General features: G+C 42.5%; 1 protein-coding gene across 9 annotated transcripts; it reads left to right on the forward strand.

Moving 5' to 3' along the window:
• Positions 1-398: 398 nt before the first annotated feature.
• Positions 399-104,473, forward strand: LOC6553142 (homeotic protein antennapedia). Of its 9 annotated transcripts, XM_026976647.1 has the most exons (8): positions 399-1,477; positions 17,163-17,344; positions 30,098-30,185; positions 90,364-90,605; positions 90,715-91,491; positions 91,752-91,790; positions 91,924-92,137; positions 102,199-104,199. In XM_026976647.1, the coding sequence occupies exons 5-8, from the start codon at positions 90,871-90,873 to the stop codon at positions 102,447-102,449; spliced, it is 1,125 nt and encodes a 374-aa protein (XP_026832448.1). In that variant the 5' UTR covers positions 399-1,477; positions 17,163-17,344; positions 30,098-30,185; positions 90,364-90,605; positions 90,715-90,870; the 3' UTR covers positions 102,450-104,199. The 9 variants fall into 9 exon arrangements, with proteins under 9 accessions (XP_026832448.1, XP_015009436.1, XP_026832433.1 ...); XM_015153950.2 differs by lacking the exon at positions 17,163-17,344 and having other exon boundaries at positions 400-1,477; positions 102,199-104,473; XM_026976632.1 differs by lacking the exon at positions 17,163-17,344 and having other exon boundaries at positions 400-1,477; positions 91,924-92,149.
• The last annotated feature ends 20,976 nt before the right edge of the window (positions 104,474-125,449 follow it).

Consider the following 125,449-nt stretch of genomic DNA (forward strand, 5'->3'; position numbering starts at 1 on the left):
GACTGACTTCAGTTTACAGCTCAGCGAGCGCAACGAGCTCATACCGGCAACTCAAGCCGGGACCTCTGGCGAATGAATGCGAGAATGTGAGAATGTGGTCAGGTCCCATTCGCAGCTCCCACTCGCTCTGCTCTCTCAGTCACTCAAATGGCAACGAGAGCAGAACGGTTCTTTTGCAAAATACTTTATGGCCGGAGCAGAAGCGGACCTCTGTCGCGGTCGCAGTCGCTGTCGCTGGCGCTGCCACTGCTGACGCCGCAGTTGCGGCCGACGCTGACGCAATGGCACATAAATAAAATGCTCTCTTTCGCTCACGAGTTTCTTATAAGACTTTATTTATATACTGCGCTGCCGCCGCCGACTGCGCGCCGCCGACGTCGCTGGATTAATAAGGAGTTCTCGCTGGGATTTTCACATGTATATGCTTTGAATTGAATGCTTTATGGGTTTAGTTTGATAGGAGTCGTAAAGAAATCAACATCACACAACAAAGCACTCGAGGACCCGTCCGTGTACCGTTGACTTAGCCCACGTGCGACTGTATGTGTGTGTGCGAGAGGGATCCCAGCAGCATAACGGTATTCGGTGCCCCGTATTCAGTCGCTATAGCGGCCATATCTTGGGGCTGGGCTCTCGGAGCTGAACTGAACTGAACTGAACTAAACTGAACTATTCGCATTCGTATTCGCTCGCTCTCCGCCGTCGCGACCGCTCTCTTATCCCAATTGTCAGCCCGCTAAGATCATAAAGGCCGTAAAAATAATCATAACAATAATCGTAAAAAATTAGAACCGCAATCAGTCGCACACTGTCCATCGCACGGCGCAGATCGTCAAACACCCATTATTATTATAATAACCGTAATCGTAACCGTAATCGTAATTGTAATCGCAGGCGCCATCGCATAAACACCAAACGAAAACACAGCCAGAGAAATTGGAATTGACCTTCGCGCGCGTTTCTTTTTATGATGTTCGAGTGTCTGGCAGGTGTCTGGATTCAAATTCAAATTCACCCACATATTGTGCAATACTACTAATGGATCTGGGCTGACTGTGCTGCTAATGAAGAGCTAGAGTTCAAATTTATCAAGCCAAATCCTACTACCTAAGTGTTTATCTATTCTTAAAAACGCATCGTGCACCGAAAACTCTAATCTGTACAACAACGTTTTCTAGTCCCCGTAAATCGAGCAATATCTACACACCAGCAGCAAACAAAAGCTGCAGCTTTCAACTCAAGCAACAGCAAATTCAATAAAAATAAAACGTAGACAGCCAAAACAACAAGAAAAACAAAACACAAAAAATAAAGAACGAAATATATAAAACGGAAAAGAATAAGGAGAATAAGCAGAACAAGTTTCGATTCCACTGCGGGCAAAGTTTTTATTTTGGCGCACGTGCAAGCTACCGTTAGCTGAGAATTCAAAAGCCAGCAGGATTGAAGGATAAGCGCACGTTATTGGATTTAAGAGGTAAGTGCCAGGGCTCGACTTTTCAATTTCCTCACCTTCTTCACTGAAATTAAAATGACTTGGAAGCCTATTCATTTTTAGGACCATTTAATGCCGATTGGGATTATAATGACTTTGTTGAAGAAAATTATAATTAACAAACACGTTTTAAATACTACATACATTTTTACGGATACATTTCTGATTGAAAATAATTTTAAAGATTGATTTTGGATAAGCATTCTCTAAAAGCACAATCTACATAAGTCACTAAAATAACGCAACAAATTTATTACAATTATTTCTTACTACAAAAATTATATTTTTTATATTTTTTGCTTGAATTTATATATTTATATCAAATATAAATGTATATATTTGCATATATATATATTAGGATATTAGGATACTCTTCGGTTTGGGTGTCCATTTGATTTTCACATACATTAAACATTTTTAATGAAATTCAAACACAGCTTAATGAAATTCCAATATGGGTTAGTCCGGTTAGAAAAACATGCCGCCGGAAAGTATCTTATTTACCAAATACCTGTCTATTAAAGGTACAACCCGTAAGAAATGTATGTTTCTGCGAAAGGAGTACCACATCTGTTTTTCGTTGTGCAGTGGGCAAGGTATAAGTTTTTTGCCCGAACTCAGACTCAACACTTCATAACTCAAAGGGCGTTTTTCGGAAGCTACAGCCAGGTCATCACTCATTTGGCCTGCAAACTGCAAACTGTTGACAGGCTTATTAGCCATTTGCATAAATTTGCAATGTGGGAGAGGGGTGGTGGTGGTATGATGCTTACAGGAATCCCGGGAGTTGAAGCTGGAAAACTGAAAACGGAGCCCAGAACTTAACTGGCCACGAGTAATGGGCTCTTTGAACTTGGAATTCGTTTTTGAATTATTGCACATATCCTGGGAAACATAGTTTCACTTCCGAATGGTGGGAAAGGGCAGCCATTTCTCTCTCAGACACACACGCAAACACACACGAAAACACACAGACACACAGTTGCACCAACAGGACACTCTCGGGTTCTCCGCATAGAAAATTTATGCGGCCATTGTTGCAGTGCATTGTCCTTGTTGTTGCTGATTTTGTTGTTGTCCTAGTTGTCTGGCCTTTGCATATTTGTCGCCCTCTCTGTCTGCCGCTCGCTACCTATCTCTCATTCTCCATTCCAGCACTCTCATTGCACTTGCGCCCACCAAAGTGCAGAATTCAGTCGTTTAGTAGTTTAATAAACATTTAAAAATCTGTCTCATAATTGGGCAAGTATCTCTGCCGATCTGCGAATGGGCTTTAATGAACTTATCCTGGCTTTCCCTCGCCGCCTGCTTATTGTTAACACATTTCTCTTTGTATTTTTGCCAGCTTCGATTTTTGCGCAATCAAATAGTTGGCATCAAATGAAATTATTTTCTCATAATTTATCGATTTAATCAGCTGGAAATGTTACACAGCTGACAAAATCATAAACTCCCTTCGGTTCGCCCGGCAAAAACTTTTATGATTTATGGCGCAGTGTCAGACAGAAAAATAAACTGATGCAATGGTAGAAGAATCGGGGCAAAACATTCAAATTTGTATGGAAAATTCCCAATTCCATCAGAGGTTGTATTTGCACCTATTCAAACATACACATTTTCCTTGGCCAGTTTTGTATAATACCGCAATTCTTTAGTTGCCTACATATTTGTATCCAAATACATGAGCAGTAACTTCCTTTTAAACGGATTCTTAATCAAGTTCACACTCATGGCAAAGCAGCAAAAAGATTTATACACCAGCACACGAATGGCGACAACTCTTTTGTAAAAACATTAATCACGAACTCTGAGATTCAGCCGAAAGCACAAAACTAAGCAACAAAAGTAAACGAAATTGTTGTTAATAAAACAGTCGCAACAAAAAGCTTCAACGAAAACAGCCAGACGACCACAAAGAAAACTTGTTTGACTTGCCTTTGAAATTAAAATTATATCTAAGCTCCCATTGATAGATGGCGACATGAAACGGCTAATTAATCATATGCAAGTCCAGCAAATTTAAATAAAACAAAAACCGCTCAAATAAAAACCCAAATTTCACACAATAAAGTCTCTAGAAAAACAAAAGACCAGAAACGGCAAAAAGCCTCTCTTTTTTTAAATCACCAAAAATGTTTTCGACTTGGGTCTGGTCGGGTCTACAGCATTTTCAGACCCTCGAGAACTGAACTTTGATAAGCCGCCGGAAATGATGAACCATGGGTAATTTGTTTATCGTTTTACTAATGGGACCACAAACTTGGCTTTAATTGGTTTCTCCGAAGGAATTGAAGCTTACGTTATTGCTTAAATTTGTTGTTTAACAATTCCACTTAAAGATAGATTATAAGAGATTCTTGGGGCACATTTGTATAATCTATAGCCTAACATCTTTTCAAAACAATAACATGAAAATAATAATATCATAAACGAATAAATGTAACCGTTTTTGATTCATCAAAATTATTTTACATATATTTATATTTTCGGCATTTAAATAGTTGCTATTTTTGAAAAACAAAAATATTAGAAGCAGCTGCTTAAGCTCGAAAAAAATCGGCGGTCAAGCCAAACTAAAACTCAATCCGATTTTGCTGGGTGGCAATTTGCAGTGACTGCAATTCGTTTTGGCCACGGAAAAAAGGGAAAGAATGGGAGAAAGTCTTACTATTTTATTTTTTAACCCAAAGGCAGACAGCGCCTAAAACTGTTTTATATATACTTGTTTCTGTAGGTTCGTGGTAGGAAAACAGGGTCGAAAATCGGGGTGAGGAGCAGGGAACCGGGGAGGGCCCGGGGTCGGGGGCCAGAAACCCAGCGGGAAGCGCTCGCAGTGACATTGCGCCGAAGCGGGTGACAATGATTTATGGCCAAGAGATACGCGACAAGGAACGCAAAAACTCAAAACTCGAAAACTAAAAAACACCAATCGCACACCAAAAAAGCAAAACGCTCTCGGAAAGCGGCAGGAAGCGGAATGAAAACTCACGAAACTATGGGAAATTCCAGAAAAGCAAACTACCTAAACTCGCAACACCTTCCAGAAATTCGCAAAAGAATCCCATTTTTTAATGCCCAAAGTGTCCTTGAAAACGCAACAACAATTAGGAACCACATACCCGAAACCGAAAGTGAAAACCTGCTGATTTTTATGATACTTTTCCTTTATGTCACTTGTCACGAGGTCGTAAAATCGAGGATTTTCCACCAGAAATCATACGGCCATTAGGAAGTCGAAGTCACCTGGCTCTGGCTCCGGGTTATGCAATCGTCATTTTGTACGGTCATAAAAATTAATATGCGTCCTTCGCAGTGGCAATTTGGTGCGCATATCTCGGCAAACGCATCTCCATAGTCCATTTATCTGACTTTGAACTCGAGACGCTAAGCCGCTGGAGTCGCAGTACATGACTTTTGGCTTTATCCACGTCTCGCTGTCTGCAACCATTGTATCTGCGCCTTGAAGGTTACCTGTTTTTACAGTTTAGACCGGGTCGACTCGGCACGGCCTTCTTCTTTTTAGATGCCCAACTTCGTTCTGCTCGGCACTCTCTCAAATTATTATTTATGAGCTCGCATTGTTGTCGTCGATCTGGAATCGAACCGTCCAGCGAATCCTATATAGGCTTACTTCGCCTCACAGCCCCGAATGCAGTTCAAGATTTTTACTTTCAACTTGAAAACGAAATTCATAATAAATCAAATCATTTTGTGTGCTGGAGATGCAGTTCCATGTTGCCTTCTTGTTTGTGAGGATATAAATCAAAGCCGATTCTGCTTAGATTTCGGTGCATTGCGCCAAGGGATCAAGAGGTGCGGGATGGATGGCGGGAACAGGTTTCTGCAAGTGGGAACTCATTCCTAATCATACATTTATGTAAGTATTATCCTTATTTAAATTTTTGCTAATTTTGTTGGAAGTTGGTCAGCGCTTTGACATAATCTTATCAGTTTAAAATGTGTGATTAGTAAGTTTCATAGGCAGTGAAATAGCTACCATAACTGAAGAACAAAATATTAAAATGATACGTCTACCTACACTTGGTGACCTCCGCTATTTATCAGGTCACCCACAAGATCCCATTTTTATGTTTTATTTTCCCTCCACTTCAATTATGCCCACCGTGAGAATTGTTCCACCACGTGTGCACTTCCACCATAAATCACATTCGCTTCCAATATTTTCACAAACACATCACAATGGAGAAAATTGTGTGATTTATCTGTGTGAAGAAGTCAATAAGTCATAAAAAATCGAAATAAATCTTGGTTTTTTGAGCAGATTCCCTAGGCTGAGAACTCGGCGAGAGGCAGTGAATATAATAGAAAAGTCGGGCGGAACGTCCTGTGACCTAAGGAAGTGGGAGGTAAACAGGCATACATATGTGGAAAATATTTGCATATTTCAGCTGCGGGTGGCGGTGCCGCCGCTTGTCGAGATGTCCAAACAAATATGACAAATTTGAGTTTGGAAAATTGCGTATTTTCCGGCATTTTTTAGCCAACAATTAGCAACGCTCCAGATTTTTCGGATTTCTCTCAAGCTGTTCTTTCGAGACCGCTATATTTCAATCTGCCTGTAGATCTGCATCTTGAATTTCAAACGCTTTTTGCCGCACATGCACGACTCATTGTTCAAAGCAGCACGAGCTGTCGGATGGAATACAGAAAAATGAGTCAAGAAAAGTCCAAGAAAAAACGGAGAACTGCGATATGTTGTCCAAAACCTGGGCGGCAAATTCGAGTCAAACAAAGCTGGAACTCACATCTACCCATACGCATATCTCTATCTACGAGTATGTATCTAAACTAACTAGCCATGGGCAAAAGTCTGCCTCAGTTTCGCTTACAAAAACTTTTAAAGCCCCGAGCAAAAAAAGCCAGATAAAATACATGAAATAATTCGTTTTGTTGTTTGCTGCAAGCCGCAAAGCAAAGTCGACAAACAACACGAAAACGACACAAAAAACAGAAATATATATAGGAAACGAATGTAGCGAAAGAGCCGAGGAAAAAACAATGTCACACATGTCAAAGTTGTCGCAAATGACACAAATGCGGTCCGGATTGCTCACTGACCCAAGCCGCAACCCCGATCTCGGTCTTGCCACTTAGACCCCTGAAAAAATCCAAGTCCAAATCCGAGTTCCACCTCAACTCCAACTCCAACTCCACGTCGCCGGGTCGTCTTTTGGCGGAATCGTGTCAGCCTCGAAAACACGAATCAACTCACTGAAAGTCGCTTCGCAAAATTTCGTGGAAATTTCACAATTAAAAGGGCACATCAAAAAAAAAAAACAAACACAAAAAAAAAAAAACAAAACCAAATAAAACAATCTTAGGAAAGACTTAACTGGAATATCAAGCCAAACATACAGATACACAATCGTGTTAGCTCAAAATCCGTTCGCAATATTTGGGCTTTTGTTTTGAAAAAGGTTTCAATCATTGCGAAGATGAAAATAAAGAATCCAAGCCTCAAAAATGATGTATCTTGAGCATTTGTCCTTCTATTAATGAGCCACAAAATTACAATTAGGGGGTTTATTTTTAACTTTTTATACGTTTGAAAGCATAGCACTTCGTTACTATCCTACTTATTCTCACAAATTTATGGGTTATATAGAAACAAGATAAACATAAGGAAATAATGAATGTTGGAAATATACATATTTATGAAAACAACAGACATCAAGTGCAAGTTCGATACTAACATAGTTATTTAATTTTTTTTTTTCTTTTTTTTCATATTTATTAAGTGAAGAATCTGTACATCATAATATTGTATCTTAGCATCACAGGGTGGGGAAATATTCTTAAGAATTACCAAACACTATATCAAAATAAGTGAAGTAGTAGTTATTTAGTACGTTTATAAATAGCACAACGTATTTGGCTGATAGTTCTTAGTAGTGTGGCGGACAAATTTCCGTATCTGCAGATGCATTCCGGGCCCACGGAATGATAGACGCCATGCATCCCCTTTCTGGATCTGAGTAATCGGCATCAAAAGGTGGCGGCAGAAACAGCAGCCATAATCCCAATTCCATTCCGAATCCCATTCCCAAAATCCGACAGTATGCATGGCCGTCTTTTAAGGGGTGCGAGCGAGATGAAGGCGGCGTGCGACAGAGATGGGGGCATCCGCACAGCTGGTGCGTAAGAAAGGGACAGGGATGGCGGAGATGGTTGCAAACAACAAAAATGATGCATTAACCTTTCGAAACTATTTCGTATAGCCGAAATCTAAACCTTCGGTCGGTGGTGACTTAGGGGAAAGGGGATAGAAATGGAAAGGGAAACGGAAAGAGAGGGCGAATCCGCTGCCCATACAGATGCATGTGCCGAAGAAAGGAGAAGAGAAAAGCAACAGCAACAAAAATTAAGACCCATTAATCATTTTGACTTATTTCTTTCCTTTTTTCTCGTCTAAAATTAATCTTGATGCCAAAGCGTTGCCTGGCAACGAGAGACCCTCACACAGATACTCTACACCGTCGCGTGTGAGTGTGTGTGCGGGAGAGGGAGAAGGCAAGTGCTTGGTGTGACAAAGACAGCGAGCATTGTTGGAGGATTAAAGGGGCAGGGCACTCCAAAAAAATTGATCAAAGCCAGATGCCCAAAAATTTGGGCATTCCAGGCATTTTCATTTCTTACTTAAACCATATCTTACACTAAAAAAAATGATAAGATGCATTTAAACAAATTTCTTATAGCAAGAACAGTTTTTAATTTATTTTCCGAAAAAAAAAATACTACTTGCCATAGGTAATACTTTTGAATTCAATTATGAAGTATAATTTTTTGTATTCATGATATTTATTTATACATTGAATATAGTAAGCTTAGAACATGTTTTGAGTATTCTGTGCTAATCCGATGAGTGATTGTATTTTTCACCTCTCCCTTCTCAACCAAAATTTGCGAAAGGAAAAATAATTTAAAACAGATTAAACCGTTACGGCTGCCATTTGCACCCTACGCAGGAGAACGTCGAAGAAGGAGGACAGAGGGGTGATTTGGAAGCCCCCAAACGTGGCCAAATATATTTGAGTTCTGACCAAATGTCTTGCGAAGCCGAAATGTCCTTTGTCCTTATCATCCGTGCATATGCTGCAATTTGCCAAAGTCCCAAGTGGTCGAAGTCCGTTGCCGTTCGGGTGGTTGAGTGGTTTAGTGGTTGGGTGGGTGGGTGGTTTCGAGGGGTTCTTCTGGGGCTCTGCGCCCTGTGAGTGGCATACTTAAGGGCGCGTCGTGGTCGTCGACATTCAGACATTCAGACAGACAGACAGACAGACCGAAAGGGAGTCCTGAGACATGGAGTGAAAACAACAGGACGGGCCATAAAACCGTTTAAATCAAACGGCAGAACAAATTGGTTTCCTTCGAGTCGAAAGCTTTATGAGCTCCTCTAGCCAAGGGTCGATACTTGGTGGATGGGATACTTGGTCTGAGCTTTAAGGAAAAGGGATGAGAAATGTTGAACGAAATTGAAGTTGATTGGCCACGGGATGGCTGGCGGAAAAATCAGGAATCGCGCTGAGATTGAGAGATTGCGAAGTATTTATTGCTTACTGGAAGTTTCCGATGATATAATAAATTTAAAGCTTTCACGCATTGCCTAAACATAACATCACAAATTGAATAAAAGTCGAGATTTTAAGATAGATTCTTAAGTCATATTGACTTGCTGATGCAGGCTGTGAATTACCTTGCAAAAGATAAACAAAGAGGCCTAAAATTATGTCTGTCATATATTCTTCAATTCAAAATACCCTTTCGACGACTTAATTACGGTCTCTGGGTCTCATTTTTACCCTGAGGCTCGCTTGTTTTCAGAAGTGAGCCAGTGCTTGATTAGCATGTAAATTGTCAAAGGAAGTGATAAACGGCGTGCCACAGACACACAACGACTGGATGGCTGGCTTGTCTATAAAGTAGGGTTTCCATGAAAATCTAATAAAAATTAACCTGCACACACACACACACACACACAACCCAAACACCACCCATTTGTGACGTGACACAGAAGATGACAAATTGTTTGGACAAGCTGACTGACAGCAGCGACAGCAACGGCAACGGCAACAACTTCATGTGGCAAGTGCACTGCAATTAGTCAAAGTCCCACGAACAACAACACACAGACGCGAGGCTACAATAACAAACACCACCCCACGGCCAAGACATTTTGGCTGGAGGAAGACAACAGGGAAAAATAGCGATAAAAAAGCTATAAAAATTATGAAGAATCGCATTAGACGGCTGGCGCAAAAAGCAATAAAAGTGTGATAAAAAAGAGTCTAATGCCAACACGTAGCCCCACGTGCGATGCGCGTCAACTTGTGGCAATTATGAAGTCCGGCGCAAAGTTGCAACGCCGACGGCATTGGCACCCAAACATCATCCCGAGAAAAACCAGGCCCAAACCATTTGCGGTCAGGTGTCCGCGTGGCCTGTCTTTGAATCTATAAACGCGATTAGAAAGCCGCCAACTGTCAGAGCTCAACAGCCTAGAAAAGCAAGTGCTACACTCAAACAAAATGGGAAATACTCCCATTGCTTAACTTTTTCTACTTTGAAGGAAGGGAATTAAATCTGTTGGGAGGTAATTGAAAATGCAGTCAGGAGCTAAGGCACTGTTTAAATTATTATCAGCTATGAACTCAGAAAGATCCTTCCTTCTTGAATGCCTCTTTCTTTTTTTGTGGCTGATGAATCTAACAATTTTTGCAAGTGCTTGGCCAAGAACCAGACAGGGCGCTTACCTTATCGAAGCCGCTTAATCGTCTGCCAGTGCATCCGCAATAAAAAACCACTCGCACTTGCGCATTTCAACTAGCCAATTATGCAATTGGCGGCCGGGCTGCAATCGCAATTGGCCAAAAGTGTCGCGTCTACGCTTCGATGGCAAATTCTGATTTTGCCGCATGCGTGGGTCACCAGCAGACCAAGTTGGCCAAGTTGAGTCTGGGTCTGGCCATTTGGTTAGCTGGCCACTGTCCAGAGATTATCAATGTTAATAAGGCAATAACAAATGGGTCTGGTGGGGCTCTTGGTTCTGGGAAGAAGTTTTGTGGGAAGCGTCTACTATCGGCCATCATTTAAATCATCTATGAAATGCCCCGATTTTGCATGGATATTAAAAGGATGCCAAGAAGTCGCCTGCCTTCATTCATTTTGTTTTTATTTAAATTGGGGAAGTATTTAGTTGCTATTAAGAAAGATGATTTTTTTGTAACTTTCTAAGATTCATATTATATCCTGCTAAGAGACAGAAGTATTTCATGGTAAATACAATTTATGCGACTAGTTCAGTTACATTTTTTTGGAAAATGGAAAATGGTGTTAGCTGTGCAGACATTGAATTCTGGTCTAAATACTTGGATATACAATTTGGTTTACTGTAAAACGAAATATAAAACATATATAATTATAAACATATAACATACAACATCAAAATTGTATTATATAAACGCTAGAGTCGTGTTTCTAGACTATCAATTACCCGTTACTCAGCTAGTGGGATTGCAAAACAGGAAATTTCACAATTTTATTTTGGCAAATTGATAGAAAGATAGAAGAAAAATGAAAATAAATCAATACAATTTCCATGGCACTTCTGGAGGTTTGTGGGTGTTGAAAAGGGCGTGCCCAAAATGTTGTTGGTATTCCGATTGAAATTGAAAAAACACATATATATCAAAACAGTTTTCAAAAGTTTGGGCGCCACAGTTTCGGGCGTTTGACAGGGCTTAACAAAAACTTTTTTGGCAAAGCAATAGAAATTTGCAAGATTAATAAAAAAATTTTAAAAAATCCGATACATTTTTCAAAAGTGTGGGCGTGACAGTTCTGGGCGGCTCTGGGCGTTACAGTGGGCGTGGAAACATCAGAATCTACCATCTAGAATCAGCATTGCTAATCTCAATGTTCTAGCTTTTGTAGCGATTCTGATCAAAAATATATGTATTTTATAGGGTTAGAAGCGCTTCCTTCTAATTATTCAACGAATCTAGCTCAACGAGAAACGGGAATAATTATCTCAAAAAGATGGAGGAGGAGAAGTGTAAAATACTCCCAGAACCTACGAAGTGCTCCCCAATTCATCAAATTGCAAAAGCGATGGGCAGGCGACAGAATGAGGCAGATAAGATAGAACTGCGAGTGACAACAAGGAGGTCCGGACAAAGGTGTTTTCAGGTGGGGACGGCGATGCATTTCATTCAAATGAGATATGTTCTGTTCCTTCTCTCTTTCCATTCGGCGGTGTCGTCTCTTTCTGCGGTTGCTGGTATCTGCATCTGAGATGATTATTCGTGTGTTTTCGCTGGCTGGCAGCCATAAATCTTATAATCATAATAATTTGTTTCAATGTTAATGCCTTCAAAATATCTGAAAACTCAATAAATAACAAAACTACATGTTCGTGTGTGCTGTTAATGTCATACCATGAGATACTTCATATATCATTCCGCTGCAAAAAGCCAAAATAACCAAAAACAAAAAAAAAAAACAAAACGAAAAACGTAAGGCGAAAACCTGCCGCACAGTCGCAAAATCGCAACCAGAACGGCCAGGTAGAGGTGACTGTCGTCTTTACTACACCAAATATACTTCACTTTTTCGAGGATTTGGTTCCGTGCCCTCGGCGTTCATACCTTTTGTGACGCAATGGGCCTGCAATGCAGACGGGCGTGGGGGATTTACTTGACTGCAGAACAAATTAATCCAAAATCAGCCAGCGACAAGCCGCGGAAATGGGAAAAGGACGTGAAAAAGCAACGAAAAAAGTGAAGCAAATCTTGGCAAAGTGTCTTCGGCTTCGGCTTCGGTTTGTGGCCTTTTATTTATTTTTCTTGTGAGGTGCGGCTTCAGCCGGATCTGGGGACTCCACCAATAACAACGCCGACGACAAGTATCTACACACTCTTGCAGGTGTCTGATATCCGATGCTTCCAATGTTGAATAACTCAATTAATTTCTGTCGCCTGATTTATCACCTTTCGACTTTGTTGCACAACAACTTTTAATTTCAATTTTATTTATTTGCATTTTTATGAATTTCACTACGCCACACAAAAAGGAGGATCTCGAATCTGTAGGTGGTGATCCCCAATCACAATCGCTATCCCCAAACCCCAATCCCCAATCCCATGGACTCAAATTGAGACATTGCATCGAACCCGTTTCCTCGGCACTTGAGCACTAAAATATCTCGGCTCCTCCACCCTTCTGCGTCCCACTTCAGATGTCTGGAAACGTGTTATTAGCTTAGTTCTTGTAATTTGCATACATGTGTGAGCCAAAGGACGCGACGAGCCCTCAATGGCTGAGCGGCTATTAAAACATTCCGCTTAACACTTCCTGCGACACGAGACAAGCAGCAAGATTATGCCAATGGCACCATGGGACAAAAGTGCACATTAACTTGAAAATGAGTGAGTTGCCATTACAATGGTGTAATGCATTTCTCCGAGCTCGAAAAATATCAGTGTTTTGGGACTTTTAATATGTGATTTATGAAGACTCCACTGGGAAAGACTCGGCTCTTTATAGCTACGGAAATACAACACAAAATATCAAAATTAAAAATAGCATATCAGCAGCAAAAAATGACCATACTGGGCTAGTTTCTAATAAACATGATAAAATGCATTAAGTGAATTTGTTATGATATTTGAGTTGTATGCATTTCATAGTGCGCAATACAATACACTTAAAATAGTTTCCTGTTAAGCTGAGAAGGTATACATATATCATCAACATTCCATAAAATATGGAAACATGAATGGTGATAAATTATAAATAATTAAAAAGTAGTGCTCAAAGGGTTAAAACTCAACCATGCGAATGTGTGCCAACATATTATTTCTCCAATTAAAATGGTTTCCAATACATTTATTCCTCAGTATGTTCACTACTGTAGCTTATTATTTTCCTTAAAACATCATGGACCAAAAACTATAGTGGTCCTATCCACTGTCTCCCAGCTTTGGCGACAACGAGTTTTACTATTTTCGTTGGCCAAGTGCAGGCCGTGAAACGGCTGCGGCCAAGTGAAACAAGTTTCTCAATTAACCAGGCGCACACTCGCCTGCAATCTGATTGCCAGCGATCGCCACTTGATGCAGTGCGTCCCCATCTGCATCTCTGAATCTCGGCAACTACAGCTGCCTCTGCCTCTGCCGCGTACATCCGTCCAATCCGTCAAGGCGTCGACGGGCGTACGCCCAGTTTTCTGATTTTCCTCCGCTCCAACGCTCCTGTTTTCCTATTTTCGATTGGCCGCAGCCCGTTGCACCGACATCGGATGTCTTGTAGGAAAAGCGGCAGATAGTATTTATGGCGCGGCCATGTTATGAATACACCCAAGAGACATTTCTCTTCTTCGCACCCGGCTTAGATGCAATTCGGGAAATGGGAAAACACACGAAGATGCTGACTGAGATGGGTGCATCGCACTGAAAGCCGAAACGAAAGGAAATCTAAAAATAAGAGGAAGGTGGAGTTTTTGGGTTGGAAAACGCAAACGCATGCAGCGTACGGGAAATTCTTGATCAACCATAAATCTTGGCCCCAGAGCCATCCATCTATCTCGCTTGGCGCGTTCCGCGTGCAGCGCCAAAAAGTTGTTTTCTACGCTGAATCGGTTTGATCCCCGCGTTTTCCGTTTCTTAGCCTCTTTGTTGTTTTTCTACTAAATTGAATTTTTCGAAAATAAAACATTCTTCTTCGTCGTCTGGCTTCTCTTTGGCCGCTGGGTCGCTTGATTTCTTTTAGTTGGTGAAAATGTGAAAAGAAAACACGTATGTTTTCGTCACTGATGCCTAATAAGTTTGGATTAAGAACTGTCTTGGGCATTAGCATGTATTTATTGTGATTCCAAACGGTTTTGTTATACAAGATTGGTATATGCTTGCTATTCAATTTTTGACTATGAGGGAATGTGATTAATATGCTTTTTACAGTTTTGAAGAAAATAATATGTATTCCATTCACAACGTCTTCTGCGAAAAACCTTGGCTTAAAGGTCGAATATTAAGAGCTCAAGTTCGTTTCATGTTTTGGCTCATAATTAATAAATCATGTCAGCGTCAGGCGCCGAGTAGAAGGGGGAGTGGGTGAGGGGTGTGGTGCCGGGCCAGGAATTAAATGTGTCAAATGCAAACACGCAGAGAAGTCGGAGCCAAGGAAAACCAAGGAGCAGAGTCGGATCCGCAGTCGGGAGGCCCGATTTCCTGGCAGCAGGAAATGTCAGGAGCGAGGTAAACCCAACACGAAAACAAAACGCAGTCTGGGGGCATTTTCATCGCTTGGGTTTCATTTTCAGTGGCAGCTAGAATTTCCATTAGCCAGCTGGTTGAGGGGCAGGAGTTGCTGGGGGAGTGGCAAACTGAAGGCTCGCACGCACCACCCATCGGGAAAATCACCGGGAAAATCGCTGCCAAAGTCGGCTTATGCGTTCTTTTTAATAAATTAAATTAAAGTCGCATGAGAATCGTCTTATTTACCTGCTGAAGTCTGGGTAACTAATGCCAAAAATGTTCCAAATATGCAAATACATAGGGAAAAGAGTGGGAGCACAAGGTGCGAGCGGGACAGTTGCTGGGGAAGTGTGTTTTGGCAGAGGGAAATGATAAACGGCGTGGTAATATAAAAAATTGCAAAAACAGCGGGCAGTCAAATAAAACAAAAACCAAGAACAAACAACAAAAGTTCCTCAGAGAATGACATATATATACGGCCAACGGAACGGGTCCGAACAAAGAATATATATATATTTATGTATATATATCGGTCTGGCAAAAAGGCGGAAACTTTTTTTTAACTTTTTTGGTCAACGTCGCGGCAGAAAATGGAAAAATGGGCGCCGCAGAATAAAAACAAGCTAAATATAATAGAAGGGGGAAAATAAGACCGACAAGCGAAGCAACATTTTCCACTTGGTAACAAATTTTCGGTCTAGATATTTTGGCTTTTTCCCTATCTCTGGCCATATCCCCACACCCCCCTTCCAGCGCCAGCTGCCCATCCTCGTTTGTCCGATTGTGTTACGCAATGTTTTCCCGAAAAGCCTTTTGGAAAAAATGAGCGACACACACCCAGTGACCCTAATTTTCAGTCCTTAGAGAACCAAATACCAGCGAATACCACGGCCACGGCCAAATCTATCCGAAAAAGCAGCGAACCCACCCTGAACTTTGGGTCCACCCTGACGCCCCCACTCTTTGTTTTAATTTCATTTATGGCTTCCGTTTTGCCTACTTTTCGGTGACTTTTCGCCCGAGTCCTGCGACTCAACTTTTGTGATTTTCGTCATTATTCAAATGGCGTCAGCCCAAAGTTGGGAACTTCATTTAAATTTATTTTCGGTGGAGCATTCATTTTAGTTTACAAAGCGATGAGTTCCTGGGCTATAATTAATAAGCTTTCCGAGATGAGATCTTTGTAAAGGATATAAATTAGGTGAAATCAAGTCATGTGAAGCCAGCGATTCTTGGCAAATATATAATTATTTCGAAAGATATAAAACCTACATTTTTAAGTATTTTTCTGAGTGTGCTATTATCTGCAGGGTGCTATCAAGCACCGAATGCGAGTTCCATGCATGAATGCAGTGCATAAATGAGTAAATAGCATGTGCTGGCTGGACGAAGTTAGAAGTTCCGCGAACAGTCCTTCTATTTGGAACCCTAACTCTCCTTGGCGGGCTTGGGTTCGAATGTTCTGTGATAAGATTCGCTGCATTGGGGCCCGATAAGTCAGGGAATGGTCATAGTAACGAGTCAGAAAATGAGGACGAGGACGAGGACGACGACGACGAGGACTCAGTCAACATGCGCTTCCTTCCGGCTGTTTTCCCAGCTCTTTTTTGCTTCCCTCGTGGGCAAACAGAAGGCTCGTGCAACTGCCACGCGTTTCGCATAGTTTGGCCAACTATGCCGAGGGTTGGAGGACACCCAGCTATATCGAAGATGTCTGCGCAGCAGTCCTGCGATATCTCATTTTTATAATTAAAACACTTGGGCCCAGGACATGTGCACTGCCCTCGGGTTGACTTCAGCAGCATTCCGTTTGGCATTCCTTGGAAGCGCCCTACCGAAGCCAAAGCGCGCTCTCTTTCTGCCCCATCTGCCCGTCTCTTTCGCCGAGGGTGATATTTATCAGCTGGCAGGCGAGTGTGTGGTCCTGCTGGCCCGTATCCTGGCCAACAATCTACGTCCATCTGATTGGGGTAGTTGAACCGAACTGCAAATGTTGCGGCGAAAGAAACGGAATACATTCAGACTCAGTTTTGAATTCGAATTGTCTTTCAGAAAATGGGCAATAGATATTGATTAATTTCAGTTTTTAGTAACAAAAACTAATATATACGTTTCAAATAATAGAAAAGTGGTATAAAACTGCTTAATTTAATACGATAAGTATGGGAAAAATATATTTAAATATTTTAATTTAATAATTGTTAAAAAATGTTCACTAAAAAATACACACACGATTATTATTAATGTACGAAATTCGTATTTTAATTACCCATAGATTGTATTTGATTAATTGATCAAGCAGAGTCATAAATTAGGTAGTTCATTATTTTTGCATAAATCACTAGTTTGGTTAAAAATTATAATTAATAAATCACTGCATTTATCTGCTCTCGTTTCAGGTGAGTTCTGTTCACAAGTATCTGCAACTAATGATTTGTCAAGCAATTATCAAAAAATATATATTTAAATGTATATAAAAAACGAAGGCAGGCTGAAAAGAAAAAGTTTTTGGCGACCGAACAAAAAACTGCACGTCAGCAAACTTTGCCACCAAAAATGAATTTATGAACGCAGTTAACGGGTAAGTTTAAGCCGCCTTTGGGCCAGTAAAACCAACTGGGCAGCAGCCAAAAGCCAACGGCAAACCAACTTATTCTTAGGCCAAAGCAAACGTCAGCCGACCTACCGAGTTTATTAATTTAAAAAGGAAATTCTCGTTTAGTCACCTTTTGATTTAAGTTCGTACAATGCCAAAGTGCAGCTGAACCTGGAGGGCTTAAAAGGGGTGAAAGGAAGGGCTCTTTCGCTTGGTTAGTAGGTTGTCCTGCCTGAAAAGGATCTATGTGTACATGCGTACACTGAAACGGGGAAGTCCTAAAGCTAACGGATGAAGTTCAATGATTAAATTATTAAATTATTCTTAAATGCATTGAAATGTCAAGAATTTTGTAGAAGCAAGCTGCTGCAAAAGTACTTTGAAATTTAATGTTTGCAACAGCGATATATCTCTAGTATCTATTTGGTACTGGTTTTCAAGTTTGGTACATTTATGTCAATAATTTGTTGTGGTATTTAAATACTATGTTTGCAATCAATGTTCTTAGCCTTTTTATATCTCTATAGTATCTATATCTCTAGTATCTATTTGGTACTGGTTTTCAAGTTTGGTACATTTATGTCAATAATTTGTTGTGGTATTTAAATACTATGTATGCAATCAATGTTCTTAGCCTTTTTAAAAATAATTAAATTACTTTTAGGCCACTGTGTCTCTCCATTCGGGTGCATATATTTTCCAAAATACACCCAAGTACACCCCCCATTTGCTTCCCAATTCCTCCCGAAACGCTCCTCTGTTTCGGTTGCGTTGAAATGTTCTCGATTTTGTTGCTGGTGACGATGTCCAGAGAACAGGGAAGTGAAAAACTCTGCCACAACGTTTTGTTTTGGTTTGGTTGGGTTTGCGTTGGGTTGCTGGTGTTTTGGTTTCGTGTTTTTTCCGTGCAGCGAGTTCATTCAAACTCATTCAGTCACTCGTGCAGTTTGCTGGCTGCCAGACCAGGCTGGGCCATTTAAATATGCAAAAAGTTCGCACTGAATGCAGCAGAAATGAGTCGGCCACCCCCGCCCAGCTCCCATTTCCTCGACAATCATGCGCAAAATGCGGAGAGCTCTCGGTTTTCACCCCCCAGACAGGGGGGCGCTGGGTGGTGGTAGTTGGGAAAAGTTGTGGCACCCCCGCAGATTGCATGCAAATTGGTTAAAGTGTGAATTTATGTGAGAAATATTGTTTGCTCTTGTTTGCGCACATTCGCACTAACACTCGAAGGACACGGCAAAATGATTTAGCTGGCTATGCAAATTGAAGTCAACTGGCTGACTGACATTTGATTCAAGCAGTTTATTACTTGTGGTTGAGTTGTGCGACGCTCTTCGCCTTTTCAAAAAGTAATTATAATTTTAAAAAATAATTAAAGGCTTTGGCGGCAGTCGTATATCTCTCACATTTAATATGCTTTCATATTTATGCGCTTAAAAATTCCGCATCAAATGCATATTTTCGCTTGTGTGTGCAGTGCCATAAACACTCAATTAACGATTTTTAAAATTAATTTTTCATACATTTCTGCATTCTGCAGCCTGCATCCTGGGCTCTGCATTTCCTCATTTGCCGCAGGCTGTTTTTTTCTTGCCACGGCCAAATTAACAGAAAATAAAACGAGAATGGAAATTTTGTGCAGTTCACTTCCCGCCACTTTGCATTTCCCGCTGCCCCTGCGCTTCTGTGTGCTGTGTGGAAAATGCGTTTAATTTATGGCCTGGTCCTGGTCCGAGGACTCGAACCTGGAGACTGCTCTCTGCGAAATGCGTGTGTCCGAAAAATTGGCGATCCCCAACTCCAAGTCCCCCGGTCCATATATTTTTTGCAACTGGCGCCAATGCAAATGCACTGGCTGCACTCACAAGATGGGGGAATTCTCGGCGAGCGCACTGACCTTTTTTGACATTTCAGTGAATAAGATAAATTCATTTTCATGGCGAGCAATATTTCAACTTTGGGGATAGCTTTCACAAGAACTGATGTAATGTAATCCTAAAAATACTTAACCAATACGAAAAACAATCAAAAATATATAACGTACAAAGAGAGTAACTCTTAGCTACTAACAATTTCATTAGGACAAGAAATCAAAATATTTGCGTTATCCACACACATTTTGGTATTTAATAACAGTTTCCTGTTAAAAGACATTTTTGGAAGGTCTTCTTAAGTATACCTTGCTTAGAAGTATAATACAATTGTATTTATATTTTTTTTATTTATTTATATTATTACACATATCCCTTAACACAGCCTCGTTCAACTTTACCAGGTTCAGCACTTTACCAGACACGTTTTGCAGGGGAGTCTTCCACGAATTAAAAATGCAACACAAATTGCATTTGGCACCTGGGCAACCCCTCTACTTGCCGCCTTCCACAAACACAAAAGAAACGGAAGTGGCAGACGAGGGAGCCAGTGAAAAGTTGTTGATAAACAAAGCTATTCCATGTGGGTTAAAGACATGGGAAACACAGGAATCGAGGGGTTTGCTTGCCCGCACAATTGAATTAGTCAGTGGAGCAAAATGCCCAGTACGGTGAGTGCAACAAAACGAGGCACAGTCCACGGACACGCTACGTCGCATCAAAGACTCGGTTTGCTTCAAGGTGTTGGCGTGTGGCCGAAAAAAAACACAAAATTGCATTTTTAATTAAGTGCGGCTCACAGGTGCTAAATAGCCATGTCCCTTTTTGGACATGCAACTCCCATTCGCAGATTGTTGCCTGAGCATTTATCGAGGTGTTGCAAATAAACAAACTACTGCGACTTGGGGGTGTAATGGATTCAATCTGAAGGTTTTCATGTATTTTGTTCTTATACACGATAGAACCACGGCTTGGAATAGCTCATATAATATACTTATTATTCAAAAATGTGACTTGCTTCAATACTCGGCGAGTATTTTCTGTATGTTTCAACAGCGCTTGTTCTCGCTTAAGTTCTATAAACTGGCACTGCACTTCCCACAAAGTGCGTAACACTTTTGCTGATTTTTGTATTGTCTGTCGCATATTCAGCAATTTTCCACTTCACATTGCCGACGTGAATAAAAAGATGCAACGCAAAACGCGCGGGGAAAATAAAAGCACTGCAATCTCGGAGCCTGGGGCATCCAATTCTCAGCTGCAAGGGGTAAACTACGCTCTTTGCCCCCACTCGTCTAGCCCCTTTTGGGGTTGAGTGCCTCAGACACACACACAGATACAGACACACACACAGGCACACCACACTCACATCCACCTCGTCATCCGCAGCCGCAGCGTCAACATTTCGAGCCTTCCCACAGCAGCTGCTGCTGCAAAACACCCACTAAGCAGAGTCGTGTACCTGGACTTTTTATGGGGGCAAAAGTATCTTTACTTTTTTCAGTATTTTCAAAAATTCTTAAACAAGAATTTCAGTATTCAGAATTTTTTCAGTATTTTCAAAAATTCTTAAACAAGTTATTTTTACAAAATATGCTTATAAACAGGGCTGGTAAATGATATCCTAGTCTCTAAAGATATACGGTTATACTTGTAAATTTGTTTAGCTTAGGTCAGCGGGTTTTGTTATTGACCGGAATCCCCTTCTCTTCCACGCCTCTGCCTTTTTCGAAAACTTTTCCCTGAAAATGCCACATCTCCACCGCCCGAACTGTGGGCATAATAAATAATTGCAACGGCGGCAAACAGTTCGCGTTGCACTTTCTGCAACCAAAGCGAAAAAGGCAGCAACAATTGCGCGGGACAGCACCCGCTTCCACTTCCCTCCCACATTTTCGTCTGCCGGGTCCTGCCCACTTTGCCCACTTTGCCCCCGCATTTCCCACCTCAGCGAGCCCCGCACTCCACTCTGCACCCCCACAAATGGCCGCTGGCCAGAGCAACTGTGCAACAGAATGAAGAGATTTTTATCGGCGATTCTCACTGATTTCATGGCAAATAAATCGCTCATTTTCGCTTAATTGGAAAATTATGGCTTTTTCGGCTTGTACGGAGCTCTGGTTGGTCAATGGGCAGGGGGGCGGGGGGCGGGGGTAATCGTGGATGGCGAACCGCGTGTGTTTGATTTGCATACATGTGAGTGGAAATGTTGCATGCTCCGCACATGCTTAAATTAAATGCTGAAAATTATACACTATTTGTGGTCTCTGAAGAGAGAAAAATTCTCAAATTTTTTATTTTATTGCAGTTGTATATGTCTTCTGGTTTCGAATATAGTATTGCGTTTTTCCAAGTGCGTTATCAGAGTTTCTCCTGCTAATAACTATTTTCTTGTTTGATTTTAACCGTTTCTTCATTGGGAAAGGAAAGGACTTCCTTTAGATGCAATAATTGAGTTGTTAATTTTTAAAAATTCGATTTATATTTTTAATTTAATTGTCTTCTAGCTACTAGAAAACCCCTTTTTCAATATGCTCAACTGCCATATTTAACATTTTCACCCAATTCCATTCAAGTATGGGAAAAGTTCCAATTTAACACGGTGCCGTCTCAGCGATGATTTATGGGCTGCAAAAAGAAGGGCGCAGGGAAAAAAGCCAAAACACAGCGGCCACGCCAACGCCAGCTTGCCTCAGATTCACCCCCTCTCCACCACCTCTCCCGCCACCCCCACCCATTAGGTCCCCTCGCCGTCCATGGAAACGTAGCACATGTGTCGCTGGCTCGAATTTTCCACCACCGCCATTGTCTGCTCGGTATCGCTTGGGTCGCACTAAGCGACGGCAGCATCAAAATCAGGCGGCGGTATCATGGCCGCCTCCGTTATCGTTATATAACCAACCCCGCAGACGACTTATACACACACATGCACACATGCACATTCACACATTCACATAGGCAAGCTGGCAGGAGCAAAAGGGAAGAGGCGAATGGCTGCTGTTGATGCTCCTGCATCGCCACATGTTGTCATGCGACGGGCCAAAGGATTTGTCGACCTCTGTGGTCCCAAATTTCAATATCGCCAACGGACACGCACACAACTCCACTTGAGACCCTTTTTGTGGCACGGATAAGGGAGCCTTGGGTGGGGAAAGGAGGCAAGGGATCTTCTGGAAGATGAAACTCGTGGCGGGCAGGCTAAACGATTTATAAGTGCGGATTTCGCCAATCATTTGCTTCAGTGGTTTCTTAGAAAAATTAAAAACAATGAATACAAAGTGATCAAATCAAACCGTTGTTCATCGGTTTCATAGAGAGAAGTCTTAAAATTATTAAAATTATCTTCATTATTTTCTCGGACTCTTAAGGGTACAAGCTGATACTTGCACGGAATTGAAGAAAACATTTACTTTTACAATCCATTCTTTTTAATATAATAAATTAGAAGCTCAAGAAATATGAGGTTTGTATTTCATAATTTTTACCATAATCGATAGCCGGAAAGTATGCAACGATTTGTACACCTCATACTCGGATGATTATAGAGCTTACATATTACATTATATTTCCATATTCTGGCCTAAGAATGATTTAAAACTGCCATTGCAGTTCAGTTGTTTCATTCAGCAAATGATTTATTCAATTCAGGCATAATCGAATTTTATGCGCTCTGGCCAAAGAAGTTAGTTCCGCGTTAAACTCACTATTTCACCCCCAATTCGCACCGCTGAACAAAGGGACTTAGCTCGCGCCCACATCCAAGCTAAAATCCCGCCCAGCCCTGTCATAATATAATAAAAATGAAGTTAACCTTTAAACAAGTTGCACCTCCCAGCCAACGACCGGGATTTCCAGGCTCATATATATACATATAAGTATCTGTGTGAGGGAGAGTCCTTTCTTGGCTTGCATGTCTGTGTAAAGTCCGCAGTGGCCGAGTGTCTTTGTGAGAGTGTGTGCGTGCATGTGCGACTATGATTAATTACTTTTGCATACATTTACATACAAATTTGTTGCCACATTGTCTGCCTCGGCCATCGCGCTCCCCACCCCTCTGCCCTTTGAACTACCCTTTTTTCAAATGGGGTGGTTTTCGGGGGTTGGGGCGACTTTCCTGCCTGCGGCAGGGTTAATTTCATATGATATTTTTCATTTTCTGCGCAACGAGAACGGAAGGAAGTTGATTTGACAAAACTCTTTTTTCCTCTTTTGGCTGCACTCGTATTTTGCATACTCTCTGCTCTGATTTTATGTCTGTTGAAGCTCGATAATTGCATTTAAATAGCTTATTATTTTTGGTATTTCTGCGCGTTTAAATGAAATTTAAAGTGAAATCAAATTTAAACCTGGGTAATGTGAAGTACTAAACTGAAAACCAAATAATACAATTTTGAATATACAATACACGTATTTATGTTTCAACGAGAAGAATCCAACATTATATACGAATCCTAATATACGACAATAAATTAAAAAAAACTCCCAGTTACAGGGCACAAAAAGGGAGATATTTAAAGGGCGCAACAAAAGGAAACCAACTAATTTCGGTAATTAAAAACTCATATAAAATGGATACCCGAAATCTCCGCCTCCTGCCTTCGCTGCCTTCGAAAATTAACACGATTTTTCCACTTAGCTACCCCCGAAACACACATGCATATACACATACATATATATCAAAAGCAGCAGGAGCTAAGCCAAAAAAAGGGTTCAAAGCCCAAAGGAAGGACGACGCAACGATGACGCCGATGAATCCTGCGGCTTTTTCGACTTCCTTTTGCCAAGGACTGCAATCAGGCTCAGCAGCTGCCTCGCCAGTTAACCTGTCGCCCTGTCCTTTGTCTCCGGCCGCCCCCTTAACCCCCGCTCGGCACCCTTTGACTCCCCTTGGCCGTTGTGTTTTATATAATAAATGAGCTAGGTGGGTTAAAGGCGTAGTTCTGTCTAGTAAATTAGCAAAATACATGCAGGGAGAGAGGCGCACGCTCACAGATGTGAATACGTATCTACTGCTGCGGCGGCAACAATAGAGCTAATAAAGCGGATAGCTTAAAATATGATAAATCCTTAAATTTATGCATCAAAATGTTTACATTTTTGAACAATGCATTTGCGCTAAAAATACTGCCTTCAAAGTATAAAACTGACCTGAAAAAAATATTGTTAGAATTGCACAACCGCGAACTTACTATTTAATAAAGCTGTTGAATATAAAGATGGATTTTTAACATATAACGCTGGATTTTTAAAGTTCTGGTGCTATTGTCATAGCGCGTGCTGTGTGCGTGTGTGACGCCACACCTCCTTTTTCGGGTTGAAAATTCCCAGAGGAGTGAGGAGACTAATGGGTTGCCGTGTGCTCTGATTGAGTTCGGCACAAATTGCTACTCAACCGAAACCATCAGCCGTACGAACATAGAAACGTTTCCCTCCCACACACATACATATAGAGGTACACAATCCGCCCCTGTGCGTGTGTGTATCTGTGTGGGGTTATCCCCAGTTGTCGCCTTGTTAAGTTTAAATAATGCTTTTTGCCATTTCCTCTATGCCAAGGTCATTCAAAATTCAAACCAAGTTTGCATATTTTCCAGCTTCACCCACACACACCCATTCAGATGTACACTTACACACACACACCTAGGTATTTGGGGTCGCCCTTTCGGAATTGAGTTTGAAATATTTCCAACATTGTCTGCAAATTTCTGCCGCATCATAAGTTGAACTTAAATGAACTGGCTTCATTGAGAAGCATTTTCAGCTTGTAGCCGCAACTCCCACCCTCCACTCCTTCACCCACACAATCTCAATCACACCTACACTACAACACCCACACAGAGAGACACCACACACACTCACACACACAGACAGAGGAACAGTTGTCGCACATGCAATTTATGGCAAATTCCAAGTCTCAATTGGTTCCCAAAATGGAAATTGAAGTGAGATTGAGAGAAAGAGAAACCGAAACAGAAAGAGAGGCGGAAAATGTATGCAGGGTTCAACCTACGAGTTAAACCTAAATCGAGTCGAGAAAACTTATATAATGCGGGCGGAAGTTTGAACCAAGAACTTTAAAAACTGTTTCAGGAAATATAGTATTGATTTGATGTTAAAAATGAATAAGTTATAGCACTTTTATACAGGGACAAAGAATAAATATTATTTGAGTACCTATAGATATACAATTATAACAATGACATCCTGCGAAATGACTTGTTTTGATACCTGCTTTTAAATGGAATACGAACTTGAAGGAGGTCGATTTGCCAACTAAAATTCGGTTTCTTTCCATTGCCCTTCCGCTTTCAATCACTTGGGCAATTAATAAATCAAGATGGCTGAACTGCGATTAAGCTAGTTCTACCACATAACGGCACTCTCTAAACTGAGTCACCAACCAGAAAAAACCCACCGAAATTGCCGCTTTTGTCTTGTGAATTTAGATTGGATCAGAAAGCGCTGACCATGAAGATGGAGTCATGTAAAGAGTTAATCACTTACCGCTGTCAGGTTGGACGGCCCTCCTTCTCCGCCGACACTTAGTCAATATTTCGCTGGCCGAGCTTTTCATCTGGACCGCTGCGGACTGGGAACTCGGGAAAGATTCTTATCGCCTCGACCGCAATGGACAGGGCAAATTCATGGCGTGGAGCGAACAACACGAATCATAGTCACATCATGCGCGCGCTAGACAGCCAAACAAGATATAGAAACACGAAAATATAGAAAAAATGCCAGATACATCGCACTTGCGGTTCAGGTTCAGGGTCCGCAGGGGGGACTTTATCGTTGGCGCTACTACAACAAAAGGCGACCTTACCGACACATCGTTCATTTTAATTTGCACAATAACTCACATCCAACCAAAGCTAACTCGGTCTTTTTTCGCAAAATGAAAAAGTAATTACCCGCGCTGAAGAGGCAAATAGCAAAGAAAAAACCCAAAAACCAAAAACCAAAGGTTAATTTAAATTTCAAGTCACACAAGAGACCAGAAGTTGCTGCGGCAACTTTGCGATTGTCCCCCAATCTCCCCTCCGCCATTCCAGATGGTGTCACGAAAATGACTTACAGGTTACTTTAGCTCAGTTCTCCATCTTTCGCCTGCAATTCATCAAAATGCAAATCTCGTTGCCACAAGACCGACAGCAAAAAATATAGGATAAACGCCTGGGATTCACTGCTTGTTTATATACAAATATGTATATAACTATATATGTATGTATATGGAAAAACATAAGTACGTATGGGAGTCCAGGAGATAGTTCCACTTGAAGATCGAGATAATCTCCCCTCGAGTTGATGATTATTGTTTATTAAGTGTCGGCTCTGTCTTAAAATTAAAGGAGCTTCACTTTTTATTGCCTCACGTTTTGGCTTCTCTTGGCTTACTTATATTTTTAATTTTTCTTGCCGTCATTGATTCTGAACCTAGTGGCAGTGTGTGGTCTTCTGTATATGGTTCTGTGTGTCTTTCAGAACCCTTTTTGTACATCTTTAATATTTGTTATAAACTAGAAACATGGTATCTTGCATGCCAATGGTGGTTGTGACATGCTCAGCGTTTTTCTTTCAATTTTTATAGTGCTTCCTTGCATTTTTTATTTATTTCGATTTAATTGCTTAACATGGTTCGTTTCGGGGAGACATTTACAGTAGCTATAATAGAACTGTAAAACATTTATTTATTAATGATGCCTAAAAATAAAAAGAAAATATTATTTCAGCGGATCAAAACTTTATTTAAGAGAAATTTAATCTTTATAATTTCAATTCTATACAAGCAGGGCATCCTCATTTTAAAGCCAGGACTTGTTTCGAATAGCTCGTGACTGCACGAATAGCTCCACTGTGCGCGGTAAAAATCGCGTGGTCTGAATTGTCCTTAGAAAAATCCTTAGCAAATTGCGCCAATAGGTGGCGTTTTGAATTTCCCACGGCTTGCACAGCTTTCGGTTTTACTTTCACAACTAGTATCCTTTAGCCAGGACTAGGTCCCTTGCGCATTCCCCCTATTATCCTTTAGTCGGGACATGAACCCGTAGTGAATGTCCTTCATCCTGAGCTTTTACCCTAGTTCAGCCACCGACCGCTGGTTGGCGCTATCACTTTTCGTACCCTTATGAAATGTGAAATGATTTTACATCTGAATCCAAATGAAAGTCTTTAATTATGTAAGACTATCAACTTCTGCGGAAATTTCTCTGATTGGAAGACTTCGTTTTCTTTGCGTGTAGTCAGTGCAAGCTCTATTCCCCGGAATTTATTTTAAGCTACAAGTGCAAAATTTGGTTTTGGGCACCGGCGACTGTGCATTCAAATGCCGCTCATTAAATGTGTCCGCGTTGTCTGCATAAATCAAACGAACGCACTCCATTTGGGGATGGGTGGCCCACCCACGATCAGATTCAGCGATCCATCGATCGATCGGGGGGTTCGACCAATTAATTAAGTATTTCGATCACAAACGGCGACTTAAGCGACCAAAAACTATTTCGTTGTTTAATTTTACGATGTTCTCTTTTCGGGGGAAGGCTTTTTACGGTTTTTTACGACTCTCAGCCATAAATCGCATCGAGTGCCGCTGCCGGGGGCTAAATGACAAAAATATTTATGGATGTTTTCTGATGTTGGGCGTGAGCTGGTTGTCTGATCTGTCATTCACGTGTCAGTCCGCCGATCCCCCCGCACTCCCCGTCCCTGTGTGGGTTGGCCCTGCTTTGTCTGACTTTCAACAATTACGCAGCGAGCGCAAAATATTTTCGCGATCAAAACAAACGGCGCAAATAGCGCAAATAATGCATATGAATTTGGGAACAGTTACGCCTAGGTGGTAGTTGGTAGGTGGTCCTCCACGCCCCTCCAATGCCATAAAATGTTTTCGAATTCCAAGGGTTTACTGGCTTCTCCATCGCTTTTTTCGAGAGTGCTACGTGCGGCAGAGCGTGTCCGCAGAAATAATTTCAGGCAACTTGCGGAAACATTCCGTAGAGTCTTGAGTGCGAAATATTTTGGGAGGGAGCCCCTTCAAATTCAGCTGCGATCACTTTCTTCTTCGGCTATTATTTTGATTGGAAGGGGAGCAGTATCATTGGCATGATAGTGAAATTGGGCAATATACTGAAAAGCGGCATTTCGGAAAAATATTATTATGCTAAAGAAGGCTTGGTAATAATGCAAAATTGCAACCCATTTAAAAATAGCACGAGTATTCCTTGCAAAATTAGCTAATAAAATTAGCTCTAGTTTTGCATATATATCGAGACCCCAAAGGGATCAAAATCGTCATCGATTCCTAAGTCTCGCCCTGGAAACGGAACACTGAAAGCCAAAGCTCTGGTAATTCTTTTCATACTTCGTGCAATTAACAATCAGCGGGATCAAAGCCAAATCGAAGCCTGCCCATTGTTGGCACCGCAACCTTCTAAACCTGGTGCATACATGTGTCACTCCTTCTGTCGCTTTCATAAGGTCTCCCCAAATAAATATAAAAAGGAAAACACTTCGCGCTTTGAGGTCTTTGAATTTTGTACACACCGATCAAATATGTATTTAAATATAATACCCGTACACCCGTACGATAATAATTAATACGAATCCAAAGTAAATGAATATTTGTATGTCGACGAAATAAAGTAATGGTTGCACCAAACCTGAGTTCATCCTATTTATTTGTGAAAAATTGATATTTTCTAATATTTATTTTAGTTATTTCGCTTGTCAGGCTATTTTACAATATGCAAATACACAGCATTTATTCGCAGTGTAATCAACTGCATTGAAATCGCATTATTAACGCCTGCAAGGAGTGAGCTGCAGTGCAGAGTCTGTGCCATTCCATTCAATTCACTTACCAAATTGGCAGCAGCCAAGCCAAGAAGTCGGGTGTGAAAATAATCTGTTTAACGAGGGAGTTTTACAAAAGACCCGAAGATGCCACAAAAAGAGGCAGCAACGGCCACAAAAGAGGCAACAACAAACGAGCAACAATAATGACATTTGGCGCAAATGAATGAGAAGCGGGCCCAAACATCCGTTCCTCCCCCTTTCCCCCTTTCTCAGTCGCTTACCGCAAAAGGATATGACAGCAGCTTCGAAGTCGAGCCTGAACCTGAGAATGGGTCCCAAACTTAAACGTTAACTGAAACTGAACCTGACAGTCTGCCACTTGGTCTTTGGCTCTTTTGGCTCCTTTGGCTCTTTTGGCTCTTTTGGCCATGGCCAGCTTCCTTGTTTCTCTTGGTACTTGGGCACTTTGGCTGTTAGTGATCTTTTTGCTGCCGATCGTTCCTTTTTTCCCTGCCTTCTGTATGCGGAGCGACTCGGTGACATTAAAAGGTGGGAAAATGTCAAAAGTTGGCAACGTAAGAATCTTTTGTCTTTCCGCTGATGCCCGAAATAATTGCTGTGTGATATTTTCCTCAAGTATAGCATTTTAAGTATCAAAATATATCAATATTTTAAAAGATACACAGTGTAATAAACTAAATAAAGCTTAAACTGATAAAGCTTAAGCTATAAAATACAAATTGGATATTTACATTTAACGACACTTGCTTTGAATCATTTTACACTTCCCAACTCTTGAAATAATTGCCAAGTAGATCTTTAAATAAAATGTTTCAATTCCTTTGAATATAATATTCCAAAATTGTTTGTAACTCCAAAGTCTGTTTTCTGAAACCGAAATAAATCTTTTATTCGAAAGCTAAACATAGGATTCACGAAATTTCTCAGCCACAATATTTTACATGTGTGCTTCCGCTACCCGCCTACATGTGGCGCCACTGAGCGGAGGCGTTAATTTTGCTGCTAAACAATTCAAGCCACAACTAAAACAACATTTTTCTGTCTATTGCAGTGCAATTTTGGATTAACCCAGCTGTAAATGGACAACAAAGGTGGATTACCCACATGGATAACGACAATTTAGCCGCGCATCGCAAAAGGTAGGCCCCAAATTGAATCAATTTCGCTACACAAATGTTTAACCCGCGACATCCGCGGCGCTCGCTATTAATCCTAAGTGCTTCCCGTGATTTTATGCAAATCGAACATATCGCCGGGGAACATATCGCAGGACAGAAGAGGCCGCGATTCGGTGTACAAATGACAGTTGGCTGTGACACAAAACAGCGACTTAAGGAAGATGTTGAGCGCTCTGCAAGTTGCATGCCAACATCGGCAGCAACGACAATTTCCACCGGACAAAAGACGTTTTCATTTATTCATTGATAATGCTTTAAGAACTGCAGCAACAACCACATAAAAGACCAACAACGACAAAGCGCAGCGAGAAGAAGAAGAAGAAGAAGAGCGAAACATGCGACAAAACAACATAATTTAAATTTTGCGCATGCATCAGGTTTTCTCTCCATCCCCGAAATCAAAAAGAACGAAGAAAACAGCCGGGCAACATGTTGCCGCAACACGCCAAGAAACCCAGCAACACACCACCCCTCCTAAAAAGACGATTTATTTATTCCTTTTCATGGCTCGTAATCCGGTAGCTGTTGCTTTCCTGGGACTTTGTTGTTGCTGCCTTCGATTTGCTTTGAATGAAAATGAAATTATCGCATTATTAACTATGAGGCTGGCTGCTCCGCTGGAGGGAAAGCAGCGCTAGACCTCGCAGACTGGGCCTAACAAGATGGTCTAAAAAGAGGCTACCACTGCCACTCCCACCCCAACTCCCCCTTTGTGGGTCCGCCCGGCCGCATACTTAACAATAAAATGAATTGTTAATTCCCTTGCACCCTGGCACTTTCCGCCGATTTCTTCCCATTTTGCTGTTTGGGGGCTCAGCCCAAAGCGAGTCTTGGCCGCTTCAAGTGCAGAATGCTCTTCTGCCTGCCTTCGCCGATGTAATGCTCAAGTGCCTTTCTTTTATCTGCGCCACAATCGCTAGTTGGCCGAGCTTGTAGATGGGTACGATGGGCGTGGTGGGGCTTATGTGGCTAGAATTGGCACTTGAACAAAAAGGGGTATTTTAGTAACGTTTAGAATTATGATACGGCTAAGAAAAGCAATTGAACAACGACCATTATTTATGCCTAATCTTCATAGGTTGTTTTTTAGTTATTTGTTAATATATAATTTATTTGTCTTACATAATGATTGTTCTTAACTGTTTGATACTAGAGATACCGAGACAGTTAAATTGTAATACAGAGCTGATTGATTATTGGAAGCATATACGGTAACACTACGAAATACTTACATGAACAATTCAACAATTCATCAATTATCAATTGGTCAGAGCTGAAAACAGATCAGGTAAACAAAATGTTTCATAATATTCATTTTATAGCTGCATTCTTTGCAATTCAATCCACTGTTTGGCCCAACTTCACTGGCTGGAAGTTCTTTAGGCGTGCTTTAAAGCAAAACACCGAACTTGTTCTCCTTTTTCGTATGTCCAACGAGCAGAGACCAAAGCAAACCACAGAACGAACCGAACAATTGTTTGCGCGCCAATTGTCTCCGTCCAGAGGTCCCACTGTCCCATCCCACTGGGTAGGAGCATGGGCTTGGGTTCGGGTTTGGGTTTGGTCCCACAATGGAACAGACGCCGAGACTTTGGGGCCTCGGCAAATGTCTTCTTCCACAGAATTTGAAACGGAAACATCGAACACTTTGTTTTGGTTCTTGTTTCACATTTTACTTGTTTTGCTTGGCAGTCTTTTTTGTTTGCTGATTTTACCAGTTTACTATATTTTTTGCTGCCTTTTTGTGAAACTCAGTTTGGCGTTTGTAAGCGCGCGCATGCGTAAGTCTCTCAGGTTGGGTCAGTCACGCAATGGGCCGCGACTCTGGGATCTGGGATTTGGATTGGGAACAGAACCGAGCCGAACCGAACGCAGCACGTAACTGCAGCGACTTTAGTCAAAATTAACAAGCCTCAAAACACAATTTCCAGCGCATGCAAATTCGTTGTCAAAATAAAATAAAATAAGACTAGTGAAATCGAAACAGAAACTGATAACACACAGTAAGAAATAAAAGCTCTTAAATGCTACTCAAATGAAATTTACCGACCGCCAATGTCTAAATTAATCTCTAACTTAATTGCTGGTACTGTACATTGCACAGAAATTCACAGTGTGACCTTACATAGGAATATTTGGCTGCCAGTGTGAACTTGCTGTTGAAATTTTGGGCAATCTATAAGCAAATTTTATTATTAGTTGAGCTTGCGAGTTGTGCTTGATCGAACTTAAAGACTATATTTAATGAGTACTGTCTGCGCAAGTGGTAGTTATTTTTTTATTTTTTTGGAAGACGAAACCATTTTATTGGATTGTTTTCCGTGCAAAAGGTGGGCTTGGTAAAACGAAGTTTGGAGGGGCAACTCCAGTTAAGCGATAAATGAGTTACTGACGTCCGAGCATGTGCATGTCCAGTATCAGGCTCCATTCGAGGCTCCTTCTTGGCCACTCGAGTGTCTTGCTCCAGGCCAAAAAGCAGGTGCTACATCCACGGAGAAACCTTCGACACCCTCCCCCTCCCCCGCTGCCTAGCCCCCTCAGCCCGCAGAACCCCCCTGCAGCAACATTTCAACAGCCTTCAAAAGGCATTTCCAGACATTCTCATATGCAAATTTATGCACTAAGCGGACCACTTTTTTCAAGGGGAGGGGCGAGGGGGATGAGGTGGGCGGAGGTGGAGGCGGTGGGGGCGTCACCTCGAGCACACCACGTAGTCGTAGAAGAAGAAGAGGCTGTGGAGCTGGCGAGCAAAAATTGATATATGCCTGGGTTATGGTAAAAATCAACTAATTGATCTGCGGCTAACATGATTTTTATCTTTTGAGAACTTAATTATTTTCTGTTTCTGTTTCGCCAGCCGTGCGAGTGGGGACTTCCAATTTGAAATCGATATGGGACTGATGCTATATACATATGCACGTCTGAACGTATGTATAACCGATATCTTAACCAACTGACAGGGGACAGAAACAGCATAAGAAACTGAGATACTGGAGCGGAAGCGCAGGAATGCGAAGGTCTTCTTTATAGAGCTCGATTTGAGTGCTTTCATGGATCGGCTTTGAAAGGTTTTCAAATTATTTAGGAATTAGTCTGAGTCCCGTAGGTTTTTCAGGGCTTCACACAGGTTTGATCAGTAAATCGATGTTCAAAACTAATAGCTTTAACACTGACACTTCGTAGAGTCAATAGATACATTTACATAGATACATTTGTTTGGCTTAGATTTTGCCTTAAATGATCTTCCCGAAGCTAACAAATAAAATCTTTTAAAAGGAGAGGAACTAAATCATCAGGGATGTATAAGTTTATCATTGGAAGAAGTTAGGTGATAATAAAATAAAATAAAAATATTAATATATTGACATAATAATAATTATCACAAAAGATCTTATAAATATTCAAACTTGCTTGCGCCCAATTTTTTCTTGCAGTGTTGCGAATTCAATTCGATTGTTGGCCCAAGCGATTGCCTTGAAGGGGGTCAAACGTGCGAATGGGCCAAATAGACGAAAATAACCAAAGCCAAATCTAATTCTTGTCGGTTGCCTTAAATGATCGAAAGCTTTATGTTGCGTGCCACAAATACGGCAGCGGAGAATTTATGTTAATATCAAAACACTCGATCAATATGCGAGTCAGCCGAGGGCAGTTATCGGTATCGTTCAATTTGGCAATGGAATTAAATTCCGATAAGAAGGAATGAACTAGTGAGGCAAAAAAAAAAAACAAAGTAAAAATTTGGTTTTTCGACCAATGGCTCTCATTTAAATAATGTGTATTATTTGTATTCCATCTGAATCGGACCCGAGATTACAACCTTCCTGGTGATCATGGGCAGGTCCTGGGTGATTGCTTACAGCTGTGCGCTGCTCTTAAGAGATAAGCAGGATAATTTAAGAGAGACTCTCTTAGCGCAGCTGTTGACCAATTCCAGTTTTTCAACACGGGGGTGGGCGCTCTCTTCTCTCTTCTGCCGACTCACATTTAGTTCGGCTTTCGCCATTTGGCTTCCGCCACTCGAATGCTTCACTTTGAACTCCGCACCGCAATGGTTGAAATCGAGGATATTTGGAAATTGCCGTCGGCAAATCATGGCCGACTCATCTCTCTATTGTTGTATTTGTGGTGTGTTTGTGTGCCTCTGTGCGAGTGTGTTTGTGTGCGTGCCTCCCTTTTGGTTTTGTTGCAAATTGATTCGCGCGGCCATTACTCAGTTTATTTCTGCAAAAACAATTAAATGTCGATTCAAGATTTGGAGCTCCCCAAGTTCTTAATTTATTTTCAGCTTGGAAATCATTTCGGATTTTATATTCGGTGTTGCTTAACAAATGCTAAATTAAACTTACCGTCGGCAATGCATAAAATAGTATTTGCAAAGCGAGACCGATAATTTCTTGGTTATTTAATGGCCAAAGCTTGTTTCATTGATTAATTTTTAAAATTGCGTACGACCTTAGACATTTAAATTAAGTAAGTTTTATGTTTTGAGTATGTTTTATAAGACCTTCGTTTAATCATTGCGTTGTATTTATATTTAATTTAAATAAAAAAGGAATATATTTTCCATCGGCCTTATGAGGATACAACTCAATGTCAACAGCACTGTTTTAAGCAATAAGGCAAACATAAAATTTTAAATAAAAAATAAAATTATAAATGCATTGTACATCCATACCGAACGAACTAGCGAAATCAAGAGTTATAACGAAATTTTTACTCACACACACGATTAAAATAGGGTTTAAACATTACATAGCATTGGCGAATACTTTACGTTCTTATTTTATGTTTCGTATGATATAAAATGTGGGCCCACGTATTACCTCAACAAGTGCAGTATTTATGGATATTTAAATGCTTTCCCATGGCGCACATTAATGCGAATGAGATTCATTAAGCAGCCTTTCATTTGGCTTTCAATCGATTCTCACATCAATTTAATGCACAGCCATTCGCTCGTTCCCCCAATTCCCAAATATTGTTCTTGCGCTTCTTCAACTCAACTTTGGTTTGCGTAGCTGTTTTCTCGGTTCTTCTTTTTTATTTTGGATGGAATTGGCACTTAAGTTACTCAAGTGGAAAAAAGTTTTTGTTTTTCGTTTACTCGATATATGTAACTATAGAAAAATAAGGGAACACCAAGACGAGAAGCAAACACAGATGGGGAAACTCCCTCGAACTGTCTCTTTCTTGGCGCTGTCTCCGTCTCTTTCTCCGGCCTGTCAGCTGGATTTCTTCATGGGGGTTATGTATACAAATACGTATGTACATACATATATGTGTGTATCCTGGGACTATTTTTGCCTACAAAACTTTTGCCCTTGCTGTTCAGTTTTTCTGTATTTTCGCTTGCTTCTGAGTTGTACGAGTATGTGCAATTCAATTGAAGGCTGACAGCGGCAGAAATTTTCATTATGAAATTGGATCGTTGTCAATTTGGCTGGAAAAAAGTGGTTGCGCAGAAGAAGTGGAAAGGGGTTGAAAGAAGAGAAAACTCGAAGGCCTCGGGTTATTATGGTTATTACTTGTTAGTCCGGAAATTTGCCGCGCGGACAGTTAGCACCTGTTAGGCCTACAACTTTTTTATGGCCGTGTTCCCTTCCTCCTCTTTTTCATTACCTGTTTATCGCTGCATCTCTACAAATCGCTGTTCACCTTGAAGACGGTTCGAAAACAAAGTGAAAATGCTATGGCTAAAAAGAGCGGCTAAGTAGCAAAATTCCACTGTGCATCGCCTCCGTCCTCGGCTCCAGTTCATAAATTAGAGTTGACTCCCTCTTCTTATTTGTATGCTTTTGTGGGGCTTTCTGGGGATTTCCGTGGGTCTTCAGTTAGCCAGTGATGTGATAATTGCGGCTTGGCTCAGCTTGGCCCAGCTTGGCTTACTTTGTTCGCCATTTAATTGTTAGTAATTTGTGCTTTCGCGTTCTCCGCCTTCCACCCCCTGTTTTCCACTTAGTTTTCCCTTTTCGTTTGCCACTCATTTATTCATTTATGCAGGCCGCGCTTTTTTCTCGTTCGGTTTCTCTGGCGAAATTGTTCAACAAATTCCCGCTGGCACGCATTGCTGGCTACGGATGCCCTTTAATCCATTGTTTTTATCACTGCCGCGCTTCTTCTCTGCCGGTTGGGGCTTTTCTATCCTTCGCTGGGTGGCAATTGCAATGAATGTTGTTACTCTGGCTTCACTTGCACCTTTACGCTTCGTAGTTTGTGTCTAGGCTTTGACGTGCACTTCCTTTTCATGTTAACAGAAGCGTGAAAAGCTGAAGCAATAAGTGAATCAGGGGGAGTGGACCAGTTCCACCAGGAATTTTTAAAAATTAGCAGAAAAAGTTTGGTATAATGGGAAAATCTAGTTTTAATATGAATTAGTTAATACCCACCTAATCGAAATGTGTTATTTAAATCGTATTTTAGTATACTACTAAATATTGGACATTAAAGTGTTGTATTGGAAGTTATATAGTTAAGATCGAAACTTCTCTGCGTATGCTTTATAGCGTATTATTGAGCTCGATTTGAGTTTTTAGATCATAAGATGAGAAGGCACAGTGCTCAAAACAAAAGTCGCCTTCCTCGGTGCGAAATTCCCGTCGCTGGTTCCAAGAATAAAAAAGCTTAACCCCAGCAAAAAAAAAAAAACAGAAGTCGAAGGAACTGAACAAAAATTGTTACCCAGAACATTTAAAGAACCTCGGAGACCGCAAAAGAAGAACTTTGACATTTTCCTTTTTGTGATCAACGTCTGCGTTCTCTTTCACTCATCCCTAGTAAGCCGCCCCCTCTGGAAACCCCCTTCCCCGCAACCCCGCAGCCCCTGTCATTGTGTTGAACGCTTTCATGTTTTTGAGCGCAAAAACTTTTTGGGATTATTTTTGTGCGACTTTTCGGGCATGTGAAGTTGACTTTTTGACTCTTTCGGTAGAATAACATGGACTTTTGTTTCATCTCCGCTTCTACGTTTTCTTCACGACTTTTATTCGTGTGTGCCTGCGACTTTATTCATAGTTTTGTGGAGCTTTTGGCTGTCACCTTTTATTTCTCCTTTTTTTGGCCTGGCTTTGCATGTGTCACAAACCCGAAACTGCGACTGCGGAAATAGAAAATTGTTTTCTCGGCGGGTAACAAGTTTGACCTTCGCACTCAGATGAGATGCCACGCCCACTATTAAGGAAAGACTTGAGTCACACATGTATGCCACAACATCGTATTAGTTTTTTGACGATACCACATAAATCAAAGTCGCAAAACTACAGAAACAAAAAAGTGTCAGCCTTTTGCAAATTACTTGCAAGTTGCCCCAAAATAATTTTTCCGCTCCGACCTCTGGGTATCGCTTGCACATAAGATTGCCCACTAGCTCATTTTCCATCTCACTCAATCGCATCGCCGTCTCGCTCGCACGGCGCAGCGGCTTAGCACAGTGAAGCAACATGTGTGGGTGTGTTTCAGTGGCGCAAAATGAAAGATACGTGTACAGTGGGCCTTCGCTACAACATTTTTTAGTGGGTCCTAAAGGAAGGGATCCGTTAAAAATGGGTGGGTATAAGTTTCTTCTTACATGCGAAGACAACTTAAATGCAAAAATTCCTATGCGGAATATTGATGTATTGCTTGTATTTCTATAGCTCGTTGTATTTCCCACTTGCACTTAATAAACATGAATGCGGGAATCGTAATTGGCATCAGCAAAGTTTTCAGAATAATAATGCCAAAAAAGCCCCAAACTTTCGTATTAATATCGAAGGCAGCAATCCAAACGCTCAGCAGCCGGAAAATTACGCTAATCAGTCGCTCCACTGGCGATTAGCGAATACAAAACGAGGGCCAACAATAAATAAATAAATCAAATTCACAACAAACAAAAGCAGGAGTTCCAAAACGAGGCAGGGGCACTGAGAAGAGGGCGAACTTTGCCAAGTGATTTGGATAAGTTCGATATTGTGTAGGCAAGTCTAAAAGCTGGCGGGGAAAATCTTTGGGGAGAGAGAGTGGTCAACAAATATTTTGACATTTTTCCAGCAGCAGCCATAAATCACTCAGCGAGTGAGCGAGCGGGAAAGCTGACATGATTTCTGTGCCCTAGACTCATAATTAGAAGGAAATTAGTTCGAGGAAACCCAGTGGTGCGGCGCTGGAAAATTGGCTCGGTTACTTAAGCTCAAAGTTTGTCACGGCTGTGAAGGATTCCCTATGAAAAGGTACAAATCCCTGCATCTTCTAGGTTACGCTAGTGCAAAGGCTTAGGCAGCTGGCAGAGTAAAATCAACGAAAAATGTTACAAAAGATAGGAAATTTGGGATGTAGCTAGATATGGTACTTATTTACTTATATCAACCCATCATAAATTATTGGCTTCGAAATATAAACGAAATGAAGCATTTTTCGCAGCTCAAATCATATTTAAGCTGCAAATCTGCGCACAGTTTTCAGCATCCCGTCGATCCTCTAATATATCTTTGCATACATTCCCTTCTGTCCGCTTACTTCCGTATCTGAATCCATTCCCTCTGCAGATTGTCAAGTGCTAAGTGCTCCAGAGTGGCGAGCTGCTCGTCACAGGAGCAACCGGAGCACTTTGACAGACTATTATGCGAGAAAGGTTTCTTTCACTTTCCGCGGCCGTGCAGTGGAGTGGATCCCCGAATCGGGGGAGTCAGGATGCGGAGTATAGTGGAGTACAGTGGAGTACAGCGAAATCGGGGAATCGGGGAACCCGAGAACCGGAGAAACCAGACGTGAGAAGCGGAGTAGCGAAAGATGTTCGAGTCGCTGCGGAACTGTCATTTCCGTTTTACTTGTAAAATGAACATGGAAGTATTCGAGGCAGCCGACAAAGTGGCAGCAGCAGCTATAGCTGAAGCTACAGCCATGGCCCTGCTCATAGGAGCTGTAGCGGGCGGAGCGGAGCGGAAAGGAGCAGCTGACGCTGACTTGTTATATACTAAACTGCCCGAGGGGCGGGCGCTGGGAAGCGGGAAGTGGGATGGGGAAGCGGGAAGCGGGAATCGGGCGGCGGTAAGCGGAAGGATGAACGAGGCCAGCCAGACAGACAGTCAGGCAAGAGAGAGACGGACGGAGCGCGAGGGAGACAGACACAATGGGGCGGACGGACGGACAATTGCGTTTAACGTTTTTCGCAAAAACTTTTCGCTACGCTTTCGTTGGATATTCTGTGCTAAAGGAAATTGCCAGCGAGTCGCAGACGAAACGGAGGCAGTGTTGTTAACAATAATTTCCGAAATATAGCCAAGTCAATATGTGATAAATGTGTTTAGCGTTGGGGGCAGAAATCGCATTCAAATAAAAAGTTAAGCTTCAACGAAATCGAAACTGTCTATTTAGGCATTTATTTAGGCCAAAAATAAATAAATTAATTTGTTTTGATCAGCACAGCTACTTACACTCAACAAATAATCACTTCAAAAATTCTGATACAACATTTAAGACCCTTATTTAACATCAGGCTAATCTATTGTATTAACTATTACTATCTGAAATGTAATTTAAATTAGAATGTGATCTATGATAAGAACCTGAAAATCTGGTTATAATTCGGACGTACGTATTTCTCCCAGCGGCCAGAAATGAGCCAACTCGGCAGTTCTCGCAGGAGGGGAGACCATGGGCGGTGGCAACTTGGGGAGGGGCAAGAATGGAGCGGGTGGTTTGGGGCAACAACGCAACCAAGCATTTCGCACTGTTCCCGCTCCGAAGGTAACAACGCAAGAAAATGCCAGGCAACAAGACAAGCAGAACTGACGTAAAAAGATTTTTGTGTTTCCCCCGGGCCGGCTAACCACCTCCAGCCCCCCCTGGCCGCGCCAACTGGGGGTGGCGTCTGGCCGGATTGAAGCCTCATCATGAAGCTTTCGCCCTCGACGATAAATGCGAGTGCGATCTTTAAACGCTGTCCAAACGCCGCGAAGTCCATTACGGAAAATCCGAAGGGGAGAGCATTTCAACGCGTGCGACTTTAGATTGGAATAAGCAGCAAGTAGCAAGTAGCAAGTAGCAAGTGGAAAAGAAAAATTGTAATTAAATGTTAAAAATTCGCGGAAATTGGGGTTGAATTGGGACGCATGAATAGACATCTGCCCGAAAATGGCATTTTATTAAGAAAATCATTTGGTTCGGACTAACTAAAAATATAATGCTTCTTACCTGTGATTTAGCAACAAATTAGGCAATTCAAATATGCTCTTTAATTATAATTAATCTTTAATTAATAAAGTGTACATTAACATTGCATTACACTACATTTACATTTACATTACAGCTTAAAGTTACGAAAATTCAAATTTAAAAATCCGAGCCTTGATAACCCTAAGCCCCCAACGAAAACTGAAAATTGTTACATTTTTTCACTTACAATGCAAATTTATCTGGCTCGAGGAAAACTATTAGGTGATGGAAGGGAAATTTTAATGAAAAATCTTTTGGCCAGCATCAAAAGCCACTTGAAAGGACTTCCGCCTCACTCCCAACCACTCTCCCCTCTCTTTCTCGGAGGGCCAGCTCTCTCTTTCGGTGACATGAATGCTGACAACGTGTCTTAGTTTGCACAAAACGAGCTCAAGAGATGCAACACACACAGCCACATGGGTTTCCACTACCAGGACACGGACGCCTGTTGTTGACTCCTTTCTGCCAGTGTATGTGTGTCTGCCTTCCGGGCTTGTCATGTGAAAGGAATTTTAATTTAATTACAAGCCTTGACTGGAGGGCAATAAGTGCTGGAAAGCATTCTAATATTATCAATTTTGGAACATAAACACACACATTAATAGATTGGCCAGCTAAGGCTGCCAAGGATAGCGAAAAGTATCTTAAAAACGAATAGCTAAAAACAAAATGCATAATTTATGTTACGAAGTCCACCTTTAAAATTTGATTTTACTTATCTGCCTTAATAATAATTTGCACACGATGATGTTCTATAGAACTTAAGCATTGGCAGTGCAAGCGAAAATTCTCTTAGGCCTTTGCTGATAATCAATAATAAAAATCAAGTCCGCATAAATCATTTCCTCCTGTCTGCTAGATGCATATCGCACTTGTCTGGGAAATTAGGAAAACTTCGGCACTCCCCTTCCCAAAATGTGTTTTCAATTTTCATAATTTTCGGTTGAGAGAATTGCGCCGTCGGCGTTGACACCAAAATCAATATCTAGGAAAATTCCTTGCAGGCTGTTTTCCACAGGTATTTTTTCTCAGCTCAACTGCTTTGTCATATCAACAGACGGCCGCCCCCCAAAAATCGTACCCCGCACTTGGGGCGCCACACTTTGTGGCAAGGCCGCACGTTCGTGCGTTCGTGCCAAAAAATAATTTCCTACTCGCCAGACGCAGTGGCAAGTAAGGAGAGATCGCAGCGAAGAGGAGGAGGATGGAGCATCTGAGGGGCAACTTGAGCGCACTTATTGTTATCAACGGCTGAAATATGGCATTTTAATTTTATTAGCTGCCTTTACATGCAGCACACTCCCAAGCCAAATAAATGTGCAGATGATGATGGCCATGGTGACGATGACAATCTCCACACGCGACAATGGGATCAAATGGATTTTAAAGGCACTTCGGATTGCCCTCAGGAAGTCATGGCTACACATTATTTGAAATCAATTAGGAAGGACATGTGCACATGACATTTGGGTCAAGCTCCGTTCCTGAAAAACGAACTAACAATTGATACAAAGTAACTTTTCCTAAAATTGCATGCTCAAAATAAGTATAACATTATTTCAATTAGATGAAGAACTTTCAAAATATTCTAGTTGGATAAGTTGAAAGGCAGAGATAATGTGATATTAAAAATATTTTAATTTCCTCATATTTTTGGGGCCGTTTTCCATATAAGGGATATATGATGCCACTCGAATGCTCATTGGCTTCCATAGTACGGGTTGTTATTGTTCTGTTGGTGATTGTTTTCTCTTCTTGCTCTTGTTGGATCCCTCCACTTTTCGACAGCAGGAAGATTTGTAGGGGGTGTTCAGAGAGAAAGTGAGAAAGAGAGAGTTTCCCTGTCGACTGCGCATGCCGAGAGTCTCTAAGAGAAGCGGAACTGGCCTAATGGGGAATGAGGGGCTATCAAAGAGCCATAAAGTTATAGTTGCCACAGCAATGAAGTCATTTACCCAAAGTTTATTGCTAGTTGAAAATTGCGTTATTATTAAGTGGCTGTGCGGGCTCTTTATTTCACTCTCTTGACCCCGAAGGCCGTTCTCTTAAGTGTAATAATTTATTACGCCTTGATTTGACCCCACTTCCTAGCCCCATTGTTGTCATTTTGGGGCTTTTGTAAAGCATTTTCGAGCGCCAGCCAAAACGCTCCCAAATAAGAGGAAGCAGTCGATGGAGAAGAGCAGCAAGTGCGGAAAATACGGAAAATGCTTTTGTATTTGGCTCCTAAGGCGGCACCAAAACTGGAGGCATCTCTAGTTGGCAATTTCGCAGCGTCGAGTCGAGAGAGATTCGAGCGCTATAATTTTCCCGCAAGAAAAGCGATAAAGTATCTCAGTGCGATTTTCCGTCGGCAAATGAGTTTTGGCCATTGCTCGAAGTTAGCATAAACAGAGTGTCCAGTTGACTTGGCCAAATGTGCGGCTGACACGGCCAATGGATCTAAGTCCTTTCCCGCCCCCTCCGCGTCACCTCCCCCCACCGGCCGCATCGAGCGAACATGTGCCCCATAACGCCCATTGAGCTACTGTCCACGATAATCCTCGAAAAGCGAAAACTACGGTCCTCGACAAAGCGGAAAAAGTATCGCAAATAACCGAACTCAGTTCCTTCTCTTCCCCCAACTTATCCATTTTCCGGAGGTTTCAGTTCGACGGAAAGTGTCGCTCAGGCCACTGCAGGTAAAATGCCGATCGCATCGGACTTCCTTAGTTTCGTTTCTTGTATATTGTGGGTCTATTAAAAGTTCTATAAAGTTTCGAAACAGCTGCTCCTCAGGCGAAAGTTTTCCCGCCCAGCAAGTGTCGAAAATGCTTTGTATAAATAATTTCTATGGCTACAAACAGTTTGTTTTGTTTCGCCACAAATCGGTGGGGTCATAGTGCATTATTTTGATGAGCTTCCAAGAGAAAGTTGTTTACGTTTGCCGTTTTCTGAGGATGGCCATTTGGATTTTATGTTCGAAATTAAGTTACTATAGTTACTTTAGAGTATTATTACTCAAATGTTTTTAAGCTACGTTTGCTAACTGGAATTTTAATTGAAGTAACTGAAGCGATATTCAATTACTTTATCATTACGATATTCGACTAAAAGTAGAGTGCTGCGTCATGCTTAACGACAATATATCATTTAACAATTTCGCCTGGTATGTTAAACTTTCTTTATTTCCTTGCATTTCTTTATTTACCATTCACTTTCTGCTTTCGCTGAGCTATTTCCAGAACTATTTTCCACTGAGCGTCTTGCACAGCTGAAATCTGTTCAATTTACCACAAATATTCCTTGGGTTGCCGTATAGGAATACCTGGCCTCCGATTTCCGCTGCCCTGTCCCTGTGTTCCTGCACTTCTTTATTCGTGGCGCCCCGCATGTCACCGAAAAAAAGGAAAATGTAATGCGTTTCCACCGCGGCTGCCACATTGAAAATGGAATTGAGCAATGCAACAACAATGAAATGTGTGTAACGCATGAGATGAAATGAAATGCAACACGCGCTGAGGCAAAAAAAAAAATATTTCACAAAAACGAGAATTGAAAATCAGGCGAGCGAAAAGCGAAAAGCAAAAAAAGGAGGCAAAACAGCAGACCGGGAAAAAAGAATTTTAAACATGGCGCGAACATAATGTCCTGTGTCCTTGCCTGTCTTGCCTCTCTTTCCTTGCGAATTTCCCTCCATTTGTTGTTGCTGGGAAAATCGAACATTGATTTATGGCGTGTGCGAATGTCGGGGAGGCAAAAAGTATAAAATGTGCGGATATATACGGGGGAAAAGGGGCTGACAACGATGATGCTGATGAGCTGGAATTGTTTTTGATATGTCCCGGGCAGAGCGAGCGGGAGTGCCAGAGGGAGAGGGAAGACCCAACTGAGGGAGACAGACATAAAGACAGATGCAGGTCGGTTACATGAACAAGCGTACGTATACGAGTCCGGAATACAAGTCCGTACATTTACAGAAACGATTCTCGGGGTCCCTCATTGCCTCGATTATTATTATTATTTGTGACAAACGGAGGGAAGGTGTCTTCCCTCTCGCTCGATCGGATATTGCCTCTCTCTCTCCCTCGCTCTCTTTCGCCCTCCCGATTCCCTCATTTCGCATTCATCGATGTTGCATTTACAACAAGAGCAGCCGCAAAACAACAATAAGAGGGGGGAAATTGCAAATGCAATTCGTAACGCATAAATTTAAAAAACACAAAAAAGTGGCAGTGGCGAAGGGGGGCGGGGGGCGAGGGGGGTCAGCGAACGCGTGTCACATGTCGATTTTCGATTGTTCGCAAATTAATATATAAAACACAACGATGCGGTCTGGCTTTTCTGCGGTCCCTCTGCCCCTCCGCTTCCCCCGAATTTACATTTCCCCCCTGGGCGAATTTACATGTTACAATTGCGGATATTGAAAATGTATCGATTTGCTGGCCGAGTCTGAAGTTGTCAGGAGCTAAAGTTTTAATAATATTTTTCATGCTAAAGGGTAGAAATGAGTTACCAGCAGCACTGAGTTACTTAGGAATTGATTAATATACTATCACCTACCACCATTTACCATCGTATTTAATGCAAACTATTCAGTGAGCTGCGATAAGCCGCATACGATCGCCCGTTTCAAAGGAATTTTAAATTCCTAGCAAATCAACTCCATCCACCGCTCTACGAACAACTACACTAGCAGCCCCAATAGATCCCTGTCTCCGCACTTAGTCCATCTAACTAAATCTAAACTCGTTTGGGCCGCCATTGCCGACGGCCAAACACGCGCTGGTAATTGCGGCAATTGGCGCTCATTTCTCTGTCATAAATATCTTTTTGGCCAGCTCCAGCCCAGACTGGCGCAAATTATCGCATCATGCATGGAAGTCGTTCGAGAGGGGGCGGCATAAATTGTAAATCACCTTCACACCAAGACGGGCGGAAAAGCGATTTTCCAACACTGCCCCCAAGGTCAGAGAGCTTGCACTAGAAAAGCGAGTTAATAAATTACGTGTAAAACAACGTGTGAACTAACATAAATAATTTTCGCTGGTCCCGCTCTTGCACATTTCCCAGTCGCTCCTAGGAACCATCGATTAGGCGTAGATAAAAATCAATTTGCGGCTATAATAAATTGCTCAACTACCAGGAGCATGAGCTTCTCCAGCTCACCAGCTCACCAGCTCTCCACTCCGCCCGTTGCGGCAATTTAGCTTCATTTTGCCAGACTCTCAGCAGTCTCTCGACAACAAATTGGCCCGCAAGGTGAACCCAGAGCAGAAAAAAATAAACTGAGCCCAATTCTTCGAGAGGAGCCAAGCGAAAAATTTACAAACATTGTAATCACGGGTTAAATATCGCCAAAGCCAGGGCCAGCTGCTCGCACTGCTCAACCGTCTTAACCCCGAAAGTATCTGAGGCTAAGAATCTTCCACCTTTATGGAGAGGACGTCGTGGATTAATCACCGCGGGCAGGGCAAGCCCCAGACTCCAAGGCTCTTCGGACTCGCAAGTTGCAAGTCCCAAGTCGCAAGTCGCAAGTCGCGAATCGCGACTCCCACTCCAACTCGAACTCCATGTGCAACTGCAGCTGGAAGTCTTCGGAGTGAAGCTCAGTCCCATCCACTTGCCCAGTGCTCGCCGAGATCACGATTCACAACTTAATCCCAGCCAGCTAGCTCAGCCGGTTTACTTTGCACTACAAGAAATATATTTTGCATAGGAGTAATGAGTTTAGGTTGAACATGGAATGCACAGAAATCATCTTCAGCTTGTCGTAAAAGATGAAATAGTGTTGATAAGTCATTAATAAATAGTGCGAATATTCATTTTGTAATCAAATTAAAACAAGTGGATACAAGTAATAAGAGAATATATGTAAATATTATTAAACTTTAGCATAACAAACTAAATTTAATTAATCGCATTTAAACGATCTTAGTACCCCGAGAATATGAGTTAATTTTTTTTGGTGCACTTCATCTTCCCTCCACGACGGCCAGCTCATCTAGAAAGGTGCAGCATCGTTTGTCCATTTGTTTCTGATGCTTTTGTTGCGTTTTGTATTTTGTTCATTCCACATTTTTATTTAACATCCGCAAATCGTCTGCCGCCCTCTCTTTTTGCGCTTCGACCACGCCCCCTATTCGTGGAGGCCAGGCAATCGGAAAGCAAAAAATTGCCAACTGATTCATCGAATCCGAAACAAAATGAATTCATTTGTGCGCACAGGGCCGTCGGGCAAGGTGGGGCACTGGGCTTTCTGGGGGAGGGAGCAGCGGCCTTTTCTAATTGAAGTGTTTGTCTAGACCCCGGAGCGGTGAATGTTGCAAGTGATTAGCAAATGGAAGGCAGAGTGGATGGTCCGAGTCCGCGGATGGCTTGTTAAGCGGTCCGAAACGGAGGATTGGTGGAGGCCAATGATTTTGTCCATACGGGGCAGCCCTTTCCTACCAAGCCACCGAACGCATTTTTAGGTAAAGCTGGGCCTAATTTGAGAAAATGTTTATTAACCAATTAATATTTAATTAAATTCAGACCTAAACTGTCTTCAGAGCTCGTCAGCTGGACAAGCTTAAGCACTTTTAGCGCAGTTTTAAAGCTGGTTTTCAACGTTCGAAGAGCGGCAGTCATCAGGCGGAAAACCACACAAAAAAAAAACAACAGCTCGTGCACTTTTATCAGAGGGTAATAATTCATTACACACTTTTCGCCTCCCTTTTTGCTCACCCTTTTCCTGGAACCATCAGCTGGCATCGGAAGTGCTGCAGTTACCGCAATCGACGGCCATTTTCCCATGCTCCTGGGAGCGGAAAAGATGAAGGGGAAGGGGAAACGGGATCGGTCAGTTAGCGGGGCAAACAGTAGAAAAGCTAACCGGTGAGAGGTGGAAGTCCAGTTGATAAGACATACGCACCTCGGAAAAAGGAGGAAACACAAGGAAAAAGGATAAGCCGGGATAAGCCACTCAATTAACTAATTGTCCTCAAATGATATTCATTAGAGGAAAAGCCCCGGACGGCGCGGACTTCGGGGGGAGGAAGAGCAGCCTGACGGATAAGATTTCAGTTATCGTAGGACCAAAAAAAGAGGTCCAAACGGGGCCATAAATCAATGTAACTGTCAACGTCAACGGCGTCAATAGTTAAGTGCGAAAGGGAGAGCACGAGAGACGGAAACCACCCTCGAGCGAATGCCACGCCCCCAACCCCAAAGGACCAAATCCCAGGCCATGGTGGGGGGTTGGCATTTTGCATTACAACTAGATGATGTCAGCAAATATGAAATAGCTAGATTGTTTCAAAGTGTCAAAGGCACACATACACCCGCAAAATGTCCTTATGAGCATTTGCACTTCCTTTGGCCCAAGGCAAACAGGATATTACAAGCAGCTTGTGGGGAAATTAGATCTTCACAACTGCCTGGCGACCATGGAATCTTTCACACAATTTCCCAAGCAGCACAAGGATTTGAAAAGCGGAAGAGGGACGAGGCGGGGGGATATGTACGGGGTAGCCATGTATGTCAAAGGTCCCACGAGGGCATCGGTGGCGCCACTAAAATACATGTTGCTCTTAATTGGAATGATTTCGTCTGTGAAATATGACTTCTCTTCTGGTGACTTGAATTTGAAAGGGGAGCATCGGTCTCTGGTTCTGGTTAACATTCCATATTTGGGGATGAATGTGCTCCGTTCTGATTGGGGTAACTAAAACTAGCAGCGCTGTGTAGAACTGTGAGATGCTCAGAACAAAAGTCGCACTAACGCACAGGACTCACTTCCTGATTTACTCAACAGAGCAATAGTAAACTAAAAGTTCATATAAGCTACAACACATTATATAGACAATAATCAGCACTTAATTCCACATAGCTGCCCATATATCGCTCAATCTCACTTATTGTTGGGGCATAACATGACCACCCCATCCATCATATCCCTCCTTATCGCCCACCGCCAATATGATCTCTTAGTTATGCATCTAACAAATTGAACTAATTTCCTATGCTCACCTCTTTGTCATTGCAGGTAAACACGCAACCACTTTGCAGACCGCCAAAGAGAGGGACAGACTGATGCCATCTCTGTCTGTCCCCCAGCAAGTAAGGCACGGGGGAAAGGGGGCATGGGGCTTTGGAGGGGCAGCTGAATGGGATGCATTTCAAATACCTTAAATGCGCAGGCAGCATTCCAGCAGTTGGCTATATCTGATTCCTGTCAACATTAAAATTGCAGACCTGACAATGCAACGGACAAAAGAACCGAATTGAGCCGAGGAGAACTGAGCCAAGGCGAACGAAGCTAAGTAACCCACAGATAGAGTGACAGGATACAGAATAATGTGGGGATGCGACGGGTTTCGGGGGCTGGGGCTGCGGCTGCGGCCAATTGGCCATGTGTACTCCTAGGCGATAACACAATGGCTAAAACGCCCCAAACTGGTTGCAGCAAGAGCCAGTGAGTGGCAACAGAGATTATAAATTGAAATTGAGTTCATAAAACACGAATCAGCAAAACGTTTAACATCTTTATTTCTGCGAAATGGCACAGACACAAACCGACAAACCGACAAACCCAAGTCTCCCAGGCAATCGCAATCGCATTGCCAATGGCATTGGCATTGGCACTGGCACTGGCACTACCATCCGCAGATGGAACTGAGACCGGGACCAAGGTGCGATTTCCTCGACTGCTCCTCGAATGCAATCAAACAAGCGCTAGTCAATTGCAGCCATGTCGATTCCTTCTCCGGGCCAGCAGCCAGCAGCCAGCATCCTGCTTTCAGACCATCATCTCCCAGGCCGGCAGCCTGCCAAGGCAGTCTGGCCAAGAGACTGAAGTCCCGATTCCCGGCCAATACCAAGAGCAGCGAATAGACAGACAGACGTACGCGAGTGCGAGCAGCCAAGCTGCCAAAGTGCTGGAGGACCGGCGGCTGAAGAGATGGGCTCACCATGGGCCAGGCGGTTGGGAATCTGAATTAAAGTGTTTGATGCTGGCATTTGAACTGCACATCAATGGGATTTCAATTCCAGGAACTCTTACTTTCAGAACATTATGTTTTGTAATCGACCTCAATTATTTCCTGCCGGTTTTATAGTGCATTCATTTTAACCAAGAAAAGCACTTGCCAACCCCACTGTAAGAAGCTTTTTTTGGATGCTGTGCGAGCATCTTGAATGCGGAATGTGCACGCGTTGAATTTCTTGTAGACGTGCGATAAAAATTTGCGACATTGCAACAGTTTGGCGAACGTGCGAGCGCGTCGAAGGTGATGCCGCACGGACCCCCCTTCAGCACGCCCCTGCCTTATTGGCCGCTCTTAGCATAAAGCCGCTGCAGGGCCAAAAAGCAGATGACACTGCCCGATACTCCTAATCTGCGCGAATAAAAATGTAAATGAATTGAAGATTGCCCCGGACCGCATTTATGAGCTATGACCACTTAAGGGGCGGGCTGGGGAGGGAGCGTGGACACAGGTGACGAGTGCGATTAGGCCCGGACTATGGGTGCTTTCCTGGCTCTAATAGGCCGCGACGGGCAGGTGAGCAGCGCTCAGCCAGTGCATGGTGACTGAACCGCTGTCCTTACCCCAAAAACCAGTCCGATCTGATGGAGAACTGCCGGCAATCCCCATGCCATCCCGAGACGGGAATCCTAACGGAGCTCAGCCGCCGAATCGGGTTAAAGGCTCACATCCAGACCCGGCACAAACATGTTTTTACTTCCCGGACGAAAGCGCACCAAAACCGAACTGAGGAAATAAAGGAGGAAAACACACACGGCAATCTAAATGCCACCAGATGGGGTCAGGGGCGGCGCGAGTGGGGGTTCCATGGCAGTGTGGGAATATACTGTTAATAGACATTTTTAATACTGCTATAATTATACTATCCTAAAATCGGGCAGGCCCGAGACGAACGCAAGTTAATAGACGACTTGCATTTCTGAAACTGAGTTTGGAATTACTAAAAGCGTACAGTTCCAACTGCTGTTACCAGCCATCCCCTTTTGGGCACGCCCCTGCACGACCATCTAAGACTGCCATTTCATGATGGCTTCGTTGCTAAAGTGTTTGTCGATAAACCAAGGCGAAGGTGATGGGGGCTGGAGGTGGGCCGGTGAGGGGTGTGCGATTGACCAAGGCGCATATAATAAAAATTAAATCGCGCAATATAAAAACGCTCAAGTTGGAGAGGTGGGAAGCGGGGGCACAGAGGGGGAACCTAAAGCGAAGACGGGCCGAAATGAAAACGTAAGCGGAAAAATCGAGTCACGAACATTGAAATATGTGTTGTCCACGGCCCCAGAGAGCTGATGAGGATGTAGATGTGGATGTGGATGTGGATGTGGATGTGGCTGCGGAGGACATGGACATGGCATCGACTGATAAATGCGTGGAAAATGCAACAGCTGCCAGAGCTGGATAAGAACGCTCCGCACCAGCAGGCAGCCGGCAGGAGTTGTGGATTTGGATGCGCCAGCGGAATAAGAAGGAAAAGTGGCCGAGGAAGAATTTCCTTCACAGAGGAGGTTTACTTGCTGAGGCAGCCGCGGCTCTGTTGGTAAACAAATCATTTGAAAGGATTTTCACACACAATCCATCTTCGTTGGGCCGCTGACTGAGCCACACTGAGATCTGTCTCAATCGGTGCACTCCAAAAAATAAAGAATTCTACCATATTTTATTTGGCTACCGCTACAACGCAAGTGGCTTACAACTAGTAATTTTTTTTAATTTCATTCAATTGAAAAGCCTCTAAATCCTAAAGAACTAAAGTCCAATTTCAATGTGAAAAGTATACAAAGTGGCATAAAATGCGGTCGATATTTTTCACCGTGCACCACAGTTTTCTCCTACTCTCCTCTCTAATCCCTTTTGAGCGGCAGGCAACCTGTTTGTTCGCCTGCACAAAGGACCAACTCCTTTTGAGGCGAAAGTGTTCAGGACAAAAGGCCAACTCGGATTAGAGGCAGTACAAAAAAAGAGAAAGTTGGCATTGTCGTTCAGGATTTTCGCAAGATATCAATAGGCAAAACATTGACTTGCCGAGAGAATAGAACTTATGCAATCGCTTCGCTGCAGTTACAGTTTCACAGCAGTGGCACAGAAACAAGGACAAATGGCAAGGACACGCCTGCAGTTTTCCTGACTTTTGTCCCTGAGTTCCAGCCCAGCGCAATCTTATGCAATTTCGGAAGAACGCGAAGGTCAAGGGAAAGGACAAGTTATTCAGGGTTTTATGACCACCGATCCCTAATCCTCGTTTCCTGAGATGAAGTGGTGTGGGAAGAGGCGTGTGGTCAGCCAACTGTAGCAAGGTCAATGGCTGTTGTCCTCATTATTTATATGGTCATTAGCTAAATGATAATTTTAACGACCTCCTAAGTTGCGATAATTTTTGGGTCTAAACGTGTCTGGAAATTCCTAATCTATTTTTTTTACTGTCGTTTTCATTTGGTATACATATGCATACAAATTCGGAATCGTTGGAAAATTTACACAAATTATTCGGTAAAATTTTTCTAATTTCCTTTATTTCTGTCCACTTTCTTGTGAACTGCATAACACTATTACTTAATCAAAATTAAAATATTTTCTTCACTTTTATTTCAATTTTCATCAAAGGAATTCCCATCGCAAAACTCAACCTAATCTGTATGTAAATTCAAGTAATTTCCCTTCTCTGAAATTAGATTAAATTCCTTTTGGCCAGCCATCCCCTGCCAAAGTCCCGGAGTCCTGCGAAGCATTTTGTCAGTTTCGTTCTGTTGCTGCAATTTACACAGAATTAAATTCACACTGTCCTCGAGGCGGAAAGACAACACAACTCGAAGTGCGATCGAGGTTGGGGCGGCAGGCAATAAATGAAAAAATTCCAATGCAACATTTGAAGTTTATTGGCCATAAATAAGGGGCCAGAGACCCCCCTTCGAAGCAGAGGCTCAAAGGACACTCGGACTACAAGTCGAGCGAGGACAACAGGCGACAGCGATTGACAATTTGATTAAAAACGAGTATCGAGTGGAAAAATGCATGCTGCCAGGATGCATTTACACTTTTCCCCACTCAGCATTTAAGTGAAAGTTTCGTCCTGAATTTAATTTGCGCTGGCGGAAAAAGTCCTGCGAATTACCAAGCCATTCATCCGCTTTGAGTAATTGTTGCTAATGAAAAATGGGAGTGGGCGGCGAATTTAAGTGGCTAATTTCACTGGGGCTGACCAGGAATCCGCAATTTCCAGGAGCTGGGGGACAGGAATGACAAATGAAAATGCAGCCGCTGCACAAAATGCAAATGAAATGCGCAACTGTGGGTGGTGGAGGGGTGTTGTGGGGTTGTTTCGGGACAATTGGTTTTCCATGTGCGAATGTGTGAACATGAATGCAGTTCCCCGCCGTCGTGTGTGTGAAATGCATTGCATGGGTATTTCATGCAACGTTGTCCGTCCTCTGGCTCCTGTTTTACAAATTTCCCATTTATTGGCCGTGACAAAATATGATACGAAAATTAATATTATTGATTAAATAATTGAAAATGGCAGCAATAAATTATGCACGGCCGGCTCTCCGACCCTTTTGGCCTATTTCCCCAGCTTTGCGCCCATTTTCTGACAGTTTGTTGTGCGTTTTGGAATCGGCGTTGACATTTTCCGGATCGGGATTTCGCTGGTCATTCTGTATGGTATTTGAATGATTCTCAATGGATATGCATTAATTTGGCGATGGCTATTGATTTGTTGGGGCTTTTGGTTGATAGGGGTATGCGTTTGATAGATGGTAAACTGGGAACGATTGATAAAGAGGGAGAACGACAAATAGTAATACACTGACAATTAAAAGAACATTATAAATAAAAAGCCGGTACATAATAAGTATTCCATTGCTTATGTTTTCACCAGACATGTGCATTAGTCATCAGTCAGTTTTTTGAATCTGCCAAACTTCCATTTTTCATTTGGGCTTTCATTTAGAAACAATTACCACAGAAATTTTCCACCCTTAGAAGGCTTCGCGTTCTCTCCAGCCCATTTCAAATCCCCAGCTTCGTTTGCCTTTCGGTTTTAATAAAATATTTCATAATTCCCTCGACGCTTTTGCTATTGACACTTGCTGATGGCATCTCTTTCTTTGTCCGTCGCTGTCTGTGGCTCCATCTCTTTCGCTCTGAGCCCCCTGCTGTGCAGTCAAACGCGTAGGTGAAAGTTCACTCCGGCTGGTGGGGGAAGATGCACAACAGTGTCCTCCGTTGTTCGATGTCGTTGTTGTCCACAGGACCTCAGCTTGGCATCATCAACAATGCCAGGAGCAGACGCTGGTCCGGGGGGTCTGGGTCCACTCTGAAAAATAAGGAGCAATAAAATTACCAAAATTATTTAAAGTTTCAAAATGTGGTTGCAAAATGCACTTTCGCAGTTCCGATTTTTCCCATTTAAGAAAATCTCTTAGGACCTCATCTTACCTCCTTACTAGCCGCCTCTAGTTAACCTCTTCTAAATTAACCGACATTTTTGTAGTGCAATTCGGCTGGGGCGCTTGTGGGTTCGGTCCTCTGGCGACGGCGGCTGAATTGATTTCAGCGTTGATGGCGTTGACACAAAAAGCTTTTACGGCGCCCTCTGCGGTCGCTGCATACCGCTGGCCACCTACGGCGCATCCTGGAAGCCACCCCATTCCCCCTTACGTGCTGCATCCTGTTCTTGTTGCTCTGGGATGATTTACATACAAAGTGAACATGTCGTAAGGGTTTTTTTGCTTCCGATCTCTCCTGGAGGCCGGAGCTGTCGCATTCGAGCCATGGCGGAAATTAAAGTTGTGACACCTTTAACCAAAGCCGTGGAAAATGTAAAAATGTGCGAAATCCCTTACGGATTGGCCAAGAATTCGCGATGAGTTGGATTATTTTTCTTCAATTTATTCCATATTTTTTGGTATGCAAAAGTTTTCATTTGGAAATTGCAACCACCATTGTTGTTGTCGCTGTTTTGCGGCTACCTTTTGGCACAAAGGATGTGTCGCTGGTGCTCGTCCTCGTCCTCGTCCCCGTCCTCATCCCATCCTCATCCTCATCCTTTTCCTGTTCCTGTTACTGCTTCTGCCCTCCAGCTGCGTCAGAGAATTCGGGTTTCCTTTTTTTTGGCTGCCCTTTTCAGCTTCGAAACCATTTACGCCCCTCGTCTGCGGGGGTAGGAGGCGGGGATGTGGCAGGGAGCAGGGGACAGGGGGCAGGGAGCAGGGGGCTGGGGGATCACACAGCATGTCTTCTCCTTGGGCAACGTCAAAAAATATCCGCCCGTGTCTGCATCGAATTCAAGCGGCGGTTTATTATTATTTTCTGAGCCCCTCTTATTCTCCGGTCTCTTCTCTTGCTCGTTCCGTTTTTATTAAGGCAGATATTTCTTTAAGTGTAATGAATTCAATTAAAGTTTGTTGAAATGAAGACCCTTATTCTGTTAAAGGCATGAACTTAAATCAGATTAGGCCATCTAGATTTATACTATACATTTTAGTTAAATGGAGTGCCTAACAAATGTAACCCTCGTTGGTCTGCTAATTGTTATCAATCAAAACAGCATTATTTGTATAACCACGACTTGTTAACATCTCCACAGCCAGTGCCGAATATCACCCCAAGTAGGAACAACCCATCTTAGGCATAAGGCCATTAAAATCGTCATTTTAAACCGAAGGGAAAGGAAATCCCTTACCAATTCAGAAGTCGTCAAGGTCATAAAGCCAGCCACAGTGAGCACTTGATAATTGCCACACACAGACGCAAGAAGTAAAAAAGCGTTAAATGATTTACTTAACCAGTTGGCCAGGCGAAAACCCAACGAGCATTTGGCACACATTCTATTAAAAGGCGTGTGCAGGAGCGGGAAATGCGGCAGAAACGGGTGCCAGAAGGAGATGGAGCTACAGAGCAAAGATAAACGTCGACAAAGCGATTTGTATCTAATTTTATGAGGTCATAAAAAGCAATCATTTCGCCATTTGCCGCACAGACCGCAGCTGGCAGTTGCCCATAAAGTGTGTGGCCCAGCCCCTGCTCCACTTCCACATCCACATCCACATCCACATCCACTTCTGATTCCAGTCCATGAAAGGTTCTTAGGCGGCAGTAAAACGGATTTTATGGCCTTAGAACCGCTGCTGCGAAAGCCCGAGGTTGGCTGGTTAAGTGAATTACATGGATTGGCTGCTTATTGGGTTTTAATTGTTATGGTCGAGCGGGAGGTGTGGCCAGTTCAAAAGTCGGAAGCGAAAGGTGCCCCATCCAAACCACTTCCGCCGAAGGTCCGAGGAAGACAGCTGACTTTTTTTTTTATCTGGGCGTCTAGATAAGCGCGTCAAATAATTAATTAGCTACAATGAAAACTTCAACTAATTAGCACAGAAAACAATACTACAGTTGAGGGAAAACTCTGGTTTTTTATTAGTTGCTTTTCATTTTTGGGGGGCGGTAAGGTCACCGAAAACGTGAGGGGAATTCAAATATGCGCAGCGTTTATTTTAATGAATTCAACATATTATTTATATAATAAAGGAAAGCAAGATAGATATTTCAAGGTGCTGTGCCCACAGCGAGTCGAGTCGGGCAGTCGAGGGTTAAGCAAGCGTTTGGGCACTTTAAATAATTATTAAAAATTAGTTCCATGTGTTTCCTGCAGCTGTCCATGAATGGAAATCAACTTGCCGGCCCGACCCCAAGTTGATACCTTTCCAATAATTCCCGCGATGGAGGGGAGGAATCTCCTCAATTTGGGGCCATAAATCAATCCCGGTCCCTTTCAAAATGTCTGTGTTTATTTTCGGGGGAGCTTTTCAAGAAATCTTTTTAAATATGTATTCCGATCCGCCTGTCTCGTAAAGATGTTGCAAAACACTTAAAATATTTGGCTTATTTCATATATTTCCGCCAAATAATAAACATCAGTTTCTTTCCCGAGCGTGACACTGGCAGAGCGCTAAAACTGTCAACTTCCCGCTCTTGTCATAATTAAAACACACAATTTCGCTTAATTCCCTGCTGGCTCTTTTTGTTTAAACAAATTCTTGTCATGGTCGAGAAACCCCATTTGGCACCCAGCGCTGCTGGCTGATTTGGCACTTTGTATGTGGATAATAAATTTGAAAAGGATCTAGTATATTGGCTTGAAAGCGATTTCTGACAAATAATAGCGGGTGCGGATTATTTATGAAGACTTTATTTAAATATAATTGAAAGGGGGTAAGTTACCTTCTGCAGAGCAAAAGAAGAGAAAAAGAAAGGGAAATTGCTGCACAAAAATAGTTGTGGATCTCAACAGTTCTACATTTCGTAGCTTCTTTCATACACTTTAAAATATGAGAATTTGATTTAATCTAAACTGAACTCACAAGTATAAATGCTCTTCAAAATCAGCACTCAAATTTCCTCACACGCGTCACATCGCCCACTGCAATCTTAATTGCTGCTCAATTATAAAATACACAAATAAAAAAGACATTCCCGCACGCAAAGCTAAACAGGAATCCAGTATCCGGATGTTGAAGGAGCGGGTCCTGTAATTAGAGCAATGAGCCGGGCGTCGATCGTTATCCTTGTGGGCAAACATATGGGGCACAATGAAACCCAATTTGGAGCATAATATTTCTCGACTCTGCGCCGCCTGCGTTGTTTGTATTTAATTACGAATATATTTTGAAATACTAGCGTGGCATACAAAATGGGAAATGAAAAATGTTTGCACGCACATGTCATGTCAACTGCAAACGCATAAAATTTATTCAAAACACGCAAAATTCACAAGCCAGAAGAGCAACAACACGAAACACACGTTAACCAAAATTTCAGTCAAATGCTTTGTTTTGGTCACCAAAAAGTTGTGCGGCATCCCGAAAAGGAATAGTTCCCGACACGATTTAAGCGCCATGATATGAACAAGTCCAAAAATATGTCGCCTTTGGCTTTGCTTAAACCGGTTGATATCAAAGAAATATACTTATAAAATTGCGACTATCTATTGTTATAAATATTACGTCCTATCAATAAAATTTGTACAATTCTAAGGAGTAGATTTCCGAATTCTTTGTTATTTAAATATGTAAACTAATTTGAAATATAACTGTGTGACTTCCAAGCGATTGAAAACTTAGAAGTATTAAAATATAGGTTTCATTCTATTAGAAACCTATTTATTTTTATTTCATTTAAAATAAACTTAACGTTTATTGTTGGCTTGAAAATTTGTCTGCAAGTTATCATTAGACGTTCAGACAGGAAGAGGGAAAATACTCAGTCTGGGAGCCCAAAAAGGGCCGAAAAGCCCCGACTCCAACTCCGACTTGAATGAAAGGTGCAATTTTTATGATTTATCGCCATTATTATTATGAAAGCCGCCGGAGCTGGAAATGAAACCACTGCCAGGGAAACCAAAGCAAAGCCACAGAGGCAAAGGCAAAAAGGTAAACTCAAGAATTTCTTAGAGTTAAATTATTCAAAAAAGCATAAAAGCAGCAACGAAAATGAAATAGGAACTGGTGTGTAGTCTCCACTGTAATTTCAAAGACGCTGGCCAAAAGTTTCGGCCAAAGAAACCGACTGAAACAAAAGCAAATTAAGAGGGGCGAACCAAATAGTGGAAGATGGCGGCCCGCCAGGGGAACATTAACATATGCAGCAGTTCACACGATATATATCTATATATATAAGTATGTATGTGTAGGTCCACCCACACAGATACTCGGCCACTCACTCACACACTCGCACTGACAGGTGCCAAGGCATTGAACATTGACTGGCATCTGCAGGGGGAAAAACGAATTCGAATACGAATACGAATACGACCTGAACGAACACCTACAGATGGGATCGATAAGCACTTATATAAGCGATTCGCGCGTAGTAATAGCATATTAACTTGCTCGCGGCCTATCGCCCATCTATCGATAATTTGTAGCGCGATTTGCGCCTCGTTGCAACAGTTTGGTTTGTTGCCGTCATCGTGTCGATAAGGCGAACTTGTGGAGCCCACCCAAAGTAGATCAGCTTATGACTGCAACGCCACTGCATCAGAACTTCAAATTTCAGAGCTGTTCGTGCCGCCACGATATTGAAGGTACTATGGGCACCATGCTAAATTGTTAACTCAAAATGAATATATGCGCTGTGAGATATACAGCCTTTCAGAACTAAAATCAGCTTTTGCACGTTAGTTCCATACCATCAACTGTTCTATAGTATGTAGTAGATTCCATAGTATAGGATCACAGCCCACTGTGCAGTCCTGTCACTAGATGGATGCATGACGCACAGTTCGGGCCAAGTCAGTTCCAGACACCACCAGTAAACAACAGCCCATGTCGATGGCGGGGGTGAGCAGGATCCCTGGCTGAATATGGCTAAAACAGTTTCAGTGGAGGGTGGGGCTGGAGAGGGGCTGCGATATGCTAATACCTCGGTGTGTGTGCGATTTTCTAACATTCGCCGCTCGCAAGAGTTGGCCATTCCGGACAGGTTGAGACACACGCGTAAAAACTGCACAAAATTGACGGCCAGCGAGGGAGAGGGACGGAGATGGGGGAGCGATAAAGATGGCTATAGGGGAGGGAGAGGGATTGCGCCACTAATCGCTTCAACTTCAGCCAACCCTCGACCAAGAGTCCAGACAGCCAGAACTGACCAACTGCGCGAGATCATAGACGTTTGATAGGCGCTTGAGAGGGGTTTGGGGAGGGGCAAGGGGGCTGCTAGGGGCTGCTAGGGGCTAGTGGAGGGACCAGGGGTGCTAATGCACATGTGTGTGCGATGAGGAGAGATGTTGGCCCGATTGGAGCTGGAGCGGCGAGCTGGGACTTGGCCACGTTCGACCAATTCCCGGCAATTCTGCAGTCAAAGCGTTCGCATTTTGATTGATTTTAAATGATTATGGTTGACAGTGATTTATGTGCGCTGCATGCATATATTGGGCCAACAGGAGATGGCCATGTGTCCGAGTGAAGCCCCCGTTCTGGCCATAAAACGAGTTTAACTGATTCGCACGCACACAGGAAGGACAACAACATCGATTCGACTCGATTCTGACTCGGATTCGGACTCGGACTCGGATTCTGATATGGCTTAGATGTCTTAGGAGCGCGTCGAGGTTAGAAGACGGGCCTCTATTCCAAGCACGTTCCCTGACCTAATCTGCGCAAGAACGCCCACAAAATTACCACAAGCTGCGAGCTTCTCGGACCCAGTGTGTGTATATGCCTGGGATTTGATTATGGGTTGGCGTCTCTGTCTGGTCAGCTCTTTTATTGTGGCTAGATATCTGTCTTTTTGTGTCTTTTGGCCGCTGCCCAAAATCGATCCCTTGCCTTAGTTTTAATGAATCGATTTGAACTGGAAATGGGAGCGGACAGAGAGGTTCCAGGAAGCTGCAGGCCAAATTGGATTACCATGTTGGTCATGGCCAAGGGTCGCGATGTGGAGGATTGCAGTTCGGAAAAATCCGAAAGGAACTGGGACGCATCGATTGTGAAACACTACTCATTTATAATAATTCAAAACTCACAGTTATTTTCAACCGCTTCTTTTCCCACAAAAACCCCTCTAATTTGATGTCCATCGTCGAAGCAGGGCGAAACTTGAAGTACAATCCGATAAACCTTGGACCAAACCCAATCTTGATTATCTTGCATCGGGACATAAGTGGAATATAGGGGCAACGGGGCATAACTCGTGCATTGCGTCATTTCATGTCACAATTGTGTGACAATCAAAAATCAACTCAAATCGGATCGGATCGCATCGGATCGAATCGGATCGAGGGAAAAACTGTAACAACTTCATTCCGCAATAAGCGAGATAAATTTGACTTGTAGGTGCGTAACTTACAAGAAAATGTCACAAACCGGTCGCCAACGGCAAACCCGGCTAACAATGAGGCGCAAAAAAGGCCGACAACAACGCAACAGGTTAACCAACATAGTCGCAGGCATCTTGTGCATGCGCAGATCCCAGACCTCCGACTTTAGGCTTCAGACTTCAGACGGGGACCCAGAAAAACGTACTCCGTATATCATAAATACGCATAACTCGTGCGCAAAAACGTCAGACACAAATGGCTAAGAAAAGTCTGCAAAAACCCAGCAACAGAAACAGAAACAAAAACAAAGATCCATGCGAGTGCACAGCGGCCCGAGGCGGCTGAAAGTTGCATTAAATTCATTAGCCCAGAGTCCGACTTTGGCAGCAGGAGCAGGCGTCTTGGCCAGTTGCAATAACGAATGGGCTCGGATCGGAAAGAACGCCACAATGGGTAGCCAGGGGAGCAATTGCATGGAATTTGGATCAAACAATTGAGTTATAACAAGACGTGCACTTGGATAAATGAGGACTAAGTGAGCGCATATAGGATACAAGCCGATAGACATCTACAGAGTTTATGTTTTGTGTTTTGGGACTTCTTATATCTTACCTATTTTTTAAATTATAAAATATTAGCTCACCTAAAGTATTAGCGAGATACAGAAGCCAGCTAATTGTAAAAACGTCACCACGAACTTTTGTAAGCATATTTTCTTTAGAACACATTCAAACTCGAAACGCAAAAAGAGTGATATTTAAGTGCAGGTTCTACTGACAAGTTTTTGAAAATTTTTTTTTAAATGTGACTTCTGTTTCTTCAAGTGTCGTCTTCGGGGACACATTCGTGCTGAATCCAGATCACCTGATGAAGATGTCGAGATCAACGATCGAGTGCGACGAGTTCATAAATTTGTTTTATGAAGTGCCAGAGACATTTGTAACGAATGAACGATCAGCGATTAAGATTGAAGGCACTTCAACAGGGGTTCCCTTGAATGATCTCGGAAGGAAAGCCCTGATTAAGTGCTCACTGCTTGATCTTTAAGCGGCTTTAGTTATTTTGCGACGAGGAAATCATTATCCGGCAACTGTTAACTTTGTCAGCAACAGATTTTCCATTTTCGGGGAAAATAATTCATTTTGGGAGAAAGGAAAAGGGGAAATGAAAAGAAATTGAAAACTCAACAGAAAAATATATATACTTCCCTTACCTTTGTCGGCGGCGCCAATCGAAAATTGTTTGCAAACATTTTTGCTTGCATTTTTTTCGCCGCTGCCTGCCAGCTTCTGTGGGGAGTTTCGGGGAGGTCCTGTGCCCCGAGTCCTGATTCCTGCGCCCAACGGATGCTGACAACAGCCACCGGCCAAAGGCAGTTGGCAGTCGTGTCGCCTGCCGAGTGAAAATAATCGAATTACTTTCAACAGAATAATTTCTAATTGAAAAATATTGTAACTCATGTATGGCGCGGGTTCTAGCCCTGCCCATTCTCCACCTCCAAGGACCAAGAACGCCATCCTTAGTTTCCCACCCAAAGCTGCCCATTTTCGGCTCGGGCGGTTGTTGTTTTCTTGAACTGATTTTGGGCAGTGCGTTGGCTTGGCACATTGATTCATTTGGGAGTACATTGTTAAGGGGTTGCTCTGAAAGGTTTTTGGGGGAACGGCCTTCCTGTTTTAATTTCCTTGGTCACGTGTAAGCGTGTGACGAATTTTTAAGTGCATTTCACTTGTGCAAATTAGGAAACGATTTTTGCGATGTAAGAGTTACAATAACATTTGGAATAACATTTTAAGACTTCGACTACTGTTTATCGAGCTGTTTACCGCAGCTAACTACTAACTATGTTACTTTGCATTATAAGTATTTTATAAGTCCATCATCAACCATTTACAAAGGGCTAACGAACTGTTCATTTCTTTCTTTCCAGGTAACATTCATTTTTCGGTACTATTTTGGTTCTGGTAAGATACTTCGATCTTGATCTCCTTGACTTTAGTTTTATCAGATCGCCCCACAACTGCCCAACTCGACTCCCATGGAAAGAATAACCCATTAGGCATTGTTCAGCCTCAACTCATCCAAGTGTCTCTCAAGCGCAACCAATTAAGTTTGTGTTCTTGTATTAAGGCCAGGCCGAAAAGAGCCCAACCCAATTTCAGATGAAAATAACACTCCATGAATAAAATACAAATTTCCGTTTCCATATCCATTTTCACAACTCCAATCGCTGCCATTTCAGCTGCGTGCGCTTTCAACTTGAGTGCGTGGCGTACAATTAACATTTTCCATTTTCCATTTTCCGGTTGCCAGTTTGGCACCTTTCGTGACTGCCGTGTTTATGAATATTAAACGGGGAAGCTGGCATTTTTGGCGGCCATGTTGCCGTCGGTTCATCCATTTCGGTAGCAATCAATCTGAGAAAATCCTCCCCCTATCTGGTGCGTGGTATCTGCTATCCGGTACCCGGTATCTGGTATCTGCCTTCTGGTGGATGGACAGACGCCATTCCAGATGCCACAAAATCTCTCCGACTGGCGAAGGGAGTGCGCCAGTGAGTGACAGTTCGTCAGCTCGATTTTAGACACACTTCAGCCCTCGACGCTGCCGCCATAATGACAGCACTCATCCGTCATTGTCCATGTCCGTATCCCTGTCCGTGTCCGTGCCTCCATGTTTCAGTTTCCGTTCCTGCCTTTCGGGGGTGTTTTTCCCGATACACACGCACTAGAAAGTGTCCAAAAATCCGGCAAAGACAAGTCAAGGCGTCGTCTCTAGTTTCGGTAAAAATTTCCATTTCGTGTTTTGAAGCTGTTTTTTTCGCCCTCGGAAACACGTTTCTAAAATTGAAATTCTATTCTATTTTTTCCCGGTTCGGTTCGGTTCGCTTCGGTTCGGGTAATCATTTCATGTACAGTTTTTTGCGCCTAGATTGGAACATGTGCGTTGCCAACACCAGCAGGGAAAACAGGATCGAGAAGTGGGACAGGACAGGGCAGCATGTCCAGCCCCTTCTTGTCATGTCCTTCGGCTGTTCTCTTTTTGTGTTTCCTTGCTGTCTTTGGAAAATGTCGAAATTGATATTCGTTACAATGGAAACATTTCAATTTCCACTTGATGTTTTCGGACCTAAAACGGGGGCGTGTTCGACGGTGTTTTCCTCATTCTTTCTCTATTATTTGTTTCATTTTCGGGGGAAATTATTCGAAGAGGGGTTTGTGCCCGATTCGATGACAGGTGCGGCTCATAATTCGGTGTAATCATCTTGGTTGACTTATGTTCCCATTTTTGGGTAAGGATGCCAAATGGTTGCTAGTTGTCGCCCAGCCTTGGCAATGGAAATTGTTGTGGTAAGAAATATACCAATTAGGAATTATTGTGCGAAAATGCAATCATTTATTAATGGTATTACAACTCTATTACCAAATCTTCTTAAAATAAAATCGCACTCTAGTACTTAGTAAATGTTCCAATTTCCTAACAATTCTATTAGCATTAATTATTATTCAGCGCGTAAAGGACGAAGCCGCAAATGTGACCAACACAAGGCCTTCCGCCCCTTTTCGTCCTTCGGCCAACTCCCACTCACACAGACACAGACGCAGACACCGACAGACAGGGCCTGTCAGGATTGGATGCCCGCTGTTCCGTTCCTGTTGCCGCTGCTTCTTTCCAGCTCTTCCAGCTCTTCCTGCGCCCAAGTCCCCAGCCCCCCACTCCGATACTCCCCCACTGGCAGGACCCTTAACCCTCTGCTGGTGATGATTACAATGATGGCTTCTCCCGGCTCCTTCCTCTTTGCTTATTTGCGAGCTTTTGTTTTGCTTTCGTTGTTTGTTGCCAGCGGCCTTTCGGTTGATAATTTTTTGTTTCGGCCGCTTCTGCTGCTTCTGTTGTTTTCGGGTTTCGGTTTGGTGTTTTGTGTTTTTTGGCTTTTGTTTCGTCATGTGTGCATTTCATTTCATTTGATTTCCTATGGCGACTGCACTGGACGAAAAGTATTCGGGCGAGCCTATAAACAAATTATATTTATTGATGGATATTATATTTAATACTCTTTCCTTAGCGAAAGTTATGGGAGTGCAAATAAAGCAGTGCGTGAGGGAAACAAGTTTGAATCGATTTTCTGCAAAAATAGGCACAATTTAACTTAATACGTTTGTTGAATTTTCGTTTGTTGAATATTTTTATAGGTACTGTTATTAAACTAAATTCAAGGTAAGCAAGCCCATTTTTGTCCAGTGGAAGGCAGCGACGTCGGCCGCGGACGCGCGTCGACGCCGACTGAGGCAGCGGCGGCTACAGAGGCTTGTGCGCCCATGTTTGTTCTTTTGACAGGCAGTCAACCCGTCGTCATTTCATTTGTTCAGCAGCGCGCACTCAGCCATGCCCGCACCACCCCCTCCGCCAGCGCCCTGCCTCCTGGCCCACCCCCTCGACTCGCCACCCCCTTTGGGCAGCCCTCCCCTCTACCCCCTTCTACACAACCGCCAAACCGTTAGCAGAGGCAGCAGCAGCAGCAGCAGCGGCAGCGGCAGCAAAATGCCGTTTCCTTTCCCTTTTCAGTTTCATTTCCCGTACGCCCAAAGTTTCCCCGTCCCCGGAGTTTTCCCCTCGTCCGCCGCCCCTGTTCCCGGCACGGAGTCCGCCTGTCAGTCTAAAACGGAGAGCGAGCGTCCTTCTCGACCGACGACCGACGACCGTCGACCGTCGACCGACGACCCGTCGCTGGGTCCGCTGTCCGGCCATTTTGATTTATGTGCGTTTCATTTCGTCGTTCAATACTCATATGCGAATGCGAGCCGGAATGTGCGATTGTATGGGTGTGTGTGTGTGTGTGTGTGTGCGCTCGCGTGCGAGTGTGTGTGCGGATCGGATATGGGAGTTTGGAATATCTTTTGCCAGTCAACTCGCTGGCTCCCCGCCCATCGCTCCGAGCGGGATGCGGGATTTCCACAGGCAGGAGCCCATAGTTAGAAATCTAGCCACTGATTCACCAATAAATTAATAAAAATTAAATTAAAATGGGATTAAATCATGTGCTTTATATCATATCATTATGTAGGATTCCTAGAACATATCTCTACAAGAGTCTATTAGCAAGTATTGGTATTTAAACTAATTAATGTTACAAATGGTTTCATGGCTTTTAGTAATCTTCAGTTTAATTTTCCTAGCTGATATCTGATTTTTGTTGTTCATCAGTATTTGCCTGCCCCTGACTGTAAAAGTGGACATGTGTGCGCGTGTTTTAGTTGGAGGCACTATGCGTGTGCTCCCATTAGCAGTTGCATGGGAGGCTCTAATTTCGAGTCCTGGCCTGAAGTGGAAGCTGCCAGGACCACGTAACGTTTTTGATTTTCGTCTTTGTCAGCTTTTGGCCTGACATCAGTGGGTCGGCGGAGGGTGTTCGGCTTTTGAAGAGGGTGGCAGTGGGAGTGGTCCCTTTTCCCTAAGTTGAAATTTCAATTCAACGGATTTTGCGGCGAAAATTGTTTTTGATACGTCGTTGGCCATTGTGCCTGGCAGTTCTTCTTGAATCCAGGATATGGCTAATGACGTCCCGCTTCAAAGTGGCCCTGATTGAACGGCGATGCTCTGAGCAGGGGTCAGGATGATGTGCACTATGAGGGTGTCCTTTCGGGGGTGAGGAAGTGCATTAGGGATGGGCTGTGTACTAGGGTGCCGTGCAATCAGGAGAATTGCCGCGCTTAATGGATGTTAAATGTGCTCGAAACAGATGCCGAAATAAATTAAATTAACGCGAGTGAAACAGGAGCGAGGATATATAATTTAAGATGGTAGTGATTTTTCTCCGATATTGAATTTTAGCCGTCTCGAACATTTTATCTTACTGTTATAAAAATCTACCGTTGCTTACTTACTTACTCTTACTTTTTTTAATTAATTTAAAATAAAACCCAATAATTTATCTTTAAAATGCCTTTTTTGTAATCGGACTTATAAATAGGACATACTCGTAACCCCCTTTTTCTGGCATCTGCGCGAACTTTTAGCACCAGGCAGATCAAAGATTTTTAACCAAAAAATAAAAAAAGAAAACGAGAAAAGATGGACAACAACAACTGTTGCTAGTTGGTGCGTTGCAAATGCATTAAATGAAGTTATCAACTCCATCGCGCCGTCTTTGTCTGGCCTGCTCGGCTTCGTGCCATCTCTGTCTGAATAAAACACAGACTTTAGATTTATGGCTTCACGCAATTAGCGCTTAAATATATGCAAAGGGATATTGAGAATCAGTATAGATTTGAATGCAGGAGAAACACAGGACCTCAGGGCGTAATGAAGCCATACCGCTGACTTAGGGAAAGGAGGGGGAAGAGAGGTCCTTGGCCGTCGGCGTTCACTGACCGACGACACTCTCGATGACTTCCCCGTTTCCACGCTTTTCACTTTCAATTGCGGCTCAACTTTTTACTGTATAGAAGCGGCAACAACAATTGCGCCGCCAAAAGCCATAAATCTTATTTCTCCGCTTTTTATTTATTTTTTGTGTGCGTGCTCTTCGAGGGGGGATTTCCGAGAGGGGGATATTTGTATTTCATATGCATGGCGGTAATTTTTGTGATTATGTTGTTGCTGTATGTAGCCCAAAGAAACAGAAATTCAAGTTCAGCCTGTTCCCATAAACAAAAAAATATAAAAAGGGTTCCCTGGCTACTAAGCAAACACAGCTCCTCACCCTTGGTGGCTGCTGAATTATTATATATTCATGGCAGCAATTATCGGCTAAAAATCAAAGCGCCAATCTAAAAACGACAAAGAATTTCTATCCAAAATTTAAATTTCCCTTGTGCAAAGCTCTCAATTATTTAGTTATCATTTATATTCCACAGCATTTAGTTATCGATTTACATATTTTTTATTGCTTTCAATGTGTATTTAATTTATGCCCGTTTATAAATGTCCAGTCAAGTTGTACTTCTGCTATTTGAATGTAATAATTATTTCGAATATTACTTCACTGCTCGTCGGCAGCATTTTTGCCAACAAGTTGGCCAAAGCGCGGCAACAAATGTTGCTAGAGAACACAGTGCGCGGAAATTTATAATAGCAATTTTTGGATCTGGATAAAGAGCGCAATATGCCATAAACCAGAAATGTTTTATAAATAAATTCTAATTAAATTCACCAACATCTTAAGCTGCAAAATCATTTTATTTAGTATTCAAGTTTTTGTTCTGTAAATCTTATTATTGAATATGTGTTACAATTATGTCGGAGGACAATATTGTATCCATAATTATTTTCAGCATGCTTTTAATATTACGGCTTAGAATGAGCAAACAACTTTTTAACTTGTATTATTACAAAAGTTTTAGAACAGCCTAAATATTGTGCTGGAAAAACGTGAAATTGGACAATAAATATCTGCAATTAGCTTGTTTAAATCACTTTCAGTGTAAGAAATACATACGATTCCCGAAAAAGCGTAAAAACTACCGAACGAGCTACTAGTTGCCCATCCCGCACTGTTTGCGTTCTCCAGCCGGCGAGAGTGTGTGTTTGCACAAAAACAATGCCGCCATTTATCATTTTCGATGGTGGCCGTGTTGCTGCTGCTGCTATTGATGTTGCTCCGCGGCAGCAACATGTTGCAGGCGACAGCCATTGGCAACATGCGATGTTTACGAGCCGGGCTCATTGTGATTCACTGGCGGTTCAGTTGTGAATGAATGGACGTGCCAAATAGACGTGCCGCCGCCGCTCGATTCGCACTTTGCTTTCGGTTTTGCCGTCGTTTCACGCGTTTAGTTCCGTTCGGTTCATTCCCAGTTCCCAAATATCGGACATAGAAATACACTCCAGCGGTCCCGCAAAGAATAAGATAAAGAAATTTTGAAGAAGTATAAAAATAAATTCGAAAAGTCGATGGTTTCTCGTTCACTTGTGCTGCCTGCTCAGGACGAGGGCCCCACCAAGAGGCAAGAGAAACAACAAGAGGGAGCATAGGAACAGGAACGAGATAATAGTGACATAAGCGACCTTTTCGCAAATATTTTGGCGCAAAATGAGCGGGCGCCAAGTGCCGCGTGGTGGAGCCGCCTGAAAATGACATGGAAAATTCGCCGAAAATCGCGGGTGTTGGCAGCATCAATCGTAAAGCACGAATTTGATTTCTTTCATAATTTGTGGGTGCAACACGGACCCTCAGACCAAATATAGGGCTTATCTGATAGCCCGGCAGCAACATTGAACTTTCCGGCTGCGAAGGAGACGACACCAAGCCAAGATTGCCAATTTTCGTTCGGCTCGTTCTCTGGGCTCCGGCGATAAGAAATCCATGCTGATAAGGCCAGGAGGACGGTCCGCGCCAAATTGAATCCGATTCTGACCTGTATGAAAGCCAGCGGAGATACGGATACCTCTGGGTTTATGGGTAGAAAACGCAGAGCGTCGCGCCAACATCGAAATTATTTGCGTTTGCATCTTCTCGTCCTTTCGTTTATCGTTCTTATTGCCATCGTGGTGGCGCGGATTCTATTAATTTTGCTTCTGTATCGTTTGCAAAACCTAAAGAAATTCAAAAAGTTTGCCATCAGCAGCCGCAATACAAAAACCAGCCCAGCCGAGTGTAAAGCCCAGCATACAAATATCAATACAAACATAAACATTTACCCAATCTCAATCTCAAAACATTCGCATCGTTTCCACACAAATATGCTTAGCTCGCCCGAATTGTGATTGTACATATATTTTAACGGCATTAAATAGAAATGTTTAAGCAGTAATTTAAGTGTAAATCTTACAAAACGTCTACGTTTTTAAAAAAGAAATTGTGATATTATATATTAAACGGGAAATTCGAAGTATCAGAACAACACTGTGTATATAAAGTGAGCGATGAACATCAATGAATATTTTAGCTGAGCAAAGTACACACGAATGAATATAAATATACATAATATATATTTTGGGCACCGACTTTTACACAACAACTTTATATCGATAGAAAAGACACGAAAACAATCACAGAAAACTAAGGTAAATATTTATAAATATTTTAACAACCTTGATCAGGGGTAAATTGAGCATTTCTTAAGCAAATTGTTTTTAAAAAATTATATTTCTGACAAATAGATTTCAAAAAATTATATAAATCTGCTTTATATCTAAGTCAATTGATTTCCCTGTAAGCTTCCATTAAATTAATTACTCATATAAAATTTGCATACCTAAAAGCTCTTGTTTTCAGAGCTGCAAAAATATTTCAATTGTCGTCATATTCCAGTTTACTCTCACACACAATAAGCCGCAATCAATGAAATGAAATACAGCAACCATAAAGATTCATTTCGAACGGCCTAAAACAATGAAATGCCAAGTCGTCGAAGAGATAATAGTTGATAATCAAATTAATTAGCATAAGCGCGTGTCGATAATTCAATGTAATCGCAAAGCTGAACCTGAATCAGAATAATTCCCATAGAAGCGAGCACCAGCAGTCGGATGATTAATGGCAACAAATAATACCACTGCGATGGAGGGGCATCGTCGAATGATATTCACGGCTAGTTGCAATTTAATTAGATCATTAAAGCAGTTCATAAATCTTTCTAGGCTCGCTCGTCGTCGTTTTACAAAGCAAATTAGCACCGGGTAATCGGAAATCGCGATTCGTAATCGTGGTTCAAACGTTTCATTGCCTCAGTAATCAAACAAGTTGTTCGCCAAACACCAAATATACAAAATGAAACCGGGAAACTCGCGAAATTGCACCTAGTTTATGGAGGGAGAGGGACGGAGGTTGAATTAGAGCGAGAGAGCCGCAGAACATATGAAATAATTAGCACACGCAGATGCAGCGATGGCAGATAAGAAAGAGAAGGAGCGCGAGGGCTATGCACAGAGCGAGCGAGATGGAGAGCTGCCATTCCCCAATTCTCCCAATTCTCTGTCCCCCGCAACATCTCCGCTCTCGCTCGCTCAGCTGCAATTGGCAATGGCCATAAATCATTTCTCGCTCACAATTTCGCGCATATTTTTTAGTTTTCTCTCATCTGGCATATGAATATGTTCGCCACACACACAGCAACAAGAAGTGGCGTATCCGTGTAGTCGGGTAATAATGATGTGCCGCTGAATGGCGTCAAAGTATTCAAGTAACAATTAATTTAATTGCTAGTGCAAAGAAAAAAAATTACAAGAATGTTTTAATGTTTCAGGTGTGTAATGAGAAGCGGAAAATCCTATGGATTATCAAATTAGAGATCTCTATCGGGCTCTGTTTGATTAAACGATTGCAGCATATTTTTAGACTTTGCGGAATAATTAAGGCTTATAACTGAGTTAATTAGCTTTTATTATAGCTCGTGATTTCGAGCTAAGATTATCTATGGAATCGTAGCCAGTTATGCTTCAACTGCTGTAAACATAGCTTTAACTTAATGCAACATCTGTATGAAATTAACGAAATCATCAGGTTGTATGATTTTTGACTGAAACACAATTATTATTAGACTGATTTTCGGGGGTTTTTTAAACACTGTGCAACGAATTTTCCTTTTTTCTGGCGCGTTTCCCTTTATGGAATCATCAACAAATTGCATCTCGCACCACGCTCTTTATTTGTACGGCACTTTCATTGAGCAAACAATTCCGAGACAGATAAAAACAATCTCTTTGTTGCTCGTGCGCATATTTATATAGTAAATATAACATGCTGTGGCAATCATTTCAACGCCTCCCGTTGCACAAAGCTCCCCCCGCCCAAAGCCCAAAGCCCAAGGCTGTGGCGCACGAACGGTACTAAAAAATCACTGGAAAAAAGAGTAAAAACTGACAACTGTTCGGCGAAACTAAACCAGGCTCACAAGCCACCAACGGTGCAAAATGGCTCCAACGGCTGAGGGGGCGGCAGGCCGACTTGTGGGACCCCGTCAGACGGCCGTTTTTTCCCTGGATTTGTTGTTGTTGCTGTTGTCTATCGGTTTCATAAGTTCTATGAATAAATTTCCATAAATGTGTTTATTTTTTCGTTATTTTTTTCATTCTGCCCGTCGTCTGCCTGCCCCAGAGCTGCGACTACAGCTGGTTCTGGCCGTAAGTCTGATCAAAACTGAGGTGAACTGCGGCTGCACTGGGAGAAAATCGAAAGTAAACCAACGAATACGTTATTTATAGCTTAATCTTGAACGAAGAGCAAAAGTAAAACATGAAATAAGCAAAATGGACTAAATTAAGTGTTCTTTTAAATCTTATATTGTGCAAACCATATTGTGCAGTCCTTACATATGTTAAATGATGATTCGTTTGAAAGGAACTGTTCCGTACCTACTGAAAATACCTTCCACAAGTAATTTGCTTTAGTTTTATAAATATATTTGAGCCAGGTACATTTTGTTGTGCTTAAATAGCCTTAATTTGACCGCCTTTCTTTCACTGCAACGTAGCCGTGCACGTCGGATGCAACTACTGCAAAATGCAACGCAGAGAACAATTTTCAATATAAGCATCAAGTGACTAAATGTTGTTGCTGCCGTGCATGTTGCTGCTGCGCGTGTGTTGGAAGCGACAGTTTGACTGACATTTTTCTAGCATATCGTTTACATATTCGTTAGATTTTGCAGCGTGCCTCGAAGTCGCTGCAGTTGCTTGTTGTTAGTGCTGTTCAACATGCTGTTATATTGAATAACACACGCACTCCAACAACTCCAACTGGAGACGTATACTAACCGTACGTATCTGTGCATACATATGTGCCGGAGTTGGGACCCGAGAGTCTGGGGCGGACAAGTGCAGGCTGTCAGTTGAGCTAAAGTTGAGCTTGAAGGGGGGTACTTTGTGTGGGTCCCGTGTGGGTGTCCTTTGTGTCCTCTCATGTGACTCCTGTCACTTGCAGTTTTCGCTGCGCGTGGTATTAAAAATTAATTTTGCCATAAACCCCACTAATTGCATTATAATGAAGCTGTCGTTGTCACCTGTCGTCCGATAATCTCTCGCTCCCACAAAAGTATCTTCCAAATGCAGACAGATGCATGCAGTTGTCAGTTGCAGTCCGGCAGTGCAATTAGTTGCAAATTGTATGCACTACAATTTAGTTCTAATTTGAAAAGCACATTTTAGCCTGTCTGTTGGGGAGCATGTACACAGAATTCATTTTTTAACATCCTAATTGAAGTTTGATGAAGCCATCATTGTCACATGTCGTTCGAAAATCTCTCACTGTAATATAAGTATCTGCCAAATGCAAATGCAGCCAGACTTGCAGTTGTCGCTGCAGTGCGGCATTGCAATTAGTTTACAAATGTTATGCGCTTCGCTTTATTTTATGATAAAATCACTTTGAGGAGCAGCACTCCATTGCATGCTCCCAATGATCAAAGGCTATGGCCAGATAATCTCAGGCGCTCTCGGTGTCCATTAATATGGAACGACAAGCGATGTCGTCCAGCGATTGCCATCAATCTGGCATTAATTTCAATTTCAATTTCTGTGTTTTTTCCCCTTTATCTGCAGCAAGCGATAGAAATGTCACAGCGCTTAATCAAAGCGCCGGCGGCAGCTTGGGAAGATCCGTTCGACATATTCGCCGATATTATTCTCTATTTCTCCTCTGCTGGCCCAGATTTCAGTCGGCCAACTAGTTCCCATTGATTTCAGCTCTTGGCCGCGAATAGCCATTAATTTGCCTTAATTTAAAGCTGCGGGCTCGCCGATTTATCAAATGTGGGAGAGGTTGCTCGAATAAAAACCACTGATGAGGTGATGTGTGGTTTAAAAAAGTGACTTTATTTCTTGCTCGCATAATTATTTATATATACAGTATATGCTATTAAAAGAGTATATTACTTTAACGAAATCCTCGTTCCATGTCTATCACAAGCTCTAACGAATTATAAGTACCCTAAAGTTTTATTATAAACTTTTGTTTTTGACTACTGATTATCTTTCTTATTTAAAAAAACTTGCCAAGTATTTTTGTTGTAGCTCTTTTCCCAGCCAGCCCCTCCTTAGTTTTAGATGTGTATACCTATTATTTTTGGGTCAGTAGCAACTGTCGATTCTTCTACTCCCTGATCCCGTGCCATTTGTTGTTGCCGCGGGTGTTAGCCTTTCCATTAAGCCAACTGCCATTGTTGAGGTCTCTCTTGGCCAAGGAACAATGTGAAAGGGCAGGCAACAATGGCGGAGCGGGAAAAGGGGACTCGCGGGTATGTTGGCCACGTTAATGATGACACGCGCCCAACTAGACGCTGCTGAGGAGATCCCAAAACAAATTAACATACAAGGCCGGAAAGGAGGGGAAAAGCGGAGGGAAACCGCCAACGCAGTGGATCCACTGGCTCATGTTGCTGTTGCAGTGGCAACTGTTGTCGCTGTTGCAGTTGCTGCCGCTGGATGTTGCTGCTGCTGTTGTGTTGTCGGTACAAATAAGGCGAGTGCACAATAGTGCACCTTTGGGGCAGTGGGAGGGGCAGGGCAGGGGCAGGGGCAGTGGCAGCTGCAGCTGCACTCTGCAGTCTGGCGGCAACAACATCGGGCCACAGCTTACTGGGGATTAAGTCAATTGCACTCGAATGTCAACCAAATGCCGCAACAAGTTGCCAACGTGCAGCCAATAACTTAATTAGCCATGGAGTGGACGTAGGCTCCATGAAGTGGCCGCTGCTGTAGTTGTTGCTGTTGTTTCCTTATTGTTGCGGGTAGCATGGGGCTAAGTGGGAGCAGGACAGGACTTAAGCGGAATTATGTAATCCGGTTGAGCCCAGAATGTGCGAGCATTGCGGCATATGAGTGCGCTCTGAAGCTTCCAGACCACTGAAACTTCCATCGATGTAAATGTTTCATCCGGGATATTATTATAGTCCAACTCCTTAATAAGAACAGTATCTAATGGATATGGATGGAGGTAATGAACCGTTGCCGAATTCGGTAACTGCATTACTTAGGACTTTTCTGGCTGCAAAATAATACAAGAAGAAGCCTACAAAGTGACTCATTGAATGATCGACATTTTTTCATAGCTAACTTGCTTATCCCCGAAGCGATTTTCCCGCCCCCAGACTGATCGCCATTTTTTGTAGCCCCTGCCCCAACGCAAGGCTTTTGTTTCGATTCGCGACACAAGCCCCAAGAAGTTAACCAAAACTCAAACATGTACAAAAACGAGACCTGAGTGCGGCGCATAATTGCCGTTTTCCTTTGAACTGCAGCTCCTGCAATTTGCTTATCGCCCGGCGATCGGGATTGCCAATAGGGAGCCCGTAGGGGCGGTGGGGGATCGAAAGCGGGAGGGGCACCGGCATTGTTGTTGCTTGGCGCTGTCTTCTTCGCCGCTGTTCGCTGTAAGTTCGAGTACATTTCAATTAATTAACATTCAACTGCACATGCGCAGCGACATCACAAAAGCGGATACCGAAAATTGCTGATTGCGCCAGATAAACTCATTTACAGCGGTTAAATGCCACCGGCGGCGCACATTGCCAACACTCACGGGCGTTTCGGGCGGGAAGTCGGGCGGTACGTCCGTAGAGCGATTGAGCGGTCGGCACGCTGTCCACTTGGGCCACAGTGGCGTCCATTGTGCACTTTCAATAAAGTTAGGCACTGCGGAAAAGTTTTGGACTAGTCATGCTAGAAACTAAATATATCATTTGAATAGGCTCGCCGGCCACTCAGCAACTTGAGTACAAATTATATCAGACAAATTCGAGTTTTAATTTCAAATGGAAACAGATTTACCTATTACAATCGTATAAAATATAAATCCTAGTTGCGTCCCCAATTTGGAACATCCCACCGTTGCCCAAAGACTTAAGCATTAAGCAATTCCTCAAGCAAACCAATAAAACCCCTTCTCAGATTGAAAATCGACTCTCCTTCTTGGTATTTATTTTCTGAGTGTACGCCTTGGCTGAGGCCTCTGATTGACAACGATCCGAGCGATTCGCCTGATGTCTATCGCTGCACACGTTTCTGGCTGAGGCTCTGTTTTAGTTTCCTTCTGGCCGGCTTCTGGCGGAGCCACTTCTTCTGAGGCTGATGGCCACCTTGTCCATGTTGGCCAACTCCATGTTGGTCTTCCATGTTCGTGTTCCAAGGCCCTGGAAATTGTCATGTTGTTTTGCGGCCCGACGAACTCCGTCGCTGAGCAGAGATGCTTATCGCCACGTCACGTTACAAATTTATGCCGCAGCGACATTAGAAAAATTATTGTAATTAGCCAGCGGGCAAGTGAGAGAGAAGGAGGTGTGCGAGCGGGAAGGAGCACACACACACACACCCTCACGCGCGCAGAAACGAGTGGAGCAGAAGTGGCTGAAGTTTGGTTAGCCTGCTACCAGTTAACAGTCGCAGTTGTTTGTGGCCGCCTTGTAATCCTTTCCACAAACAGCCAACGGCGACGGGCGCCGCCAATATCCTGCACACTACCAAACAAGATACACATAATACCCTATATACACAGACATGTGTGGTATCCACATATGACAGCAGGGAGATTATAAGGGCAACCGTGTAAAGCGTAAAATGTCTTAATGATAAACAAACAGAAAAGTTTTGCCGGCTACGGTTAGGATTTCGCATGGTGGCTAGAAAGAGGGTTCTTTTGAGGTACCAGCGATGCAGGCAAAAAACGGTTAACTGTCTGATACGTTTGCGTTGCACGTGGCGTATACGTTATATTCGTTAAGTGGGGGCGAAGTAGAAAGGATAAGCTGGGATGTGTTATAGCTATACAACTAAATTAATATATACTTATTTTTAACCCTTTAGTGTGAGTTCTTTCCTCTGATTTTCGCGACTGTTTGTCATTACATCCCGTTGCTGTTTCGAACTTATTCACAATTCTTTATAGACGTGTTACAGCCCTGGCTCTTTCTCACCGCCCCACCCGCTCCCTTGCACCTTCGGTTGGTTACATTGAAATTGCATGTTAGCACGCAAGTCAGGAGTCCCGCCCCCCAACCCCACCGCTCCTGTGCGCCTACCGTTGTTGCCGTTTTGCCGTTTTGCCGTTTTGCCGTTGTTGCTGCCACCGTTGTTGGTATAATGTCTTCTTATTATGCTGCGACACTGTTGCGGCCGAAACTCGTATTCCGCCCCCTTGAACGTGGCTCGTGGGTCGCTGGTTATTGGCAAATAAAATGTCTAAGCTCGCAAATTTCGTATAAAAAAGTAAACCACATCGGGAGAATAAATAAAATATGGTTTTGTTATCAGTGGAAGGGATCGTGTATGCGGCTAATAACATGCAATTTCCACCAACAGCAACCACGAACGGCACGCATATCCATTCCACACATTCTACAAAGTAGTACAGAATATAAGCCCCTGCACACACAGTTTTCCTTGCGGGGCATTTTGGCCAAAAGGAAGCAGGTGAAAAGTAAACCATTTGCATGAACACCCACGGGGCGTATGACGAAATGAATATGACGACGACAACCAAGGCAACAAAAACAGAGTGCGAGGGAGACAGGCACATGGGGCGTAAAAGAGACGGGGAGAACAGCAGCGGCTCGTTGCAGAGGTGCTGAAAATTAATAATTGTATGATGAATGCAACAGGGGCCTAGATACCTACACACCATGTACGTTTTTCTCACTAGGGTATACAAAAAATCTCTCTTATCCGGCTGCAAGCTTAAAAAATCGGGGGTAAAAATCTTTTAAATATATTTCAAATGCTTAAAGCTGGTCAGAGAAATGGTGCTCATCCGAATCTTTAACTGCCCACAATCGCTTACAAAGAATTCAAATCAAAATTCTCAAAATTGGCGCTGCCTCTTTCCCTTCCCGCTTCAAAAAGTATACCGAAAACTTGTTTATTTCTTTTTAACCAACTTGTGGGGACAAAGCCAAAAGAGGCAGGGAACGGAACGCCAGGCGGAGGACGAACATGAATAAAATTTGCGTAAGAGTGGACAACAAGCGGAATTCGCAGCGAAAGGGGCGGGGTGGGGGGTGTGGCAGGGCGGCATTTCAATTGGGATGAGATAAACAGAAAGAGACGGAGATGCACGGAGCTGACCGGAGATGGTCCGCTCGCTTAATAAAATAATGCGACAGAAGGAACGACGGCGATGAGGATGCGGTTCATGATGATCAAAGACGATGATGATGGCTTTAACTCACTGCGAATTATGGAGTGTGTGTGTGGCTTTGATGGTGTGCCGTCCGTGTGCGTTTGCATTTGTGTGGCGCGAAGTGAATTAATGGCTTAATTGAAAAATTTGTTCTCGCCATGAGAATTTACTGTGCCTGGTTGCCGCTCAATGGAGGCAAACAATGTGACAGTCGAGTGGACAAATTGAGCGATTTCCCAGTGCCGCCATACTCAATGTGGATTTACAGATTTACAAAATTTTGCACAATTTTTAAAAAATATCAAATACAAAGTCTTAGTTTTGTCTGAACTGGATCTAGATGAAAAAACGCGTGTAATTTCACGAGATAGTTTTAGTCGGTCGAATATAAATTATAAATAAAACTAGGAATACAAATTAATCATAAGATCTGTAATTTAAGAAGTTAAGAAAACAGTATTCCTAGTACAGTAAGGACTTCTTAAGTAAGGACTCATTTACATTAAATAATATTAAAAAGATTCGATTCTCCCTGTCCGTCTCGGCATCTTCATTAAGGCCAACACTTGGGCATAACAAACCAGTTTGTGCCAAAAGGATGGGAAACCTGTAGCACCTGTATCCACAGCAGCCAGGCCAGCATCCACGTCCAAGGGGCACTAATCAATTTCATATCAATTTGTAAATTTGCAATAATTACGATAATTAGCTGCGAGTATCTGCCAAGTGCGTTGGCCTGACTGGTCCGAAGCCCAGCTTCCTCCGCCTCGCTTTCCCCTTCGAATGCATTCAAAGAATGCAGCGAGGTGATAATGAGATTTTCAATTCAATAAAACACCAGGCTGGCATTCGCACTTGCCAATTTTGGTGGGGACCGACGGAACACAGGAGTCTGGGCCTCGCATGAATATTTCATTCAATTTACACTTTGGCCGTGGACCGCTTTTTTCCTCCTTTCTGCTGCTGGCCAACTAATTAAGTAATTTTTTCGCTCTTGTGACTTTTGCTGTCGTTGATGTGTTCTCTCGGCCGCTTACCGCTTACCGCTTGCTTATTATTTTTATGGTCTTTTAATCAACACATTGCGAATTTCGAATCGGAATTGAGTTAGGTTCTTTCCGAATGTCTGCAAGTGACTTTGCTAAATTAATGCCGGCCAATGATTTAATTGGTTCGAATCGAAGCCAATTGAGCTGGAAATTACCGAGAAGCAGTGGATAATTGTTATAAGCTTGTGAGAATAGAATGAAAATAGCGTATAAGTTATTTTTCTCTTCGATATATGTAATTTTAATATGTTTTTCCTTTCTGTTTCAGGTAAATCTTCAACGCCTTGCGGAAAGATTCAATAACAGTTCATGGTAGAGTAAACTATTTTCCATCTCATTTCCTAACCCCCGAACAATGTAATTAAATGCGTTTGCAATTTCCCCGCCCGTGCTTGGAAAAGCGAAAGGAAAACTTCAATAACTGGGAGACGGGATAACTTGAGCCCGGCAAAGGAAAACCACCCCACAATATCACGCACATACACGTGCACTGAGTTACCCCATTTTGGTCGGGGTTGTTTTCCCATTCGAACGCTATGGGTAGAACAAGAAGGAATCGAGGAAAAATCCACCCGGTTTTTGTGGTGCCTGCGATTACGATGTTCTAATGCCATTTTCGTTTCTCCACCTCCGGTTTTTTTGCCTGCCGTATTTGGTATTCATCCATATGGCAGCTGGTCAGGAGCAGGACCAAGTCGAAACTGGACTAACCTTATCGGCTGGGTGCCTGGCCAGTTTTAGCTTCGGTTATGGATCTTCAAATTCCTTTATGCACGGCAAGAAATGTTTCGTCGTTGCTGATTAATCATCTAAATGATTTTAAGTGCTTACAATTTTTTTTTAGTTACATATTTCAGTTTAAGGCCAAACGGAGCTAAAAGAAATCAATCGTAGACGCACTTAAAGCAATTTAAATGTGTTCCAGCTTGAAATTCAATATTTTCTCAGATTTCCCCTTTCTGGAATCTCCACTGTAGCACACACGCACAAAAATAAATATCTGCAGCCCATTGTCGGCTTTCGAAATGTGCTGAATTTTCCCATGGGGGCTACAGGAGAGAACTGAAATCTCAGCTAGTGTTATTTCTATCTATTTCTGTGTGTGGGGGCTGTTTTACCACCATTCTGTATCTGCAAAGTAGTTTTAGATACTTTCGCTCCCCTGCCCTACGTTTGGCTACTTACTCTTCCTGCTAAATGTTCGCACTAAGCGATAGCCAAATTGCAGTTGAAATGCTTTTATCGATTAAACAGATTCGTGTTTGGATTTTAGGAGGGCGAGGAAAAGAGTGGGAGCAAGTAGTTAGTGTTTGTCACGCCAAAGTTAAAATGCAGGAAAACAGATTCCTGAGACAACGGCAAAGTTCAATGGAACTAACAGATAGAACAGTGTGTCGAAGTCCATTTGTTTGTTATCAACCGAGCCTTTAATTGGACGTGCAGTGTTGGGTCCATTATAAATAATATAAATAATAAATTGCGCAAAACTTCCTAAAAGTTAATACATGTTCCGACTTTAGTCTCAAATGTTTTGGCTCTGAGCTGTGAGTTCTATTGTTCTACTGTTCACAAGTTTTAGAATATGCGTTGTAATAACAACTGAGTTGTTTTTTAGCATTTGAATGGCCTTTTAATTACTTTAATGAATTTGTGAGTGCATTTTCGTGGAAACTCTCTGTGCAGTTTTCGTTCATTTCGTCTTTTTTAGCGCCCTGCCCCTCGGCCATTTGTAATAATTAGACTAAATGGCTGGCAGCACTGAAAGGAGGCGTGGGTGGTGACGAGGTGCGGGAAAATTTTTAATTAGCAGGCAGGGCCGTCAGCGTGGTCGTTGTGGTGCGTTGTGTTGCGTTCTGTTGCGTTCTGCGGTGCTTTGTGGCGTTGCTGCAACACGTGTACAGTGCGGCACATGGATATATGGGCACTCACTCACGGTTACGATTGTAATCCCCATGGACGCAGGCTCAGTCTGGTTTTTGGTTCCCAAACAGCGAAAACTACTTTGCCCCAAGGTGTTGGTTGGTGGCCCGATGTCAGCTGCGCATTAGCCAAAAGTTACAGCCTAACACTGAGCGGAAAGCGCCATAGTGAATGTTATATTAGGGGTCTTATATTTTAATACAATTTAGCAAATTATTAGTTCTTAAATTATGAATTATGAATGAATAAGTGCAGTTGGGTTCCATTTCATTTGACGAATTTCGCTTGGCGACCCCTTGTCGCTAATATTTTCTCCCAGTACAGCAAAGAAACCACCTCCCCTGCCACGCCCCTCGGAGGGGCGTGTTCGTGGCGGATACGGCGACATTTGCCTGGCAGCTCGTCATGTTGCCAACTAATTTCATGAAAGTTGACAGAGCCACATGTGAAATCAGCCGGTGCTGGCTTTCTGTTGAGTAGGAGGTTGCCTAAGCTAACAATGCCCAATGGAATTGTTCGGCTTCTTTTTCCCTTTTTGTGGCGTTGACTAAATTAACATTGACATAGCTCGTTGTTGTTGCCGCTGCCACATGTGGCTTACATGCTGGCTGGGCGGGAAAATGGAGTTTGGCTGAAAGCAAATAAAATATTCACACATTTTCCATTTCATATTTTGAGTGGCCGCGTTGAAGTTTGCGGCCAGCGCTAAATGAAAATGAATTTCACATTTCCATTTCCACTTTTCCCTGGGCTCTATTTTGTGGCGCCATGTAATTATCATATCATGGCGAGTCCGAGGACGAGGACGAGTTTCCAGTCCCCCGAGGGCAATGAGTGGGGGATGTGCTCCAAAAGGGATTAACCCTGGCTGAGCATTAGGGTTTTGTGGACAGCAAACTACTATCTTCTTTTTGTTTAAAAGTTGACCTTAAGTGGCAGGAATAGGAGCTTTAAACTATAATCTCTTGATATGCTAGAAAGAGTTTATTTCAAAATGTCTAATTTGATTTGATCAGTTCTATTCCTTTTAGGGCTCCACTTTCGGGGTCGGTGCAGACACCAGGAAAATGAAAATCAATTATAAACTCGTTTTCCAATTACGACCGTGAAAAACAAAAAGCTCATATAGCACACACACGAGTGTGTATAAAAAATGTGTGCTAGAGCATATCCATCTATATAATTTGCTAAACTTTCGTTTGCTGTAGCATTTTGTCGCACTTTGTGCGAAAATCTCTTGCTCCCCATTTTGCCTGCCCGCCGATTTCCCAGTCAAGTTCACTTAAGCAATTTGTTGTTGCTCGGACCGCTTTTCTCGCTTTATTGTTGCTATGTGCAACTGCTGCAGTTGCATCTGCTGCTCCCAAGGCATTTCACGCTCGTTGGCAGGCGGCGCCGCAGGCAAAGCTGCAGCTGAAGCGCTGAGAAACAGCGATGGCAAGCTGGCTATTTTTTAAGGCATCCAGTTCAGCTTTAGCTGCATTTATAAAAAATCGGATAAATAAAATACTTCAAGGTCTCCTAAGCTGCAAAGAACTAAAGAATTTAAAGTTACGTGCAGAAAGTATTTAAGCGCATTAGCTAAATAAATTAGTTTTAGACTTTTGTGCATCCCCTCGGCGCTCTAGTAGTTGGAGTCCAAAGTCCTGGCATCACTGGAGATACAAAGAAGAGCCAACGAGCCGTTGCCAGACATCCCAAAAAGAAGTGGAGCGCTCGAGGGTGGGGTTGGGTAGTGGGAAATGGGAAGTGGAAAGCGGGAAGCGGGAAAATGGGAAAATGGGCAGACAAAAGCCAAGTCAACTCAAGGCAGGCAGAAGCTATGCAGCAGAGGGTGGCGGCTACTGGGGCGGTCGCGTTTTCCATTTCGTTGAAGTGGAAAATATTTTGTAAATATTTTCGTGTATTCCTCGTTCTCGTTTTGCTGCGTTGTTTTTCTTTGATTTCGTTTTGTCTGTTGTGGCTCTGGCTCTGCCTCCGCAGTTGTTATTTTTGTAAAGCTCCGAGTTTATTTTCCCGCCCGCCCCCCGCCAGCGGCCCCTTGTTCTGTTTTGTATTTTTACAAATATTTTGTGTAATCTTTAAAGCAGACAATGATGACAGCCAGCGACGATGGCGGCATTTTGTGTCACATCCTGAAGACTTCCATGGGCGGCGGGGTCGGCGGTGGCAGGGGGCGACAGTGGGCGGCGGGTAATGCCAAAGTATTTAAGCACGTGCACGCACAGTGGTGCAAAAGCCGCGGCAGGATTCAGTTGGGGATTACAGGACAGGCCCTGGGGCAACATCATCATTGTCACCAGGCAGCCCTTTTGGACTCTTTCGGCACAGTTTGAACCAAGTAAAAGTACTGACTCAATTTCGAGCTGCAACTAAAATTACGCTGCATTTAAAAAACATGTATGGATATAATTGACCAGTTCAGTGTGTCATCAAGGTGCGATTGTAAGCATATTTGATTTGTCCAACTAGGAAATGGCTTCAAGCATATTTAGGAAATAAGAGTACCACACAGTAGAACCTCAGTAAACCCTCTTCGCGATTACCCACCGTATCCAGAATCCCAGTGCGCTCCGCTGCGGTATCTCTTTTGCTGAAATGGACTCATATTTCGCGACAGGCTGTTAGTCAGCAATTCAGTTGGTTGCCGGGTCCCGGGTCCCGAAGTCACTGAGCCTGTCATGACATTCGCCACGAGTTGGGGGGTGATACGTCTTATACATATAGACTTTTTCCAGCCTTTTGTTTTAGCATTTTTGCAATGTAGCCTGCTTTGCCTGGCTGTCGAGGGTTTTCTCGTCGCCGGCTTCTGTCCCGCTCTGTTCTGCGGAAAATAGAACAAAAGTTTTTGTCGCTGTCACAAAAGTGTCAGGCGGCAAAGTTGAATGCTGTCCCAAGGAGAGCGGGGAAAGTGGCAACGGGGCGGGGTAGTGGGTCAGAGGGAGGGAATCTCAACGATTTGAATAAGTAAATAAAGTATGAAACGGGAGCACATGGCGGCAGATGAAGATGACACTGCTAATGCGACGGCAGATAATCGAAGGAGGTTAAGACCGCAACACAGCGATACCAGAAGCTACTTGTTTTTAAGTTGGCTAAAATGAGCTGAAGCCTAAAAAGTGAGTAGTTCTAGGGAGTTAAAGCGCTGATGTAGTCCAAGAATATCAAAATCTACAAAAGATCGTTTTAATGGATTGCCGTTGACTCTGGCCAAATAAACGCGACGTTTTATAGATTGCTGCGTAATTGATTAATTAAAGCTTTTTGGCCTCAATTAGAGCGGGACAATTACGTGTTGACTTTGTGACATTTCCACGCAATTGATCGAAGGGAAGTCCCTCAGTGCGTCGCTCGCATTTTCGCCGGAAAAACAAGTCTAGATAATCTTTGCCACTAACAGGCAATTAAGCAAATTACAGAGTTGCCTGTGAGCACGTAGGCCAGGTTAATTGCTCTATTTTCTTTGCTTTGCCCAAGGTAGGGAGTTTGGAAATTCTGTGCGCTTTATGGCGGTTACCTGGCCAGGTCCTTTTCGTGTGTTGCATCATCTGCGCCAATCCTTATGCAATCCATTGCACCCATGCACTTTCACCTTTGACACCCGCTGGCTTTCGTGAACCCACACCAGCAGGGTCTCCCAGGACAGGTTCTGGCTGAGGGTTTTCCCTGAAAGTATTTGAGGAGAAATCGGAGAGAGAAATCGGTATTTTGCGCCTTGCTAACAACCAATTTTGGTAACCTCTTCACCTCTTTTCCCTTGGCTATGGCACAACTAATTTCACTTTCCGCGTTAAAACATTATTTATTTTCGTGGCTCAACCAATTTGCCTTCTTTTTTGTACGGCTAGTGGTCATAAAACGAAATTTAATTACCTTCCACTTAAATGTTTCTACGCGTGGTTGATTGCGATACCGCAGCAACATAAAAACCTTTGCAAATTGTTGACAACATTGCTGTGCTGGTTTTCTGTGTTTTTCCTTACACACAGTGTATTTATATATTTATTTCTTGTTTGCTGGGGTCAGCAGCAGCAGCAGCAGCAGCAGCTCTTGAACCGAAACTGGTCAGGAAATTATAATTTTCACACGCAACCCGGTCCGAAGGCCAGGCACTTAACAATTCAATTGTAGCACAATATATTTCAAAGCCAGCAACTGCACTTAACGAGGCCTTTGCGGTGACAAACGCAGATAGTGGATTGGATCCCCAGGATCGCGTGCTCCGGGATCTGCGTGAGGAGTCAGCATCTGAGCATCTGAGCATCTGAGCATCTGAGCAGCCGAGCATCCGAGCATCCAAACATCTGAACATCCCAGCATCCAAAAGCAATGCGCATGCGTGGCCTGCGTTTTACGCATTGCGCGTTGTAATGAAGGCATTTTTGCCATCGCAAACATGAGCCCAATGTGTTGGCCATGTTTCATTTTGCCAATCAATTTCCACTAGCTTTTTTCTCTGCCGTTTGCCTGCCAATCAACGGCAACAGATGAAGTCCAACATGGATGGATGTCAGTGGCATCGGATCTCTGAGAGCTTCGAGTGGCCAAGTGGCCAAGTGGCCCGAGTGGTCCGAGTGCCTTGAGTGCCTCGAGTGCGTCGAGTGTGGACAGCAGCAGACAGCGGCGGTTGAGGTCCTGCGGCGTTATCGCGGCAGGAACGGTCCGTCGATGGCCGTCCGCAGCGCCCGATTGATCGATGATTCGATATGATCGCAGCAATTTATGTATTTCGTGTGTGCGTGTAGATTGTCAAGTTGCTTCAGCTTTTTCTTACACAATTCGCAATTGTGGCGGAGAGAGACGGCGAGAGAGTTGCCACGATCATTAGCAATGCAGTTGCGGTTTTAATTGCATCTCGCATCTCGGATCTGGGATCCAGATCCTCGCCCGATCTCTCGGCGGAATTGCAGACGGGGAGTCAACCATTGCAAATGTGTCAATTAGATTTATTATCAGCTCTTGTCATTGTCCATTTCTGTGTGTGCCCACTGTCTGGACCCCCTCCACTTCTTATTCCCCCGGGAGCCGCTGACTTGGGGCAGGTGCCTTCACACTGTGCCTCATGTCCATTAGTAAATGCTAAGTATGCGCCAATTAAATATCCAGGAAAATGCCTTATTCTGCCACTTGGCCAGGATCATGGCCAAAATTTAAATGCAACAAAAAAGGGAAAACGAAGGCTGGCAGGAAATGCAGTTGGCACGGCACTGTAACAAATGCGGCACATTACCTTTTTAAATGTTCTGAATCTCTATCCGAATGTTCGAACTTGGAAAACATTTCTGATTTTCAAAGATGGTTGGCATATTTTTAAAATTTCTTTTAACATCTTGTATTTAATCAAATGGGGAAGCTAACTAATTGCATTATACTGTTCCTAGTGCCGCATTTTATTTATGAAGCGACGGAAAATCGTCATAGCCTGACATTTTTATTATTATCGCAGGGAACCAGGAACCCAAAACTCGGCCAGCTGTCCCTGTAGCTCGTACCCCTCCCGCAGAACCACCGCCCGCTATCCCCGGGCTCCTGCCCCTCCCCGCCCCTAACTTCGATGGTTTCGATGACTAGCCAAGCGTTGCCCGCTGCCGCGTTGACAAGCTCAATTTCCAATCGCAATAAAACGCAGCACTCGCAGTAAGATAAATGTGAGAAAAATGCAGGCCTCGGTCCGCGAAGCCCCCTCATCGATGGCTCCTGCTCTTTATGCCCCTTTCCAAGCCCCCTCTTTCCGTATCGCCGGTTTCCTTTCCTTCTTCCTCGACTTCTTGGTCTTGGCGTCTCTGTCTGGCCGACGTCGCCAAATCGCGTGGGTTTATCCTCCTGCAGGCTGAGCCAGAACCTGACCAGAACCTGGCCTGCAGCACAGTGGCCTCGCATTGGAGGGGTTCAAGTACCAGCAATAGAAGGGTTTCCAGCAATTCAAAATAAAATTCGAATGCTTACATGTACCCTCAGCTGTTTCTTATGATATGCCCCTTAACAAGTTTGGGCGTACGCCTCTGTACAATTTCTGTAGGGTTTTCTCATGCTTTTTTTCTGTTGTTTGGTTGCGTTTGCCTCTGTTTTTGGTGCGCTGCTTCAAGTGCCTGAAATTTATAGTGGTAATAAAATTTTATTTGCTCTTTTAGTTGATGGCACAATAAACTCTTCTGGCATTTTTCGGCCCCTTGAAGAGCACGTGCTTTCTGGTCTTCTTCTTCAGGTGATTATACTGAAATATATTCTATGTGAGACGAGACACGGATTGAGTACGATTGGTTTCAAGGTCATTTGTAAAAATAAAATATGTATCAATGTGGAATAAGTCCCTCCAGACAAGCACATTTCAGTAAACTATTTTTTCCCTTAGTTGGCCATGGCATTTGATAGTATCTTTGATTTATTCTAGAGTAGTTTTTGTAATAACGGTTCCCATTAAATTTCCTCATTTCAAAGAGTTTCTTGTGTGATTTCCATAATTGGAGCGAGTATTATTTTTAAGGCCACTGCTACGCGCTCCACCTTCCACGTTTCCAGGTCTTGCCAACTTCCCCCTGCCAAAACTTAGTCAAGCCAATTATTATTTAAATAAAATGCAAAGCAGCAACCCAAGCCGCCACCAGAAGTCGGAGCAGCCGAGCAGAACGCTCCTCTCCACTCGGTTTAATTGAGAGACATCCTCACAGCACACAGCACCTCCCCCTGCACCTCTCCACCTGAAGCCGAGACGCACTAACTGCTATAGGTTTACCGTTGTCGCTTCCTCTCGGACGCCTTTCTTCAAATGATGCCGACAACAATGGCAACCCAAGCAGCGGTGGCAACAGGAACAACCAGAACGAGAACATGAACTGACAGTTGACGGGCGACGCCTTCGTCTAACGGCTGAAAATGAACAAAAAATAAGGAATTAAGTCTATTTTAGCTCCTTTGAAGTCTTTAAAGTCCTTAGCTTTGTACGACCTAAAAATTGTTGGGTTGTGTAGAGTACATTTTTAAACCTGACTACCTACAATATTTAATATTTTGCGAAGCCTTCAAGTATTTTACAACCAAACTCAAAACGATTTTGTTCCGATATTGCATTCGCCCCAATTCCAACTGAAATACTATAAGTGTATGCATTACAAGAAGTTCTGCAATTTCCAAATTACTTCAAACGTCTAGTATTCATCCCCTTCAGTTGTACTGTGCGACGGCAAAACTGAAGCAGTTTCGATGGCAGTCGCAAATCAAAATGGCTGAGGCTGAAGTTGATGGCCGAAGAAAGAAGTCATTCATGTCGTTTCATTTGTGTTCATTTCGGCTCCGGACACATTGGTTAGACAGGGATGGCGCATGCGTGGGAGTGGATGAGCGGGATGGGAAAGTGTTGAGTGCTCATTAACCGAATTCTGGGTAAAATCTCCGCAGTGAGCGCTGGATAACCCGTCCACTGGTCCTCCGTTTCGCCGACGGATCTCCATTTGACCCGATTGGGGTTGGGCAATCAGCTGTCAAGGTGTGTGGCTTAAAACTGGTAACGGGTCTGCCCATATGGCATGCGCACTTTGCACATGTGTGTGTGTGGAAGTGTGTTCACTGCGAGTGTGTGCGTGGCTAAGTGGGCTGGGCTTAAAACTATGGTTCCTGTCTCGGCTTAACCTGAGTGCACGAGCAATGACGTTGCACAGTGGGACGAATGCGTATGATGATATCTTGGATTGCCAATTATTTGATAATAGATTTCTAACATAAAATTAATAAAATACTTCTTAAAACTGGCAGAGATTAAAGTTAATTTAAGGCATAAAGAATATATATATATATACAAATAATGTTTCGCCGATAACTAAGCAAATATTTTAATTACAAGATCTCAAAAGTATTTGTTTTTCCAGCAATATTAATACATTTATTAAGTGAAGAATCCGTACATCATAATATTGTATCTTAACATCACAGGGTGGGGACATATTCGTAAGAATTAAATTATTGAACAGCTATATTTATAGTAATTTCGAAATTCCACCCTTGCTATACCACTGCACAGTTAAGACTTTGCGTAGCTTGATGCACGTAAACTTTTATGCTTGGGCTCCACTGTACCACTGTAGCCGTCAGCTTCAATTTGAGTGCTGACAGTTCGCTGACATTCTGCTAGATGGCGCTGCCAGACCTATAATATACGTGGCATACTTTCCGGCTGTCGAGTCTGACGAAGTTTTGACAACTGTCATGTAAGTGCGTTAGTTTCTGGAATCAACGCTAGGTGGCGTCAGAGTTGATTTTAATTATTCGTTGAATTTAAAGGGGATGATCCTTTTTTATTCTACACTTTACCTCCAATTTGTTGTTTACTTTGCGGCACCTCGGAAAACTAATGGTAAAAATTTCATTTATAAACATTTTTGTAAGACTCACCCACATTCGTAAAAAAATGCATAAAGGAAGAAATGTGCAATCAGTAAAATTGCTGTTGCATTTACTTATAAATATTTAATTATTGAAGCTAGGAACTTGTGGGAAACTCAATGTAATTCGCTTTACGCTTGCAATTAAAGTGTGGCAAAATCAGTTACGGCAAATCAAATTTGAGCAATTTCTTCGCTTGAATAAATCACATCAGACAAACATAAATCATACACCGAGCAGGCATGTGACTCCTCCCCACTCCCCGCAGCCGCAGCAGCGGCAAAAACAGGAAGAACAGACAAAACACACATCAGACATTATTATCATCTCGCTTGTGCTTGAGTGGGTTTCTTTGCCTACCCCAAGGCTCTGGCCCCCGATTCTGCCCCTCGCCCCACCGCTTATCCACCCACATGTCTGATATAGGCAGAGATCGGGGCAGAGTCCAGCGATTTGCCAGCATCCGTTTGGCCCTCGACAAACACACACACAAACACACATACAGACATACACAAGGAGAGCACTCAGCACAACACACAACCACGAACGCACGCTTCCTTCCGCCGCTGCCATTGTCCTTTCGCGCCATTTTGCCCATCCCGAGACTCCGACTCCCGCTCAATCGCCATCATTGGGAATGTGTAATTGAAAGGGAAGCTTTTGGCTTTGGCAGCGTCGGAGGCAAGAAAATTATTTCGTTAACAAAAGGGAAATGCCAGGAAAAGTGGCGGGTGGCGGGTGTCGGAGAACCAGGAAGCGCATTCTCTGCAGGACAAATACAATGCAAGCAGTGAGAGAGGGGGGACAAGGCTGAAATACTTTAAAGTTTACCATTCTGCTTATTTTATTATGCTCTTTTTTATTGTTTGGCCCTTCGTGCTTTGTACAAGTCGGGGAAGTTTCATTTCCGACAGCAAGTTACCGTTAGTTAGCTGTGGATTTTCGGCAGGGTTGTCACCATCACCGCAGACTCAACTCGGAGCGAGCGGGACAGACATGTGAATATGCATGGCTTGGCAGGGAACGTGTGTCTCCGTCTCCCTCTTTCTGTCTGGATTACCGTCCAACTGAAGTTGGAGCGGGCAATTTTGTGATTTATGAGGTCAGAGACTCGTGATAATGAGCCAGGAAATTAAATCACTTTGACCGGAAGGATGTCAGGTCAGAAGGGGATAACACAATTGATTTCATATTCATAAATTCAATGAATGTTGTCTGCTTGTCAAGGGCGGGGCAAACGGGGGCAATCACATGATAGTGGAAGATCCTTGGTTTGAGGATTACAAAAGTTCTTGGGGGGACATTTCACAATGTCATCTTGGCTTGACTTGTCAAATTTCTGCAAAGAGGGCGACTGCAGGGTTCCCAGCAGGTTTACTGCTGAGTTATAACATGACAACATAAAAAATCGATTATTATTATAAATTTTCTTAGATTTCTTTTTAAGTATTCGGGTTTCAGACTGGCAATCAATTTGCCGAAAGATAATCGGTAATCTTGAAAGAAACTTGAGCAGAATTTACACACTCTACAAAATCTTCCCGCTCCCAAAGCGCCAAGACTTTGGCATAATTTTAAGAACTCGTCGATGCGTGCAAGAAACAATTTATTAGCGAACTCCACATGTTTCTTTCATCTTAGGGAACATGTGAAATCAGACCGCCAAAATCCCACTTCGAAATTCACTATACATTAATACTTTGAGATGAGCACACCAATAATAATATCAAATTATTTACAGAGTTTCAAAATCAAAATTGAGGAATACCAACTAGAGGATAAGGCTACATAAGGATCAAAGAACACCAAGGAGACGAGATTTTCTACCAAATCGAGGGACGAGGGGCAGGATAATTTCGTCAAGACAGCAAATAGAGGAACAGCAAAGCGGAAATCATTTTATACCTCACACAACAACTACACACTAACTAAGATTAGGCTACGCAACTGTACATTGTACTTAAGTGTTCAAAGTATTTTTAGGTAAGTAAGCTTCAAAAGGCTGATCCATATCAGCGATTGAATGTCTCTGATATGTTTAGCTTTTAAATATCCATTGCAATATTCTAATTTGGTTTTCCCTATTATCCAGTTTACTTTGTATATAAGACAAGTAGCTAAAAGCACGCAGACAGGGAGGCAGGAGCACCACAGTCACTAGCCACTAAGCAGAGTCACAGTCACGATCACGTTCACTCCAGGATCAGGACTCGGGGCGGGATCAGCAGACGCTGAGGAAGCTGCCACAATGACGATGAGTACAAACAACTGCGAGAGCATGACCTCGTACTTCACCAACTCGTACATGGGGGCGGACATGCATCATGGCCACTACCCGGGCAACGGGGTCACCGACCTGGACGCCCAGCAGATGCACCACTACAGCCAGAACGCGAATCACCAGGGCAACATGCCCTACCCGCGCTTCCCGCCCTACGACCGCATGCCCTACTACAACGGCCAGGGGATGGACCAGCAGCAGCAGCAGCACCAGGTCTACTCCCGCCCGGACAGCCCCTCCAGCCAGGTGGGTGGGGTCATGCCCCAGGCGCAGACCAACGGTCAGTTGGGTGTGCCCCAGCAGCAGCAGCAGCAGCAACAGCCCTCGCAGAACCAGCAGCAACAGCAGGCGCAGCAGGCCCCGCAGCAACTGCAGCAGCAGCTGCCGCAGGTGACGCAACAGGTGACACATCCGCAGCAGCAGCAACAGCAGCCCGTAGTCTATGCCAGCTGCAAGTTGCAGGCGGCCGTCGGCGGACTGGGCATGGTTCCCGAGGGCGGATCGCCTCCGCTGGTGGATCAGATGTCCGGTCACCACATGAACGCCCAGATGACGCTGCCCCATCACATGGGACATCCGCAGGCGCAGGTGAGCACGGATCTTATATCGTAGCTTTGAAGGGGGACTGTGGAAAACATTTTTCATTGGCGCACTAAGAAATTATCACAGGGCAATACAACTTTCCTTATTAAGTCTTTTTATATGGTTCTTCTGGCAATTGAAGTTTAAATGTAGTTTATTTTCACTAATTTCCCAAATCGAAGTCCTTTCACCACCCGCATATCTCGCCAACCACTTAACGCTTTTCCCATCTTTTTCACTGCCGCTTTTGCCGCTCGCACCTGCAGTTGGGCTACACGGACGTTGGAGTTCCCGACGTGACAGAGGTAAGATTGAGTCCACTTTGCGCTTCTCACCTACTTCAACATCTGCTAAAAGCTAACCTCTTCCACCGGTTGATGGTCTAAAGATATATCCCTAGAATTGCGGTATCACTTATCTAACATTTTCCCATCGCAGGTCCATCAGAACCATCACAACATGGGCATGTACCAGCAGCAGTCGGGAGTTCCGCCGGTGGGTGCTCCACCTCAGGGCATGATGCACCAGGGCCAGGGTCCTCCACAGATGCACCAGGGACATCCTGGCCAACACACGCCTCCTTCCCAAAACCCGAACTCGCAGTCCTCGGGGATGCCGTCTCCACTGTATCCCTGGATGCGAAGTCAGTTTGGTAAGTGTCAAGGAAAGTGATCGACAATTCCACGAAACGTATTAAGTGGAATTTTTCTTCTTCTTATCGTAGTGGGTTGAAGTAGTTAGTTCCCTGTTTAGAATTGGCCGTAGTTCCCTTTAGAATCTTAACTGTGCATACAACAGCTAGAGCTGTATTACCTTATGATTAATAATACTATAACTTTTACAGCGAACCTCGTGCTGCGAAACAAAGCAGTACAAAGCAGTCGAATACACAGCTTGGTAGCGCGTTTACTGCTTGACAGTAGATCACATAGCAAGCAGTGATGCGAGCAGTTCAAGTCTGCTTGATAAGACGTTTAACATTTAAACATTTTTGGTTTGCAAATTGAAGTACGCTTTTATACTTATCAATTTTGTAGTTCAATGATCAAACATAAAGAATTATGTATTTTTTGTATTTTTGAAATACTGCAATACTTAATTAAAAAATGCAATATATATACTCAGTTTTTGTAACGTATTTCGTTGCCTCAAAAAAAGGAAATTACAATTGGACAAACAAAATATTTCTCAGTTGCTCGACTGATTTATTCAAATAATTTTGTAAAACCTGAAGCGATTTTATCTTCCTGCTGAACTCCTGCCTCAAATAATCTTGAATGTGTTTGCATTTGACTCACAACGTTTCTGCGACGACCTTGACACGTCCGGGTAATTTCACTTTATTGCCATGGCCAATTGCTTGGCATCAACCGTAATCCATCTGCAAAGACAACCCGATACCTGACATTTGTTCAAATTTGCGAATTTCCCAAATCCGAAAATCGATGAATGCAGGCAGATGAAAGATGAAAGTCGAAAGAGGTGGCGAATAGGTGCTCCTTGGGTTCCGCTTGCCCAGAAGATCGCGGCACAGGAGGCGGTCCTGCCAGCTAATGCAAATTGACAATAGTTCGAAATGCAACGAACTGCAACATAAAGGTTTGCCAAAACCCTAGGCGTAACTAATGGGCGCTGGAAAGTAGAGCACACAGACTGCATGTGGTTCTGGCTTAGGCCTAGAGGAAGTTGCATAAGTGGGGACAGTGCTCGGCGGCCTTTCGAGCGAAATCGGCGTAAGGACAAGAAGGCGAGTCCTTTCCAAATATAGAATTCCAGTGGCATGGCACTTTCCCCGGAGAAAGTGAAAGCAGGCCTCAAGTGGTTCAAGTCGGTTCCTGCTGACCTGCTCCCTGCTCATTACGGAGTCCAAGAAGCCCTCCCCATACAGAGCTCTAGATGCTGTTGTGGTTTTTTGTTTGTAGCCGGCTGTATTTTTTCGCCAAAGCCAGATTGAGATGTAAAGCAGAATTGATGAGCGCCATTAGTTACACGTTATGTGCAATGGATGCCATCAATTTATTAATCTCCAGAACACGCCGAGGCTCCATTCATAGCACCACTCCGCAGTGGCCACTTCGTCGTCTTAATCCCCTCCCTCCTCCTCCGCGGCGGTGCAAAAAACATAAAGAACGCGCCTTAAAAAAATAAAGCGATGGACGGCAGGCTCCGCGGTGACATGAAGTTTTCCCCTCTTTTCTCTTATTATATACTCTTTGCTGGACTTTTTGCTCCTTTCCTTTATTAAAAATTGAGCGGTCAGAGAGATGAGGAGGAAGGGGCCTGGAGAACTAAAGCTGGAGTTGGCCCAAAGCTCGGTCTGCATCTCCCGCGGCGGCAACTGCGGCATTCTCACTGTGCCACAACATGATCCCGGGCTTAAGTTACGATGATTAAATGCATACGAGTTTATTTCTGCTTAGGTTTTTGCCTCGTCTGCGCTACTCCTCCTCCTCCGAGTTCGATGCATTTTGCATAGCCCATAAAAACTCGGAGACAGTGGGACAAATCGAAGATTGCCCGAGGGCCTCAGGCGTCTGGCGAACTGGATGAGATCTGCATTGAGGGATTGGCTAGATCTGGGTTGGCCTGGGTTGCAGTTTAAGTTACTTCTAAACTTTGTTTGTCTTTATTTATTTTGAAATATGAACAGGAGTACCACACACATATATCATACATGCCTCTCCATTCCTAAAGCTACTGGTTACATGTTCAATTATATGCCTGTCAGCAACCTGTTGGCATATCCTAACTTATAACAGTTCAGAAACCCCTTTCTTAGCCAGCAATTTTGTTTCTACACAAAATTCCCATATATTTCGCCCAACTCCCAGCTCCACTGTAACACGATTGCAACTACTTAACGCCTGGACATTTTTCAGGCGTGCATTAGGCAACAACTAAGGCGAACAAATAAAAAGATAAAGGTGCCACAAAGGTTCCGATCGTGACTGGGCAAGGCGAGAAGAGTCTGCTCTGGGTCTTCCGAGGCTGAAGAAGTGTAGGGAAACGAAGCTTCGTTTCAATTAAGTTGTAACTCATGGCTGGCATGCAGCACAATGGGACCTGGAACCTCCTTGGCCTTCAGTCCGCTTTCCTGACTTAATGTTGTTTGGATATTTACCCAGTTCAGCTCGATTTCCGCCGCTTTCCTCCTCATTGTCTCGCTTACATTTGATAATTCGCTGGCAAGTAGGGGAGGAAACTTGCACTCCAAGGCGAATCCTTTGGATGCTGCTTGCTCTCATTGCGGTCCTGGAGTTTTGGGGTCATAAATTAAAGCGACAGTCAACAATTTTTGCAACAAGTGTTTGCTTGGCCTCCTTTGCTTTCATTGCTACACATAGAGCAAATACCCCTTAAAGTTGGTGGATTATTCAAAGAGTGAGGGACAACATAAAGTGCCTGCTTGTGGTAATTTTTACCATATATGTAGATACTAAATAGAATAATTACAATACAGCCAGACTAACATACAGACTAAAGTTTTTGTAGACTTGGTTCACTTCTCTTACTTAAATTGGGCACAGTGCAATTGTTGGCCACCTAAGGTGCGGTGTTGTTGCTCTCGAGTAAATGCATTTTTTATTGCCGCTGTCAGAGGCGCTCATTGTGATTCACTCAGATTGCCTGGGAAATCTCTCGCTTGCACAAAATGGAAATATTTATGCCAGCGGAGCCAGAGCTGAGCACTTTTCAATTCTGGCCAGGACGAGCGGGAAAAGTGCACTTCATTGTGCGCATTATAAGCGACAGTTTCCACTCCTCTACCCCCGAAAGCTGTCAGTGGGGTTCAAGACAATGAAAAGAACTTCTCGCTGGCCAAAAAGTTGCACGTTGTCTGCTGGAAAAACTTTTGCTCTGGCTTTGGTAAAACGTTGATCCCGGCCATCATCCGTTTGGCATTTGCCGGGATCCACGGAGCGGAGGGCGAACTTTCCTATCCTTGGACTTTGTTGTCTGTTGGCGCTGCACTTAATGTCCTGGAGAGTTTTGCTTAACTTGAGGATTTGCGCGCAAACTACTTTTCGATGGCACGAGAGCGACAGTGGGCGGTGGGTGCGGACTACTACTTAGGCAGACGATTGGCCCGGCTTAGATGTGTCCACCCAAAGTGAAATTGTGTTAACGTATTTTCCTCTGCCATTCCTCAGGATTTACATACCCTATACCGAAGTTGCATTGAAGCATTCCATTCACAATGCTGTCGCATAAGTCAGGGAATCATAATGGAATAATAGGTTTAAAAGTCTTATTATGATTTTAAACCCAAAATACTTATCGGAAATATATCCGATTTACGGATAAATACGGGATACCAGGTATTTCATAGTTCCAATCACTATACCATCACCTTTTTTTTGTATTTCTTTGCCGTTGGCAATTTAAGCGGGCGGATCAAAAGATAATTTGCCAAGTGCGTGAAGATTTTTTCTAAATATATTCGCATACATATAGAAGAACTCACCCCTCTGACAGGGTCTGTCAAAAAATTTGAGCAACGTGAAGCACAAAAAATGACACAGGAACTTTGGGGATTTCCAGCCCACAACACACACAAACATTCTGCGGCACTGGGTGGAAAAGTTTAATAAAGCGCAGCAAATGCGAAGAGGAAATTTCGCTTTTATTTCGGCAGAACCACCTACCACCACTCTACCTCCCCGCCCCTGGCTTTGTGGCCAGCTGAGGAGCGCAAAATAATGGCAACAGCTCGCCAAAGGTCCTTGGGGGCCCAGAACTCGGAGATGGGTCAGTTTTGGACATGGTAAAGGCATTTGGGGCCTCGTGGCTCAATCGCTGCTCTGTTTTCGCATTCCATTTTTTCTTCATCTTCTGTTCTGTTTGGGACCGCTGCTGTTTTCGTATTTTGGGATTTGGCCAACCTTTTGACAAATTACGAATATTATTCATGCAGCAATGAAGTGAGGAAGCTCTTGTCGCCCCTCGCCCACCTTTTGCGGCTCCTGCGGTCGCAGTTCGGCGTTTCGATTCCTTTTAAAATGTATCTGATGGCAGAATAGGAATGCAGAAATATCCTAACTGGTTAGGAATTATTAATTGCGGTTATGCACGAACTTGGAGAAAGGACGGCAGACCCTTGAAGCTGAAGCCCTTCGCAATTATTTCAATTAGGGATAATGAACGTTTAAGTACCTTCCTTGAAGTGAAATCTTTTTCAAGACGCGTATGCATATATGTGAAGGAAATAGAAAATATATACTATATAATATGATTACTAAACCAAGACAGCAACAAAAATCAGTAACCTAGAATATTAGGCTGTACTATGTCATGATTTAAGTATCTTTCGGTTTGTGCATTTTAAAAGTTTTAGTTATTATTAGAAAATTGTCTTAAATTGCCGGCTTAGTTCGGTTGAAGCAGGCTGAGTTGCATTCCTTAACTTGCTTTCATCATACTTGTAGTTGTGGTTATGCAGGCCCACTAGCCTAATTCCTATTGAACGAGGGCATCCTCTCCAGTTTCCGCCCAACATCCTGTGCTCTCGCCCCTCTCTCCCACTGCCGCTGTCGACGTCGACGTCGACGTCGTGAGTGGCAGCCACATGTTTCAATGGCTGCCGGCCAGCGGCCATTAGAGGAAGCGGGATGGCAGGCGAGGGAGTGAGAGACAGAGAAAGACATTTCGGCTGCTCAGGGATACTTGATATGAGATGAGCCTGACTGAATGCCTGCTCTCTCTCGCGTTTCTCGCATAGCGTGTTTTAGTCAGCTGTCAAATATTTTGACATGGGTAGCGATGGCCCCAGTGAGCATCCAAAATGGGGAATGGAGGGCATGCACTGGGAGAAGCGTATCTCTTGTTTGCTTTTTGAGTTTGCTTCAATTATAGAACTAAATAAGTAAAAACGCTGTATTACGCAATTTAAGTGCATTACATTTTGTTTGCTATTAATTTTAACATTTGTAAATATATAGATATTTTTGTTCGTGTTGGTAGGGTTTTTTTATGAAATGTGACCATCGCTGTTTTAAGTGTAGGTTAGCGCAACGGTGGTAGGAAAGCGAAGCGGCCGAAAAAAGAAGAGCCCGCAACAACAATCAGATGGCGCGCATAGTTTTCCTTTCCCCTCCATTCACGTTTTGCTTTTGTTTAAACGATAACTAAATAAAGTTTAAAGTCCCCCTTTACTTTCCCTTGAAATGAATGCATTTATAAGCCCCAAGTCAACTCCTTGGCGATCCTTTTAGTTCTTCTTTTCTTTGATTTTCGGGCTCCATTTTTTGTCAACTGTCGTCGATTTTTAACCCTCTTAAGTGCTTAACAAGTCCCAAATTAAAAACGCAGTCGGGTCTCCTGAGATTATAACCAGATGTAAAAGGGCATCCAGATGGAAATTAAAAAAAGACTGCCAACAAATAATCAAATGGTCAATGGCAATATTTAATTGTAGCTCTTACCTCGCTCTTACCTAAATAAAAACGGAAATTCTTGAAGTTAATTAAAAAAGGGAAAAAGTGAAATGGCTGACATCAAACCTCAGAAGGATTTTGGGATGAATTTATTCCTGCTCCTTTTGGCTGAACTCCCCAAAGGTTGTGAAAAAACATCAAGTGGAAAGTTTGCGACGGGAAAAATACGTCAAATATGCAAAACAATCAAATTGGTGGAAAACTTTTTCGCTGGAACGGAGCACCCACTTCAATTTTCCGCCGAACCCCTCCCTTAACCCACTGTTTGTTTAACACAAAGTCATCGAATGAGTTGGCAGATTCGGACCAGAACGGCGGGGAGAATAAAGCGACATCAAGCACCGGTATTCGTCTTCTTTTTTACAAAATGCCACACACGAACACTCTTCAGCTGAATGAAAAATTTATCAACTTACGATCATAAATAATAATAATTTTCCAGCTTTGTTGCGGCGGCTTGCGTTTGTCTGTAATTTCCGCAATTAAAAAAACATTTACTCGCATTTGATGTGAGCTTTTTTGCTCGATGTCTTGTACTTGTTTACGTTTCGTTTTGTTTGCTGCTAAATGCATTTTTGTATTTGTTGCATGACGAGTGCTTTTTGGCTAAGATAGCTGCCAGTGCTGCGGCGACCACCCAGCTGCAGTTGCGAATGGATATAGCCTTAACCTGGGGCCAAGTCATCTATTTGGAGGTTATTAGCAGTAATTCCATTCCATTTTGCTTGCGAAAAGGGTTTAACGAGTGCCAACCGGCTAGAAAAAAAAAACAAATATTCGTAGTAATTCAAAAAATCAGCAATCCATTTAACATTTAATACATTAGATACAGAGGCCTAAAGTCTCATTATTTTCAAGATTTTCCCCATAGGATGTATTTTGCATGTTTTCAACTTTCTCGCACGATGCTGGCCATTGTATTAGTTCCGCTCGACGTAGCTCGTGTGTGATGAAAAAGCAATCGGTGCCAATATAATAATTCATTGTGGGCATTATAAAGTAGAATTTTTTCAGCTATTAAATAATGCTTTTTAATTTTTTCCTGCTTCAACGAATTCCACAAAATGTTGTTGGCAATTATTTTAATGATTTCCTTTAAACGTTAACCGACACACGTACAGCCAATAGCTGCCGCTAATGTAATTGTGTGTGCCCGGTTGGAGGTTGGGGGGAGAAGGAGGGGCTGGTGGGGGAAGCAAATGAAATAAAATCCATTATGGGGCCGGGGCAGTGTAATAAACGAGTAAAATGGTTAAAATGGTGGCCTAATCGCAATTTAATTACAATACGCTTTCATATCAAAAAGCATTAATGCTCTCGGTCCACTCGGTACGCCAGTCAACCACTCAGCCACTTTAGATGTATGAGCCGCCAGAGAGGGGCGGGGGAGTGGCAGCGGGGCGGGGGCGTGGCAGGGGAGCGGAGAACCTCAGAGGCTTGCCTGTGCTACTCCACATACTCGTACATCGCTACTCCTCATATTAATTGTTTCACCTTTATTATATTTCTGTTGTTGATACCTCCAGCTCGGGTTCCATGTTCCCCTGCTCCTGGCTTCCCTCCTCAAAGCGCCATTAATGCGTTTATAATAATTTCTCAGCGCGAACTCGAAGCTCCTGCCCAGAAAGGGGCGCCCCAACTGATCACCATTCGCCTCAAAAGAATCTAAGGAACACAAGTATTCCATGGTTGTTCCAACTTTTTCTCACTTCTATAAAACACTGTACATATGTTTTTTCTTGAGCTCCGAGTGATGGAAACATGAAATGTGAAGGCATCATTAAAAACAAATTTCTGAGCGCGCCCGCTCCTAAATTGCCAATGCACTCCCCTCCAGAAAACTCCAGCCCCTAGTGTATTTATTTATTTATTTTTCCAGCGAGATCCACGTCTTGTGTGCATAACTTGTAGGTGTTTTCATCAATTAAAGTAATCATTTATTTGCAATGCATGAGGGGCAGGCGTACAGCTTTGTGTTGCTAATTATTGGCAGAAGCTTCTGTACGTCGAAAGGGAGTGGAAATGCAAATGGTAATGGAAATGGAAATGGTCGTGTGTTGAACGTGTTCGTGTACCGGTGGAGAATAAGATAGTAATCAGCTGGGAAGTACGGGAATGTTAATGGACTGAGGCAAAAGAAGTGTATTTGATTTGGGAAGTGAGTGATAATTGCAAGCCTTTGTATTGGCTGATGATTAAATTGGAATATGCATCAAATGTTTGGTTGCACATACATGCGTATACTATACACTTGCCAATATCATACTCCCTGGTACCTCCTCCATTTGCTATCTATCATCTGGGGCGAAAGTCCAGCCCATTTATTCCGCTCTTAATCCGCACCTAATACTCAACTCTTTGGACTTCCCCCCGTGGATTCTTCGCAGACTGCACAAGGAGGGGTGCGGATGCCGAGGGGGATGACCACGCACGCTTTTTGCCACAAATCTTTCAAGATTTTTTGCCGGCGCAGCGACTCGTCTAACTGATGATGATTAAATGCGAACGCCTCGGGTTATAGACATGGCATCAGCCGTGTCATTTAAAAGAAGGTAGCTGCTCTGACCACCGCTGCGCTGGTCCCCTGTGTACATCACCACCTCCTCCCTCTGTTCTATATGGTTTGGATCCGCGCGCCTTAATGGTGGCCGCACAAAATACAAAAAAAAAAATATACAAAAAAAAACTGAGAGAAAAAATACATAAAAGAGCTTATGATGTAATGACCTCGAGCCAAAGATGGAAGACGCAAAAAATACATAAAATATTAAAATAGAAAAAATTGGTCGGGCGAGTTGAGCAAGACAAATGCTGAAGATGTTATTAAAAAATAGTTAGGACTGCCCACCTCGGGGGCTGCGTTTTTGGGGTGAAGTGGCTTCCACTGATTGCCGCTTGGCGTGGTTGGTCAGAAGCCACCGCAATGCCAATGCTGCTGTGGCCGCCTTTCAATTTCCGGCCCGACATTTTCCAAACCCTAAAAAAGCAGCTCAGAAAAACCAGTCAAGAGGCGAACGGGAAAACTCCACCCGAAAATGGCTTCTCACGCTAGCAACCCATTTCAATTACCTACCTTTGCCATTGACAATTATAATATTTGCTGCTGCGTATTATATTTGACATATTTTTTCCCGACATTTTCACGGAGCTCTTTTTTTTGTCATTACCGAAATTATAATTATAGTTAGTGTCATTAGGCGCCGAACTCATTTGGTTGGTTGCTTTCGAAATGGAGCGGTTTCGAGGGGAGGGGCAGCCTTCGTAATTATGCCGAATTATTTTACAGTTATGCTCAGCTACCGTCCAAACGGGAGGAGCTCGAGGGGCTGAAACGAGACTCGAAGGTGAAACTGCACTTGCCTGAATCAGCGGCATGATACCTCTCTGCTTTACGGACAAAGATACGGACAGAAGGACGGACGGGCCGATGAACGACGGACAGACCGCATTGGGGCATAATTAGTTACCTTGTCTGCTCGCCGCTTGATGTCCATGAAATCTCCGCCGAGTTTAATCCACAAGTAAAACCAAAATTCGGGTATAAACGAACGGTGATTGCTCCAACCGTCAACCGTTAAGATTAATACATAGGGAAAATAGCGCACATAAATATAGGTAAAATATTTTATTATCAGCTTTCCCGTTTCCCAGGGATTATTATTAAAAGAAAGGCTTAAGTAAAATATATTTTCTTTAAAATTTTTTAACACATATCTTATAATAGTACAAAATACTTTTATCAAATTAAAAGACCACTTAACCTACAAACTCTTTATGAATTTGCAATCCTTTAAAGGGTATTTTCTGAATGCTTCTTAAAGTGTTTATACCCCTATAAAGGGTATAGCTTGAAAATTAAACCCGGAGTTCCTATCGGGATGGCCGACAGAGAGGAGGGAGGCCCCTTCGGCCTCCTACCCCTCGTCACAGACCTGTTGTAGGCTCTGTTTTTTTCTTTTTTTGACAAGTACAAATATCCGAATTCGGTAAGGTTGTCTTTTAATCAGCCTCAGTTTCAGAGTCGCAGCGCCTCGCTTCATGTGGTTTTGAGTTACCCATTCCCTGGTCACTCGTCCGATTCTCCGGGAGAAAAAGAACAAAAACATAAAAGACAACAATAAATATATAAGTATATATACATTTACTCCAGCTCTGGTTGTCGTATGCACTATAGTGAACCTATAGAAATTGTAGAATTTGTTGTCGTTGATTTGGTGGCCGCTCACGCATTGCATTGATTTTAATTGTGAAAATCGTTTTATTTACTTGGATCCAACAGAACGCAAACGCGGAAGGCAGACGTACACCCGGTACCAGACTCTAGAACTGGAGAAGGAGTTTCACTTTAATCGCTACTTGACCCGTCGGCGGAGGATCGAGATCGCCCACGCCCTATGTCTCACGGAGCGCCAGATAAAGATTTGGTTCCAGAACCGGCGCATGAAGTGGAAGAAGGAGAACAAGACGAAGGGCGAGCCGGGATCCGGAGGCGAAGGCGACGAGATAACGCCACCCAACAGTCCGCAGTAGGATAGACGGAGTCTACCCAGTTAAATGAAATTTCTATCTAAATACAATTTACGTTAGTTCGGAGAGCGCAAATGAATTTACTTCGACTTCCCAGAGGACTATCTATTAACTATCCAATCCGTTGAACTTCGCGTGAACAAACCTAAACTAAACTAAACAAAGAGAAGAGCTGAGAACTCTACCTACAACTTAGTTAATTGTTATTATTTTCTACTTATTATTTAATTGTACACGAAAGGCAAGTGGAGAAAGCGAAATAAGATAAACGTAAAGATAGCGATTACGATAAAGATACAAGTAAAGCGTAAAACTCAAACAAAACCAACTCATGTGACCTCAGATCTAAATAAGCTATATTTAACTATAAAGCATATATATACACATAAATATATGAATAACTATAAATGATACCAAGTAAAGCTAAAGGCAAGGAGTAATATATAAATAAATATATATGAAGCATATATACTATAACATTAGTTCTACGCGTCATAAGTACTGTACGATTAACTTATATATACACCCCAGCATAAACCCTAAACCTAAAGCCTAAACATTAAACTAAATCAATGTTTGTAGCAATCCTAGCGCAAAAATATAAAATAAAATCCAATAAATATAAAATTAAAAACAAATGGCGTCACAATCCATTGCATGTTGGTTCACGAACCTATACATTTTTCATAACTCTGAACATGATAATAGAAAACTTCGATCTAAGTGAATGTCGCACGTTTAGGGAAAGAGATACCAAAACCACTAAAGAGCGTTGCTTAAAGTAAACTAAACGTGTTGCACATACAAGAAAAGTAAAACCTAGAAACTGGCAGAAGCTTAACTATAAATAGAAGGAAATAACAAAAAATTGGCCAACCTAAAAAATGTAAATTTCTACGGTAATCCATTATAAAAAACTCGCAATTGGATATTTAAGCTTAACCAATTTGAGAGTTCCTCTTTTTTTGGCTTAAATACCCATTATTTCTGTACTTTCTTTTATATGTAATTTCTTGTGCAATTTTAAGTTCTTGCAAAAAACAAAATTCGAATTAGGTCGAAAAGGATATAAAGTATACCGAATTAAAAAAATATCAATTGGCAAATGAAAAAGAGAAATAAAAATTGTTAACAGAGGAACACAAAAAATATGTATAAACAATGAATTCTAACAAAACCCCTGTAAAGTAGTAAATTAAAATGCATTATTATACGAGATAGTAGGGAAACCACTTTGAAAGAGCAACCGAACGATTTATATATGAATATTTGCCTAACAACTATATTAATGTATGTGTACGTAACTTAAACTCATTTTCCACGCCATCTGTGGAAATCCATATACCAAAGTCAAAGGAACGAAGGAGAAAGAAAGGAGGACGGGATGGAAAACTATAAAGTATCATATGTTTATATGTAGATATATATGTTTAAACAAGCCTAATACAAAACATGTAACTTTATAGAGTGTTTCGTTTGTAACTTCCCCAGAAGTCCCATTTCCCTTCCCAGCCCGATTCCCAATCCCAGGTGAAAGGATTTGTGATTTGCAATAGAACAGAATAGTCAAGAGAAATCTGAAATCTGAAAAAACTTTGCGTCGTATTGGCTAAACAACCTTCAGAGCGAAATTCAACTCAATCCAGATACGTAACTTTCGGCCTCATTCTGTAAGAAACTAATTTAAGTTTCAATTATGAAAATTATTAAAAAATGAAAAAAAAAATATATATGTAGAAAGTAGAAATTCACAAGAAACAAAATTCGAAAGCGTTGATTAAAATATATATATTTGAAACAAAACTAAAACATTAAATAAACCCAAGCATTTGTGCGAAATTCGACGAAATGTGGAAGCTAAACAATTTGTTGTAAATAAAATTTAAACGTTAGTGTAAAGAAATGAGCGGAGAATGCAGTGGAAGGGCTGCAAAGCGGAAAGCATAAAGAAAATTATAATTAAATTACAAATGAGATTTTGTTTTTATTTGTAATATTTATAATAAAAATATAGTATTTAAAAATTTATAACGAGGCGGCTATTATTAGGATGGGTTTTTATTTTAGTGAGTCCCAGTTGTCTGGAGCTTCTAATAGTGAAGGTACGTTTTTGTCATTTAATTATTTTGTATGCACTTAATAATTTTTGAATACCCTGTGATTTTTAGTGCACACTAATCGCATGAATGGAGATTTTCGAAGGCCACTGATTACGTCAGAGGGTAAGCACCGAATCGATATAACAATTTCACGTGGTACAAGTCACTAAACATTTGTTTTTTGCAGGCCTCGACCGCGGACCATTTCTGAAACGATCTTATTAATCTGACATCATAATAAGCGATTAATCAAGTGGCATTAACAAAGCCCTGACCAATGGCCAACCCAGACACCTGAGCCCCGGACCCAAAGACCACGATCACCAGCTGCTCCACCCGCATAAACTCACTTCAGGTTGACTCAACCCGATCTTTGAGCCAGCCAGGAGCTCAAACAAATTGAAATTTCATTGTTGGCGTAATCGCCAGCCATTTGTAATCGCAAAACTCAGTGAATGTGCTCACGTTTATGTCACAGAATCACATAAATAATTCAAGCAGAATTTTGAGTTTGGAAAACACCCAGCAGACATCCTTCTACCTTCCACCGAGGTGTTCACCGCAATGACAACGCATCCCTAGATGACATAAATAGCCTCCGATTTGAGCAGCTGCCAATTTGGACTCACGGATGCGAATGTGAATATGGCATTTCCATGGCCGAATCAGCGACATCGAGAGGACGCATATTTCCCACAAATATCTGCCAAGTTTGAGTTCCTATTTGGTTTTCGGTCTGCTGAAGTTAATTAAAATGGTTCCTACTTGGGGCTCAAATAGAATTTCATTATGGATCCTACCTAGTCCACTGAGTGTAGAGATATAGATCTTAAAGAATACATACTTATGCCGTGAGTCTCATATTTGATGGGGTGTGATAATGAGTTGAATGGCTTATTACAAAGATATTTTCGTGTACAGTTTTGTAATTTCTGCCAAATTATCCATATTGCTTGAGTGATGGCATAATGTGCGAGAGCATTAATATTAGTTTGTTGTTTATTTGAATAAAGTCTATAAAACAATTCCTTTAAATTAGAAAAGAATGGAACCATTGTAACTGTAATTGTATAATTATAATTATTTTAAAAATATAGTTAGTCGAATCGTTAAAATATTTCATTAAAATAGATTTTTTAAGTCGGACTCTTTTCCGCCTAACGAAAAACTTTTGTATTTTTATTTTGATTGGAACCCATTAAGTATATTTATACCCTTGCAAAGGATATATTGATTTCAGACTAAGTTTGAAACGCAGCAGGTTAGAAAATGTCGGAAATTTAAAAAAAAGGTCCGTCCGATTCGAATCAACTTTCCTCTCAGTTCTAAAGATATAAAAGTCCTTTTCCTATTAAAAGTCGAAACGGGAAGCACTACATAATATAGCTGTCGTGGAAATGTATTCAGATAAATGGGCATAAAGTAATGTTGTTTTTGATCATTATGTGTTCTATTTCGGTCTATACTAGATTTAAGTTATTATATTATGTCGTTTTCTGTGTGATATAAATCGGACGATTGCGACGATGTCGTAAAATCAGCTGAAAAAAAATAATTGATAAGATTAAAAACTATTTTATAGTTTCGTTGTTTTCAAAAAGTGTTCTTATAAGGTATATACTATTAGTTATTTTTACATACATAGAAGTTTCTGATAAAAATTAATTAGGCAGAAATAATTCCAGCGAAATTTATATTATACAAGTTTTAAAATGATGTTGTAAAATCAGTCAAATATTACCTTTTATAAAGGTTAATGATTAATAATGAGAGAGAGGTAGGAAATAAAGATGTAAATAGCTAATATTTTATCTACCAGTAACCTCCGCCATCTGCCAACAAGCAAACTGCAACATTCGTTAATAGAACCATATGCCTGGGGCTAACTCGAGATGGATACCAAGACACTTGAGACATCTCACACTTTCAGATCGAGTGAGCGCCATGGAGAAACTATCAATAATCACTTCACTGGAAATAAGACAACACTTCAAGAAAACTAAGATAAATCATTAATTACGAAAAGCAAATTGAGACTGGTTGAGAATTTGTAGGAAACAAAGCAAGATGTCAGAAATCCACTCGAGCTAATAATGAAGACAGCGCGATGCGATGTGAAGCGAGCGGACAAGTGCCTGAAGACCGGGTTCACACAATCCATCAACCGATCGGCCATCGATCCATCTCTCGATCCATCAATTCCCATAAATCATTGAAAGGGCGACTGCTCGATAATTAGAAGTGGAAAACAAACTTCATTTGCTTGGTTCCCAGTGCCGAATTCAATTGTGCAAAAAAGCCATTACACATCCTGGCTGGCAATCAGCCAAATGAGCTTCTAATAGAATATTAACTCCCAAAAAGCGATTCGGGCAACCGCCTAACCGACTGCAGTGGTTATCCCGGGAAATTGGAGTCGCAATCGGACTTAGCACACTCACAGATGCAAAGATACGGATACAGATGCAAAGATACCCGAATAGAAGGCAGGTAAACTGGGCCCAGAGCAAACCAGTTATGGGACCAAACCGAACACCGAATCCAAGTCCGGTTTTGAGTCGAGTTCGAAAGTCTTTCGAAGTGCGAAAATTCGGAGATCGCACTAACACCAGTGCAGTCAGCCACCAATACACTGGCAGTCACCTGAGAGAGAGCGCACCCACACCAGCGAATGTTCGAGTTCGAATTCGATGTCGAGGGCTCGCTGCCGGACCTGAAACACGGACCCTCGAGCGGCCCTGTGCAGTTCCTCCTTTTCAGCCGTGCGATGCGCATGCGATGTCCAAGGAAAAGCGCTCTACTCCACACCATCCACACACAGCGATACAGAAATAACGGTGGCATGGCCGCTCAACATGCGACGCACTCTACGCACACACTTGTCGCCTCGCTCGCACGCGCACTTGCTCCATGCGCATGCGCGTCGATGGGCTCCGCCCCTCCGAGTTTCGAAATACTTGACTGACTTTCAATATGGCCGCCGTTTTGACAGCTCCTATTGTGGTGTTTGTTGTTGTTGCGCTAGTGTGAGTGCTAGTATGAGTAGGATGTATTTGTTTTGGGGCAACCATTTGCCGGCGATCCGACAGAGTCGGCGTGCACTTGCCGTCGGCGGAGCGGAAATTAAACCATAAAGTGAATGCAGATTCTGAATTTGTATAGTGATGTTAGTAATCATATAAAGGAGGTACTACAATTATTATTAAATATTTACCAATGTATCTTTATAAAATGAATGATACAGCGATAAGATTCTATAGATGTCAGCTTAACATCAATATTTTATATTCTTAATTAAATTCATGAAAAAAACACAATTCTAAAATTATTATTATGATATTTGCCAATGTATCTTTATAAAATGAATGATACAGCGATAAGATTCTTTAGATGTCAGCTTAAACATCACTATTTTATAATCTTAATTAAATTTATGAAAAAACAACACCAGGTATTTTATTTGAATTGCTCACAAAAATGCTCGGGCTTTAAAATTATGATAAAAATATATGTCATATAAATAAAAAAAAATGTTAATTTTAAAAGGCAACATTTTTAATTTTATACTATCATAAACCCATGTAAAATACAACATATTGCATACATGCCCAATAACATTGTGCATATATGCACAATAACATTAAAAATGATACGCAAAATTTTGTATTTTAAAGGAAGTCATTTATATTCCTTTTTATACAATTCCTGCATGAATTGTATAAAAATGCGACTGCAACTTATTAATAAGTATACGTATAAGTATATTGACTTCGGAAGACATTTCGTTTTCCAATGAAAAGACCTGATTCAGATTTCGATTTCAATTATCGCTACCAACTGTTGAGTTCATAAAACGAAGAAGTAATAAAGCAATCCGCCTTCAACATTTCCCTATATGGCTCAATCTTTTTTGGCGATATGGCTGGCCATTAAAATTAAGTAATTTGAAGACAAGGCAGGGAAATGTTGTCACAACATTCCACTAATTATCCGTAATGCAGACAGAACACAACAATCCGGACTGCGACCAGGAACGACGTCGCTAATGATCGAATCATTTCGGATAATGGGCCAAATGAAGAAGCAGGGAACTGTATCTGTAACTGTATCTGGAACTGTTGGCCATAAGAAAGGCCAGCGACGAAAAGCGGTAGAACGAGATACTCGACTCTCCAGAAGCCAAACTGAAAATTGAGCTGCAGATGTAAGTAAATCAAATAAAATCACGTGTCATTTGTCTCTGCGACTCATTGAAAGATAAGATTTTCGAAAGAAAGACCGCTCGCGTTTGCTGGGAGCCCGAGATACCGATTCGGATACGGATACGGAAGCCGGAACTTGGAGCTGGTCAAATGCACAAAAATGATGTGCGAACCCATTAATCAAGGCTTTACTAAATGTAATATGCGGTTAAAAGTGCTAATGACGCTGGTCGGGCAATCGTTTAAGGCCCATCCCCGAGTACCAACCTCCTCCCCACACACAATCACACTTCGAGGAGCGGGACTGGAGCGGACCGAGCTGAACGGATCCAAACCGAACCGAACTGCCGGCGGAGAGCAAGGCAGTACATAAAGTTTAATGAGCAGCCACTTAACACTTTCAGAGCTTTTTGCGTTTTGCTGTCATTAGAATGATTTTTGCCACTAACTACGATCCCAAAACGCACTGAAAGAAAGCCGTCTCGCTTGGACAATGGCTCAACATAAATCGAACAGTAGAAATTGGCTTACTTGGCTTTATCATTAACGAGTAACCACTCAAATAATAAACACTTATTTATTTCTAATTTACATATTCAATTGTATTAAGGTAAATTTTAAATTAATGTTTTGTATTAAAGTTTAATAAACACTTATTCATTTCTAAAATGTTTTTCCATAATAATTTATAATAATGTAAGTCGGAAACACTACATATTCAATTGTATTAAAGTTAATTTTAATGCGATTTAAAGTTTGGGAGGACTAAACAAATTTTAGAAATAAGTGTTTTGAGCTACAGGTTTCAGAAATACTAGATTCCAAAATAACACTTAAAATGCAATCTTCTGCTACGATGTTCTATTTGGAATGTATCGCAGTAACATATGGACAAGTTTCCTAATTCAAAAGTCCAAATCTAAATGCGATATCTTTAACATTTTGGTAGGCGGTGTACCTATCCGTTTTAGCCTTTTCCCCCTTTTCCCCCCTTTTTCGACTGCGGCCAGTGCATATTTCCTTTTGAACCCACGTCGGCGTCAATGGCTATGACGTTGTCGTCATTATCGGGCCATGTTCGCAATATTGCACTCTCTCAGCCCCACCCCCAAATGCCGCCCTCATTTGGCACGAGAGTGCAACCGAAACAAAAACTGAAACTGTTTCTGATGCCAGAGCTTGGCCTTAAGGGGCGGAGGGGAAGGGGCACAAGCTCACCGCCCACCGCTCACCGCCCTCACGGTATTTCTTCGGAGGAGGCGTCAAACCCAAAGGAGCTGAGGAGCTGAGGAGCTTCCTGGGAAAAGGGAAAAAACGGGAGAGCGAAGCGAGCGCGTGTATTTTCAAAACAAATCGGCAACAATTTCATTAAATGAGTATCATATTAAATTTAATGATGCAGCCGTATTTCAGTTTTCGTTTCGCTTTCTGTCCTTTTCCTTGCCCTCTTTTTGTTCTAGGAGGTGAAACGTCGATCAAGGAGTTGTGGGGGGATTCACAAGAGCCAGAAAATCCGACAGTAGCTGATTTCGGAAAGTCTTCATTTATGGATAGCGAGAGGGGCGTACAGAAATCGAGGTGTCTGAGAATTCTCTTTGAAGAGATATCCATATTACACCCCTGACCATTGACCCTGATAACACTCTCCGCATTTCCTCAACTTGTTCTACTGCTTTTTTGAAACTGAGTGACGAATTGCCATCGTAACTGGCAACGATTATGGATTGTAATACATCTCGCAACTTGCACCTCATTGATAAGTATCCGCTTGTGTGCTACGACATTGACTTTTAATTATCACCGACTTGACTCCTATTTACGAGTCAATGCATTGTGATTAAAATAGCAAGAGGGCAAATGTGTTATTTTCAAAAATATGTTATGGAAAATGGTTTAGCTTCAGGTTCACTTTATTAAAACTACTTTAAGAAATTAAGAGAGCAATAAAAGATGGCACCTTTTGTTTTTAATTGAAATAGTTTACATTAAAAGATCAAATTCAGACCAGACATATCGTGGGCTAAGTTTCTACCTGATTAAAATAACGATGGGCCAACGAATCCTGTGTCCTTTCCAGGGGCTTGAATATAGGGGACAAAGTTGGGAAAAACCGAAAAAATATCCTGGGAAATAGAATAATGCGTAAGCTCAGTCAAGTCCATTACCAGAGTGAGGGAGATAGCATCCACGGGAGCGAGATGGAGACAGAAACATCGATTGATGTCTGACTGTGCGGGGTGGGGGAAATTAACCAATTTATCTTTGTTTTCTGCAGAACCAGTAGAAGCTGAGCAGAAAGCTTCTGGAACAAAAGCAGAGAACAAAAAGTTTATAGTAAGAAGGCAACAAAAGGATCTGGCAGTACACATCAGCAACAACGGCGACAATGGGGCGAAAAAAGCTAGGAAAGGGTGGCGGACTCAAGGAGTTGCACAGAAAGGATTCAGCCATTATTGGAGGTCCTTCGAGCCAGGGGACTTCCGTGGACGGAGTGTATCGCCAACGTGTGACACATTTCTGCTTTTAAGGAGGATTGCATTTGTTACGCGTGCGTTGCCTCCGCTACGGTTCAACGGCAATCGATCAAGAGCAAACATTTTTCGGTTCGGTTCCGTTCAGTTCAGTTCAGTTCGGTTTTTTGGTGGGGCTGTGTGTTAGGGCGGGGAACCCGAAGAAACCCGGCGAGTGGGACAGGGAATTTAGTCAGTTTGAGTGAGTGCTCTCATATATTATTCGCCAGCTCCGCCTTGCCCTTTCTTCCTCCTTGCGACTCTTTTCCCTTTTTGTGTGGCATTAACGAGGAGAGGACGACAACAAGGACAACGACTGGGGTTTTGAATTCTCACTTGCCAAAATGTAATGCTATCTTAACCAACATGTGAATATTCATTAAAAATAAAACAAACACTTTTCATTTCATCCAATGGTGTACAATTGATTTGCAACATATGCTAATAACACTTACCACAAACAGTCAATTCAACTTTACCATGTCCCAGTTTTCGGCAGTGTATAAACGATGCCCCGCCGCTTCCAAGCACGCTTCACCCCTCCCACGCTGAGTCGCTGCCTGTCACGCAATGGTGCATGAAATTTGCCTGCCATCGCGACCTGGCTAGGCGCACTTTCACTTTCACTGTCTCCTGGCTAGGGCCAACCCCTCCCAAGATCCTGTGCCTAGGTAACAGTTGGCGATATTGCTACTGCCATTGGGCTAATGTTATTGGGTCGTCCTGCTGGCGGTGCCATTCCTCATTTTCCGTTTTCCTCGCTTTTCCATGTGCGCCGACTGCAGATGTGCCGACAAGAGCAACGGCAGCCCGTGGTTGTGGCGAATATTACGTGTCACTCTTCACATGGCCACGCATCCGTTGCATCCTTGTTTACACTGCTGACACCCTCGCAAAATCCGCCGACCCCCACAAGACTCCACTTTCCACGGCTGGCCGGGCAGGAAAGGCAGCTCAGGAAATTAAATTCCATAAATCTTGGCTGCCTGCATCGGAGTTGCGAGATTTGCTGCGGGGTTAGCTTGCTTTTTAATATGCTAAGTGGGCACAGCAACATGTGGTTGCCGAGTGGGGAAAACTAAACGTAAGCTAAGTCTTTAAAGCGCTAAGACAGTTTGGTGAGGTAAGACATCTGCAGATGATCGGATCTAACATTGAAGTAAAGTTCTTTACCTGCAATTTGATTCTGCTGAAGAGAACGTTGGCTCAGTGTAATAATATATTTATATTTTACAAAGCCACAGTCCTTGTTTATTTACACCAGCATTTGAAACAGAAGTTAGTTATATGAAAAACAAAGTTATATAAATCAGTCGATTATAAAGCTTTGCAACCTTAATAACTTATTTCCTGATGGTTTTAATTGCATTCCTTGTGTTTTGTAGTCAAACTTAAATCCAAGTAAAGCCAGAAGTCTCAGAAGTCTCATTGTCCTGCCTTTTATGAACTGATCTTCAGGCCGAATGCACGTCAATTTGACCTCCACTCAGTCATTTGGTGAACCGCGAGTTGAGGACATCCGACGAGGCTATCTGCTCCATCATCATCATTAGAAACTGCGAAAAGTCCACCGAATACTCGGCGATGGCCTTAACTCGTTTTTGATGCTGCAGCAGCAATCAGAGGCAATAACGACCCACCGCACTTGTACATATATGGCCAGACAGCTGATGAATCGGACGAGCCATGGAATTCATTATCCATTCGGCCAGCCAATCTGCAGGTGCCGCTCGAAACTCGAAAACCGTCGCTGGTAATGCAACTTTAATTGCTGATCGTTCGTTAATTGTGGCAAATTATGGTGTGAATCGGCGAGTGCAAAAGCCCAAGCCGGGCCCAAACGGGGATTAGCCAAAGAAAGAGGAATCTCTTGATTGGAGTAATTAATAGCAACGCTTTTGAGCGCCACCAAAGGAAGTCGCTTGATTGTGTGCCTGCATATGGACAAATGCGGTAAAAGTCGAAGCATAAACTTGATGAATGTAAGCGGGTAACATTTGTATCTTCCTCTTAGAGAAAAGTGCTGCTCAAAATGTGAATTTTCTCTATGTTTGCCCTTGCAGCAATGTCCAAGCTAAAAGTTATGAACGGCAGTATTCCCACAGAAATTGACTTAAATAATATGTGTTCTACTTCTCTGGCAGCAATCAATTTTAAAATAAGTGTATGGCCATAATAAATTGATTTGATCAGAATATAAAACATTTGAAGGCATTTTCGTTCGGGCCCATAAGATATTTTTGGCATAAAAACATAAATGGTGCATGAGTGATTTTTTGATGGCCCACTTTGGAATAATTTCATACTATTTGGAGCTGCTAAAGCGTTCGATTTGAGTCGTGTAACGGAAGTATGGCGATCTTCCCGATCAGGACCCTAATTATGGTTATGGTCCGTCTTGAAATAACCCGCCCGAGTTCAGGTGTGTGCATTCTGAGCAGCTCATAAATATTTAATCGCGAATTTAGAAGACCGCGGAGAGAAAACGACTTAGCCTGTTGCACTTGGATGCCCCGGCTTCTGGATGTGCTGCCTTCCTCTTATACGTGAATGGTCTATACAAGCGTGATTAACAAGAATGGTGGCAATTACAGGAAATTGCTTCCTTGCACCTTCCGCAGAGCCAGTAAAGGGAAAATAAAGGAAGGCAGCTTGAATATTTCATACGGAAAATGTGCGTGCACTTTTTACTTAATCGTAAATTTGATGCATGTTTAATGAAGACGTTTCATCGGCGAACCTCCTCTCTCCAGCTCATTTTGCAATCACTTTAAAAGCCATAATAAGGGTGAAATTTTAATGACTTCATCGGCAGGTTGGAGCAGTCCGGTTGCTGTTGACACAGCCATTACCCACAGTACAGGCAACAGTGCACTCCACTCCACTCCACTCCTTTCCCCACTTAGTGCGTGTTTTTGGGCCTAATTCACCGAGTAATTTTATTTTTTGTTGCTAAATAATTCGAGCGATTATGGAAAACAGCCTTTTAAGAGGCGGTCGGCAAGTGCATTCAACATTCTCGGGTCAGCCATTTTGGAAAGGAAGAAGGTAGAAAGCAGGGCCCACACAATCAAAGGCCTCTGCAGGTTTATCTTTCGGATGCCATTAAGGTAGCGCTCATCTATTGACAGGTAGAAAATTTATCGCCTGTTCGCCGGACTGACCAAACTCAAATGAGTTGGAAAACCAGTTTTCCCACCGATTTCCCAGCTGCATGAGGTCAATGGCTGATTTGGGTTCTCTGCCTCCTCTCCGATTGCTTCGTTTTAAATTTAATTACAAAACAAATCCGTGTGATTTGCATAAAGTCTAAATAGTCCACTGCATCGAAAAAGAACATAAATAAATCCAAAATGTTTCCCGGTGGCCTAAGACAAAGGCTACTGAGTTGGTTAGATAAGCGAGATAATTGCAATGGACATTATTCATTGTGTGTGCTTTAAAATTTCAAATAAAACCCTTTAAGCTGTTTACTCACAACGCGGTTTACTTACAACGACTTTGAGCTCTTTTAACATTATTATTAAACTTTAATAAAACTGAATGTAAATGTATGCATTTAAAAATACAATGAAACAGACTGTTGCCTTCGAAACTGGTTGAGCGTAATTGTTATGGGGCTAATTAAAAGCGAATTAAATTTAAGCATCAGTCTCACACTAATGAATATATATTGATAATTACCACAATTATGCAAATGTGCAACCACTTTATACGCTACGAAAGTAAGTTTCCCCAACCCCCTTCCATTTGCATTATCAGTCGGTGCATGGCCCATATACAATGACCAAATGGCGGGCAATTTATCTGAGTGTAGGCAGGGTGTAGGTTCCCTTACCTAAAACGCAACTTGAAAACCCCGTCAACACATGTCCTTCAATAGCAGCAGTTCGATTTATAGGACCGCTCTCCTTGCCCAGAGCCTTCCCTTAACCTTTGACACCCTTGTGACCCGACTTACTCTCACCCATTTCACCCATGGTGTGCGGAAGGAATGTCCTTGACATTTTCTGGATGCATGGCAAATTGATATGCAAATATTGTCCGTTCACTGGTTCGGCAATCCTTTGTAATCCTTCTCCAAGGTAGTATATGTCCTTCAAAACGTCAATTGTCGAAGGACACTGACCGTCATAAAACATCACTTTGCACACATCCTTTCACCGCGTGGGCAGGGTATTGGGTGTCTGTTTGTTTTGTGTTTTGACTTTATCCTTTGTGGCCCACTGTCTGTCTGTGATTTATGGCCTATGACTTTTGACTTTGACGGTGCAGATGCGAATTGGTGTAGATACGCCACATGGCAATGGGAATGGGATGTGCCGAAAGCAGTAGATCAGTTTCAGTCTCATCGCCGCCTCAATCGGTACAGCCCAGTACTCTACTCCGACTGTAAGTTAAGTTAAGAAAATACCCTAACCATTCAAAAATAGTTGTTTGAAGTACACTTTTCGGACAATTTTGCAATTACGAAAAATATCTCTATACACAGTTTGCCTATATTAAGTAAAGTTTTTAGTTCATATAATATCTATGATATCTATATATTATAGAAAAAATAATAGTTTAAAGAATTTCAGGTATTTTAAACGGTACATTAACAAATTTGTTCTTGCTTTATATATTATGAAAAGAATACTCTGCATACCATTGAGTTACCTTAAAAACTCGTAAATTATTTTGATAAACATATTTAAAGTGCTTTTTATTGGTCAATGCTCGACAATAGCATTCTCTCCTGTTTTATAATAGTTTGTCCATGAACATTTTTCTAAAAATATTAAATTTAATTAAATTTAAATATATAAAATGGAATTGATATATATATAAATACAATTTTGACAATTCTTATATTTATTATATTCGAATTATTTTAACCGTACATATATACCCCGTCAATGGAAAGATATTTTTCAGGTTGTTACAGGATTTTAAAGTTACTCATCCTCCACCGTTTAAATTATCTTGGGAATTTCTATTTCATAGTCCACTCTTTTCATTACCCGAAACAATCTCTATTACCCTGCATGTGTGTGGTCTCAGCCTTTCTGGCCGTTCTAGCCCACTCTAATTGTAGCCAAGCCACTAAATTGGAAGCCGAATAATGAAAACAAAAACCGATCAGCCAACACAATCAACGGGATATTTAATTATAATTTTCCTGAGCGAAATAAATGAATTCTGGTAATGAAAATTCGCTCACTTTAATCGACTCGAGCGGCGGCGTGACGATGATCGATTTCGAAAGCCCACGATACCCGGGCAGCGGAGAGTTGGGGGAAAAGTGGAAGATGGGCCAGGCACACCTGTTTAGCCCTGGTCCGAGTTACTTCACAAAAGTCTGCTTCTGCCATAAGACCTTGTTCCAATGGATTATTAATGATTGGCGATCGATCGTGGGCCGATCGCGGCGAACGCTGCCACAGAAATAGCCACAGATTTAGCTGGTAGCCGCTGCAGCAACTCCTCCCCTTCGCTCATCCACTTGGCTCCCAAGTCAGCAGGCGTTAGCGTTTAGCGTTAACGTTAACTCAATCGACCTGTCATTTGGGCCTCAGCTGGCTCCTCGCATAATTGCCCCCGTCACTCGAAGCCGTTCTTCGGCACATCATTTATCAGGGCCTTCTATTTATAGGCTCTCGATCCGGCTGCACTGCACCAAACCGAGCTGGCACAGCCCAGAAGGGAGAACTTTCTTTTTCGTCTGAGGAGGCGAATACAGCAGGAACTACCTCAGGATATAGTATTATAAAGAGTTAGTTGTCAAGTAAAAGTGGTCGTGTTGGGGAACCAAAAAATCACTGCTTAGCCAAAATGTTTCGTTCAAAATTATAAATATTTTATGTAGCTTCGTTCCAGCATCATCTATTTTATCTTTCAGAACTATAAACACCAATTTAAGTGTGGTAAGAACGGTGCGGTTTCTTCGGTTGCGGATTTGCATTGCTGGTCGGCGGTCATTTATCAATATTTGGTGGAAATTAATTAGCCATCGTTGTGCTCTGTCTTTAATTCGATTTGTATGCGATATCGGGCTGGGTGTGAAATTCACGTTTGGGCTTCATCAATCACCCAACTCCACTTCCACTTGCCGGCTCCGCTCCACTCGAAGTGATCAAACAAACGCAAAGTCGACATGGAGTCTACAAAAGTGTTGTTAAAGGATACAGAAAGTCTCTAACGAGGCAGACAACACGGTACCTCGATATGGGAGTTCTGTAACCCACCCAATCATTTCGTCGTGCGTCGACACACTTTTCAATTGTTTATGCATTTCGGTTTTGTTTTTCCGTTTTAATTTCGGGCGAGTCCATTAATTTCCGATGCGACCGACTGCCCACGGATCGAAACGGATCCTTGGAATGGGTCTGAACCGGACTGGAACCGTATTTCCTGGGCTGGACGTGCGTTTAGCACATCTTTGCAGTGGCATCTCATAAGCATTCATTAATTCTGACCACTCCGCTCGTTGTATTTTGTAATTAATGATGTTCAACAAAACGGCGGCTCCTCGGCTCGCTTTATTTTGGTTTTGGTTTGGTTTGGTTTGGTTTGGAATGTTTCCCTTTGCTTGCTGACACATTGGCGGGTGGTTTCTGTTTACTCGGTTCAACCTCATCATTGTTTCAGTTGTTCTTCATATTTTATAGGGACACGCAGGTCTTGGTTTATCATTACTTAATGTTGAATGATGTCGAGTGTTTGTTTTGACGGCGACTGTCCTGTCCGACCTGCTAAATTAAACATTTAGCACTGTGATTAATGGTTTTCCAATTAGTTGCGAGTAACTGCCTTCAAGAGGTGATGTGTAAGCCAGAACTGGTTGGTATAAAATCTTTACGAGAGTTCTCTTGGCTGAAGGCAAGAAATAACAGGCAATATTGGGGAGATTTAGGGAATCAATTTATTTCCTTTTAATTATTTAATAATACTGTAAATTAAGAACTGTATACCATTTGATAATTGATGGTTAAATGTAATATATAATATTATACTCCATATAAATAAGACTAGGAAATTTATATTTTAGTATTTACGCCTTTTTTGGGAGAGAGGGATTTACCTTTTTGATTTGGTAATCATTTGGTTTTTATTAAATTCCTTCCCTTTCTTAATATTTCAACTTTTCTGAAAACGTTCCCCATCTACAAGAGTTGGCATCCCATAAGAATGCAAATATTTGTGAATCCAAAACACTTAATGCAAACACATAAACTGATTTCCGATACAAACACGCTGACTCGCAAAGACACTTAGTTCAGAAAAGAGGGGAGCAAGCACAACAACCCCCAACACCAAAAAATTACCCCATTGCTTCGGGGACGCACCCAAAGAAGCCAATTCTAATTCCCAGAAAATACTTTTCATAAAAAATGTGGAGGGAAACAAAGGAAAATATTTGACATTAGATTCGTCAAACTCATGCGTCGAGGGCGTTTGGGTGGTGGATGGCCTGGGCGGGGTGGGCGGTGTGGGCGGTGTGAGCGGGGTGGGCGTGGCGACGACTATGGCAAGTGGCTGAGTGACTTCAAGGCCCAGGGCATAACTGAACAGGATACAGAACACAGGACCCAGCTCGCGTTCCTGTTCCGGCTTTTTGCCTTTCTGCCCGTCTGCCATTAGAGGCTCAAATGGAAAACGAAAATGTCTGACATTGACAAATGCCATCCGTCATTGCAAACACAAGATTGATATAGATTGGAATGTGACACAAAAATACGCACAACTGCCACCACCATCGCAACAGCACCACCACCATGCCACCACCATGATGCCCATGCCAATGGCCGCCATACGCACAATTGTGAGTGCGTGAGTATCCGCAGAAGCCGTGTGCACCGGAAAAAATATTTCGAAGGCATGACTATTTATTATGCTAGTCTTAGATGAATTATCTATTGGCCTCGTGCTCGATATTTATAAACATTAGAGCCTTTCAAGTGTGTATTTTTGTTAGATTTTTATTCGTTCTTCTATCGAAAATATTTAATTGTTTCTTTAAAATATATCTAGAAGAAAACATTAATAAATAATACTCGTATGTATATTAGCTTACGGCCGATATTATTACAAGGGCATGACATTGATTAGCTGTTACTGGTTATTTCATTGACTGTCAAATAAAAAAACATTTTCTCCTCCGACCTCCTTTTAGACTAATACGTATTAGGAAAATTAATCGGGACCACTTTTTTCACGTGTACAAGTCGCCGGCTGACGATGACACAAGATGACGACCGCTGATGAAAAACGTCGACGTCTGTCCATCATGTCACCCTTGTTTCCCCGGAGAAAAAAAGTAACAGAGAACTATGGTTTCCCGAAAAGAATATCCTTGTGGGGATGAAAAGCGGATTTTTTCACGCTTTGTCCTTTCTTGGGTGGTTTTACGAGTTTCGAAACGAGCCAAGCGAAATACAAAATTTACAGAAAATTGAGTTTGCCATAAAAATTTCTTTATTGTTCGTCAAAGAAGAGCATCTGCCAATATTTAAATATTTTTAGTGCACTCTAAAAATAAACGCATATTGATGATTGGGCTTAAATGAAAAGTTTGAGAGAAAGGGCTTATGTAAGCACTCGCTAATTAAATACTACAATTTTGTTGTTACCTTTAAATTCAAGCAAGGTTTTGAAAAATATATAGAGCAATTCTTTTTATATACCTATATCGAAAACGTTTTGATCCGCCCCGGTAGAGCAATGTAAACCGCATTTCTCCCGTTCGCATTTGTGTGCGTGTGCGTGGCACATAATAATGGTGGATTTTCTTTGTTTGACGTTAATTTTTTATTCTCGCTGCTTTTGTCTTGGCGTCTTTTGTCGCGACTTGCAAGTTGCACTTAAGTTTATTAGAGAGAACAAAGGCGACGCGGAAAAACATTTGGAAGGGTGTGGAAATTTTTGATAAATTAATGTGTGCATCCATCTTGCTGCGCAGAAATTTGCATCCCACAACGCCCCGAAATCTCATCTGCTCTTCTGCATTGTATGCTGCTGACAGCGCAAAGTCTAAATCTGTTTTTAGATTGCAGTGAAATAGTTTTCGGAGGAGCTGGCAAGCAAATTAAGTCGATGTCACCCATGTCGGCACTTAAGCGAAGTTGCCAAACTTTCGTCCAGTCATCGCTCCCCGAATAATAATCAAGTGCTAATTATTTTATGGTTTTCACAAACTTTCAACTCACACACACCGCAAATCATCGCTCGAGATACGCATCGATTTCAGCGCTTCGCAGGAGCGGGCATTCGTTACATTTCCTCCTTTCGACGACTGTAATGAAACTTCCGCTGGAAAGCCCCAGCCCCAGATGATTCCCCGCCCTTTTCTGGACGCCCCGGGAAAACTAATGCCCTGCCATCAGTTGACGATGGCATTCAGATTAAGCGCTGCCGGCACTGAATGAACTCGATGCGGTGATAAAAGCATTAATCAACCAAAATAGACGAATAATCGCAAAGGGCCAGCGCAGAAAAACATGCCCATGCCCAAAAGGAGCCAGCCAATGCTAATTCGACTCTGAATCCTACTCCTGGCCCTTGGCTTCCTCGGATGTGATTATGTAATTTGTGCGGCACTTAAAAAACAATTAAATGGTATTCATGAGCTTCGAGTATATTTCTATAGAACTCTGGAACCAACAGCCTTACCTGAACAACATTTCTTGGTTTATTGAAAATCCCCCAAAATATTTCCGAATCGATCAAAGCATCTTGAAAAAATGTCTCATATTTACCCATGTTTGACATTATACACTCATAAGGACTTATTCTGAAAACATATAAAGGATATATTGATCAAACTAATTGTCAAGGACAAATGATTAAATGCTGTAAAAATGTTGATTCATTTGTAAAAATGTTGCGTTTGCTGGGAGTTACACATTTAATACTTTGAAAATAATTTGTTCAACAAGTTATGCGGTAATAGATAGATGACAATCGATATCAGAGGACAAATGAGAAATAAGCAAATAGACATTCACAAGCTCTTTAAAGACCAAACTAAACTATTATACGAACTGCTTGTACTATTTCAATAGAATAAAAATACTAAATATTGGGATATATAATATACAAATACTATTAATAATTGTCCATATAAACACTAAGATAGAACATCAAAACTCAGATTTTTCGTTATATAATTTGGTCCCCACTTATGCCTGTATGCCTTTACGTTCCCTTATCGTATTTTGGTGGGAAGCTGCCTAATGAGAAACCAAAACCCCTCGCAGATCGAGACAAAGTGCACAGTGCGGAACAAGATCTTCGCCTTCAGGAGGTGAACTGAGATCGGGAAACATGAACTCACACTTTGGGTATGCCGACCGGGCCCGACAATGGTTATTAATCAGTTTCCGATACTGCCGTCGACCAGGAGACAAGAGTTTTGAATAAAACTCACAAATGTCTGGGAAGGAGGAGGCAGAGGTGCACAGTGATCACTCCGAGACCCGAAGACCCGAGTGCGTGTCGCAGTCACACTTTTGTTGTTAATTGAACGTGGCAAGCGAACGACAGAGCGCCCCCAGAATTTCCCACTTTCCCGATTTTCGTCTCCACCATTGCCGATCTCAAGTATCTTCTGGGGATGTCGATGCCTTGGCACTAATGCCGGATTCATGCTAAGTGGTGTGCCACCTCGATCTCGTTGGTAAGTGTGCTGGTGATGGTCTGGGATCCGGGATCTATTCATAGAAGCGCTGTCATTGGACCTTGCCGCTAGATGCCAGCTCTTCCGGCAATTGATTGATCATGGAGTCTGCCTGGGCGATGCTCTCTGACGCCTTGATACAAATCCAATAGGATATAGGGTCAAAAGTCAGCCACTGCACTGAATTAGTCGTACCACTTTAGAGAGCGCGAGTATCTACCGATTTGCTGTCCAATTTTCAGTTGCAGGACTATTTATGAGTCCAGGCTGTGTCATTTTTCTTGCCTTTTTTAAAATTTATGTAGTTTAGTTTTAAATGTTTCTAAAAAACATGCTACTGTGCCTATCAATCCTTAAAGCCAATATAAGCTTTGGTGGTCGGAAAGCGTAATAAAAAATGCACAATAAAGTCCAGGAGTTGGAAAGAATAAAAGCACAAGAACGCCCTAAACAAAAAAACAAAATTGTGTGCCTTTTTTGACTGGCAAGCTGGCAAACCACCTCCCTCCCTTTCACCCCTATCACCCATCTCACTCGCTCCTGCAGAGCTGCTGGACGGACTTGCTGCTTCTTCCGAATTTTCGGCTGTTCTTCGTGTCCATCGAGTGATTTTGATGGATTGCTGCCATTAATCTATGACGTACGCAACTACCAAAGGAAATGCCATCATCATCAAAAGCAGCCCAGCAGACCGAGCCAGCAGCCGGGATCTGAAGCGAAGGGAGTTGGTACATGCTCCACGGAGGCAACAGGGAGGGCAGAGTACGGCAAACGGGAATGGAAACCAGGAATTGGGAACTGGGAAGTGAAAACAATGAGCAGGCCAATGCCAAGGGCTCCGCAGGAAATTCAATCCATGCGGCTCAAATTGCGGGCCTGCTCCTGGCTAAAAATGTAACGTTTGGGAATTGCTGATATTTCGCTTTTATTTTCCCAAATTCAAGCTTTTGGGCTTATCTGGGGCAAAGGAACTGGGAATACGCCTAACACGCATCTTAGATCCTTTTTACTATTAGAAGCTAAATATCTAACTAAAAAACATATATAGTAAAACATAAATAATAGTTTTATATTTATTTTGTAAGCCATCATATGGCTGTACTAGTAAATTCTGTCGACGCTGCTTACACGATTACATTATTTTCTCTGAAAATATTCGGTAATCTTAAAGATTTCCATTTCTCTTACTCCAATCCAATCCGAGCGGGTCTCTCAACTGAGACGCGCCATGTCAAACCATTTTTTACACACAGCAACTTTGCATCCTCCCCCAGATGACGGGGATGTTTGTATTTCGCGCAGATATTTTTTACATTTCTACATAAATGCATTTCATGTTTACATTTTTCCAGTGACAAGTGTCTGAATCACTGGGCGCTGCAGTCGGGATGACATATGGAGGCAGGGAGACCCAGCGACACGCAGCCGACAATCGATTAATCAGCGAAAAATAATAAGAAACACGTTCGCTCCTCCCCGCCGAAAATCCTGACCCGCGACTCCCCGGAGATCCAGGAGATGGAGATGGAGATGGAGATGGAGATGCAACTGCAGTCGGGAATTGGAATCGGAATCCCTGAATGCGGAACTGATGTCGTTGGAGCACTCAAAAAATGGGAAACTCCAACGTTTCAGGCAGACGAATAAATAAAAAGCAGCAGCATCTAAGGCAGCGCTACGAAAACAATTTTTAGATGAATAAAACTTTGGGTAGAGTTGGCTCTACTGATGTATTTTCACTAGGCGGGGGATGGGAAAATGGTTGACAAAGTCGCGGACGCTGAAAATAAAGACAACAAAGCCAAATGAACGAAATGTCAAAGCCAAATGACTGACCAAACTCATTACAACGAAACTTCAAATTACCCAAATTAATCTAATTTCTGTGTGAGCTGCTTTTGTTTGGCGTTGTTGCTTTCAATGTCAATGAGTTGAGTGGTTGGTCAGTGGGCAAAGTTTTGATTCTTCCCATCGTTCGACCGTAATTTGTTTGTTTTTTTTTTCTTTTTTTTGTCTATTCCTTTGATTTCTCTGTTAACACATTTTCCACATAATGGGGAATTGTGTTTGTCATTTGTTCGGCATTTGCCCGGGGCATTTGAATATTGAAAACAGATTTTATTCCATTTATTCTTTGCCAATTTCTGTGTGCACCCAGTTAATTATATCTTAAACGGTTGCCACGGGTTCCACATCAAAGCTTCCTTTAGAACGAGCTGTCACTCAAACAAACCAATGGCAAAAGTCAGACAGCGATTCACCCGCTCTTTGATGTCGGAAACGCATTTAAAAATTTGAAAGGTATGACAGCGTGACACGAAGCTGTATATAAAGAAAAGTATCAAAATGATTTTCGAAATTGAAACGTTTATATTTTTAAGATATTTCAATTTTTTGTTGCATAATGAGCTTTAAAAACAGGGAATTAGGCAAGTATTATTTGCAGTACAAACTGTATGTAGATTTTGTGTGATAAAATAATGAAACTATACTTAATTATAAGAGTTTTAGTACCCATTGAAAACAGTAAAAAACGTAATGCAGCTCGAATTTAATGTACCATATACAAGTTCTGAAAATTTCCCACAAGTGTTGAAGAAAAGTTTAACTTCTGTAAACGATGCTCTAAGGTCAGGTGTAGAATATTTCCCTGAAATGCATCCGGCACCCATCTCTAGGTGCAATCTCCTGCCCACCCGACTGCATCTATATTCATAGCCATATAGCCTCGTCGCCCCGTCGACGCCGTTGGCGTCATTATTAATTTGTGCCTGAAGTTGTGCAGGAGTTTCAAAATGAATTTTTATGCCTGCGCCATTGCGTCGCAGCTTCTGCATCTCTCATTTCGATATTTTTATTTTTTGGCATCACGTGGCTATTTCCCCCGCAGTCCCCCATCCGACTGCTGTTATATGTGACATATTGCCGACATTGATAGTATGAGACGTTGCAATGCAATTTGTTGTGCTCGTCAACAGGAGTTGCTACCATTATTCAACCGCCGAGCGAGATACGCATTCAAATGGCAGCAGATCTCCTCGGTCTAGGTGGATTCAATTTAGGCAGATGTTCTGCTGTTCTATGTGGATGCGTGTGGGGGGAGAACCTGCGAATGTATTCATGTATTCATTTTCAATGAGGTTTTGTTTAAATACTCGTATCGTGTTTCTTTTGCCACACTTACCCATTTAAAATTTAATCAGCGAATACAAAAATGAAATAATATTGATTTAAATAAAATTATGTATTTATACTCATTCATTCTGTAATATAAAAAGTAAGCTGACATGTTACATAAAGATCCTTCGCTGCCTTGCGTCAATTACAACGATTTTCTTCGGCCATTACATTCAAGTCGGCCATTTTGCTAGTGCACCGAATGACTGCAATTAGTTGTTCCCAAACGAATTTCACTTTTCGATACACGGGCAATGAGTGCGTAATTTCCTTGTTGAGGCAGCCACGCATGAAATGCAATTTTTCACTTTCCCTTTCGCCGCCTGGCTTTTCTCCCTTCCTCGGCCATTCATTCAGC

Source organism: Drosophila erecta, unplaced genomic scaffold, assembly GCF_003286155.1.
Source record: "Drosophila erecta strain 14021-0224.00,06,07 unplaced genomic scaffold, DereRS2 tig00000000-arrow-pilon, whole genome shotgun sequence".
In the NCBI taxonomy this organism is placed as follows: Eukaryota; Metazoa; Arthropoda; class Insecta; order Diptera; family Drosophilidae; genus Drosophila; species Drosophila erecta.

Excerpts from the sequence above, each read along its gene's own strand:
- LOC6553142 (XM_026976632.1), top strand. The coding sequence starts at position 90,871 with ATGACGATGAGTACAAACAACTGCGAGAGCATGACCTCGTACTTCACC. Across the intron at positions 91,791-91,923 it reads GAGTTCCCGACGTGACAGAG|GTCCATCAGAACCATCACAA; the intron begins GTAAGATTGAGT and ends TTCCCATCGCAG. Across the intron at positions 92,150-102,198 it reads TCAGTTTGGTAAGTGTCAAG|AACGCAAACGCGGAAGGCAG; the intron begins GAAAGTGATCGA and ends TGGATCCAACAG.